Below are 144,179 nucleotides of genomic sequence, written 5' to 3'. Positions count from 1 at the left end.
CTTGATCTGTTTCACATAAAATAGATAAACAACAAGGATTTACTATATAGCACAGGGAATTATATTCAATATCTTGTAATAACCTATAGCGGAAAATAATACAAATGTGTATATATATATATAGATATATATATGTATATATGTATATGTATATATGTATGTATATATATATATATATATATATACAGATTCTGACCCAAAAGGCCCTCTCCCTAACCTCTGCTTCTATATGACTGTACTTCTGTGTTAGGACAGAGGCCAGCACAGGGGAAGGGACTCAGTTATATATATATATATGTATATATATATATATATATATATATATATATATATATATATATCTGAATCACTTTTCTGTACACCTGAAATTAACACAGTATTGTAAATCAACTATACTTCAATTTAAAAAATGCAAAAAAATCTGTTTCTGGTCATTGATAAATACATACTGGTCTTGAATAAAGTTTAGGATTAAAGGAGATAAAACGTAAAAGCCTTTTCATATAGTAGTTGTGTACATGTCAATATCCCACCATTCAGGTTCTCTTTCCAAAGGGCAACAGCTTGAGCTGCTTCCTGGTTCTAGTTCAGCATCTCAGGAGTCAGTCCATCTGTGTGGCCCCCACACCCAGGCCTCTTGGCCCATGGGGCAGGGTTTCATCCCCAACATCATCTTCATGCCCAGTGGGGAGCATGACACAGCCCACATTCCACATCAGGCAAGTTTTCCACTATCAGTCTTTAAACCCTAGAAGTGTGTCATCCAAATGGGAGCTGCTGATTGGCCTGTGTAGAGGGCAAAGGGTAGACATTTGACCCTGGAAAATTTACTTACTCTGTGAGTCTGAGATTGGCCTCTGTAAATGAGACTAAGGGTACCTACTTCTAGATTTGTTGTAAGAAGAAAAGGAAAAAACCTCAAAGAATATCTGGCATGCGGAATATCTAGGACTTTGGGATATATTACTCCCAGCCCACCTTGCCTCTTTTGGTCTATAAAATAGAAAATTTGAAACGGCATCTGGAAATGCAGCAGCAGGAAGTGAACTTTGATTCCATCTCGTCATTTCTTTTTACCACATGCTTTCCTGTCTCCTTTTTTTCATTCTAGTTTGACCAGAAGTAATTTTTTATTGAGACCCAGGGAGAAGAATTAGTACAGAAGAGCAAAGAATAGGAACAGGTCAGCTAGACAGAACATGGGAGTCATCAAACCTGTATCCAGTTCCAGACCCATCAACTGAGCAAAGGACCTGGGCTGAGTCCCTTCCCTTGTGCTGGCCTCTGTCTGTCTTAACACAGAAGTACAGTCAATATAGAAGCAGAGGTTAGGAGCAGGGCCTTTTGGGTCAGAAGACCAGGATTTGATGCTAGAACTATTACTTGCTGGTTGACCGATCTTGAGCAAGTAACTTATCCATGTGTGTGCTATAATTGTTGGTATCTTTTATTACTGTTATTGTGGGGGTTTTGGCTTTATTAGTATTATTATTATTAATCCTACCACTCAGTCAAAATGTGAATGGTAGGAGTGGTGATTAGCACAAAGTTAGGGATGAACCCACCTGAGGGTGAAGAAATACAGGAAGAGAATAGAGGTGAAGTAAGCAGACAAGCACTGGGCTCTCTCTGGGTGCCAGGCCCTGTGCTGATCCTGTCATGATCCAGGGAAGGTTCTTACCAAGAGCACTCGGCTGCAGACAGCAAGGACCTGGGACGGCTCAGGAAGTCCAGGGCTGAACGACTATGCCCTTATCAGCTTCCTTTTCGCTGAAGGCAGCCAGAGTTGCCCCTTCATTTAGGCTCACCTCCCTGATCTTTGCTCTGGGTATCGGAAAAGGTCCCTCTGTGGAACCTTCCAGACATGACCCTGAAGGGCTTTCCTCCTACAATGACACTGTATCTTCCCCAATCCCCAAAAGTTCTCCTGCACACAGGAGAAGGGGGACTCTGAGGTAAAGGAAAAAATGCCTGCCTCTCCGAGGTATGTCATCTCCACATTTTTACCTGACATATTGTACTTCTATAAGTAATGACTTTATAAATTTCCTATACAAAGTCTGTCTCACACACACACACACACACACGTTGTCAGCTCCGTTGTGATTCTATTTCATCTCCCCATGAAACTGAACACAGTGAATGCTTTTCCAAGGGAATGAATGGACGTGCCCATGTACGTGCACTATGATCTTAATCATCAAGAGGGGCTTTCTGAGTGCGTACCTGAGAGGCCTCGATATCAGAGGAGAGCAAATGACCACTTTTCCAGCCCTGGAAGCCCATCTTCTAAAAGGAAGGCTGCTCTGTGTCCTCCAGAGAGGGCGAGGGATAGAACCTCATCCCGTCCTGCCACTCATCCAGAGAGGTGACTGAGGCTCTGTCAGATTGACTTGGGCATCTGTGACATGGGACTCACAAAACCTTCATCACAGAGAGTCCTGAGGGGTGACTGAGAAAGCCTGGCCAAAGTATATGGCATGTGGTGGGATTTCATTGCCTTCTAAATGTTGGGACACAGAAATAGAAGCTGCCTGAGCCTCAGGACTAAGACAGGCAATGTGAAAAGTCACTCCTCACTGTTTCTCCTAATGAGAGGACAGATATCTTTATGAAGGAAACAAATATCTCTCTGATATGCCTTGAGTTCAAAGTTTTGGAGTCAGAAGGATCTCTAGGTTCTTGGGAGGCTCAGAAGCTCATAAGAGCTGCCCAACAATGTGCCTCTGAGCAGATCCTAATCCAGTTCCCCATGCTGGGAAGACAGGCTTGCCTTTGACTCACCTGGTGAGCTCAGTGAGAGATGGCACCAGGGCAGCAAAGCGTGGTGTTTGCCTAACTGCTGCTCCTGGACTGTTTGGTATGTTAATATATTTATAGGGAAATTCTGGATCCGACCCACAGTCACCAGTGCACGGGTCCTCAGATCATGCATCATCCAGCCATGTCACAGCAGGACTTCAGCCATCTGCTGCCTCCGTGAGAGGCAAAAATCCAAGAATTACTAGCATTTTTGGACACTTAATTGTCCATTTTCTTAATCACTAATAACCAAATATATATTTGATTTTAAATGTATATAATTCCATTAGAGGTGTCTCATTAACTCTCTAGTAGAAATAAGAAGGTAAAAAGAGAAAGGAATGTATAGGCAAATTCAGGGAGTTAAAAATGAGATGAGATGGCCCCTTCACATTAGCTTGTACACTTGCTCAACTTTAAAGGCACTGAAGAGTTAAAAGTCCCTAATTGGACCCCTCTTCCCCATTCAGCCACAAGCCTCTTTCTCTTTGCCTCTGTCTGTTTCCTTCTCTCTCTCTTTCTTTCTCTCTCTCCCTCTCTCTCTCTCTCTGTCTCTCACTGTCTCTCTCTCATTATGAGAGCTAGTTTTCTGTAGATAAATATACAAATATAAATACATGCATAAATATGTAAACACCTGCATAAGCAAAGTTCCAGAATATAATAAAGATGAAAACATTCAAGGGTTATCTTTGGGTGATTGATGATGATTCCCCCCTCCACGTTTACTGTGATATATAGAGTGGAATGAACCTCATACACAGTGTATCAGGAACACCCAGCTGTCTGTTAATAAAGGGTCAGGGTCCATGAAATTCATAAAAGTAACACCTGCCAGCTCAAAACAACTAGGTGGCTTAATATGTACAGAGATCGAAATGATCAGAGTAAAATGACTGAAATAAACGAGGAAAATGAATTGTATTCAACTTCCCATTAATCATTCCTTTGCTCTTCCCAGCTCCCTCCTATCCCCATGCAAACCCAGCACTCACTTCTGAGACCACTGGAGGTTCATCCCACAGTAGGTGGAGAACGTGCACACCATTTCCCGCTGCTCTGGGGAGAAGATGAGTGTGAAGCTGGCAGAGGTAGCAGGAATTGGGATAGAGAATGAAGATTCTGAGGCTCACTGGGGGAGGCATCCCTCACAAACAGCTCGTCGTTCACGATGCACAGACTGGAGGAAAAATGGGCCCTCAACAGCTGGACAGATGGACCACCCCACACCCCCAACAACAATCCTGCTCCCACTGCCACTCAGCAACCAGATTCCTTCCACCCTCCTCCTGTGTGTGTCCCCCAGGTTCCTTGGCTGGTACCTATGCCCCTCCCACAAGCCCACCTTTGGGGAGATTATCCACCGTCTTCATGACATTAGGACGTTTACCTGCAACTCAGGGACAGTTTCACGTTTACCCTTTACAACAGCCCAAGGAGTGGACAATCTGAAATCTACTGTCATAGGAAGACACCGAGTCGCACAGAGGCCACGTGACTTGACCAAGGCCACACAGCCAATGAGTGTTGGGACCAGGGAGAGAAGCCACATTCCAGTTCCAGAGCCCATGCCCTTCTTAACCACTAGGCTAGACTGCTCCTTGGATCTACCTGCTGGCTTTCCACAGTATTGAGAAAACCTAAGGTGGGCACCATCACATTCCCACACCCCTGAGCCCAGGCTGGGACGGGGGTTCCCACCCACCACACAGCACTCACCTGGAATGGCTGGCAGGGATAGCGATGAAGGTCCGGGTGAAGGCACGAACAGAACCCTGAGACCTTCCTTCCACTTCAACGACAAACAACAAACTTCAGTACCCCCGAGAGCCCCACCTGCTTCACACGCTCACACAGGGGTCTGCAGACAGAGTCTGACTGGAAACTCATGCTGAGGGGACAGGTGCTCACTGGGCGCCAGGGTGTCGGGAATGTGGAGGGCAGCTATAGGAGCAACCTGCTGCCGGTGGCAGGACCTCTACTGTGCGCGGGCCCGTGACAACCACTTCACCAGTTCATTGATGCATTTGTCACTGCTGCCCAAGACATGGATGCTAATACCTCATTCTGCAAATGAGGAAACTGAGAGGTTAAGTAATGGTCCCCGGATCTCATAGGAAGGCTCTGGGATGAGAGCCATCAAACTCCACAGCCTGTGTCCCTAACGCCCAGGGTGTGCGGGGCAGACAGGCATGAACGCAGGTCAGACCTGGGTCCTTTGTGGGAAGAGCGAGGGCTGGAGAACACAGAGGGGCCGGGAAGAGAAGGGGAGGGATCGGGGTGGCTGGGAGGGTGCTGAGAGGGAGCCCGGCCAGGGGGACGGAGCAGTGGGGCATCTGGGGACGGGGGGTCTACACACACTCACCTTCCTTGAACACCCCGTTGACAGAGAAGCAGAGCATTGTGTCCTGAAAAGGAAGAGCCCAGGCGCTCAGTCACCACCTAAACCTCCTACCCACCTGCAGCAACTGGTCCTGCCCAAGATGGAAGCAGATGCTCACCGTGTGGAGCCACATGTCCACCACGAAGGAGCTGAGGTCATGCTGAGTTTTGGGCAACAGGCAGAGGGAGCGCACAATGTCACGTTTTGTGTGTTTCAGCAGCTGGACCCGCAGGTCTGTGGGGGGAGGAGAAGCGAGGGAAGGTCAGGGGCTGCCACGCCCTGGGCCCTAGGACTGACCCCTTCCCGCCCACTTTCCCGCCCCGCCTCCTCATCACACACTCACAGGGGTCCTTGAGCTTCTTCATATTCCTACTGTCCTTGACGTACTCCCACAAGCTGCTCCTGGGAGAAAAAGAGAAGCAGGGGGAGATGGGCGGCCCCAGTGTGGGGGTTTGCAGGAGCTGCCCTGCGTCTGCTGGGGAGCCACACGGCCCAGGAGCAGAGTGTGAGCTGTGATACTCACGGGGCTGGGTCCTCGGGGTTGAAGGGAATGGTCAGGGAGAAGCAGGCCTCGTCGTGATAAGCACCCAGGAGATCCTGTCGGTCTCCAGAGTCGTGGATCAAGTAATACCTGTCGGGGAGCCATGAGCACAGTCTGTCTCTGTGGTCCAGACCTCAAATGAGACTTGGAAACTCCCGTGAGCAGAGCTGAGCTTGGGTGGCCTCAGCTGTCCCAGCCCTCCCCTTCCTCAGGTTGCCAGCAGTACTCACTGCTGCAGGAATTGCAGGATCAGACTCTTCAGCTGATCAGATCCTTCACTGCTTTCCTGGAATCAAAACAGTCCTCAGCACCAGGGCTGATACCCTCTCCTCACGCACCTCCCAAAGCCCTGCTTGATTCTCCGTGCTCACCTTGCAGGCTGGTAAGCTCTTACGGGTGTCCACACCTAACTTAGCTGGTGGGGGTGTCTCCTGGTCATCCTGCGGGAGGGAAGAGGAAGTCAGTGGTGCAGACCAAGAGGCACTTCTGGATGGTCAAGGAAAAGGACGGGCCCAGGAGGGTGAGGGTCAGAGGTCAACTGTGGAAGGGCCCTGGAAAATCTGAGGGCAGGACTACACTTCGGGTCATCACCACGAGGTCCCTGAAGGCTGTGGCAGACATGGTCGAAGAAGACCCAGAGCTGTTGTGAGCTTCCCACAGAGGCTGTACCCTCCCTCTGCCCCCAGAACGTTTAAGGGCCACATTCAAAAATCGAACTCAGGCAAGACCTAAAGGGTTCAGAGTAGTTTGTGGGCGGTGTCAGTGTCAGTTAGAGGAGTCAGTGATTGAGGAATACACTTACCAAGCGTAATAACTTGGGGAACAATTCCAGGATGGAGCTGCCAAGATGAAAAGTCAGTGAAACTACAAAGCGGTCTCTTCTCGTGGGAGCAAGTACACTTACACCAGACACAGTCCAGTGTGTCCACCTACACTCCCCGGCCCTGGGCACCTTCCACATGGACTGATGGATGCACCAGAAGAGTGTTCCCTACCTGCCTGCCTCTCTCCATCCCTCTCCTTCCACTCCTTCCCTCCTGGGTACCTCCCACCTAGACTGTCCTGACTCTGTTCTCCTGGTGCCACAAGAAGCAACCATGAATAAGGCTTCTTTCCCCGTCTTACTTTCTGCAGGTCCCCACTGAAGGTTTCGGAGACTAAAGGGAATGGGTTTGGAGTCAGGGGCTCTGCTACCTCACTGGGGGTCCAGCATTCTGCCAAGACTAGGACACCCCCCCCAGGGACAGCCCCGGATGCTGGAGAAAGGACATGAGTGAGGCAGGTAAGAAAGTGGAGGGGGATTAAGACAGAAAATGAGTGAAGGATGAAGAAGAGAAGACAGAGACATAGGGGCATAGAGACAAGGGAGAGAGAGAAAGCAAAGTGAAGGGAAGGGAAAGAACCTCTCCAATGGTTTGGAGGTGGATCAGGGAAGAAGAGAGAAGAAGGGGAACTGGCTCGTCCCAGGGACCTGTGGTGGAAATGGAAACTATGCATATGTTGGGCTGGGGGCCTCCTGGATGCCATATGAACCTTTGTCACCTATGTGACACAGAGAGGATAGCATAGGGCCTGTGGCCCTCTGAGAGGACCAAGACTGCTGCTTTTTGCAAACAGGCACTGTCAGGAATAGTTCAGGTGACAGAGGGTACATCTGACCTTATGTTGGTTGACTTATCAGGAAGGGTGGTGCACAGAGGGTTTTTATCTGCACACATTCCATCTTGTTCCAGCCTCTGGCCCTTGCCCAACTCCCCTGAAGACTTTGCCTGTAATTATGTAGAGAAACCACACGAACCAGAGAAAGAGAGCCAGGATGGTACTGCACCCCCAGTCGTCCCTTCCTTTTCCAACAAATTCACTTCGCTTCCTCTGTCACCTTCCCATGAGCCCTCCCATCTCCTCTTCAAAGAGGGATCTGGGTACCACACCTCACCTCACTACTGGAGACGTTCAAATTCTTGATGTCAGAAGCATTCTGTGTAGCATCAGACAGGCCACCCAGCTGGCAGAGTCTCTTGTTGCTCAAATCCAAGGACAAAATCTATGATGGAGAAAGAGAGTGAGGACCCCAACAGGGGATGTTTGAGGCCAATCTGCCTCTTCTGCCTAATCTGTCCCACCCTCACCATCAGTCCCAACATTGGGCCTAAGTCCTCACCTTGGGCATGTTCTCTCCACGGATCTGCAGAGGGGCAGGCATGCGATATCTCGGATTCCGTGGCATTTCAACATTACAGGTCATCAAGCCTCCAGGAAGCCAACAGGAGGGAAACAGAAAGCTGAGAGGGTCCTGCCTGCACCAACCCCTCCCAGAGTTACGATCCCGAAGGTCTTTCCCAGGCAGACCCCTCTGCCCTCACCTGCCCTGGGATTACTGCTATAGCCATACCAGATCCAAAGCAGAGTCTCTGGCTGTTAAGAAATGCCTGGGAGGCATCAAACAGTTTGTTCATGGTCAGCTGCAGAGTTAAAGACGGGGTTCAGTGGCTCTGAGTCTGAGGTGTTGATCGGGGAGCAATAGGTGGATCTGGCTGTGGGGCAGAACTTGTGTTGAGTCTGCATTACCTTTATCTGCTCCACCTTTTCTGACTGCAGCTCCTTCTGCATAGAATACGGTGCATCACAGGGGTCAACAAAGACAGATATCTGCAGGGAGCATAAGAGGGGCTGGGTAAGCACCAGAAATCTGAGCCTTGGGATCAAGCAAGACCATGCCCCTGCCCTGCCCTCTTGCTCCCAGGTGCCCTTGACACATACCCTTTCATTGTTCTCAGTGCAAATCTTGCCACTGACATTCTTCAGAGCAAAGGCAACGTTGGCATTCTCAACAAAGAACTGGGCCTGCATTTGCTTATAATGAAACTACGGGGAGTGACAAGAGAAAGACAATATGAGACCAGAGTCATTTCTCATCTGGACCATCCATCTACCCCGTTTCCTCTCATTGGCCTCGACGTCCTCTCTTACTTCAACTGGAGTGAAGGGGACACTGCAGTACTTCTGAATCAAATTCAGCAGCCACTTCTCCTCATATTTTATGCCAAATGGAATCTGGGGGGCAAAGAGAAAAATGGGAGAGGAAATTGATACAATAGAATATAAGTTTAAGATAAGACCCAACCAGGTCTTCCTTTCAGACTTTTTTTTTTCAAGCTTTAAATAATTTTTTACGCTAGGTCGATATTTGTTATTGTACCACATGTGGATTTTCTAAATATCGTTTCTTCCCCTCAAACACTTTTCTTGAAATAATCAACTTAATATGCTTAACACGTACTTCTTTTTGTAAAGTTCCAAGAGACCCTACCTAAGGCAGACCTGGCCTGCCCCTCTGACAAGGACCCCAGAGACGCAGCCTCCTCCCACACTCAGCCTGAGCCAAACTGAGCTTTGTGGTATGAAGTTGCTCCATCTTGACAGTAGTTTCCTCCTTTGCTTTTAGACAACCTCTCCCATGCTCCCTGCAGTCAGTCTGTTCCCTTCATATTGCTTCTCTGAATCTTCTCTTAGATGGTCTAGGATGTTAACTTCTAATAATAACAAGACACATAACCAACTCCTCTGCCCCAGAAAAGTTCATACCATCTCTACCCGATTCCAACACAACTCCCTCTGTTCACCTTCTTCTACGTATTAGGTCCATTTAGTCAGGACACTCACTGTGATCTTGAACCAGCTTCCCATGGTCTCAGCCCGCCTGCTTCTCTCCATTCTTCTCTCTGGAGGCTTCTGCTCTGTCTCCATGTTAACATGAGCTTGGTCTCCTTCCTGAAAATTGCCTCTCTGATGAGAGGGTGGAATGGCATAGGGAGCACTGTGGGGAAGTGGAGACAAGAAAGGGGTCCATATATGCTCAGAAAGTCTTGTAAACATTTTCCCCAATGATACCAGAGCTACAATAAAGTTTACTTGATCATGAACCTGATCCTGTCATTCCTCACTCTTCCAGGTTGGAGAGAAGAATGACATATTTAACTACAGGGTTTTATTTTTCCTTGGTTGGTCCACATCAGCCATTCTGACTGGTCACTTACTATCTTCCTTGAGTGCTCATGTGAGCATCACTTGTTACTGAATCTTTATCCTGCCGCTGCTGGGAAGTGACTGGTTCAAGCCACTCGTTGCATCTCCTTCGGTGTGTATCCCAGCATCTTACTCTTCTTTGTAAAGGGTTCCCTTGGTCAGTGGGCTCTGAAATTGAGAACAACATATCGATGGTCCCAATATAAGAGTCCTTCGGGAATATCATGCTTAATGAAGAAATATCACTGATTTTTATAATTAAATAGAAGTTCCACTTCTCGGGAGATGAGAGGTGGGGAGCATTCATGGTCAAGAAGAGAACAAGCACAGAAGAAAGGGTTTGGATCTAGAGTTTAATCTGTGATGTTAGTCCCTGCTCTGCCCTGTTCAGACCTGGGTGACCTGGGACAAGTGGTTGTTCATTTTTAACTCTCAAATCTCTCCTCTGCTTGGAGGGGGCAGTAGAATCTACTCTGAAGTCTGTGCTGTGACGGCTCAAGGGTCAGAGGTGATTCACCTGCCTAACGGAAGAATTAGAGAAATGAAAGGTAAGTCTGACAAAAAGATCCAGAATGAAGCCTGAAGAGACATAACTGGAGAATACCAAAGGTGAGGGAAAGAGAATCAAAGGAGATGTAGTGAACATACTTAACACGTGGTTAATGTGAGTCCCAGAAAGGACAGGGAACAGTAGAGAAGAAGTATTAGAAGAGACCTTTTGAGAAATTTCTGAAAGTAACAAGATAGCAAGTCAGCATAACGATATCAGTAGGAGAAGAAATATGCTTCAAGGAAAAACATTCCTAAAGAGAAGACATTCATTTCATCATCATGTAACAAACACTAGGAATATTTGTGACCAGAGGACTCAAACTGAAAAATTATTACAGGTTCTTCTTTGAGCAGAAGAAACAGGATCCCAGGTGTAGGCACACAGATACAGGAAAGAAAGACTAATGATATTTATGAATACATAGGCAAATTTAAATGTGTATTGACTATATAACACAGTGAAAGCAATTTCTTCTGGGAGTTTAAATATATATGTATAGAATTAAAATGCATGACAATAAATTTGGAGAGAGTATATGGAATCAAAGTGTTTCAAGGTCCCTTAAAAGTTTGAGTAGTTTTAAATAACTAATTTACAGTAGATGGAGAAAAAACAAAGGTACATTGAAATCTGAAGGGTAAACACTACCAGAATTGCAAAGAATGTTTAAATATCTATCCACATGAAGTAAGAATTTAATAGTTACAAAATACTAATCATTTCAAAAGAAAGGAAAGGAAAAGGAATTAGGAGAGGTAAAAATTAACATACAGTAATATAGTATATGTAAATCAAATTACACCTATTTTTACTTTGAAAGTTTCAGACTAAGTATTCCAAATAGAAAGATATTATCAGATGGACAAGAAACCTTCCATCAAATGCTGCTTAAAATAAGAGACACATGCAAAATTAAATCATCTAGAAAATTTGAAAATTAAAAAAATCACAAAATGTCTATCTTTTCCACACTAACCTACAGAAAGCTGCTATAACCATATTAGTGAAAGAAAAGGTACACTTAAAAGAAAAAAAAATTATGAGAAAGAGAGGTTTCCTTATGATAAAAGATCAATGCAATAGGAAGATATTAATACAAAATTGTAAATTTTTATGCATATCTTAAAACAGAGCCAAAATAGGCAAAGCAAAAACTGACAGAAATAAATCGAGAATGGACAAATCCACAGTCACAGTGGGAAATTTTAAGACAGCTCACTGAGTGACACATAAAATGGCAGACAGAAACTCAGAGGGATATTTTTAAATGTGACTTAAATAAATTAACAAGTGTATTTGACATAGAACAATGCACAATAACAACTATTCATCAAACATTCGAGAATAGATTGTATGCCGGGCAATAAACCAAGCCTTAGGAAGCCTCTGTGGACTAATACAATTTATCCTGACTAGTTACTGTAAGAGTCAATGTAACGGTGGGTTTCCTGCTCCTCCCCCACCTCTAGTACAAATCCCAAAACTGTTAGTTTACACCAACTCCACCCCTCACCTAGGTGACCCTCCCCACTCTCCACACACTAGGCCAGAGAAGATCACATAACTCAGGCCTGTTCTTAACCAGGGACAAAAATTCACCTCACCCGTGACCACTTCCATGGCAGGAATGGGCAGGGTTGGGGGGTGGGTTTGCAGAACCAGCATAAATGTGTCAGAGCCCACTTGGCCCATTTCCTCAAGGGAGTGAAAAGTAGTCAGTCTGGGCCCTCTCCACCCCTTCTCTAAAGGGAGGTGGGTAGGTGGGTGTCTTGCGGGTTTGGGTCGGGGAGGGAACCCAGAACCCCTCGTGCCCTGTGGGGATCAGGACAAGACATCATGCTGACCAACTCACCCATGGCGTGGCCTGAAGGCAGTGACCTGTCACCACTGTCCTCACAGGTTGCTTGTGAAGAGAATCCTTGGGGTCTGGAGCTGGAGGTTTCGAGAATATCAAGGAGGGCTTCCGAGGATGGTGAGAGCAGGCCCCTAACCACCTTGTCAGAACCACACAAGCAAGATACAGTCCTTAGAAGAATTCCCTTTCCCAAGGGAATAGAAAAGAGAGCCCCTGGGGACCAGGGGAGACTTACCTTCCTGTAATTAGTACCCCCTGAGTTTGCTATCAGCCCAACACTCACAGAACTCTTTCCAAATGAACTACGCTTGCAGAGAAGGCAAATTAGAGCCAGGAGGCTTAGGAGATCTTGGAACTTGTGACTACAAACAGAGGGATCTCTTTATACCAACTCTGCATCAGCTACATTACATCGTGTTCCTTCATTCCACAAACCCAGAGAACTTTGAGTGCCAGCTGTAGGATAGACTCTGAATTTGCTACATTACATCTATTCTTTCATGTATTTCTCATGAGGGGTTTGGCTATCAGAATCACCAGTTTTCGTGGGAGCTCACAGCGAAAACAAAATGTTACAATGAATATATGTATGTTCATGTATAACTGAAAAATTGTGCTCTACACTGGAATTTGACACAACATTGTAAAGTGACTATAGCTCAAAAAGTGTTTAAAAAAAAGAATCACCAGTTTTCAAGGCTGATGAGAATTAATGAGGTGTTAGAGCTTGTTTAGGGTCATTCAGATGCTACCTAGAGGAACAGAGACTGGAATTGAGCTTCATGGAATGAGGGTGAATTCTCCAAGCATAGCTTTACTAAATTCTTCATGCAATATGGGGGATTTTCTTAAGTTTGTGCAAAATAACCAAATGTTCTGAAAAGATTCAAATGGCTGGAATTAACTCCAATTCATTCCAATATAAAGGAAATAGCGAACAGAGTTTGGTGGTTCACTGTGGTGACAGTAGAAACTACAAATCATAGCCTTTCTTTTAAACAATAAAATGTGGTCAATGTTGGCAGATATCCCCTAGTGGTTAGAGGCAGAACTGTAGCTCTGAAAGTCTTAGATTAGAGGGCTTTCCAAGGAAAGGAGGAGGGAGGAAACTGAGCTCCAGTTCATGAGCCAGAACGTTCTGGAATTTTCCACTACTTTCTGGAATCTTCCACTCTTTGCTCACCTTCCCTTCCTAGATCTTTATGCTCAGAGAGAGGAAGTCCGATGTCTGAAAGAGGTGAAGAAATATCTGCAAATGAGGGCGTGAACATCAGAGGTAAGGGAAATGTAAGACAGAAATGCACATAAATACATAGATATACTGTCAAGTCAAAAGTTGACATTTTTGACTTTTTATAAAGAATATCATGTGAACATTTTGATAACACGGTAAATATACGTGAACTTTTTTGTCAGTGGGGTATTAGACATTTTCAAGTGTACTTCTCAACAAATTATCCTAATCACAAAATATTAAACATTAAAATGTACACTTACAAAGTGAAATTATTCTGCACCTTGCAGTTATATGATCACCTCACCGTGACTCACATGTATCCAAGAAATCCAATGTAAAAGGACAGGTGCACATTTTCCAGATGTGTTTCTCTTTAGGTAATGTGTATAATACCTTAAGGAATTTTTGTAGGTATGCAGTTCTAGATATATTCTTTTTAAAATTTCCAATTATATAAGTAATTTTCTGTAGACTGATTTTTTTTTTTACTTATTATGACTTCTTCAGTTTATGGTTTGGCATCTTTCAGATCTTTATTGAAGAAGCATTTTGCTTTTTAGGTGAACTATTTGTGGTTATCTTTTGCCCCTTTCTCTACTGATTAACAAAAATATCTCTTGTTCTTGTACATGAGCACAAAATCTGCAACATTGTTTGAAATATTGTCCCCCAGATTTTCAACCTTTTAATTTTTTTCTTTGCACAGTACAGAAATTGCTTTAGTTTTCATGGATTTTTAATTTAAAAATAATACAGTTATGACAAAAAATGAGTAATATATAAGATTGCATCAAATACTAGTCCACCTGGAATTCAAGATTCAAAGCCTTGATGGCTTCAGGGCACAATAGAAAAGGGCTTTAGACCAAATTCTACATTTGTGAGTAATGTGGAAAATATTTGAATATGTGTTTGCTTACAAGAAATACCATATAAAGTGCCTCTGGCCTAAATTAATTCTGTAAGTGATCATTTCTGTCCCTCCATGGAGGTTAATTTCCTCTGCTTCAACTGAGACCCACATTAACCGCCCCCAGGACAGTTCAATCCCTACGGCCTTATATCTAGGCCTCCAGGCTTAAGACAGTGGATTTCATCTCCACCATAAACGTTAAGACCAAGACATTGGGGAGAGGGTTGTTTGAGTACCCTGTTAGCATGGCATTGACACTGGGGGAACCAAAACTAGATATGTGACCCAAGAAAAGCTTTTAACTCTATTACAAACATAATAAGAGAAATTGAAGGGAAGTTAGAAAAAAACCTTTGTCTATCTCAAACATAAATGTCACATGTAAAGGAATGTGAATTATTGGGAAAACATTTGGAACATATTTTATAAGCAAATGTTTAATATTATACAAATAAATCTGATTAGTAAAGAGCATTGTTTTAAGTCTGTTGAAATCATTTAAATAAGAACTATGAATCACAAACATATAAAGATTAAACAAATACAAAAACAATTATACATGCATGTATGTATGAGTGTACATATATTTATACTTGCATATATACATAAATATACATATATAACAAATGGAATATAGTATATACATACTGTGAGCAAAATCTGGAAGAATACATATGTTCATATAAACCTACTTACATAGTACTGTGCACAGAAAAATATAACTGGGGAATATAAACTCATTATCAAGGATGCACATCTTGCTATGTAACAAAAAATTACACAGAAAAATATTTTCTATAACATATGCACATTCTTGCACTTCTTTCATTTTAGAAAGAAATATATTAATTTGAAATCAGAAAAATAAATTATGTCAATTTTTACATTATAGTATATACCTAGTTGGGAATTTCATTACAAAAATGGTATCTGTGTATGTGGCTTAACTCTATATATCTAAATCTATATTTTTTTCACATTACTCTTGTCTCTTAATCACACACATACAATTTTACTGTCATAATAGAAGCAGGGCACTAAGGAAAAGTTCTTGCCACTAGATTGAATGTACTTGGGCTCTATCTCACCCTTAATGCTTCATTTGCCACAAAAATTTTCAGAAATTTCCATCTGATGGGCATCTTGCTCACTTCCTCCTTCAAACACTTCCTGCTGAGCAACATCCAGGCTCCCATTCGAGCTTTGCTCACCAGATGTCCCAGACCTCCAATTTCTGAATTTCCTCCTATGAGAAATGTTAGTTGGGAAAAGGAAAGAAAAATCTATTAAAAGTTTCTTTGCACTATGAGCGATGAAAGAACATGTAAAATAAAATCAAGCCCAAATTGCTTTAGCTAGGGATTTTCTTCTTGTCTATGGTTTCACAGACAGAAATCATAGTAATAATATTAGACTCCTTTTAGAGGGCTGGAGGATATTATAGGCCTGAGGTGAGAGTAACAAGGGCAGAAGGGGTTCAGGTCCATTCTACAATTGTCCCAATAACTTTCACAAAGCTTTTCCCAGCAGGACAAACTGCTGGGTAAGGGATTTCCACTCTGGATTCTCTAAAAGGATGACCCAGGTACAGGGTATTTCCTTCCTGTTACATCTGGCTAGTGTCCACCCTCTCCTCTTCTGCTGACTTAGCCTCAGATCTCAGCTGAAACTTCACTTCATGTGAGAAATCTCAGGCATACGCTACTGGTTTGACTACCACTGGGCATCTAGTGACTCCACCACCTTTACCATCTCCAGATACACTTTTCATGGGAAAGGGGGCCAAAGACTGTGAGCTCAAAATTTTTCATAGGCTGTAGCATCGCACAATGGACTGAAGACACTGAAGTTTTCAAATATCTTATCTGAATATTCATCTAAAATTCTCTCTTCCACCTTTGAGCAGGGCACTGGGGACACGAGTCAGTTCAGCAATGAAACTGCAGAGTTTTTCCACAGACAGCAGATGGAGTGTGTACTTCAGAGAAGCTGTAGAGGCTGCAGATTGATGCTCCCTCCTCTAAAAGAACCTAGGAGAGTAGTACAGTAACACTCTGATTTTTAGCAGACATAGTTCTGCATGGCAAAGACCAAATGAACCTTCCAGAGGTAGAATTGCAGGTTTGGACATTTCTAAATAATTTGCTTTGTGGATACTCTTAGATATATTTCATTTGGAAAACAGTAAAAAAAAAAAAAAAAAGTAAAATACCGAAGGAAGCAAAATGTTCCACTAATCCCTGATAAGATATCATCATTTTAATATTCTCATTAATCATGTGCATAATATGACACTGGGTTGTCTTTTAATCATATAACATTTAATCCTTTTGCTATAACTCCGCTCCACATTGTGATTCATTCTTTACAGATGAGGAAACTGAGCCTCAAATTTCAGGCCTGGCTGGGACTAAAGCATTTGTGTGTACTTCCCTGCCTTGTGATTTCAATAAGTCCTGACAAGGACCCTATGGGGAAGAGAATCCTCACTTCCTGAATGGTGAACTTGAGGCTTGGGACCTTAAGGTCACACGCTGCCCCATGTCATGCTCCTACTCCTTGGCTAATTCCAGACTGGAACCCATGTCTTCTGAACCTGAAACTGTTACTTTTCCTCCTGATTCACTCAGCTTTGCCTTAATTATGGGTACAGGTATACCTTGGAAATATTGTAAGTTTCGTTGCAGACCAGTGCAATATAGCAAATATTATAATAACGTGAGTCACATGAATTTTTTGGTTTCTCAGTGCAAATAAAAGTTATGTTTACACTATGCCATAGTCTATTAAGTGTGTAATAGCATTATGTCTTAAAAATGTACAAACCCCATACTTACCTGGCAGGGGAGATAGCATGATCATGAAGGTGGTTTTCGCAGGGCAAGGCTCATCCATTGCACTCTGGATGTGCTGACCCCTGCGATTTCCCCAAGTGTGAGAAACAACTGCATAATTTGTGGTAGTGGGGGACTGTGTTTGAGCTTTCCCATAAAAAAATGTACAAACCTTGATTAAAAATACTTTATTGCTAAAAATTGCTAACAATTTTCTGAAACTTCAGTGAACCATAATCTTTTTGCTGGTTCTTGTGTCAATTTTTATGGCTGCTGACTGATTAGTGTGGTGGTTGCTGAAGGTTGGGCTGGCTGTGACAATTTCTTAAAATAAGATAACAATGACATTTGTTGCATCGACCAACTCTTCCTTTCACAAATGATTCCTTCATAGCATGTGATGTTGTTTGATAACATTTTACCCACAGTAGAAGTTCATTCAAAATTGAGGTCTATCTTGTCAAAACCTGCCACTATTTTATCAAGTAAGTTTGTGTAATATTCTAAATCCTTGATTGTCATTTCAACAATCTTCATAGCATCTTCCCCAGGAAGAGATTCTGTCTCAAGAAACAACTTTCTTTGCTCATCCATAAGAAGCAATTCCTCATCCATTAGTTTTATCATGAGATTGCAGGAATTCAGTCACATCTTCAGGCTCCACCTCTAATTCTAGTTCTCTTGCAGTTACTTCCTCCACTGAAGTCCTGAACCTCTCAAAGTCACCCATGAAAGTTGGAATCAACTTCTTTCAAACTCCTGTTAGTGTTGACATTTTAACCTCTTCCAATGAATCAAGAATGTTCTTAATGGCATCTAGAATGGTAAATCCTTCCCAGAAGGTTTTTAATTTCTTTGCCCAGATCCATCAGAGGAATCACTACCTATGACAGTTAAAGCCTTATAAAATGTATTTCTTAAATAACAACACTTGAATGTTGAAATTACTCCTTGATCTATGGGCTGCAGAATGGATGTAATGTTAGCAGGCATGAAAACATTTTTTAACATTTTTTTACTGAGTTATAGTCAGTTTACAATGTTGTGTCAATTTCCAGTGTAGAGCACAATTTTTCAGTTATACATGGACATACATATATTCATTTTCACATTCTTTTTCACTATGAGCTACCACAAGATCTTGTGTATATTTCCCTGTGCTATACAGTATAATCCTGTTTAGCTATTCTATATAATGAAAACATTAATCTTGCTATACATTTCTATCAGAGCTCTTGGGTGACCGGGTGCATTATCAATGAGCAGTAGTACTTTGAAAGGGATTTTTTTTCCTGAGCAATATGTCTCAACAGTGGGCATAAAACATTCAGTAAGCCATGTTGTAAACAGATGTGCTGTCATTTAGTCTTTGTTGCTCCATTTATGGAGTATGCATAGAGTAGATTTAGCATAATTCTTAAAGACACTAGGATTTTCAGAATGGTAAATCAGTATTGGCTTCAACTTAAAGCTACAAGCAGCATTAGCCCTGAACAAGAGTCAGTCAGCCTGTTCTTTGAAGCTTTGAAGCCAAGCGTTGACTTCTCCTCTCTGACTATGAAAGTCCTAGATAGCATCTTCTTCCAATATAAGGCTGTTATGTTTACGTTGAAAAATCTGTTATTTAGTGTAGCCACCTTTGCTAATGATCTTAGCTAGATTTTCTGCATAGCTTGTGACAGCTTCTACATAACCACTTTCTGCTTCACCTTGCACTTTGATGTTATGGAGACAGCTTCTTTCCTTCAACCCCACGTACCAACCTATTCTAGCTTAAAACTTTTCTTCTGCAGCATCCTCACCTCTCTTAGCCTTCACAGAATTGAAGAGAATTAGAGCCATGCTCTGGATTAACCTTTTGGCTGAAGGGAATGTTGTGGCTAGTTTCATCTTCTATCCAGACCACTAAAACTTTTCTCATATCAACAATAAGGTTGTTCTAAGACTGCAAAGATAATGAACTTGAAGAATGACTAACTCACTCTCTCCCGTGAATACACCAAAAACTACATCTACATACAGAACAATTCATACAGAATACCTACTGAACTTTGGCAGAGTATCTCTTACTTTGAAAATATAAGAATTCTCACAAAAATGGGTAGAATAGCCAAGACATGGAAGCAACCTAAATATTCATCAACAGATGACTGGATGAAGAAGTTGTGGTATATCTACACAATGGAATACTACTCTGCCATAAAAAAGAATAAAATAATGCCATTTGCAACAATATGGATAGACCTGGAGAATGTCATTCTAAGTGAAGTAAGCCAGAAAGAAAAAGAAAAATATCACATGGTATCAGTCATATGTGGAATCTAAAAAAAAAGGACACAATGGACTTATCTACAAAACAGAAACAGACTCGCAGACTTAGTAAACAGTCTTATGGCTGCTGGGGAAAGGGGTGGGAAGGGATAAATTCTGGAGTTTAAGACTTACAAATGTTAGCCACTGTATATAAAAATAGATTCTATAAAGTTTCTTCTGTGTAGCACAGGGAACTATGTTCAATACCTTGTAATAAACTCTAATGGAAAAAATATGTAAACAAATATATGCATGACTGGAATATTGTGCTGTACACCAGAAATTGACACATTGTAACTGACTGTACTTCAATTATAAAGAAAGAAAGAAAGAAAGAAAGAAAGAAAGAAAGAAAGAAAGAAAGAAAGAAAGAAAGAAAGAAATAATTTTTTTTTTTAAAGATCAGTGCAGGACCTGTCCCTGGGGAGGGAGTGGCAAAGAAGGAGAAGCACCCTTACCCTGGGAAGCCCCCTTTCCAGTGGAGAAAGTTAGCCGGGACAGAAAGGGAGCTTCAGATGCTCAGAGGAGAAAGCAGAATCCACTTGGCAGACAGAACTAAAAGAAACCAGCACAGAGAGTCCCTGTGATCCCTAGTCCAAGACACAAGCCAGCAGTGTCAGGCTGGGACTGGCTGCTGGAGCTCAGGTTTCAGTGGACGAACCCAAGGAGAGGATGGAGAGTACTGGGACTGATTGCCTAGAGGCAGCCTCAGGTGGCTGGAGTGTGGTACAGGCTGAAGCTGGGAGAGTGAAGATCAGGCTAGGTCTCTCCATAGAGAGCACCACTGTTGGTGCATGTGGGAGGAGAGGTGCAATGCAGTCTGGCCATAGCAGCTGTCTCCACTAGCCCAGAGGGCATTGCTTGGCACTATTGTTGGCACACATTCTCGCTAGAAGAGAGGTGGGATTCAGATGCAGCCATCTTCTTGGCTTGCTCTGGAGGGGCACAATCGCTGGTGCACAGCTCCTGGGCAGAGGTAGGGCTGAAACCTGAATCCATATTGATGGGTTCTGCAGCTTGGCAAGTGGGACTGAGACTTGATCCTAGCCCCAGGCAGAAGTGACAGGTTTGTTCCACTGGTGCCTTTGTGGACCTCTGCATCTGAGACAAATAAGTAGTGTTCTGGCATGTGAAGGGGCAGGTTTAGTGTTAACAGCAAGCCTGCATACTGTACATGGACACAGGGCTGGGAACTTGGCTGACTTTGTGGTGCATGATAAATCCAGGTGTGTGACTGCATCCTCACTGCAACAGGTCCTAGTGTTTGACATCAGCAGATCTGCTCTGATGGCTCTGCAGGCACAGAATCTGGGGGACACCAGAGCAGGTCACCAATATTCTCACAGTTGAGGCATGGATAAGGGCAGCATCAACAAAGTGCACTTTGTAAGCCTGCATAACAAGTGACAAACAACACCACAGAGGGCACTCACTGGTGGATATCTCCTGTGGAGGAACACTCAGTGGCACCTCTTCCAGTGGAAGCACTCCAATCCCACCTACTGCACACTGCAGTTCAGAAATGGGTCTGGAAGCCTCTATTCCAATAACGGGGAAACAGATCCAGAACCTGTCAGGGCTGTGACAACCACAGAGCAAAGAGGAAGCCCTACTCTACAACCAGGGCAAGCTCTGGTCACAACACCAACCACACATCCAATCAAGGGGATAATAGCCAACACACATGGAAGAAAAACGTGCCAACCATCTATACTAAAAACAGCCTTCATGACAAAATTATTAGATGAACACAGACTATGCAGGAAAGCTCCCATTTTAAAATTTTTCTTGAAAAACAGCCCTTCAAGGCCACAGTAGATAACTGTTACTCCTAAATTTATAGAATCAGAGAAATATAAATAAAATGAGGAAGCAGAGGAACCACTCTCAATTAAAAGAACAAGAGAAGTCCCCTGAAAGAATGAACAATAAAATAGACCCTGACAGTCTACTAGATCCTGACTTCAAAAAGGAGGTGATAACAACACTAAAGGAAATAAGAGAGACTATCAATAGAAATGCAGAATACTATAAAAGGAAATAGAAACTATAAAGAGGAGCCAATTAAAATCAGAAGACTCAATGGCTGATATCCAAGTACAGGAAGCATAGAAGATCCCAAACAAGATGAACCCAAATAGATCTATACCAAGACATATTGGCCAAAGTTAAAGATGAAGAAAAGATTCTAAAGGCAGCAAGAGAAAAACAAAGAGTTAGTTACAAGGGAATCTCCATAAGGCTTTCAGCTGATTTCTCTACACAAACACTGCTGGCCAGAGGGGAGTGGCAAGATATATTCAAAGCCCTGAATGAGAGAAATCTGCAACCTAGGATACTCTACCCAGCAAGATTATATTTTAGAATAGAAGGAGAAATAAAGAATCACAGTCAACAAAAGCTAGAAGAATTCAGCAGTACTAAACCTGTTGTAAAAGAAATATTCAAAGGTCTTCTCTAAATAGAAAAGAAGGAGGAATCCATAGAAAATAGAAAACCACAATTGGAACTGTGATAACTATAATGAACAGCAAGAGAATAAACATGAAGATATAAAAGAGGAAATCAGAATCATAAAATGTGGGAGTGGGGAGGAAGAAAATGTAGATTTTTTTTCTTTTTGTTTTTCTTAGGGTGTGTTTGAGTCTATATGACTACCAGTCTAAAGCAAACAGATAGAGTAATGAGTTAACATACTTGAAAAACAAGGTAACCACAAATCAAAAGCATACAATAGAGTCACATACACACAAAAAAAGAAACCAAGCTAATACAAAAAGAAAAAATCAAATCACAAAAAGAAAACTAAAGGAACAAAGAAGAAATACCAAATCAACTGGAAAACAAAGTTTGACATGGCAATAAACACACATCTATCAATAATTACCATAAATGTCAATGGACTAAATGCTCCAATCAAAAGACAGAGTGACAGATTGGGTAATAAAACAAGAGCCTACAATATGCTGCCTATTAGAGACCCACTTTAGGACACACATAGATTGTAAGTAAGAGGATGGAAAAAATATTTCATGCAAATGGAAATGACAAGAAAGCAGGAGTAGCAATATTCATATCAGACAAAATAGACTTTAAAACAAAGGCTATAAAAAATAAAGAAGGACACTACATAATGATCAAAGGAGTAATACAAGAAGACAATATTACACTCATTAGCATATATGCACCCAATATAGGAGCACATAAATATATAAAAAAAATACTAACAGACATAAAGGGAGAAATCGATGGGAACACAATAATAGTAAGAGACTTTAACACCCAACTAACATCACTGGACAGATCTTCCAGACAGAACATCAATAAGGCAACAGAGATACTAAATGATGCAATAGAACAATAGGACTTTGTTGATATTTGTAGGACATTAGATCCCCCAAAACAAAATGTATATTCTTTTCAAATGTGCATGGAACATTCTCTAAGATAGACTTTTGTGTCCAGATTCTCAGACACAAAAGAAGCCTCAACAAATGAAAGAGTATAGAAATTATTTCAAGCATCTTTTCTGACCACAATGGAATGAAACTAGAAAACAACTATATGAAAAATAAAACTCGAGAAAAAAAGTAACTGCTGGAGACTAAACAACATGCTACTAAAAAACCAATGGGTCAATGATGAAGTCAAAGAAGAAATTAAAAAATACCTTAAGACAAACAACAATGAAAACACAACCACACAAAATCTACTGGATGCAGCAAAAGCAGTCTTAAAAGGGAAGTTCACAGCAATACAGGCCTTCCTCAAAAAAACAAGAACAACCTCAAAAAAAAAAAAAAAAACAATCCAGCCTAACACCTAAAAGAATTAGAAAAAGAAGAACAAACAAAACCTAAAGTCTTCAGAAGGAAAGAAATAATAAAGATCAGGGAGGAGATAAATAAAATAGATATTTAAAAAACAGTAGGAAAAAACAATCAAACCAACAGCTGGTTTTTTGAAAGAGTAAACAAAATTGACAAACCTCTGGCCAGGCTCACCAAGAAGAAAAGAGAGAGAACACAAATAAAACAAAATAAGAAAAGAAAAAGGAGAAATTGCAACCAAACACCACAGATATTCAAAAAAACATAAGAGATTACTATGAACAACTATATGCAACACATTGGACAACTTAGAAGAAATAGACAAGTTTCTATAAACATACAGTCCACCAAAACTGAAGCAAGAAGAAATAGATCACTTGAACAGACTGATCACTAGAAGTGAAATAGAATCAGCAATAAAAGACCTCTCTGCAAATGAAAGTCCAGGACCAGATGGCTTCACTGGGGAATTCAATCAAACGCATAAGGAAGAGCTCATACCAATCCTTCTCAAACTCTTCCAAAAGACTGAAGAGGAGGTATTATTCCCAAACTCATTCTATGAAGCCACCATCACCCTGATACCAAAGCCAAAGAGACTACCAAAAAGGAAAATTACAGGCCAATATCATTGATGAACATAGATGCAAAAATCCTCAACTAAATATTAGCAAACAGACTCTAACAACACCTGAAAAAGATTGTACACTATGATCAAGTTGGATCCATCCCAGGGACACAAAGATGGCTCAACATATGCAAATCAATCAATGTGATACACCACATCAATGAAAGAAAGGCCAAACATCATAGGATCATCTCAATAGATGCAGAGAAAGCATTTGACAAAATTCAACACCCATTTATGGTTAAGAACTATTACCAAAGTGAGTATAGAGGGAACATATCTCAACAAAATAAAAGCTATTTATGACAAACCCACAGCCAGCATCATACTCAATGGTGAAAAGTTAAAAGCCTTCCCACTATAATCTGGAACAAGACAAGGGTGCCTACTGTCACCACTTTGATTCAGCATATTATTGGAAGCCTAGCCATCACAATCAGGGAAGTAAAAGAAACAAAAGGGATCCAAATTAGAAGAGAAGAGGTAAAATTGTCACTGTATGCGAATGACATGATACTGTATATAGAAAACCCTAAAAGCTTCACACAAAAAGTACTAGAGCTGATAAAAGAATTTGGCAAGGTAGCAGGATATAAGGTTAACATACAGAAATCAGTTGCATTTCTTTACATTAACAATGAACTATCAGAAGAAGACAGTAAAGAAACAATCCCTTTTAAAATCACATCCAAAAAATTAAATACTTAGGAAAAATCTGACCAAGTAGGTGAAAGATTTATACGTGAAGAACTACAAAACACTGATTAAGGAAATTAAAGATGACTTAAAGAAATGGAAAGATAACCCAGACTCTTGGATTGGAAGAATTAATATTGTTAAAATGGCCATAGTACCCAAAACAATTGAAAGATTTAATGCGATCCCTATCAAACTACCCAGGACATTTTAATAGAACTAGAACAAATACTACTCAGCCATAAAAAAGAAAGAAAGAATGCCACCCGCAGCAACGTGGATGCACCTGGAGATCTTCATTCTAAGTGAAGTAAGCCAGAAAGAGAAAGAAAATTGCCATAAGATCTGTCTTATATGTAGACTCTTTAAAAAAAATGACACAAATGAACTTATTTACAAAGCAGAGAGAGGCTCACAGACATAGAAAACAAATTTATGGTTACTAGGTTACTAAGTGGGGAAAGGGGTAGAGGGATAAATTGGGAGCTCAAGATCTCCAGATACTCACTATTGTATATAAAATAGAGAAACAACAAATTTCTCCTGTATAGCACAGGGAATTCAATATCTTGTAGTAACGTATAATGGAAAATATGAAAACGAATATATGTATGTATATGTATGACTAAAACATTACACTGTAAACCAGAAATTGACACAACATTGTAAATTGACTATATTTCAATAAAAATTTAAAGAAAGACACATGAACCGCCCCCCATTGAAAAAAAAAAACGATAACTGTTTTGTTTTCTTATCCTTTCTATGTTCACTGGAGTAGCACTTTTCATTTCCTTCAAGAACTCTTCTTTTAAATTCACAGCTTCAGTAACTGTGTGGTGCAAGAGGCTTAGATTTTGGTCTATCTTGCCTTTTAACGTGCCTTCCTCACTAAATTTAATCATTTCTAGCTTTTGATTTAAAGTGAGAGATGTGCTACTCTTTCTTTCACTTGAACACTTAGCGGCCATTGTATGGTTGTTAATTGGCCTAATTTCAATATTGTTATGTCTCAGGGAATAGAGAAGTCCGAGCAGAGGGAGAGAGATTGGGGAATGGCCTGTCAGTGAAGTAGCATGAACATAGACAATATTTCTGGATTAAGTCCACCATCTTATGTGGGCAAGATTCATGGTGCCCCAAAACAATTACAATAGTAACATAAAAGATTATCTATCACATATCACCATAATAAATAAAATAATAATTAAAAATTTGAAATATTGTGAGAATTGCCAAAATGTGACATAGAGACACAAAGTGAGCAAATGAGGTTGGAAAAATGGTACCAATAGATTTGTTGACACAGGGGATTGCTATAAACATTCAGTTTGTAAAGAACACAATATCTGTGAAGCAAAATAAAGTGAAGCTTCAAGTATGTCCATAATAGGAATTTGCATTCATTTTAAATAATGTGGAAAATAGATTCATGGTTGGAGGGAAAAATGCAAATAACAGGCAAACTACAAAACACTGGCAAACACAGTTAAACTATTTGGGTTACCCTTACTGACATTTGAAAACTATGTGAAAGCTGGTTTCAACTTACAGTGATGATCTGAGACACTCTTTGTTTTTATTTCTATTGTTTTAAGCCATATTACTCAGATACCATTTTTTATCAGAGAAGGAAAACTATATCATTTGTCAATAAAAATAAATTAACAATTTTAAGAATATCATTGACAAAATCTAGGAATAATATGTGTTTCTCAAAAAGGATTTGTTTTCTCTAAATTAAAGAGTTTAATTTTAAAGTATTGCAATTAAAATATGCATTATTAGACGTTTGCCAATGGGTAACACAAGCTATACGAACTGAGGTCAAAATTAAGATGCCATCATTCATACTCATAGATACTTTGAACAAAACCCTTGAATCTCACTAATTTGATGATGCACCAAAACCCAGATTAAGTATTGTCCATTACTTCCTCAAAACAAATACAGTTGGATGCAAAGCAATCTTTGCCCTCCCATCGAGAAAATCCATTTTCAGGAGCTAGGAAAAGAAATGATTTGGCAAAAGGCATGAGTACAGGGTGTTATTTTAAAGTGCAGAGGTGAATAGTCCCAGTGGAAGGGAAATTGACTTTGTACTGGTGAAAGAACAATGTACGCATCATACAGTATATTGAGCTCTTAACTGACTATGAGAAGAAAATGGTTGAAAACATCAAATACAACAATGGTCCCCAGTAGAAATCCCAGGTGTATGTGATAGTGCCCTGTAGGAGTATAAACAGCCACATCTCACTTAGTCTAACTTGATCCTTAGCCTTAACCGGCTGCCACATCTAGGATCTGCCTGTTGCGTCACTTCCTTACATGGAAACAGCCCCTAGCCCTCGATATCATTACAATTGCATAAAGAAGAGTAAAATACCTAAGAACACATTTAACAAAGGAGGTAAAAGTCCTGTACAGTGCAAACAATAAGACACTGATGAAAGAAATGAAGAAGACACAAATAAATGTAAAGATATTCCCTCTTCAAGGACTGGAATAATTAATATTGTTAAAATAACTGTAATACCCAAAGCAATCTACAGATTCAATGCAATCCCTATCAAAATTCCAGTAACATTTTTCATGGAAAATTTGCTCACTAAAACAAATAATTCTAAACTTTGTATGGAACAACAAAAGATTCTGAGTAAGCAAAACAATCTTGAGAAATGGTTTCACGCAGTCCAGGTCCTTGTGGAAGTTGTGGTCACCTCTGTAGATCCCCCTTAATTTACAAAGAGGAGGACATGATCAGAGACTCCCAAAAGAGGAGCTGGGCGGGACAGTGGGCAGGATTCATGGGGCTGGATGGGAGGGAGGGCACGGGGAGTCCATCCTGACTGGAGTGAAAAGTGGGGACTCCCAGGGGAGCATTCAGGGCTCAGAGGTGGGACACTCCAGGGGCATGAGGCCATCCAGGTGTAGGGCTGATTGGGGAAGGAACACACTTGCTTCTGTGGGATGCTGCATAGTATCCCCTGGATACACTGAAATGGCACAAATGATGGGAAGAAGGAAAGTGCCCTGCTCGTCTGTCTCTGGTCCACGGGGGCAGGTTCAGAACCAGGAGCACTGACAGTCGTGAAGCTGAGTTGATGCTCGGTTCCCTCAATCTCCCTCAAGGGGAAGGACTTATGACTAACGGGTCCCCCAAGCCCTCTTTAGTTTCTCTCTGACTCCAGGCCCCAGGGGCTCCCATCAGTCAGTGAGGTTCTCCCTCCCTTCTGGAGTCACATTCTTAACCAGAACACTCTGTCCGCATGTTCACTCTCTCCACGCTCTCATTTGTTTCATCTCGGCATCATCCCAGAGATCACTTAGGTTTTCCCCTCCTGTGTTGTCTCAACTTCTTTCATCAGTTCAGTGAGATGTATCACACCACACTGCTCTGACCAGTTTATCCAAAATTTAACATTCCTCTTCACCACATTTTTCATATTGATTTTGTGCACTTATAATTTCTGCAGGGCTAAAATCTGACACAACCAAAACCTGGTCAAAAAAGACAGTGATTGCAGGGAGTTAGTTCTCCTGTGTCCAGACTAACACCCAAGTCCCTTGATGGCTTTAGGGAATTTGATCTGATTTTGTATTATAAGTGTTGAGCATGTGTACATTTTCCTTTCCTTTCATTATTTTTAGTTGGGTAAGGAAGATACTTGAAAGGATATTTCATTCTCACGTGTTGATTGCTCCTAGAGATTGTCTGAATGATCCTGTGACTAAACTTTTACCCTGAATCCTGATGTTTAAGCATTCTTCCCTCTAGATGCTGTGGGGATGAGTGCTAGGAGATGTCATGCAGATCCTCACCTTTTTCTACCCTGTGAAGTACACTGCTTGGCTAACTGCATGGTTAAATCCATTAATCTGCCTTCATTTCAAGAGACTTTATTTGGAGGGTAGGGAGTAAAGTATGTTGTAAAACTACTTTCAATTCAAGACTTTAGCTAAAATGCTAGGAAGTGGAGACACTTCCTAACTGCTGAATGTAAGATTTGTTTAGACAGATGCCCTTCTCCTAGGCATCTGTAATTTTCCTGCCCAATTAGGATGGTCATATGGTAGATTCATAAATTACTTCCAGAACCACCCTATTACCTAAGTCCCTTGGCTAAGAGATGTTCCCCGTTCTGACCCTGAGCCACTTTCTTATGGAGAGGACTAGGGATACATATTTATTCATTACTGTGGTTTTCATTTCCAAATGCAAGACACTTTCATTGTAGAAAAAAATGAAAAATGCAGTTAGGAAAAAATCACTAAAAATCCATAAAAGCTTATTACTCATGGAAAAGGGTTCTTAACCATTGAGTATATACTTATATTTCAGACGTTTTGCTATATAAATATGACTGTTTATTTTTAAGAGTAATAGTGAGATAATTATCCTACTTACAGTTTTATAAAACTGCTTTTTTTGGACAAATATCATATTATGAAAGTCAATATAGGCCCATGTAGTAATCAAATGGATGTGGAAATGCTTATGGTCAATTTGGGCATTATAATGACAAGAAGGGTAAATATTTATTGCTGACTTCCTCTGTCCCTACAATGTTGTAAGTGCTAAACCTATACTTGCTTATTTAATCCTCACCACATCCAATAAGGAGGAGCTATGGTTGCCTGACTTTAAGCATCAGGGAACTGGGGCACAGTGAGGGCAGGGCAGGCAAGTCACAAGACTAAGAGATGAACAGATTCCAGGCGGCTGCTGAGCCCCATGTCTAACCAGTGTACGCTAGTGTTTCTCATCCGGTAAGACCCTCAACCTTACTGTTCATCAGGGCACAGCAAACAAACCAAACTAAGGTACATTTTTCCCTGAGGCGCTCCATTTTACTAGGAGGAAATTTAAAACATTGATGATAATCATTTTGGTTAGAATTGGAGGGAAATTATCTTGTTAATATTGAGAAGGGGCTTCCTCAACATCTCACCTCTCTTCCTGTCCATTAAAGATATTACCATTCTAAAGGCTTTCCTGGGGGTGCACTAAGAATGCACTTGCTTTCCTGCCATTTTTTAATACTTGCAAGAGTAATTATTTTATGAGTAATTATTTTAAGAGTAATTATTTAAGAGTATTTATTTTATGTAAAAACAGATAATATAATAAAAAGGGGAAAAAACATTACTCCAAAACATACAACCCAAAGACAGCCACTGAAAGTTTTCATCTGCATTTTATTCTTCAAGAATGCAATATATTCTTTATTATGCAGGCATTTATATATTTATGCATTTTTATATTTATGTATTTGTATGCTTATCTACAAAAAATAAGATCTCATTTTAGTTTTTTTTTTAATTTTTGTGTCACTATAGTGGGTTAACTTATGCCCTGAAAAAGACATGTCCAAACCTCAACCCCTGAATCTGTGATGAGACCTTGTTTGGGAATAAGATCTGTGAACATGTAACTAAGGATCTTCATATAAAATCATCCCAGATTTAAGGTGGGCTCTAAATCCAATGACTAATGTCCTCATAAGAGGAAGGAAAGAATGATTTCACACACAAGGAAGAAGGCCATGTGAAGATAGAGGAAGAGACTGGAGTTAAGCTGCCACAAACCAAGGAAAGCCAGGAGCCACCAGACACTAGAAGAGTCAAGAATGGATTCTCCCCTAGAGTTTTTGGAGGAAGCATGATCCTACTCAACACCTTGATTTCGGCCTTCAGATCTCCAGAATTATGAGAGAATACATTTTTTGACATTTAAACCACAGAGTTTGTGGAGATTTGTTATGTGGTCTTTGGTAGCTAATACACTCTTTAACAACATACCCCAAATGTCATTGTGAATAATTGTCACACTATATCTTATATTTTTCATGCCAATAGGGATAGAAATGCCAATAAAGATATATAAAGTGAAATAAATGTAGATAAAATTTCTTCTTACCAAGTGTGTTTTTAAAAATGTATTGTCACTTTCAGTGCTCACAGTGCCACTATGAGGTAGGTACTGTTACTAATTTCCATCTTATAAAACTGAGGAACAGGGAGGATAAGGATTTGGCCCAGGACTGCACATTTAGGGAGCAGGACAGCTTGGATTTGTACCCAATGCCTCATTCTGCAGAGGCTGGAAAAATTCCAAAGATTTGTTGTTAAGTGACAGGAGCGGTCTGTGCAAGCATGCTTATTGCAGGTGGTCACTAAAAGTAATAATATGTTAATACTTGTACAAAACATCTGGACCTCGTGACAGAAAGGTGGCTTGTGACCTTGGTGAGAGTATGTTCATTGAAACCGTGTGCGCAGAATCGACAATGCAGTGAGATAAGGGGTCTGTGGGAAGGAGGAATGCTAACAGGGAATGCAGAAAACTCTTTCTGGAGCCTTTATTCTGAAGGAGAAGAGGGAGAGAGACACACACACACAGAGACACAGAGAGAAGGAGACCTGTGTCTGCAGGGGCATTAGGCGCCCTAAGAGGGATTTTCTTTAAATCCTTAATGCCATGAAGTTTGAACAAGTTTAAAAGTTAATATGAAGGAGCTATCTTATCTCAGATTTAACCCTTGCATTTTCCTATATGTTCATTTTCCTCCCTTTCTTCTTACCTTCTTATTTCACAATAGAGTTAATGAAACACTTTCAATGGACAGTATGGGTTTTAAGCCAAACATATATATATATATATATATATATATATATAGTTATTAGTGAATTAAAAGCTGGACAATTAAGTGTCCAAAAATGCTATTAATTCTTGGATTTTTGTCTCTCACAGATGGCTGAAGTCCTGCTGTGACATGGCTGGATGATGCATAATCTGAGGACCCGTGCACTGGTGACTGTGGGTCGGATCCAGAACTTTCCTCTTAATATATTAACATACCAAACAGTCCAGGAGCAGCAGTTAGGCAAACACCACACCTTGCTGCCCTGGTGCCATCTCTCACTGAGCTCACCAGGTGAGGCAAAGACAAACATGTCTTCCCAGCGTGGGGAACTGGATTAGGATCTGCTCAGAGGCACGATGTTGGGCAGCTCTTATGAGCTTCTAATCACCCCAGAAACTAGACATCTTTCTGTTCTTAAGACTTTGAACTCAAGGCATATCAGAGAAGCATTTGATTCCTTCATAAATATCTCTATCTTCTCTTTAGGAAAAACAGTGAGAAATGACTTTCCACAATGCCTGCCTTAGCCCTGAGGCTCAGCCAGCCCCTACTGCTGAGTATTAACTTTTAAAGAGCCCCTAAAGTCCCACCACATGCCTTATACTTTCAGCAGGTGTTCTCATTTTCCCCTCGGGATGGCTGTTTGACGAAAGTGTCTTGAATCCCGTTTCATAAACAAGAAAGCACAGGCTCACAGAACCGACACTACCTCTCCAGATAAGTGGCAGGACCTGAATGAAGTAACATTCCTCGCCCTCCCTAGAGAGCACAGAGCAGCCTCCCTTTTCAAAAATGGGCTCCCAAGGCTTAAGAAATGAGCCTCTTACACTCCCTTGATATTGTGGTCCCATGGGCACTCACACAAAAGTCCCTCTTGATGATGAGTACATGCATTCTTCTCTTTATAAGCATTCATTATATTCAGTTTTATAGGAGAACAAAGTAGATTTTAAAAATTGAATTGACTCTGTGTGTGTGTGTGTGTCTCTTTCTGTTTCCTATAGCTTGTAAACTCCATGTCACAAGTATACCTATATCTTCAGATAAGACTGGGGCTTTATTCCTATCTCAGATTTAGATGTGCCAGAAAATGGTGGATACAGAGAAATTGCTGCCAGTAAGTGAAAAATTCCGGAAAATTCTGGCTAAAGCCCAGATTCCAAACTTCCTCCTCACTCTGCCAAGCTCCCTGGTTTGAGCCTCAGAGCTGCAATCCTGGCTCTGGCCAGCAGGTGGCTTCCGTCTCCATTTTTCTTTGTCAAAGAAAATGAGTACATTATGCCAAAAATTAGAAAAGTTTTGGAATGTTTTGTTTACTAAGACACTAATTATGTTCGCAAAATGTGAATGTGTTAGTAAATCAGTTCCATCTGCTGAACATCGAGTTCATTGATGTATCTCTTCCCTCATCAGCGTAGGTTGAAGTGTCCACACTGCAGAGGGGTCCTTCTCAGAGAGCAGGATGTTCACCCTCCATCTTCCCACCCCTGTTGAGTCTGTCCAGACCTTCTCCTATCCTCTGTCTGTCATACCCTGTCCATGACACTGGACACAGCTGCCCAGACCCCGCTCTGGCACCTCATTCTCTCTGTCACCTCCCACCAGTCCTGCATAGCCCTTCAACAGCAAACCACCGCCAAGGCGCTGCTGCCACCTGATGTTTCATCGTCATCGCATGCAGGATCAGGAGTATATGTTTTTACAGTCTTCTTTGACACCTAATACGTTTTTCATACAGAATTAGAACCATTCTGTACATAGGTTCACAGGCTGGATTTTGTGAAAAGTGATGGTATTTTTTAGTTCTTAATAACGGCCTTCTTAGAGAAATTTGACGATGGCGGCACGTTGGTGCCACCTCGTGACAGTAGTCTGAACTGCAGCTTGAACATCACAGCCTGAAGGTCGGGAGGGGCTGTGGCTAAAACCCAGAGCTTTCCGGAAGTCTGCGTGGAAAGGGAACACTGCCGGCGTTACAGGGATACTGAGGTATCCAGACAGAAAGTCCAGCCTCTTTCTATGTTGAACAGAAAGCTCTATGTGAGTTCAACAAAAGGACTATTTTTATATTTGTTTCCACAAAAAGATCATTTTTATTTTAAGACCTCTAGATAAATATACACCTTTAAAAGCAAAAATGGATCCGTGTCATTTATGACCACTGCAACCTGCTTTGCCACTTATTGTGACCATATTTCCATGTAAATGCGTTAATATAGCATTTTAAATTGATGATTTCATTTATTTGTTTATATCGACCATCATTGTATCAATGCATCACATGGATGTTCCAGAATTCACTTTTCCAGTGCTAGTGAGGTGAATATAGTTCCTTTACCATGTTTTCCATTACAAATAATAATGTACTTACCATTCTTGTTCACATATATGCAGATTCCTTAGTAGGCATTTTTTTGTAAGTTCCTGAACGTGTTCTTTCAAAACCATGAAAATTATATTTTATATGAACACAACATTGGGGAAACTATTACTATTTTATGTTTCCAACAGTGCTGTATGAAAAATTCTTGTTTCTACACACTTTAGAAATAATGTGAATTGTTGCTAATCTGATAGACAATAAATCCTCTCTCCTCATTGCTTTCATTCTCATTTTTGCTGCCAGGCTAGAATTCCATCCTATGGATATGACAGAATCAATTCTCAAAACCCCCTATTATTTGGAATTCGGCGTTTCTTATATTCCCCATTGTCAATGCTGTGTGGCTGGCATTTATGTACTGAAGGGCACAGTTCAGGATACAGTTCGCATGGCTGTTTGCACTGGTGAGCTGAATGTGTCCTCTTTGAGCCCAGCAAAGTGTCTTGTGGGAGTCCTAGAATTCATAACAGAATCTGGTAGATGTATGAATTATCTATGGTGTGTGTGTGAGTGCTGACAACCACATTTCCTTTGTGTCCTTCAACCCCTTCAAGGTGTTGCTTCTCATTTGTTCTCCCTTCCTAAATCCAGGCCCAGAAATGAAGGTAGTGATTTAGCAGGACGGCAATCCTTATAACCAACTCCTATCACCATCCTTAACTACATCCTGAATGTAGTTTGCTTGTTAACTGTGGTCAATGGAAGACCAGGTCAACATCATATTTTCAACATCTTTCTATGGGTAAAATTTACATTCATACATTTTAAATTCATACATTTTAAGAGTACAGTATGATGATTCTTAGTAAGTGCATGCTACCATCACCATAATTGATTTTTAGACATTTCCATGGTTCCCAAAATTTCCATAATGCTTGAAAGCAGTAAATCCTTGCACCCATGCTTAGCTCCAGGCAAACAATGACTTCCTTTCTGTGTCTATGGATTTGCCTATCTTGAACATTTCCTATAAATTGAATCATATATTTGGTCTTTTATGTTTGACTCTATTCACTTAGTATAATGGTTTCAAAGATCACATATGCTGTACATGTATCAGTGCTTCATTCATTTCATAGCGGAATAATATTTTGTTGTACGGATATGCCAAATTTTATTTATGCATTTATCAATTGATAGACATTTGTCTTGTTTCCACTTTTTGGCTGTTATGAATAATGGTGTTATGAACATTTTGTACAAATTTTTGCGTAGACAAATTTTTTTATTTCTCGAGTATGTAACTAGGACTGGAATCACTGGATCATAAGACACCTCAAGGGGTAAGACAACATTACAACTCCAGGTGATTCAACTCCATACTTGGAAAGACCTTGAGGGAAAAAAAAAGAGAAACAGGTAAGACAGAGTCTAGTGAAGCGACCCTAAAAATTGTTATCCTGCTGTAGACCTATTTGTAAAATCCCTTTCAATGATGCAAAAGTGTAAGATACATTGAGAAATTTTATATTTCATTTGAAAGCCCACTGTCTGTAGCACACACTTCCCCATTATCTGACTTGATTGCCATGGTAAGTATTTTACAGTTCTAGATTTCAGGTAACTGATAGCATCAGTTGGCAAGGTAATCCTTGTCTGGGGACAAGCAAATTAATTTTGTCTTGGGAAGGGAAAACTTTGTCTCCATTTGACCTGCATTTCAACCCTCATGGTGTACAATGTGCCAAAAAGGTAGCTGTTGACTTTGGCAAGCTAAATTTTAGTGGAGGAGTCGGGGGACTTCCTCATTAGAGAAGGGATGAAGACTGAGTTGGAGGGAAGGTCAGGGGATGTGAATTGAGTTCCAAGAATTCATTGCAAGTATTTGGTTGTAAAGCGCAAGAAAAAATATATATATACATATATAAAGAGGACAGTAACAAGAGATGTGGACCGAAGTCCATGGCATTAAATGATATTCTAAAATCATCAATTATAAGAGACTTGAGCAGGTTGAAATCTTAATGGGAAGGAGCCATCGCTTCTTAGATTTAACATCTGAACTTACCACACGAGCCTTCCCATACTTTTCTTCCTTGTTTCCATTCTGGAGAAGCCTGAAACTTACCAAAGGGATAGTGTAGACTTTCTTCTTAATGCCTGTTAGATGTATGAATATATGACTGGATGGATACAAGATGTGTCACACATGAGCTGGGAATTTGAGGATTTTTATCTCCAAGTGTAGAGCTCCTCATGCAGATGACTGAAACTCATGGTGTTGAGTGGGTGAGAGGATGCAGCTTCTCAGAACTCTGCAGCTGATGGCTGCAAGATGGGAGCTCCCAACATCAGTGGTTAGAAGTGGATTTAGGCAGACCAACACACCTTACATCCTGGAGGGATCCACCCCTGATCTGAGCAGGTGAGTTCACAGACAGGCTTGTCTTCCATCTCACGGTCTGCTTGGAAGTGTGTGGTCCAGCTCTTGTGCCATTTGGAAAGACTCAAGAACGAGCAGATCCTACTCCTCACCATATGTATCAGAGAGATACTGGTAATCCTTCAGGTATATACAATGTCATTAGGAGCCCCCCAAGTCCACACACACACACACACACACACACACATATACACACACAAAACACCTGGAGACCACATGTAGGTAGCAGCCCTTGGAGAACGTGCCGGCTCATGTGGTCATCACACACTGTTAGGATGCAAATGTCACTAGACCTTTTTGCATTAATAACTAATGACAATGATTAGCAGGACATTTTTGCATACTAAGAATATTTTAAAATAACCTTATTATCCAACTAAGTATGATAACAATAAAATAATTTCTAATTTCATGTTTTTCAAGCGTAACAATAAAACTATTGAGAATTCCCAGTGTGCGTGTGCATATGGGGAATCCTACAAAGCCTGATTTTGCTGGAGAGGATTTCCATTAGTAGAACATTTTTACAGGTTGATTTATCAGTATGCATCAAAGAATCCAGGCGCCTTTGATCTCCATGCATTTGGAGACTGCTCCTTCAATTTGTCATCAACAGCATAACACCTGTCCCTCTATTAGACAGAGCATATTCCTTATGTTGTCTGGGAATTGACTTTCAAAAACAAATGACCTAAACATGTTCTCTCCCTCTCTTTTTTTTTAACAGAATAGGAAATTGACGACGATGTTCACTGACTTGCAGAAATACAGGCAGGACTAACAGCTTGGTATCAGAAGCGAAGATACAGATTTCAGTAGTGACACCGTAGGTCAGCGGAAAAGCAAGACTTACTTGATTACAGTGTGATGTGCAGCTGAGCATCATGCAGTTTGCACTTGGACATATAGGGTGTCAGTCTCTGCTTTTCCACTTAAGAGGAGGATGAACCCCAGCCAGGTGACTTAACCTCTGTACCTTATTGTTTCTCTAGCTACAAAATGATGTGGAGATGTATCCTCTACCCCCCCAAGAAATGTTGTGGAAAATACATGAGATAGAAAAATGCATTCATTCACAAAAGGTTAAGTCCCCGTGGTTTTCTGGGTCAGAGGCCCTGTCCTAATATATCATGTTTAAGTTCCAACCACCTTAAGACCATCCACAAATGGCTGTTCAAGTGCAAAGTAATGCAAGGACTTATGCCTACTGAATTCATTCAACACAGAGTATGAAAATATCTGTAGTGCAGATTGGAAAGTAATTACTTAGAAATAATTTGTCCCTCCATCCCACCTAAGGTCTCAAAAGTGCTTTCCCGGATGGGATCTCATTAGCTTGTACATCTGAGAGGTTTTATCCAAAAACTGTCCAGCACAGGGGAAATGACTCTCCTAAGTACCTGTGATGTGCCTGGCCACCAGAGATTTATTGCAGTGGTCTTTTGCAAAGCCTATTCTTGCTGGGTTACATTACACACACGTTAGTCTTAAGAAATTAACACAGAAGATAAAAAGTGGGATAGGAAAGTATATGAAATAATGGGAAACAGACTAATAGTTTTCTTTTGCATACCCAATGGAAGTGGTCCAGTCATTGTTTTCCTTTTTCCATAAATTATCTGAGAAATGACTCCAGCACAAAGAAATGACACTGAAGTGAATATATAATGAAAACTTATACACTTCCCTTCCATTTAATATTTCCACATTATTGTCTTATAACCATGCTATTTGAGAATCTCTTTTAAAGAAAGGTCAGGTATAGAATAAGAAGATGACTCATATCTATTGAGTACTACATGTATCATATGCTGGATTGACTTGAAATACTTTGTTCCTGCCAGTAATTGTCTAATATGGATAAAACTGGCCCCATTTTATAACTGAAGAAAGGCAAACTCAGAAATATTATAACGCAGCCATCATAAAATTTCCCATCTACTTCTCCCATCATGTTTTGCAGCCTCTATTGATCACTGCCTAGAGCGACATTTCATTGAAGATTGCAAAAGTATGATATACTAATTCTTCAATTTCTTCTGCATGTATTAGCTGAAATTATTTTATAAAAGAATCTTCACCTCATCAACTCTTAGGTTATGCATAGGTATAACATGCACAGGAAAGGTAGGGTGAATATACAATTTTTTTGCAATATTTCCACTTTCTAAAATGAATTGTTCCCTAGGATTCTCAAAGGTGGACAATGAGTTGATTTTGTTGGCTTTTTTTGTGTCATCATCAGCTCACAGATGTTTCTATTGTTGACATGTTTTAGTGCACTGTAGTCACTAAAGTTTTTGTTGTTCAAATTGTTCTATCTTTGGCCACTGGGAGCCCCTCAGGTTATGAGTCTTTTTAACATACTTTCTGGTATGAAAGTTCAGTCCAGACTCAACTGGTACAATCCTTAACAAGACCAGAAATCAGGCATTTCTCCAAGGAAGCCTGGTTACTCTTAGTGGGAAATGTGTTTAGAGAATTCAATCTAGGGACTGTAGTTGCCAGTTACTATTGGGTTGCTCATTGTTTCTTGACCTTCTCAGTGCATGGAGCCAATAAATCTATATTTTTAAGAGAATGTACATCATTGGCTTGCATCCTGGGCTTCTCCTCTATTCCTTTATAGGTAAGCATTTTTATCATCTTGTTTTAACCACTTTTTAAAAATATAACATGTATTTTAGTTTGCTCTCCTTTTCATAGGTAAAAGTTGTCATATTCTACACCAATGCTTTCCAACAGAAATTTCTGTGGAGATGGAAATGTTCTGTATCTGTACTGTCCATCACAGGAGTCATTAGCTGCCTGAATGCTTTTTCAGGAACTGAACATCTAGCACCTAAAATGCGGCAACTGTGACTGAGTAACTGATTTTTAAATTTCATGTCATTTAATATAGATACTTGAGGCCAGTGGCTACCATATCGGACAGCAGTAGCGCTACACACTTTTCTGCACCTGCCTTTTTTCACTGAACAATATACCCTGGAGATGACACCATAGCAGTACAGAGAGGGAGTCTTCATTGCTTTTCATAGCTACATTTTCCTCTCAGATGCAGATGGACCATAGCTTATTCAACAAGCCCCCTATTGGTGGATGTGTCTTTGTCTCTTGTCTTCTGCTATATGAATTGTTCTGGCAGGAATGGCTTTCTGTTTATGACTTTTTGTCTCCACATTGTCTCTTTGGGATAGATTCTTGGAAGAGATATTGTTGGTTCCAACAGTAAGTATCCCGGTTATTTTATAAAACAATATCAAATCCCCTGGCTAGGAGTTGTACCATGTTACATTACCACCAGCAAGGTGACTGTCTGTTTCCTCACAGATTATGTAAATGGTAAGAGGCATCTCAGGTTTTTTTTCTTTGCATCTCTTATCAAATGTTAGGTTTAGCAGGGTTTTTTATATGTTTAAGGAACATTTTTCAGTGAAATGTATCTTTGTATCTAGTGTCCTTTCTCCTTCAGAATGTTCTAATTTGTTTTTCCTTTTTCATAATCTTTCTACTACAAGGTATATAACCTTTGTCTGTGACATAAGTTGTATGCTTCCCAATTTGTAATTTTTAATTTTACCTTGCTTATGGGTTTTTTTTGCCATGCAGTTTTTAATGAAATCAGATTGTTTCTGGATTTGAAGTCATATTTAGAAAAATTTCTCTACTACTAATTAATAGAGGAATTTACCGTGGGTGCACATTTGTGGACAGGAGAGAAAGGAATTATATTAGAGTGTCAGGTGTAAAAGGAAACCAGAGAAGAGGTGAGTAGCATGTAAGAAATCTGAAAACCATTTCACTAAGTGAAGAGAATCAGATGTTTGGACCAGAGTCTTGGTCTTGTGTTTGTCTTGATAGCTCAATACCTCTTTTCTGCCTCCTCTGGTTATTGACCCAGGCTCCCCTAACAAGTAGAGAAGTTCTTACAGGAAGCAAAAACCCCATGTCACCTCAAATGGACCTGTCAGGTGACTGAATGGATAGAACCACCCTCTTAGAGATAAAACAGATACAGAACCAAATCCGAAATGCACCACTCCGATAGAGCAAAGGACCAAAGAGAAAGCAAAACCTCTAGCTCAAGCCCATGAGAAGAAGCAAGACTGAAACCAACACTGTTTGCCTGGTCCTTTGCTCTCTGTGAGTGAGGTCTGTCAGGAGAAGGTAATAGGCTGTTAGTCCTGTGTAAGAGGGTGGGGGTGTGAGTTAAAGGTGCCACAGTTTCCCAAGCTACAACCTCTCCCACTCAGCTGCATCATCTCCTGTTTTGATGCTGGATGCCATGATCCAGCGTCAGGCTTGGACTGACCTTGCTTGGAATAGAGTCTGAGTTCATACCCCATGGAGTGGGCACTAACATCCATCTTGCTTCCTGTGGGCACTTCCAGTTATGCAGGTCTGGAGGTGAAGAGAGGGGAGGTTGGGATGCAGATAAGGAATTGGACTGACAGTGCCTGGCACACAGTACATACACAAGACACATGAATAAGTTAAGGAGAAGCTGGATGGAAACCACACAGATGTCCTTTTAGTCTTTTTATACACATCTGAATTTTTCAAGGAAAGTTAAGACCTTTGAGGAAACTTTTTGCTTCTGTTCATAAAAATGATGTCTTTTTGGGGCGGGGGGGGTGGGTAGCGGTGCGGGCAGAAAGAAAAATCTGTAGAAAATGGAGAGCGTTGCCACCTGGTGACCATTGTCAGAACTGCAGGTGTGAAAGTGAACTGGGGCCTTGGCAAAGCGTGGAGGATAGAAAGGGCTGTGGTGCTGGTGGGGAGCAAGGTAGCTGAATGGATTCCAGCTATGGGCCAAGATGTCTAGACTTCACACACTGGCAGTAATCCTTCTGAATTCGTGCAGAATCTTCAAGTCCTGGGACTGGAAATCCAGCCCCTAAGTGAACTCAGTAGAAAGCTGCATGAGTTCGTTTAGGAATGACTGGTGTGAGTTAGCTTATGAATAACTGATGTGAAAAAGTTTGAGACAAAGAAACATACACAAACACACACACACAGAAAACTGTCAAATAAATTGTCTTGATCTGTTTCACATAAAATAGATAAACAACAAGGATTTACTATATAGCACAGGGAATTATATTCAATATCTTGTAATAACCTATAGCGGAAAATAATACAAATGTGTATATATATATATATATATATATATGTATATATGTATATGTATATATGTATGTGTATATATATATATATATATATATATATATATATATATATATATACACATTCTGACCCAAAAGGCCCTCTCCCTAACCTCTGCTTCTATATGACTGTACTTCTGTGTTAGGACAGAGGCCAGCACAGGGGAAGGGACTCAGTTATATATATATATATATATATATCTGAATCACTTTTCTGTACACCTGAAATTAACACAGTATTGTAAATCAACTATACTTCAATTTAAAAAATGCAAAAAAATCTGTTTCTGGTCATTGATAAATACATACTGGTCTTGAATAAAGTTTAGGATTAAAGGAGATAAAACGTAAAAGCCTTTTCATATAGTAGTTGTGTACATGTCAATATCCCACCATTCAGGTTCTCTTTCCAAAGGGCAACAGCTTGAGCTGCTTCCTGGTTCTAGTTCAGCATCTCAGGAGTCAGTCCATCTGTGTGGCCCCCACACCCAGGCCTCTTGGCCCATGGGGCAGGGTTTCATCCCCAACATCATCTTCATGCCCAGTGGGGAGCATGACACAGCCCACATTCCACATCAGGCAAGTTTTCCACTATCAGTCTTTAAACCCTAGAAGTGTGTCATCCAAATGGGAGCTGCTGATTGGCCTGTGTAGAGGGCAAAGGGTAGACATTTGACCCTGGAAAATTTACTTACTCTGTGAGTCTGAGATTGGCCTCTGTAAATGAGACTAAGGGTACCTACTTCTAGATTTGTTGTAAGAAGAAAAGGAAAAAACCTCAAAGAATATCTGGCATGCGGAATATCTAGGACTTTGGGATATATTACTCCCAGCCCACCTTGCCTCTTTTGGTCTATAAAATAGAAAATTTGAAACGGCATCTGGAAATGCAGCAGCAGGAAGTGAACTTTGATTCCATCTCGTCATTTCTTTTTACCACATGCTTTCCTGTCTCCTTTTTTTCATTCTAGTTTGACCAGAAGTAATTTTTTATTGAGACCCAGGGAGAAGAATTAGTACAGAAGAGCAAAGAATAGGAACAGGTCAGCTAGACAGAACATGGGAGTCATCAAACCTGTATCCAGTTCCAGACCCATCAACTGAGCAAAGGACCTGGGCTGAGTCCCTTCCCTTGTGCTGGCCTCTGTCTGTCTTAACACAGAAGTACAGTCAATATAGAAGCAGAGGTTAGGAGCAGGGCCTTTTGGGTCAGAAGACCAGGATTTGATGCTAGAACTATTACTTGCTGGTTGACCGATCTTGAGCAAGTAACTTATCCATGTGTGTGCTATAATTGTTGGTATCTTTTATTACTGTTATTGTGGGGGTTTTGGCTTTATTAGTATTATTATTATTAATCCTACCACTCAGTCAAAATGTGAATGGTAGGAGTGGTGATTAGCACAAAGTTAGGGATGAACCCACCTGAGGGTGAAGAAATACAGGAAGAGAATAGAGGTGAAGTAAGCAGACAAGCACTGGGCTCTCTCTGGGTGCCAGGCCCTGTGCTGATCCTGTCATGATCCAGGGAAGGTTCTTACCAAGAGCACTCGGCTGCAGACAGCAAGGACCTGGGACGGCTCAGGAAGTCCAGGGCTGAACGACTATGCCCTTATCAGCTTCCTTTTCGCTGAAGGCAGCCAGAGTTGCCCCTTCATTTAGGCTCACCTCCCTGATCTTTGCTCTGGGTATCGGAAAAGGTCCCTCTGTGGAACCTTCCAGACATGACCCTGAAGGGCTTTCCTCCTACAATGACACTGTATCTTCCCCAATCCCCAAAAGTTCTCCTGCACACAGGAGAAGGGGGACTCTGAGGTAAAGGAAAAAATGCCTGCCTCTCCGAGGTATGTCATCTCCACATTTTTACCTGACATATTGTACTTCTATAAGTAATGACTTTATAAATTTCCTATACAAAGTCTGTCTCACACACACACACACACACGTTGTCAGCTCCGTTGTGATTCTATTTCATCTCCCCATGAAACTGAACACAGTGAATGCTTTTCCAAGGGAATGAATGGACGTGCCCATGTACGTGCACTATGATCTTAATCATCAAGAGGGGCTTTCTGAGTGCGTACCTGAGAGGCCTCGATATCAGAGGAGAGCAAATGACCACTTTTCCAGCCCTGGAAGCCCATCTTCTAAAAGGAAGGCTGCTCTGTGTCCTCCAGAGAGGGCGAGGGATAGAACCTCATCCCATCCTGCCACTCATCCAGAGAGGTGACTGAGGCTCTGTCAGATTGACTTGGGCATCTGTGACATGGGACTCACAAAACCTTCATCACAGAGAGTCCTGAGGGGTGACTGAGAAAGCCTGGCCAAAGTATATGGCATGTGGTGGGATTTCATTGCCTTCTAAATGTTGGGACACAGAAATAGAAGCTGCCTGAGCCTCAGGACTAAGACAGGCAATGTGAAAAGTCACTCCTCACTGTTTCTCCTAATGAGAGGACAGATATCTTTATGAAGGAAACAAATATCTCTCTGATATGCCTTGAGTTCAAAGTTTTGGAGTCAGAAGGATCTCTAGGTTCTTGGGAGGCTCAGAAGCTCATAAGAGCTGCCCAACAATGTGCCTCTGAGCAGATCCTAATCCAGTTCCCCATGCTGGGAAGACAGGCTTGCCTTTGACTCACCTGGTGAGCTCAGTGAGAGATGGCACCAGGGCAGCAAAGCGTGGTGTTTGCCTAACTGCTGCTCCTGGACTGTTTGGTATGTTAATATATTTATAGGGAAATTCTGGATCCGACCCACAGTCACCAGTGCACGGGTCCTCAGATCATGCATCATCCAGCCATGTCACAGCAGGACTTCAGCCATCTGCTGCCTCCGTGAGAGGCAAAAATCCAAGAATTACTAGCATTTTTGGACACTTAATTGTCCATTTTCTTAATCACTAATAACCAAATATATATTTGATTTTAAATGTATATAATTCCATTAGAGGTGTCTCATTAACTCTCTAGTAGAAATAAGAAGGTAAAAAGAGAAAGGAATGTATAGGCAAATTCAGGGAGTTAAAAATGAGATGAGATGGCCCCTTCACATTAGCTTGTACACTTGCTCAACTTTAAAGGCACTGAAGAGTTAAAAGTCCCTAATTGGACCCCTCTTCCCCATTCAGCCACAAGCCTCTTTCTCTTTGCCTCTGTCTGTTTCCTTCTCTCTCTCTTTCTTTCTCTCTCTCCCTCTCTCTCTCTCTCTGTCTCTCACTGTCTCTCTCTCATTATGAGAGCTAGTTTTCTGTAGATAAATATACAAATATAAATACATGCATAAATATGTAAACACCTGCATAAGCAAAGTTCCAGAATATAATAAAGATGAAAACATTCAAGGGTTATCTTTGGGTGATTGATGATGATTCCCCCCTCCACGTTTACTGTGATATATAGAGTGGAATGAACCTCATACACAGTGTATCAGGAACACCCAGCTGTCTGTTAATAAAGGGTCAGGGTCCATGAAATTCATAAAAGTAACACCTGCCAGCTCAAAACAACTAGGTGGCTTAATATGTACAGAGATCGAAATGATCAGAGTAAAATGACTGAAATAAACGAGGAAAATGAATTGTATTCAACTTCCCATTAATCATTCCTTTGCTCTTCCCAGCTCCCTCCTATCCCCATGCAAACCCAGCACTCACTTCTGAGACCACTGGAGGTTCATCCCACAGTAGGTGGAGAACGTGCACACCATTTCCCGCTGCTCTGGGGAGAAGATGAGTGTGAAGCTGGCAGAGGTAGCAGGAATTGGGATAGAGAATGAAGATTCTGAGGCTCACTGGGGGAGGCATCCCTCACAAACAGCTCGTCGTTCACGATGCACAGACTGGAGGAAAAATGGGCCCTCAACAGCTGGACAGATGGACCACCCCACACCCCCAACAACAATCCTGCTCCCACTGCCACTCAGCAACCAGATTCCTTCCACCCTCCTCCTGTGTGTGTCCCCCAGGTTCCTTGGCTGGTACCTATGCCCCTCCCACAAGCCCACCTTTGGGGAGATTATCCACCGTCTTCATGACATTAGGACGTTTACCTGCAACTCAGGGACAGTTTCACGTTTACCCTTTACAACAGCCCAAGGAGTGGACAATCTGAAATCTACTGTCATAGGAAGACACCGAGTCGCACAGAGGCCACGTGACTTGACCAAGGCCACACAGCCAATGAGTGTTGGGACCAGGGAAAGAAGCCACATTCCAGTTCCAGAGCCCATGCCCTTCTTAACCACTAGGCTAGACTGCTCCTTGGATCTACCTGCTGGCTTTCCACAGTATTGAGAAAACCTAAGGTGGGCACCATCACATTCCCACACCCCTGAGCCCAGGCTGGGACGGGGGTTCCCACCCACCACACAGCACTCACCTGGAATGGCTGGCAGGGATAGCGATGAAGGTCCGGGTGAAGGCACGAACAGAACCCTGAGACCTTCCTTCCACTTCAACGACAAACAACAAACTTCAGTACCCCCGAGAGCCCCACCTGCTTCACACGCTCACACAGGGGTCTGCAGACAGAGTCTGACTGGAAACTCATGCTGAGGGGACAGGTGCTCACTGGGCGCCAGGGTGTCGGGAATGTGGAGGGCAGCTATAGGAGCAACCTGCTGCCGGTGGCAGGACCTCTACTGTGCGCGGGCCCGTGACAACCACTTCACCAGTTCATTGATGCATTTGTCACTGCTGCCCAAGACATGGATGCTAATACCTCATTCTGCAAATGAGGAAACTGAGAGGTTAAGTAATGGTCCCCGGATCTCATAGGAAGGCTCTGGGATGAGAGCCATCAAACTCCACAGCCTGTGTCCCTAACGCCCAGGGTGTGCGGGGCAGACAGGCATGAACGCAGGTCAGACCTGGGTCCTTTGTGGGAAGAGCGAGGGCTGGAGAACACAGAGGGGCCGGGAAGAGAAGGGGAGGGATCGGGGTGGCTGGGAGGGTGCTGAGAGGGAGCCCGGCCAGGGGGACGGAGCAGTGGGGCATCTGGGGACGGGGGGTCTACACACACTCACCTTCCTTGAACACCCCGTTGACAGAGAAGCAGAGCATTGTGTCCTGAAAAGGAAGAGCCCAGGCGCTCAGTCACCACCTAAACCTCCTACCCACCTGCAGCAACTGGTCCTGCCCAAGATGGAAGCAGATGCTCACCGTGTGGAGCCACATGTCCACCACGAAGGAGCTGAGGTCATGCTGAGTTTTGGGCAACAGGCAGAGGGAGTGCACAATGTCACGTTTTGTGTGTTTCAGCAGCTGGACCCGCAGGTCTGTGGGGGGAGGAGAAGCGAGGGAAGGTCAGGGGCTGCCACGCCCTGGGCCCTAGGACTGACCCCTTCCCGCCCACTTTCCCGCCCCGCCTCCTCATCACACACTCACAGGGGTCCTTGAGCTTCTTCATATTCCTACTGTCCTTGACGTACTCCCACAAGCTGCTCCTGGGAGAAAAAGAGAAGCAGGGGGAGGTGGGCGGCCCAGTGTGGGGGTTTGCAGGAGCTGCCCTGCGTCTGCTGGGGAGCCACACGGCCCAGGATCACACTGTGAGCTGTGATACTCACGGGGCTGGGTCCTCGGGGTTGAAGGGAATGGTCAGGGAGAAGCAGGCCTCGTCATGATAAGCACCCAGGAGATCCTGTCGGTCTCCAGAGTCGTGGATCAAGTAATACCTGTCGGGGAGCCATGAGCACAGTCTGTCTCTGTGGTCCGGACCTCAAATGAGACTTGGAAACTCCCGTGAGCAGAGCTGAGCTTGGGTGGCCTCAGCTGTCCCAGCCCTCCCCTTCCTCAGGTTGCCAGCAGTACTCACTGCTGCAGGAATTGCAGGATCAGACTCTTCAGCTGATCAGATCCTTCACTGCTTTCCTGGAATCAAAACAGTCCTCAGCACCAGGGCTGATACCCTCTCCTCACGCACCTCCCAAAGCCCTGCTTGATTCTCCGTGCTCACCTTGCAGGCTGGTAAGCTCTTACGGGTGTCCACACCTAACTTAGCTGGTGGGGGTGTCTCCTGGTCATCCTGCGGGAGGGAAGAGGAAGTCAGTGGTGCAGACCAAGAGGCACTTCTGGATGGTCAAGGAAAAGGACGGGCCCAGGAGGGTGAGGGTCAGAGGTCAACTGTGGAAGGGCCCTGGAAAATCTGAGGGCAGGACTACACTTCGGGTCATCACCACGAGGTCCCTGAAGGCTGTGGCAGACGTGGTCGAAGAAGACCCAGAGCTGTTGTGAGCTTCCCACAGAGGCTGTACCCTCCCTCTGCCCCCAGAACGTTTAAGGGCCACATTCAAAAATCGAACTCAGGCAAGACCTAAAGGGTTCAGAGTAGTTTGTGGGCGGTGTCAGTGTCAGTTAGAGGAGTCAGTGATTGAGGAATACACTTACCAAGCGTAATAACTTGGGGAACAATTCCAGGATGGAGCTGCCAAGATGAAAAGTCAGTGAAACTACAAAGCGGTCTCTTCTCGTGGGAGCAAGTACACTTACACCAGACACAGTCCAGTGTGTCCACCTACACTCCCCGGCCCTGGGCACCTTCCACATGGACTGATGGATGCACCAGAAGAGTGTTCCCTACCTGCCTGCCTCCCTCCATCCCTCTCCTTCCACTCCTTCCCTCCTGGGTACCTCCCACCTAGACTGTCCTGACTCTGTTCTCCTGGTGCCACAAGAAGCAACCATGAATAAGGCTTCTTTCCCCGTCTTACTTTCTGCAGGTCCCCACTGAAGGTTTCGGAGACTAAAGGGAATGGGTTTGGAGTCAGGGGCTCTGCTACCTCACTGGGGGTCCAGCATTCTGCCAAGACTAGGACACCCCCCCCAGGGACAGCCCCGGATGCTGGAGAAAGGACATGAGTGAGGCAGGTAAGAAAGTGGAGGGGGATTAAGACAGAAAATGAGTGAAGGATGAAGAAGAGAAGACAGAGACATAGGGGCATAGAGACAAGGGAGAGAGAGAAAGCAAAGTGAAGGGAAGGGAAAGAACCTCTCCAATGGTTTGGAGGTGGATCAGGGAAGAAGAGAGAAGAAGGGGAACTGGCTCGTCCCAGGGACCTGTGGTGGAAATGGAAACTATGCATATGTTGGGCTGGGGGCCTCCTGGATGCCATATGAACCTTTGTCACCTATGTGACACAGAGAGGATAGCATAGGGCCTGTGGCCCTCTGAGAGGACCAAGACTGCTGCTTTTTGCAAACAGGCACTGTCAGGAATAGTTCAGGTGACAGAGGGTACATCTGACCTTATGTTGGTTGACTTATCAGGAAGGGTGGTGCACAGAGGGTTTTTATCTGCACACATTCCATCTTGTTCCAGCCTCTGGCCCTTGCCCAACTCCCCTGAAGACTTTGCCTGTAATTATGTAGAGAAACCACACGAACCAGAGAAAGAGAGCCAGGATGGTACTGCACCCCCAGTCGTCCCTTCCTTTTCCAACAAATTCACTTCGCTTCCTCTGTCACCTTCCCATGAGCCCTCCCATCTCCTCTTCAAAGAGGGATCTGGGTACCACACCTCACCTCACTACTGGAGACGTTCAAATTCTTGATGTCAGAAGCATTCTGTGTAGCATCAGACAGGCCACCCAGCTGGCAGAGTCTCTTGTTGCTCAAATCCAAGGACAAAATCTATGATGGAGAAAGAGAGTGAGGACCCCAACAGGGGATGTTTGAGGCCAATCTGCCTCTTCTGCCTAATCTGTCCCACCCTCACCATCAGTCCCAACATTGGGCCTAAGTCCTCACCTTGGGCATGTTCTCTCCACGGATCTGCAGAGGGGCAGGCATGCGATATCTCGGATTCCGTGGCATTTCAACATTACAGGTCATCAAGCCTCCAGGAAGCCAACAGGAGGGAAACAGAAAGCTGAGAGGGTCCTGCCTGCACCAACCCCTCCCAGAGTTACGATCCCGAAGGTCTTTCTCAGGCAGACCCCTCTGCCCTCACCTGCCCTGGGATTACTGCTATAGCCATACCAGATCCAAAGCAGAGTCTCTGGCTGTTAAGAAATGCCTGGGAGGCATCAAACAGTTTGTTCATGGTCAGCTGCAGAGTTAAAGACGGGGTTCAGTGGCTCTGAGTCTGAGGTGTTGATCGGGGAGCAATAGGTGGATCTGGCTGTGGGGCAGAACTTGTGTTGAGTCTGCATTACCTTTATCTGCTCCACCTTTTCTGACTGCAGCTCCTTCTGCATAGAATACGGTGCATCACAGGGGTCAACAAAGACAGATATCTGCAGGGAGCATAAGAGGGGCTGGGTAAGCACCAGAAATCTGAGCCTTGGGATCAAGCAAGACCATGCCCCTGCCCTGCCCTCTTGCTCCCAGGTGCCCTTGACACATACCCTTTCATTGTTCTCAGTGCAAATCTTGCCACTGACATTCTTCAGAGCAAAGGCAACGTTGGCATTCTCAACAAAGAACTGGGCCTGCATTTGCTTATAATGAAACTACGGGGAGTGACAAGAGAAAGACAATATGAGACCAGAGTCATTTCTCATCTGGACCATCCATCTACCCCGTTTCCTCTCATTGGCCTCGACGTCCTCTCTTACTTCAACTGGAGTGAAGGGGACACTGCAGTACTTCTGAATCAAATTCAGCAGCCACTTCTCCTCATATTTTATGCCAAATGGAATCTGGGGGGCAAAGAGAAAAATGGGAGAGGAAATTGATACAATAGAATATAAGTTTAAGATAAGACCCAACCAGGTCTTCCTTTCAGACTTTTTTTTTTCAAGCTTTAAATAATTTTTTACGCTAGGTCGATATTTGTTATTGTACCACATGTGGATTTTCTAAATATCGTTTCTTCCCCTCAAACACTTTTCTTGAAATAATCAACTTAATATGCTTAACACGTACTTCTTTTTGTAAAGTTCCAAGAGACCCTACCTAAGGCAGACCTGGCCTGCCCCTCTGACAAGGACCCCAGAGACGCAGCCTCCTCCCACACTCAGCCTGAGCCAAACTGAGCTTTGTGGTATGAAGTTGCTCCATCTTGACAGTAGTTTCCTCCTTTGCTTTTAGACAACCTCTCCCATGCTCCCTGCAGTCAGTCTGTTCCCTTCATATTGCTTCTCTGAATCTTCTCTTAGATGGTCTAGGATGTTAACTTCTAATAATAACAAGACACATAACCAACTCCTCTGCCCCAGAAAAGTTCATACCATCTCTACCCGATTCCAACACAACTCCCTCTGTTCACCTTCTTCTACGTATTAGGTCCATTTAGTCAGGACACTCACTGTGATCTTGAACCAGCTTCCCATGGTCTCAGCCCGCCTGCTTCTCTCCATTCTTCTCTCTGGAGGCTTCTGCTCTGTCTCCATGTTAACATGAGCTTGGTCTCCTTCCTGAAAATTGCCTCTCTGATGAGAGGGTGGAATGGCATAGGGAGCACTGTGGGGAAGTGGAGACAAGAAAGGGGTCCATATATGCTCAGAAAGTCTTGTAAACATTTTCCCCAATGATACCAGAGCTACAATAAAGTTTACTTGATCATGAACCTGATCCTGTCATTCCTCACTCTTCCAGGTTGGAGAGAAGAATGACATATTTAACTACAGGGTTTTATTTTTCCTTGGTTGGTCCACATCAGCCATTCTGACTGGTCACTTACTATCTTCCTTGAGTGCTCATGTGAGCATCACTTGTTACTGAATCTTTATCCTGCCGCTGCTGGGAAGTGACTGGTTCAAGCCACTCGTTGCATCTCCTTCGGTGTGTATCCCAGCATCTTACTCTTCTTTGTAAAGGGTTCCCTTGGTCAGTGGGCTCTGAAATTGAGAACAACATATCGATGGTCCCAATATAAGAGTCCTTCGGGAATATCATGCTTAATGAAGAAATATCACTGATTTTTATAATTAAATAGAAGTTCCACTTCTCGGGAGATGAGAGGTGGGGAGCATTCATGGTCAAGAAGAGAACAAGCACAGAAGAAAGGGTTTGGATCTAGAGTTTAATCTGTGATGTTAGTCCCTGCTCTGCCCTGTTCAGACCTGGGTGACCTGGGACAAGTGGTTGTTCATTTTTAACTCTCAAATCTCTCCTCTGCTTGGAGGGGGCAGTAGAATCTACTCTGAAGTCTGTGCTGTGACGGCTCAAGGGTCAGAGGTGATTCACCTGCCTAACGGAAGAATTAGAGAAATGAAAGGTAAGTCTGACAAAAAGATCCAGAATGAAGCCTGAAGAGACATAACTGGAGAATACCAAAGGTGAGGGAAAGAGAATCAAAGGAGATGTAGTGAACATACTTAACACGTGGTTAATGTGAGTCCCAGAAAGGACAGGGAACAGTAGAGAAGAAGTATTAGAAGAGACCTTTTGAGAAATTTCTGAAAGTAACAAGATAGCAAGTCAGCATAACGATATCAGTAGGAGAAGAAATATGCTTCAAGGAAAAACATTCCTAAAGAGAAGACATTCATTTCATCATCATGTAACAAACACTAGGAATATTTGTGACCAGAGGACTCAAACTGAAAAATTATTACAGGTTCTTCTTTGAGCAGAAGAAACAGGATCCCAGGTGTAGGCACACAGATACAGGAAAGAAAGACTAATGATATTTATGAATACATAGGCAAATTTAAATGTGTATTGACTATATAACACAGTGAAAGCAATTTCTTCTGGGAGTTTAAATATATATGTATAGAATTAAAATGCATGACAATAAATTTGGAGAGAGTATATGGAATCAAAGTGTTTCAAGGTCCCTTAAAAGTTTGAGTAGTTTTAAATAACTAATTTACAGTAGATGGAGAAAAAACAAAGGTACATTGAAATCTGAAGGGTAAACACTACCAGAATTGCAAAGAATGTTTAAATATCTATCCACATGAAGTAAGAATTTAATAGTTACAAAATACTAATCATTTCAAAAGAAAGGAAAGGAAAAGGAATTAGGAGAGGTAAAAATTAACATACAGTAATATAGTATATGTAAATCAAATTACACCTATTTTTACTTTGAAAGTTTCAGACTAAGTATTCCAAATAGAAAGATATTATCAGATGGACAAGAAACCTTCCATCAAATGCTGCTTAAAATAAGAGACACATGCAAAATTAAATCATCTAGAAAATTTGAAAATTAAAAAAATCACAAAATGTCTATCTTTTCCACACTAACCTACAGAAAGCTGCTATAACCATATTAGTGAAAGAAAAGGTACACTTAAAAGAAAAAAAATTATGAGAAAGAGAGGTTTCCTTATGATAAAAGATCAATGCAATAGGAAGATATTAATACAAAATTGTAAATTTTTATGCATATCTTAAAACAGAGCCAAAATAGGCAAAGCAAAAACTGACAGAAATAAATCGAGAATGGACAAATCCACAGTCACAGTGGGAAATTTTAAGACAGCTCACTGAGTGACACATAAAATGGCAGACAGAAACTCAGAGGGATATTTTTAAATGTGACTTAAATAAATTAACAAGTGTATTTGACATAGAACAATGCACAATAACAACTATTCATCAAACATTCGAGAATAGATTGTATGCCGGGCAATAAACCAAGCCTTAGGAAGCCTCTGTGGACTAATACAATTTATCCTGACTAGTTACTGTAAGAGTCAATGTAACGGTGGGTTTCCTGCTCCTCCCCCACCTCTAGTACAAATCCCAAAACTGTTAGTTTACACCAACTCCACCCCTCACCTAGGTGACCCTCCCCACTCTCCACACACTAGGCCAGAGAAGATCACATAACTCAGGCCTGTTCTTAACCAGGGACAAAAATTCACCTCACCCGTGACCACTTCCATGGCAGGAATGGGCAGGGTTGGGGGGTGGGTTTGCAGAACCAGCATAAATGTGTCAGAGCCCACTTGGCCCATTTCCTCAAGGGAGTGAAAAGTAGTCAGTCTGGGCCCTCTCCACCCCTTCTCTAAAGGGAGGTGGGTAGGTGGGTGTCTTGCGGGTTTGGGTCGGGGAGGGAACCCAGAACCCCTCGTGCCCTGTGGGGATCAGGACAAGACATCATGCTGACCAACTCACCCATGGCGTGGCCTGAAGGCAGTGACCTGTCACCACTGTCCTCACAGGTTGCTTGTGAAGAGAATCCTTGGGGTCTGGAGCTGGAGGTTTCGAGAATATCAAGGAGGGCTTCCGAGGATGGTGAGAGCAGGCCCCTAACCACCTTGTCAGAACCACACAAGCAAGATACAGTCCTTAGAAGAATTCCCTTTCCCAAGGGAATAGAAAAGAGAGCCCCTGGGGACCAGGGGAGACTTACCTTCCTGTAATTAGTACCCCCTGAGTTTGCTATCAGCCCAACACTCACAGAACTCTTTCCAAATGAACTACGCTTGCAGAGAAGGCAAATTAGAGCCAGGAGGCTTAGGAGATCTTGGAACTTGTGACTACAAACAGAGGGATCTCTTTATACCAACTCTGCATCAGCTACATTACATCGTGTTCCTTCATTCCACAAACCCAGAGAACTTTGAGTGCCAGCTGTAGGATAGACTCTGAATTTGCTACATTACATCTATTCTTTCATGTATTTCTCATGAGGGGTTTGGCTATCAGAATCACCAGTTTTCGTGGGAGCTCACAGCGAAAACAAAATGTTACAATGAATATATGTATGTTCATGTATAACTGAAAAATTGTGCTCTACACTGGAATTTGACACAACATTGTAAAGTGACTATAGCTCAAAAAGTGTTTAAAAAAAAGAATCACCAGTTTTCAAGGCTGATGAGAATTAATGAGGTGTTAGAGCTTGTTTAGGGTCATTCAGATGCTACCTAGAGGAACAGAGACTGGAATTGAGCTTCATGGAATGAGGGTGAATTCTCCAAGCATAGCTTTACTAAATTCTTCATGCAATATGGGGGATTTTCTTAAGTTTGTGCAAAATAACCAAATGTTCTGAAAAGATTCAAATGGCTGGAATTAACTCCAATTCATTCCAATATAAAGGAAATAGCGAACAGAGTTTGGTGGTTCACTGTGGTGACAGTAGAAACTACAAATCATAGCCTTTCTTTTAAACAATAAAATGTGGTCAATGTTGGCAGATATCCCCTAGTGGTTAGAGGCAGAACTGTAGCTCTGAAAGTCTTAGATTAGAGGGCTTTCCAAGGAAAGGAGGAGGGAGGAAACTGAGCTCCAGTTCATGAGCCAGAACGTTCTGGAATTTTCCACTACTTTCTGGAATCTTCCACTCTTTGCTCACCTTCCCTTCCTAGATCTTTATGCTCAGAGAGAGGAAGTCCGATGTCTGAAAGAGGTGAAGAAATATCTGCAAATGAGGGCGTGAACATCAGAGGTAAGGGAAATGTAAGACAGAAATGCACATAAATACATAGATATACTGTCAAGTCAAAAGTTGACATTTTTGACTTTTTATAAAGAATATCATGTGAACATTTTGATAACACGGTAAATATACGTGAACTTTTTTGTCAGTGGGGTATTAGACATTTTCAAGTGTACTTCTCAACAAATTATCCTAATCACAAAATATTAAACATTAAAATGTACACTTACAAAGTGAAATTATTCTGCACCTTGCAGTTATATGATCACCTCACCGTGACTCACATGTATCCAAGAAATCCAATGTAAAAGGACAGGTGCACATTTTCCAGATGTGTTTCTCTTTAGGTAATGTGTATAATACCTTAAGGAATTTTTGTAGGTATGCAGTTCTAGATATATTCTTTTTAAAATTTCCAATTATATAAGTAATTTTCTGTAGACTGATTTTTTTTTTTACTTATTATGACTTCTTCAGTTTATGGTTTGGCATCTTTCAGATCTTTATTGAAGAAGCATTTTGCTTTTTAGGTGAACTATTTGTGGTTATCTTTTGCCCCTTTCTCTACTGATTAACAAAAATATCTCTTGTTCTTGTACATGAGCACAAAATCTGCAACATTGTTTGAAATATTGTCCCCCAGATTTTCAACCTTTTAATTTTTTTCTTTGCACAGTACAGAAATTGCTTTAGTTTTCATGGATTTTTAATTTAAAAATAATACAGTTATGACAAAAAATGAGTAATATATAAGATTGCATCAAATACTAGTCCACCTGGAATTCAAGATTCAAAGCCTTGATGGCTTCAGGGCACAATAGAAAAGGGCTTTAGACCAAATTCTACATTTGTGAGTAATGTGGAAAATATTTGAATATGTGTTTGCTTACAAGAAATACCATATAAAGTGCCTCTGGCCTAAATTAATTCTGTAAGTGATCATTTCTGTCCCTCCATGGAGGTTAATTTCCTCTGCTTCAACTGAGACCCACATTAACCGCCCCCAGGACAGTTCAATCCCTACGGCCTTATATCTAGGCCTCCAGGCTTAAGACAGTGGATTTCATCTCCACCATAAACGTTAAGACCAAGACATTGGGGAGAGGGTTGTTTGAGTACCCTGTTAGCATGGCATTGACACTGGGGGAACCAAAACTAGATATGTGACCCAAGAAAAGCTTTTAACTCTATTACAAACATAATAAGAGAAATTGAAGGGAAGTTAGAAAAAAACCTTTGTCTATCTCAAACATAAATGTCACATGTAAAGGAATGTGAATTATTGGGAAAACATTTGGAACATATTTTATAAGCAAATGTTTAATATTATACAAATAAATCTGATTAGTAAAGAGCATTGTTTTAAGTCTGTTGAAATCATTTAAATAAGAACTATGAATCACAAACATATAAAGATTAAACAAATACAAAAACAATTATACATGCATGTATGTATGAGTGTACATATATTTATACTTGCATATATACATAAATATACATATATAACAAATGGAATATAGTATATACATACTGTGAGCAAAATCTGGAAGAATACATATGTTCATATAAACCTACTTACATAGTACTGTGCACAGAAAAATATAACTGGGGAATATAAACTCATTATCAAGGATGCACATCTTGCTATGTAACAAAAAATTACACAGAAAAATATTTTCTATAACATATGCACATTCTTGCACTTCTTTCATTTTAGAAAGAAATATATTAATTTGAAATCAGAAAAATAAATTATGTCAATTTTTACATTATAGTATATACCTAGTTGGGAATTTCATTACAAAAATGGTATCTGTGTATGTGGCTTAACTCTATATATCTAAATCTATATTTTTTTCACATTACTCTTGTCTCTTAATCACACACATACAATTTTACTGTCATAATAGAAGCAGGGCACTAAGGAAAAGTTCTTGCCACTAGATTGAATGTACTTGGGCTCTATCTCACCCTTAATGCTTCATTTGCCACAAAAATTTTCAGAAATTTCCATCTGATGGGCATCTTGCTCACTTCCTCCTTCAAACACTTCCTGCTGAGCAACATCCAGGCTCCCATTCGAGCTTTGCTCACCAGATGTCCCAGACCTCCAATTTCTGAATTTCCTCCTATGAGAAATGTTAGTTGGGAAAAGGAAAGAAAAATCTATTAAAAGTTTCTTTGCACTATGAGCGATGAAAGAACATGTAAAATAAAATCAAGCCCAAATTGCTTTAGCTAGGGATTTTCTTCTTGTCTATGGTTTCACAGACAGAAATCATAGTAATAATATTAGACTCCTTTTAGAGGGCTGGAGGATATTATAGGCCTGAGGTGAGAGTAACAAGGGCAGAAGGGGTTCAGGTCCATTCTACAATTGTCCCAATAACTTTCACAAAGCTTTTCCCAGCAGGACAAACTGCTGGGTAAGGGATTTCCACTCTGGATTCTCTAAAAGGATGACCCAGGTACAGGGTATTTCCTTCCTGTTACATCTGGCTAGTGTCCACCCTCTCCTCTTCTGCTGACTTAGCCTCAGATCTCAGCTGAAACTTCACTTCATGTGAGAAATCTCAGGCATACGCTACTGGTTTGACTACCACTGGGCATCTAGTGACTCCACCACCTTTACCATCTCCAGATACACTTTTCATGGGAAAGGGGGCCAAAGACTGTGAGCTCAAAATTTTTCATAGGCTGTAGCATCGCACAATGGACTGAAGACACTGAAGTTTTCAAATATCTTATCTGAATATTCATCTAAAATTCTCTCTTCCACCTTTGAGCAGGGCACTGGGGACACGAGTCAGTTCAGCAATGAAACTGCAGAGTTTTTCCACAGACAGCAGATGGAGTGTGTACTTCAGAGAAGCTGTAGAGGCTGCAGATTGATGCTCCCTCCTCTAAAAGAACCTAGGAGAGTAGTACAGTAACACTCTGATTTTTAGCAGACATAGTTCTGCATGGCAAAGACCAAATGAACCTTCCAGAGGTAGAATTGCAGGTTTGGACATTTCTAAATAATTTGCTTTGTGGATACTCTTAGATATATTTCATTTGGAAAACAGTAAAAAAAAAAAAAAAAGTAAAATACCGAAGGAAGCAAAATGTTCCACTAATCCCTGATAAGATATCATCATTTTAATATTCTCATTAATCATGTGCATAATATGACACTGGGTTGTCTTTTAATCATATAACATTTAATCCTTTTGCTATAACTCCGCTCCACATTGTGATTCATTCTTTACAGATGAGGAAACTGAGCCTCAAATTTCAGGCCTGGCTGGGACTAAAGCATTTGTGTGTACTTCCCTGCCTTGTGATTTCAATAAGTCCTGACAAGGACCCTATGGGGAAGAGAATCCTCACTTCCTGAATGGTGAACTTGAGGCTTGGGACCTTAAGGTCACACGCTGCCCCATGTCATGCTCCTACTCCTTGGCTAATTCCAGACTGGAACCCATGTCTTCTGAACCTGAAACTGTTACTTTTCCTCCTGATTCACTCAGCTTTGCCTTAATTATGGGTACAGGTATACCTTGGAAATATTGTAAGTTTCGTTGCAGACCAGTGCAATATAGCAAATATTATAATAACGTGAGTCACATGAATTTTTTGGTTTCTCAGTGCAAATAAAAGTTATGTTTACACTATGCCATAGTCTATTAAGTGTGTAATAGCATTATGTCTTAAAAATGTACAAACCCCATATTTACCTGGCAGGGGAGATAGCATGATCATGAAGGTGGTTTTCCCAGGGCAAGGCTCATCCATTGCACTCTGGATGTGCTGACCCCTGCGATTTCCCCAAGTGTGAGAAACAACTGCATAATTTGTGGTAGTGGGGGACTGTGTTTGAGCTTTCCCATAAAAAAATGTACAAACCTTGATTAAAAATACTTTATTGCTAAAAATTGCTAACAATTTTCTGAAACTTCAGTGAACCATAATCTTTTTGCTGGTTCTTGTGTCAATTTTTATGGCTGCTGACTGATTAGTGTGGTGGTTGCTGAAGGTTGGGCTGGCTGTGACAATTTCTTAAAATAAGATAACAATGACATTTGTTGCATCGACCAACTCTTCCTTTCACAAATGATTCCTTCATAGCATGTGATGTTGTTTGATAACATTTTACCCACAGTAGAAGTTCATTCAAAATTGAGGTCTATCTTGTCAAAACCTGCCACTATTTTATCAAGTAAGTTTGTGTAATATTCTAAATCCTTGATTGTCATTTCAACAATCTTCATAGCATCTTCCCCAGGAAGAGATTCTGTCTCAAGAAACAACTTTCTTTGCTCATCCATAAGAAGCAATTCCTCATCCATTAGTTTTATCATGAGATTGCAGGAATTCAGTCACATCTTCAGGCTCCACCTCTAATTCTAGTTCTCTTGCAGTTACTTCCTCCACTGAAGTCCTGAACCTCTCAAAGTCACCCATGAAAGTTGGAATCAACTTCTTTCAAACTCCTGTTAGTGTTGACATTTTAACCTCTTCCAATGAATCAAGAATGTTCTTAATGGCATCTAGAATGGTAAATCCTTCCCAGAAGGTTTTTAATTTCTTTGCCCAGATCCATCAGAGGAATCACTACCTATGACAGTTAAAGCCTTATAAAATGTATTTCTTAAATAACAACACTTGAATGTTGAAATTACTCCTTGATCTATGGGCTGCAGAATGGATGTAATGTTAGCAGGCATGAAAACATTTTTTAACATTTTTTTACTGAGTTATAGTCAGTTTACAATGTTGTGTCAATTTCCAGTGTAGAGCACAATTTTTCAGTTATACATGGACATACATATATTCATTTTCACATTCTTTTTCACTATGAGCTACCACAAGATCTTGTGTATATTTCCCTGTGCTATACAGTATAATCCTGTTTAGCTATTCTATATAATGAAAACATTAATCTTGCTATACATTTCTATCAGAGCTCTTGGGTGACCGGGTGCATTATCAATGAGCAGTAGTACTTTGAAAGGGATTTTTTTTCCTGAGCAATATGTCTCAACAGTGGGCATAAAACATTCAGTAAGCCATGTTGTAAACAGATGTGCTGTCATTTAGTCTTTGTTGCTCCATTTATGGAGTATGCATAGAGTAGATTTAGCATAATTCTTAAAGACACTAGGATTTTCAGAATGGTAAATCAGTATTGGCTTCAACTTAAAGCTACAAGCAGCATTAGCCCTGAACAAGAGTCAGTCAGCCTGTTCTTTGAAGCTTTGAAGCCAAGCGTTGACTTCTCCTCTCTGACTATGAAAGTCCTAGATAGCATCTTCTTCCAATATAAGGCTGTTATGTTTACGTTGAAAAATCTGTTATTTAGTGTAGCCACCTTTGCTAATGATCTTAGCTAGATTTTCTGCATAGCTTGTGACAGCTTCTACATAACCACTTTCTGCTTCACCTTGCACTTTGATGTTATGGAGACAGCTTCTTTCCTTCAACCCCACGTACCAACCTATTCTAGCTTAAAACTTTTCTTCTGCAGCATCCTCACCTCTCTTAGCCTTCACAGAATTGAAGAGAATTAGAGCCATGCTCTGGATTAACCTTTTGGCTGAAGGGAATGTTGTGGCTAGTTTCATCTTCTATCCAGACCACTAAAACTTTTCTCATATCAACAATAAGGTTGTTCTAAGACTGCAAAGATAATGAACTTGAAGAATGACTAACTCACTCTCTCCCGTGAATACACCAAAAACTACATCTACATACAGAACAATTCATACAGAATACCTACTGAACTTTGGCAGAGTATCTCTTACTTTGAAAATATAAGAATTCTCACAAAAATGGGTAGAATAGCCAAGACATGGAAGCAACCTAAATATTCATCAACAGATGACTGGATGAAGAAGTTGTGGTATATCTACACAATGGAATACTACTCTGCCATAAAAAAGAATAAAATAATGCCATTTGCAACAATATGGATAGACCTGGAGAATGTCATTCTAAGTGAAGTAAGCCAGAAAGAAAAAGAAAAATATCACATGGTATCAGTCATATGTGGAATCTAAAAAAAAAGGACACAATGGACTTATCTACAAAACAGAAACAGACTCGCAGACTTAGTAAACAGTCTTATGGCTGCTGGGGAAAGGGGTGGGAAGGGATAAATTCTGGAGTTTAAGACTTACAAATGTTAGCCACTGTATATAAAAATAGATTCTATAAAGTTTCTTCTGTGTAGCACAGGGAACTATGTTGAATACCTTGTAATAAACTCTAATGGAAAAAATATGTAAACAAATATATGCATGACTGGAATATTGTGCTGTACACCAGAAATTGACACATTGTAACTGACTGTACTTCAATTATAAAGAAAGAAAGAAAGAAAGAAAGAAAGAAAGAAAGAAAGAAAGAAAGAAAGAAAGAAAGAAATAATTTTTTTTTTTAAAGATCAGTGCAGGACCTGTCCCTGGGGAGGGAGTGGCAAAGAAGGAGAAGCACCCTTACCCTGGGAAGCCCCCTTTCCAGTGGAGAAAGTTAGCCGGGACAGAAAGGGAGCTTCAGATGCTCAGAGGAGAAAGCAGAATCCACTTGGCAGACAGAACTAAAAGAAACCAGCACAGAGAGTCCCTGTGATCCCTAGTCCAAGACACAAGCCAGCAGTGTCAGGCTGGGACTGGCTGCTGGAGCTCAGGTTTCAGTGGACGAACCCAAGGAGAGGATGGAGAGTACTGGGACTGATTGCCTAGAGGCAGCCTCAGGTGGCTGGAGTGTGGTACAGGCTGAAGCTGGGAGAGTGAAGATCAGGCTAGGTCTCTCCATAGAGAGCACCACTGTTGGTGCATGTGGGAGGAGAGGTGCAATGCAGTCTGGCCATAGCAGCTGTCTCCACTAGCCCAGAGGGCATTGCTTGGCACTATTGTTGGCACACATTCTCGCTAGAAGAGAGGTGGGATTCAGATGCAGCCATCTTCTTGGCTTGCTCTGGAGGGGCACAATCGCTGGTGCACAGCTCCTGGGCAGAGGTAGGGCTGAAACCTGAATCCATATTGATGGGTTCTGCAGCTTGGCAAGTGGGACTGAGACTTGATCCTAGCCCCAGGCAGAAGTGACAGGTTTGTTCCACTGGTGCCTTTGTGGACCTCTGCATCTGAGACAAATAAGTAGTGTTCTGGCATGTGAAGGGGCAGGTTTAGTGTTAACAGCAAGCCTGCATACTGTACATGGACACAGGGCTGGGAACTTGGCTGACTTTGTGGTGCATGATAAATCCAGGTGTGTGACTGCATCCTCACTGCAACAGGTCCTAGTGTTTGACATCAGCAGATCTGCTCTGATGGCTCTGCAGGCACAGAATCTGGGGGACACCAGAGCAGGTCACCAATATTCTCACAGTTGAGGCATGGATAAGGGCAGCATCAACAAAGTGCACTTTGTAAGCCTGCATAACAAGTGACAAACAACACCACAGAGGGCACTCACTGGTGGATATCTCCTGTGGAGGAACACTCAGTGGCACCTCTTCCAGTGGAAGCACTCCAATCCCACCTACTGCACACTGCAGTTCAGAAATGGGTCTGGAAGCCTCTATTCCAATAACGGGGAAACAGATCCAGAACCTGTCAGGGCTGTGACAACCACAGAGCAAAGAGGAAGCCCTACTCTACAACCAGGGCAAGCTCTGGTCACAACACCAACCACACATCCAATCAAGGGGATAATAGCCAACACACATGGAAGAAAAACGTGCCAACCATCTATACTAAAAACAGCCTTCATGACAAAATTATTAGATGAACACAGACTATGCAGGAAAGCTCCCATTTTAAAATTTTTCTTGAAAAACAGCCCTTCAAGGCCACAGTAGATAACTGTTACTCCTAAATTTATAGAATCAGAGAAATATAAATAAAATGAGGAAGCAGAGGAACCACTCTCAATTAAAAGAACAAGAGAAGTCCCCTGAAAGAATGAACAATAAAATAGACCCTGACAGTCTACTAGATCCTGACTTCAAAAAGGAGGTGATAACAACACTAAAGGAAATAAGAGAGACTATCAATAGAAATGCAGAATACTATAAAAGGAAATAGAAACTATAAAGAGGAGCCAATTAAAATCAGAAGACTCAATGGCTGATATCCAAGTACAGGAAGCATAGAAGATCCCAAACAAGATGAACCCAAATAGATCTATACCAAGACATATTGGCCAAAGTTAAAGATGAAGAAAAGATTCTAAAGGCAGCAAGAGAAAAACAAAGAGTTAGTTACAAGGGAATCTCCATAAGGCTTTCAGCTGATTTCTCTACACAAACACTGCTGGCCAGAGGGGAGTGGCAAGATATATTCAAAGCCCTGAATGAGAGAAATCTGCAACCTAGGATACTCTACCCAGCAAGATTATATTTTAGAATAGAAGGAGAAATAAAGAATCACAGTCAACAAAAGCTAGAAGAATTCAGCAGTACTAAACCTGTTGTAAAAGAAATATTCAAAGGTCTTCTCTAAATAGAAAAGAAGGAGGAATCCATAGAAAATAGAAAACCACAATTGGAACTGTGATAACTATAATGAACAGCAAGAGAATAAACATGAAGATATAAAAGAGGAAATCAGAATCATAAAATGTGGGAGTGGGGAGGAAGAAAATGTAGATTTTTTTTCTTTTTGTTTTTCTTAGGGTGTGTTTGAGTCTATATGACTACCAGTCTAAAGCAAACAGATAGAGTAATGAGTTAACATACTTGAAAAACAAGGTAACCACAAATCAAAAGCATACAATAGAGTCACATACACACAAAAAAAGAAACCAAGCTAATACAAAAAGAAAAAATCAAATCACAAAAAGAAAACTAAAGGAACAAAGAAGAAATACCAAATCAACTGGAAAACAAAGTTTGACATGGCAATAAACACACATCTATCAATAATTACCATAAATGTCAATGGACTAAATGCTCCAATCAAAAGACAGAGTGACAGATTGGGTAATAAAACAAGAGCCTACAATATGCTGCCTATTAGAGACCCACTTTAGGACACACATAGATTGTAAGTAAGAGGATGGAAAAAATATTTCATGCAAATGGAAATGACAAGAAAGCAGGAGTAGCAATATTCATATCAGACAAAATAGACTTTAAAACAAAGGCTATAAAAAATAAAGAAGGACACTACATAATGATCAAAGGAGTAATACAAGAAGACAATATTACACTCATTAGCATATATGCACCCAATATAGGAGCACATAAATATATAAAAAAAATACTAACAGACATAAAGGGAGAAATCGATGGGAACACAATAATAGTAAGAGACTTTAACACCCAACTAACATCACTGGACAGATCTTCCAGACAGAACATCAATAAGGCAACAGAGATACTAAATGATGCAATAGAACAATAGGACTTTGTTGATATTTGTAGGACATTAGATCCCCCAAAACAAAATGTATATTCTTTTCAAATGTGCATGGAACATTCTCTAAGATAGACTTTTGTGTCCAGATTCTCAGACACAAAAGAAGCCTCAACAAATGAAAGAGTATAGAAATTATTTCAAGCATCTTTTCTGACCACAATGGAATGAAACTAGAAAACAACTATATGAAAAATAAAACTCGAGAAAAAAAGTAACTGCTGGAGACTAAACAACATGCTACTAAAAAACCAATGGGTCAATGATGAAGTCAAAGAAGAAATTAAAAAATACCTTAAGACAAACAACAATGAAAACACAACCACACAAAATCTACTGGATGCAGCAAAAGCAGTCTTAAAAGGGAAGTTCACAGCAATACAGGCCTTCCTCAAAAAAACAAGAACAACCTCAAAAAAAAAAAAAAAAACAATCCAGCCTAACACCTAAAAGAATTAGAAAAAGAAGAACAAACAAAACCTAAAGTCTTCAGAAGGAAAGAAATAATAAAGATCAGGGAGGAGATAAATAAAATAGATATTTAAAAAACAGTAGGAAAAAACAATCAAACCAACAGCTGGTTTTTTGAAAGAGTAAACAAAATTGACAAACCTCTGGCCAGGCTCACCAAGAAGAAAAGAGAGAGAACACAAATAAAACAAAATAAGAAAAGAAAAAGGAGAAATTGCAACCAAACACCACAGATATTCAAAAAAACATAAGAGATTACTATGAACAACTATATGCAACACATTGGACAACTTAGAAGAAATAGACAAGTTTCTATAAACATACAGTCCACCAAAACTGAAGCAAGAAGAAATAGATCACTTGAACAGACTGATCACTAGAAGTGAAATAGAATCAGCAATAAAAGACCTCTCTGCAAATGAAAGTCCAGGACCAGATGGCTTCACTGGGGAATTCAATCAAACGCATAAGGAAGAGCTCATACCAATCCTTCTCAAACTCTTCCAAAAGACTGAAGAGGAGGTATTATTCCCAAACTCATTCTATGAAGCCACCATCACCCTGATACCAAAGCCAAAGAGACTACCAAAAAGGAAAATTACAGGCCAATATCATTGATGAACATAGATGCAAAAATCCTCAACTAAATATTAGCAAACAGACTCTAACAACACCTGAAAAAGATTGTACACTATGATCAAGTTGGATCCATCCCAGGGACACAAAGATGGCTCAACATATGCAAATCAATCAATGTGATACACCACATCAATGAAAGAAAGGCCAAACATCATAGGATCATCTCAATAGATGCAGAGAAAGCATTTGACAAAATTCAACACCCATTTATGGTTAAGAACTATTACCAAAGTGAGTATAGAGGGAACATATCTCAACAAAATAAAAGCTATTTATGACAAACCCACAGCCAGCATCATACTCAATGGTGAAAAGTTAAAAGCCTTCCCACTATAATCTGGAACAAGACAAGGGTGCCTACTGTCACCACTTTGATTCAGCATATTATTGGAAGCCTAGCCATCACAATCAGGGAAGTAAAAGAAACAAAAGGGATCCAAATTAGAAGAGAAGAGGTAAAATTGTCACTGTATGCGAATGACATGATACTGTATATAGAAAACCCTAAAAGCTTCACACAAAAAGTACTAGAGCTGATAAAAGAATTTGGCAAGGTAGCAGGATATAAGGTTAACATACAGAAATCAGTTGCATTTCTTTACATTAACAATGAACTATCAGAAGAAGACAGTAAAGAAACAATCCCTTTTAAAATCACATCCAAAAAATTAAATACTTAGGAAAAATCTGACCAAGTAGGTGAAAGATTTATACGTGAAGAACTACAAAACACTGATTAAGGAAATTAAAGATGACTTAAAGAAATGGAAAGATAACCCAGACTCTTGGATTGGAAGAATTAATATTGTTAAAATGGCCATAGTACCCAAAACAATTGAAAGATTTAATGCGATCCCTATCAAACTACCCAGGACATTTTAATAGAACTAGAACAAATACTACTCAGCCATAAAAAAGAAAGAAAGAATGCCACCCGCAGCAACGTGGATGCACCTGGAGATCTTCATTCTAAGTGAAGTAAGCCAGAAAGAGAAAGAAAATTGCCATAAGATCTGTCTTATATGTAGACTCTTTAAAAAAAATGACACAAATGAACTTATTTACAAAGCAGAGAGAGGCTCACAGACATAGAAAACAAATTTATGGTTACTAGGTTACTAAGTGGGGAAAGGGGTAGAGGGATAAATTGGGAGCTCAAGATCTCCAGATACTCACTATTGTATATAAAATAGAGAAACAACAAATTTCTCCTGTATAGCACAGGGAATTCAATATCTTGTAGTAACGTATAATGGAAAATATGAAAACGAATATATGTATGTATATGTATGACTAAAACATTACACTGTAAACCAGAAATTGACACAACATTGTAAATTGACTATATTTCAATAAAAATTTAAAGAAAGACACATGAACCGCCCCCCATTGAAAAAAAAAAACGATAACTGTTTTGTTTTCTTATCCTTTCTATGTTCACTGGAGTAGCACTTTTCATTTCCTTCAAGAACTCTTCTTTTAAATTCACAGCTTCAGTAACTGTGTGGTGCAAGAGGCTTAGATTTTGGTCTATCTTGCCTTTTAACGTGCCTTCCTCACTAAATTTAATCATTTCTAGCTTTTGATTTAAAGTGAGAGATGTGCTACTCTTTCTTTCACTTGAACACTTAGCGGCCATTGTATGGTTGTTAATTGGCCTAATTTCAATATTGTTATGTCTCAGGGAATAGAGAAGTCCGAGCAGAGGGAGAGAGATTGGGGAATGGCCTGTCAGTGAAGTAGCATGAACATAGACAATATTTCTGGATTAAGTCCACCATCTTATGTGGGCAAGATTCATGGTGCCCCAAAACAATTACAATAGTAACATAAAAGATTATCTATCACATATCACCATAATAAATAAAATAATAATTAAAAATTTGAAATATTGTGAGAATTGCCAAAATGTGACATAGAGACACAAAGTGAGCAAATGAGGTTGGAAAAATGGTACCAATAGATTTGTTGACACAGGGGATTGCTATAAACATTCAGTTTGTAAAGAACACAATATCTGTGAAGCAAAATAAAGTGAAGCTTCAAGTATGTCCATAATAGGAATTTGCATTCATTTTAAATAATGTGGAAAATAGATTCATGGTTGGAGGGAAAAATGCAAATAACAGGCAAACTACAAAACACTGGCAAACACAGTTAAACTATTTGGGTTACCCTTACTGACATTTGAAAACTATGTGAAAGCTGGTTTCAACTTACAGTGATGATCTGAGACACTCTTTGTTTTTATTTCTATTGTTTTAAGCCATATTACTCAGATACCATTTTTTATCAGAGAAGGAAAACTATATCATTTGTCAATAAAAATAAATTAACAATTTTAAGAATATCATTGACAAAATCTAGGAATAATATGTGTTTCTCAAAAAGGATTTGTTTTCTCTAAATTAAAGAGTTTAATTTTAAAGTATTGCAATTAAAATATGCATTATTAGACGTTTGCCAATGGGTAACACAAGCTATACGAACTGAGGTCAAAATTAAGATGCCATCATTCATACTCATAGATACTTTGAACAAAACCCTTGAATCTCACTAATTTGATGATGCACCAAAACCCAGATTAAGTATTGTCCATTACTTCCTCAAAACAAATACAGTTGGATGCAAAGCAATCTTTGCCCTCCCATCGAGAAAATCCATTTTCAGGAGCTAGGAAAAGAAATGATTTGGCAAAAGGCATGAGTACAGGGTGTTATTTTAAAGTGCAGAGGTGAATAGTCCCAGTGGAAGGGAAATTGACTTTGTACTGGTGAAAGAACAATGTACGCATCATACAGTATATTGAGCTCTTAACTGACTATGAGAAGAAAATGGTTGAAAACATCAAATACAACAATGGTCCCCAGTAGAAATCCCAGGTGTATGTGATAGTGCCCTGTAGGAGTATAAACAGCCACATCTCACTTAGTCTAACTTGATCCTTAGCCTTAACCGGCTGCCACATCTAGGATCTGCCTGTTGCGTCACTTCCTTACATGGAAACAGCCCCTAGCCCTCGATATCATTACAATTGCATAAAGAAGAGTAAAATACCTAAGAACACATTTAACAAAGGAGGTAAAAGTCCTGTACAGTGCAAACAATAAGACACTGATGAAAGAAATGAAGAAGACACAAATAAATGTAAAGATATTCCCTCTTCAAGGACTGGAATAATTAATATTGTTAAAATAACTGTAATACCCAAAGCAATCTACAGATTCAATGCAATCCCTATCAAAATTCCAGTAACATTTTTCATGGAAAATTTGCTCACTAAAACAAATAATTCTAAACTTTGTATGGAACAACAAAAGATTCTGAGTAAGCAAAACAATCTTGAGAAATGGTTTCACGCAGTCCAGGTCCTTGTGGAAGTTGTGGTCACCTCTGTAGATCCCCCTTAATTTACAAAGAGGAGGACATGATCAGAGACTCCCAAAAGAGGAGCTGGGCGGGACAGTGGGCAGGATTCATGGGGCTGGATGGGAGGGAGGGCACGGGGAGTCCATCCTGACTGGAGTGAAAAGTGGGGACTCCCAGGGGAGCATTCAGGGCTCAGAGGTGGGACACTCCAGGGGCATGAGGCCATCCAGGTGTAGGGCTGATTGGGGAAGGAACACACTTGCTTCTGTGGGATGCTGCATAGTATCCCCTGGATACACTGAAATGGCACAAATGATGGGAAGAAGGAAAGTGCCCTGCTCGTCTGTCTCTGGTCCACGGGGGCAGGTTCAGAACCAGGAGCACTGACAGTCGTGAAGCTGAGTTGATGCTCGGTTCCCTCAATCTCCCTCAAGGGGAAGGACTTATGACTAACGGGTCCCCCAAGCCCTCTTTAGTTTCTCTCTGACTCCAGGCCCCAGGGGCTCCCATCAGTCAGTGAGGTTCTCCCTCCCTTCTGGAGTCACATTCTTAACCAGAACACTCTGTCCGCATGTTCACTCTCTCCACGCTCTCATTTGTTTCATCTCGGCATCATCCCAGAGATCACTTAGGTTTTCCCCTCCTGTGTTGTCTCAACTTCTTTCATCAGTTCAGTGAGATGTATCACACCACACTGCTCTGACCAGTTTATCCAAAATTTAACATTCCTCTTCACCACATTTTTCATATTGATTTTGTGCACTTATAATTTCTGCAGGGCTAAAATCTGACACAACCAAAACCTGGTCAAAAAAGACAGTGATTGCAGGGAGTTAGTTCTCCTGTGTCCAGACTAACACCCAAGTCCCTTGATGGCTTTAGGGAATTTGATCTGATTTTGTATTATAAGTGTTGAGCATGTGTACATTTTCCTTTCCTTTCATTATTTTTAGTTGGGTAAGGAAGATACTTGAAAGGATATTTCATTCTCACGTGTTGATTGCTCCTAGAGATTGTCTGAATGATCCTGTGACTAAACTTTTACCCTGAATCCTGATGTTTAAGCATTCTTCCCTCTAGATGCTGTGGGGATGAGTGCTAGGAGATGTCATGCAGATCCTCACCTTTTTCTACCCTGTGAAGTACACTGCTTGGCTAACTGCATGGTTAAATCCATTAATCTGCCTTCATTTCAAGAGACTTTATTTGGAGGGTAGGGAGTAAAGTATGTTGTAAAACTACTTTCAATTCAAGACTTTAGCTAAAATGCTAGGAAGTGGAGACACTTCCTAACTGCTGAATGTAAGATTTGTTTAGACAGATGCCCTTCTCCTAGGCATCTGTAATTTTCCTGCCCAATTAGGATGGTCATATGGTAGATTCATAAATTACTTCCAGAACCACCCTATTACCTAAGTCCCTTGGCTAAGAGATGTTCCCCGTTCTGACCCTGAGCCACTTTCTTATGGAGAGGACTAGGGATACATATTTATTCATTACTGTGGTTTTCATTTCCAAATGCAAGACACTTTCATTGTAGAAAAAAATGAAAAATGCAGTTAGGAAAAAATCACTAAAAATCCATAAAAGCTTATTACTCATGGAAAAGGGTTCTTAACCATTGAGTATATACTTATATTTCAGACGTTTTGCTATATAAATATGACTGTTTATTTTTAAGAGTAATAGTGAGATAATTATCCTACTTACAGTTTTATAAAACTGCTTTTTTTGGACAAATATCATATTATGAAAGTCAATATAGGCCCATGTAGTAATCAAATGGATGTGGAAATGCTTATGGTCAATTTGGGCATTATAATGACAAGAAGGGTAAATATTTATTGCTGACTTCCTCTGTCCCTACAATGTTGTAAGTGCTAAACCTATACTTGCTTATTTAATCCTCACCACATCCAATAAGGAGGAGCTATGGTTGCCTGACTTTAAGCATCAGGGAACTGGGGCACAGTGAGGGCAGGGCAGGCAAGTCACAAGACTAAGAGATGAACAGATTCCAGGCGGCTGCTGAGCCCCATGTCTAACCAGTGTACGCTAGTGTTTCTCATCCGGTAAGACCCTCAACCTTACTGTTCATCAGGGCACAGCAAACAAACCAAACTAAGGTACATTTTTCCCTGAGGCGCTCCATTTTACTAGGAGGAAATTTAAAACATTGATGATAATCATTTTGGTTAGAATTGGAGGGAAATTATCTTGTTAATATTGAGAAGGGGCTTCCTCAACATCTCACCTCTCTTCCTGTCCATTAAAGATATTACCATTCTAAAGGCTTTCCTGGGGGTGCACTAAGAATGCACTTGCTTTCCTGCCATTTTTTAATACTTGCAAGAGTAATTATTTTATGAGTAATTATTTTAAGAGTAATTATTTAAGAGTATTTATTTTATGTAAAAACAGATAATATAATAAAAAGGGGAAAAAACATTACTCCAAAACATACAACCCAAAGACAGCCACTGAAAGTTTTCATCTGCATTTTATTCTTCAAGAATGCAATATATTCTTTATTATGCAGGCATTTATATATTTATGCATTTTTATATTTATGTATTTGTATGCTTATCTACAAAAAATAAGATCTCATTTTAGTTTTTTTTTTAATTTTTGTGTCACTATAGTGGGTTAACTTATGCCCTGAAAAAGACATGTCCAAACCTCAACCCCTGAATCTGTGATGAGACCTTGTTTGGGAATAAGATCTGTGAACATGTAACTAAGGATCTTCATATAAAATCATCCCAGATTTAAGGTGGGCTCTAAATCCAATGACTAATGTCCTCATAAGAGGAAGGAAAGAATGATTTCACACACAAGGAAGAAGGCCATGTGAAGATAGAGGAAGAGACTGGAGTTAAGCTGCCACAAACCAAGGAAAGCCAGGAGCCACCAGACACTAGAAGAGTCAAGAATGGATTCTCCCCTAGAGTTTTTGGAGGAAGCATGATCCTACTCAACACCTTGATTTCGGCCTTCAGATCTCCAGAATTATGAGAGAATACATTTTTTGACATTTAAACCACAGAGTTTGTGGAGATTTGTTATGTGGTCTTTGGTAGCTAATACACTCTTTAACAACATACCCCAAATGTCATTGTGAATAATTGTCACACTATATCTTATATTTTTCATGCCAATAGGGATAGAAATGCCAATAAAGATATATAAAGTGAAATAAATGTAGATAAAATTTCTTCTTACCAAGTGTGTTTTTAAAAATGTATTGTCACTTTCAGTGCTCACAGTGCCACTATGAGGTAGGTACTGTTACTAATTTCCATCTTATAAAACTGAGGAACAGGGAGGATAAGGATTTGGCCCAGGACTGCACATTTAGGGAGCAGGACAGCTTGGATTTGTACCCAATGCCTCATTCTGCAGAGGCTGGAAAAATTCCAAAGATTTGTTGTTAAGTGACAGGAGCGGTCTGTGCAAGCATGCTTATTGCAGGTGGTCACTAAAAGTAATAATATGTTAATACTTGTACAAAACATCTGGACCTCGTGACAGAAAGGTGGCTTGTGACCTTGGTGAGAGTATGTTCATTGAAACCGTGTGCGCAGAATCGACAATGCAGTGAGATAAGGGGTCTGTGGGAAGGAGGAATGCTAACAGGGAATGCAGAAAACTCTTTCTGGAGCCTTTATTCTGAAGGAGAAGAGGGAGAGAGACACACACACACAGAGACACAGAGAGAAGGAGACCTGTGTCTGCAGGGGCATTAGGCGCCCTAAGAGGGATTTTCTTTAAATCCTTAATGCCATGAAGTTTGAACAAGTTTAAAAGTTAATATGAAGGAGCTATCTTATCTCAGATTTAACCCTTGCATTTTCCTATATGTTCATTTTCCTCCCTTTCTTCTTACCTTCTTATTTCACAATAGAGTTAATGAAACACTTTCAATGGACAGTATGGGTTTTAAGCCAAACAATATATATATATATATATATATATATATATATAGTTATTAGTGAATTAAAAGCTGGACAATTAAGTGTCCAAAAATGCTATTAATTCTTGGATTTTTGTCTCTCACAGATGGCTGAAGTCCTGCTGTGACATGGCTGGATGATGCATAATCTGAGGACCCGTGCACTGGTGACTGTGGGTCGGATCCAGAACTTTCCTCTTAATATATTAACATACCAAACAGTCCAGGAGCAGCAGTTAGGCAAACACCACACCTTGCTGCCCTGGTGCCATCTCTCACTGAGCTCACCAGGTGAGGCAAAGACAAACATGTCTTCCCAGCGTGGGGAACTGGATTAGGATCTGCTCAGAGGCACGATGTTGGGCAGCTCTTATGAGCTTCTAATCACCCCAGAAACTAGACATCTTTCTGTTCTTAAGACTTTGAACTCAAGGCATATCAGAGAAGCATTTGATTCCTTCATAAATATCTCTATCTTCTCTTTAGGAAAAACAGTGAGAAATGACTTTCCACAATGCCTGCCTTAGCCCTGAGGCTCAGCCAGCCCCTACTGCTGAGTATTAACTTTTAAAGAGCCCCTAAAGTCCCACCACATGCCTTATACTTTCAGCAGGTGTTCTCATTTTCCCCTCGGGATGGCTGTTTGACGAAAGTGTCTTGAATCCCGTTTCATAAACAAGAAAGCACAGGCTCACAGAACCGACACTACCTCTCCAGATAAGTGGCAGGACCTGAATGAAGTAACATTCCTCGCCCTCCCTAGAGAGCACAGAGCAGCCTCCCTTTTCAAAAATGGGCTCCCAAGGCTTAAGAAATGAGCCTCTTACACTCCCTTGATATTGTGGTCCCATGGGCACTCACACAAAAGTCCCTCTTGATGATGAGTACATGCATTCTTCTCTTTATAAGCATTCATTATATTCAGTTTTATAGGAGAACAAAGTAGATTTTAAAAATTGAATTGACTCTGTGTGTGTGTGTGTGTCTCTTTCTGTTTCCTATAGCTTGTAAACTCCATGTCACAAGTATACCTATATCTTCAGATAAGACTGGGGCTTTATTCCTATCTCAGATTTAGATGTGCCAGAAAATGGTGGATACAGAGAAATTGCTGCCAGTAAGTGAAAAATTCCGGAAAATTCTGGCTAAAGCCCAGATTCCAAACTTCCTCCTCACTCTGCCAAGCTCCCTGGTTTGAGCCTCAGAGCTGCAATCCTGGCTCTGGCCAGCAGGTGGCTTCCGTCTCCATTTTTCTTTGTCAAAGAAAATGAGTACATTATGCCAAAAATTAGAAAAGTTTTGGAATGTTTTGTTTACTAAGACACTAATTATGTTCGCAAAATGTGAATGTGTTAGTAAATCAGTTCCATCTGCTGAACATCGAGTTCATTGATGTATCTCTTCCCTCATCAGCGTAGGTTGAAGTGTCCACACTGCAGAGGGGTCCTTCTCAGAGAGCAGGATGTTCACCCTCCATCTTCCCACCCCTGTTGAGTCTGTCCAGACCTTCTCCTATCCTCTGTCTGTCATACCCTGTCCATGACACTGGACACAGCTGCCCAGACCCCGCTCTGGCACCTCATTCTCTCTGTCACCTCCCACCAGTCCTGCATAGCCCTTCAACAGCAAACCACCGCCAAGGCGCTGCTGCCACCTGATGTTTCATCGTCATCGCATGCAGGATCAGGAGTATATGTTTTTACAGTCTTCTTTGACACCTAATACGTTTTTCATACAGAATTAGAACCATTCTGTACATAGGTTCACAGGCTGGATTTTGTGAAAAGTGATGGTATTTTTTAGTTCTTAATAACGGCCTTCTTAGAGAAATTTGACGATGGCGGCACGTTGGTGCCACCTCGTGACAGTAGTCTGAACTGCAGCTTGAACATCACAGCCTGAAGGTCGGGAGGGGCTGTGGCTAAAACCCAGAGCTTTCCGGAAGTCTGCGTGGAAAGGGAACACTGCCGGCGTTACAGGGATACTGAGGTATCCAGACAGAAAGTCCAGCCTCTTTCTATGTTGAACAGAAAGCTCTATGTGAGTTCAACAAAAGGACTATTTTTATATTTGTTTCCACAAAAAGATCATTTTTATTTTAAGACCTCTAGATAAATATACACCTTTAAAAGCAAAAATGGATCCGTGTCATTTATGACCACTGCAACCTGCTTTGCCACTTATTGTGACCATATTTCCATGTAAATGCGTTAATATAGCATTTTAAATTGATGATTTCATTTATTTGTTTATATCGACCATCATTGTATCAATGCATCACATGGATGTTCCAGAATTCACTTTTCCAGTGCTAGTGAGGTGAATATAGTTCCTTTACCATGTTTTCCATTACAAATAATAATGTACTTACCATTCTTGTTCACATATATGCAGATTCCTTAGTAGGCATTTTTTTGTAAGTTCCTGAACGTGTTCTTTCAAAACCATGAAAATTATATTTTATATGAACACAACATTGGGGAAACTATTACTATTTTATGTTTCCAACAGTGCTGTATGAAAAATTCTTGTTTCTACACACTTTAGAAATAATGTGAATTGTTGCTAATCTGATAGACAATAAATCCTCTCTCCTCATTGCTTTCATTCTCATTTTTGCTGCCAGGCTAGAATTCCATCCTATGGATATGACAGAATCAATTCTCAAAACCCCCTATTATTTGGAATTCGGCGTTTCTTATATTCCCCATTGTCAATGCTGTGTGGCTGGCATTTATGTACTGAAGGGCACAGTTCAGGATACAGTTCGCATGGCTGTTTGCACTGGTGAGCTGAATGTGTCCTCTTTGAGCCCAGCAAAGTGTCTTGTGGGAGTCCTAGAATTCATAACAGAATCTGGTAGATGTATGAATTATCTATGGTGTGTGTGTGAGTGCTGACAACCACATTTCCTTTGTGTCCTTCAACCCCTTCAAGGTGTTGCTTCTCATTTGTTCTCCCTTCCTAAATCCAGGCCCAGAAATGAAGGTAGTGATTTAGCAGGACGGCAATCCTTATAACCAACTCCTATCACCATCCTTAACTACATCCTGAATGTAGTTTGCTTGTTAACTGTGGTCAATGGAAGACCAGGTCAACATCATATTTTCAACATCTTTCTATGGGTAAAATTTACATTCATACATTTTAAATTCATACATTTTAAGAGTACAGTATGATGATTCTTAGTAAGTGCATGCTACCATCACCATAATTGATTTTTAGACATTTCCATGGTTCCCAAAATTTCCATAATGCTTGAAAGCAGTAAATCCTTGCACCCATGCTTAGCTCCAGGCAAACAATGACTTCCTTTCTGTGTCTATGGATTTGCCTATCTTGAACATTTCCTATAAATTGAATCATATATTTGGTCTTTTATGTTTGACTCTATTCACTTAGTATAATGGTTTCAAAGATCACATATGCTGTACATGTATCAGTGCTTCATTCATTTCATAGCGGAATAATATTTTGTTGTACGGATATGCCAAATTTTATTTATGCATTTATCAATTGATAGACATTTGTCTTGTTTCCACTTTTTGGCTGTTATGAATAATGGTGTTATGAACATTTTGTACAAATTTTTGCGTAGACAAATTTTTTTATTTCTCGAGTATGTAACTAGGACTGGAATCACTGGATCATAAGACACCTCAAGGGGTAAGACAACATTACAACTCCAGGTGATTCAACTCCATACTTGGAAAGACCTTGAGGGAAAAAAAAAGAGAAACAGGTAAGACAGAGTCTAGTGAAGCGACCCTAAAAATTGTTATCCTGCTGTAGACCTATTTGTAAAATCCCTTTCAATGATGCAAAAGTGTAAGATACATTGAGAAATTTTATATTTCATTTGAAAGCCCACTGTCTGTAGCACACACTTCCCCATTATCTGACTTGATTGCCATGGTAAGTATTTTACAGTTCTAGATTTCAGGTAACTGATAGCATCAGTTGGCAAGGTAATCCTTGTCTGGGGACAAGCAAATTAATTTTGTCTTGGGAAGGGAAAACTTTGTCTCCATTTGACCTGCATTTCAACCCTCATGGTGTACAATGTGCCAAAAAGGTAGCTGTTGACTTTGGCAAGCTAAATTTTAGTGGAGGAGTCGGGGGACTTCCTCATTAGAGAAGGGATGAAGACTGAGTTGGAGGGAAGGTCAGGGGATGTGAATTGAGTTCCAAGAATTCATTGCAAGTATTTGGTTGTAAAGCGCAAGAAAAAATATATATATACATATATAAAGAGGACAGTAACAAGAGATGTGGACCGAAGTCCATGGCATTAAATGATATTCTAAAATCATCAATTATAAGAGACTTGAGCAGGTTGAAATCTTAATGGGAAGGAGCCATCGCTTCTTAGATTTAACATCTGAACTTACCACACGAGCCTTCCCATACTTTTCTTCCTTGTTTCCATTCTGGAGAAGCCTGAAACTTACCAAAGGGATAGTGTAGACTTTCTTCTTAATGCCTGTTAGATGTATGAATATATGACTGGATGGATACAAGATGTGTCACACATGAGCTGGGAATTTGAGGATTTTTATCTCCAAGTGTAGAGCTCCTCATGCAGATGACTGAAACTCATGGTGTTGAGTGGGTGAGAGGATGCAGCTTCTCAGAACTCTGCAGCTGATGGCTGCAAGATGGGAGCTCCCAACATCAGTGGTTAGAAGTGGATTTAGGCAGACCAACACACCTTACATCCTGGAGGGATCCACCCCTGATCTGAGCAGGTGAGTTCACAGACAGGCTTGTCTTCCATCTCACGGTCTGCTTGGAAGTGTGTGGTCCAGCTCTTGTGCCATTTGGAAAGACTCAAGAACGAGCAGATCCTACTCCTCACCATATGTATCAGAGAGATACTGGTAATCCTTCAGGTATATACAATGTCATTAGGAGCCCCCCAAGTCCACACACACACACACACACACACACACATATACACACACAAAACACCTGGAGACCACATGTAGGTAGCAGCCCTTGGAGAACGTGCCGGCTCATGTGGTCATCACACACTGTTAGGATGCAAATGTCACTAGACCTTTTTGCATTAATAACTAATGACAATGATTAGCAGGACATTTTTGCATACTAAGAATATTTTAAAATAACCTTATTATCCAACTAAGTATGATAACAATAAAATAATTTCTAATTTCATGTTTTTCAAGCGTAACAATAAAACTATTGAGAATTCCCAGTGTGCGTGTGCATATGGGGAATCCTACAAAGCCTGATTTTGCTGGAGAGGATTTCCATTAGTAGAACATTTTTACAGGTTGATTTATCAGTATGCATCAAAGAATCCAGGCGCCTTTGATCTCCATGCATTTGGAGACTGCTCCTTCAATTTGTCATCAACAGCATAACACCTGTCCCTCTATTAGACAGAGCATATTCCTTATGTTGTCTGGGAATTGACTTTCAAAAACAAATGACCTAAACATGTTCTCTCCCTCTCTTTTTTTTTAACAGAATAGGAAATTGACGACGATGTTCACTGACTTGCAGAAATACAGGCAGGACTAACAGCTTGGTATCAGAAGCGAAGATACAGATTTCAGTAGTGACACCGTAGGTCAGCGGAAAAGCAAGACTTACTTGATTACAGTGTGATGTGCAGCTGAGCATCATGCAGTTTGCACTTGGACATATAGGGTGTCAGTCTCTGCTTTTCCACTTAAGAGGAGGATGAACCCCAGCCAGGTGACTTAACCTCTGTACCTTATTGTTTCTCTAGCTACAAAATGATGTGGAGATGTATCCTCTACCCCCCCAAGAAATGTTGTGGAAAATACATGAGATAGAAAAATGCATTCATTCACAAAAGGTTAAGTCCCCGTGGTTTTCTGGGTCAGAGGCCCTGTCCTAATATATCATGTTTAAGTTCCAACCACCTTAAGACCATCCACAAATGGCTGTTCAAGTGCAAAGTAATGCAAGGACTTATGCCTACTGAATTCATTCAACACAGAGTATGAAAATATCTGTAGTGCAGATTGGAAAGTAATTACTTAGAAATAATTTGTCCCTCCATCCCACCTAAGGTCTCAAAAGTGCTTTCCCGGATGGGATCTCATTAGCTTGTACATCTGAGAGGTTTTATCCAAAAACTGTCCAGCACAGGGGAAATGACTCTCCTAAGTACCTGTGATGTGCCTGGCCACCAGAGATTTATTGCAGTGGTCTTTTGCAAAGCCTATTCTTGCTGGGTTACATTACACACACGTTAGTCTTAAGAAATTAACACAGAAGATAAAAAGTGGGATAGGAAAGTATATGAAATAATGGGAAACAGACTAATAGTTTTCTTTTGCATACCCAATGGAAGTGGTCCAGTCATTGTTTTCCTTTTTCCATAAATTATCTGAGAAATGACTCCAGCACAAAGAAATGACACTGAAGTGAATATATAATGAAAACTTATACACTTCCCTTCCATTTAATATTTCCACATTATTGTCTTATAACCATGCTATTTGAGAATCTCTTTTAAAGAAAGGTCAGGTATAGAATAAGAAGATGACTCATATCTATTGAGTACTACATGTATCATATGCTGGATTGACTTGAAATACTTTGTTCCTGCCAGTAATTGTCTAATATGGATAAAACTGGCCCCATTTTATAACTGAAGAAAGGCAAACTCAGAAATATTATAACGCAGCCATCATAAAATTTCCCATCTACTTCTCCCATCATGTTTTGCAGCCTCTATTGATCACTGCCTAGAGCGACATTTCATTGAAGATTGCAAAAGTATGATATACTAATTCTTCAATTTCTTCTGCATGTATTAGCTGAAATTATTTTATAAAAGAATCTTCACCTCATCAACTCTTAGGTTATGCATAGGTATAACATGCACAGGAAAGGTAGGGTGAATATACAATTTTTTTGCAATATTTCCACTTTCTAAAATGAATTGTTCCCTAGGATTCTCAAAGGTGGACAATGAGTTGATTTTGTTGGCTTTTTTTGTGTCATCATCAGCTCACAGATGTTTCTATTGTTGACATGTTTTAGTGCACTGTAGTCACTAAAGTTTTTGTTGTTCAAATTGTTCTATCTTTGGCCACTGGGAGCCCCTCAGGTTATGAGTCTTTTTAACATACTTTCTGGTATGAAAGTTCAGTCCAGACTCAACTGGTACAATCCTTAACAAGACCAGAAATCAGGCATTTCTCCAAGGAAGCCTGGTTACTCTTAGTGGGAAATGTGTTTAGAGAATTCAATCTAGGGACTGTAGTTGCCAGTTACTATTGGGTTGCTCATTGTTTCTTGACCTTCTCAGTGCATGGAGCCAATAAATCTATATTTTTAAGAGAATGTACATCATTGGCTTGCATCCTGGGCTTCTCCTCTATTCCTTTATAGGTAAGCATTTTTATCATCTTGTTTTAACCACTTTTTAAAAATATAACATGTATTTTAGTTTGCTCTCCTTTTCATAGGTAAAAGTTGTCATATTCTACACCAATGCTTTCCAACAGAAATTTCTGTGGAGATGGAAATGTTCTGTATCTGTACTGTCCATCACAGGAGTCATTAGCTGCCTGAATGCTTTTTCAGGAACTGAACATCTAGCACCTAAAATGCGGCAACTGTGACTGAGTAACTGATTTTTAAATTTCATGTCATTTAATATAGATACTTGAGGCCAGTGGCTACCATATCGGACAGCAGTAGCGCTACACACTTTTCTGCACCTGCCTTTTTTCACTGAACAATATACCCTGGAGATGACACCATAGCAGTACAGAGAGGGAGTCTTCATTGCTTTTCATAGCTACATTTTCCTCTCAGATGCAGATGGACCATAGCTTATTCAACAAGCCCCCTATTGGTGGATGTGTCTTTGTCTCTTGTCTTCTGCTATATGAATTGTTCTGGCAGGAATGGCTTTCTGTTTATGACTTTTTGTCTCCACATTGTCTCTTTGGGATAGATTCTTGGAAGAGATATTGTTGGTTCCAACAGTAAGTATCCCGGTTATTTTATAAAACAATATCAAATCCCCTGGCTAGGAGTTGTACCATGTTACATTACCACCAGCAAGGTGACTGTCTGTTTCCTCACAGATTATGTAAATGGTAAGAGGCATCTCAGGTTTTTTTTCTTTGCATCTCTTATCAAATGTTAGGTTTAGCAGGGTTTTTTATATGTTTAAGGAACATTTTTCAGTAAAATGTATCTTTGTATCTAGTGTCCTTTCTCCTTCAGAATGTTCTAATTTGTTTTTCCTTTTTCATAACCTTTCTACTACAAGGTATATAACCTTTGTCTGTGACATAAGTTGTATGCTTCCCAATTTGTAATTTTTAATTTTACCTTGCTTATGGGTTTTTTTTGCCATGCAGTTTTTAATGAAATCAGATTGTTTCTGGATTTGAAGTCATATTTAGAAAAATTTCTCTACTACTAATTAATAGAGGAATTTACCGTGGGTGCACATTTGTGGACAGGAGAGAAAGGAATTATATTAGAGTGTCAGGTGTAAAAGGAAACCAGAGAAGAGGTGAGTAGCATGTAAGAAATCTGAAAACCATTTCACTAAGTGAAGAGAATCAGATGTTTGGACCAGAGTCTTGGTCTTGTGTTTGTCTTGATAGCTCAATACCTCTTTTCTGCCTCCTCTGGTTATTGACCCAGGCTCCCCTAACAAGTAGAGAAGTTCTTACAGGAAGCAAAAACCCCATGTCACCTCAAATGGACCTGTCAGGTGACTGAATGGATAGAACCACCCTCTTAGAGATAAAACAGATACAGAACCAAATCCGAAATGCACCACTCCGATAGAGCAAAGGACCAAAGAGAAAGCAAAACCTCTAGCTCAAGCCCATGAGAAGAAGCAAGACTGAAACCAACACTGTTTGCCTGGTCCTTTGCTCTCTGTGAGTGAGGTCTGTCAGGAGAAGGTAATAGGCTGTTAGTCCTGTGTAAGAGGGTGGGGGTGTGAGTTAAAGGTGCCACAGTTTCCCAAGCTACAACCTCTCCCACTCAGCTGCATCATCTCCTGTTTTGATGCTGGATGCCATGATCCAGCGTCAGGCTTGGACTGACCTTGCTTGGAATAGAGTCTGAGTTCATACCCCATGGAGTGGGCACTAACATCCATCTTGCTTCCTGTGGGCACTTCCAGTTATGCAGGTCTGGAGGTGAAGAGAGGGGAGGTTGGGATGCAGATAAGGAATTGGACTGACAGTGCCTGGCACACAGTACATACACAAGACACATGAATAAGTTAAGGAGAAGCTGGATGGAAACCACACAGATGTCCTTTTAGTCTTTTTATACACATCTGAATTTTTCAAGGAAAGTTAAGACCTTTGAGGAAACTTTTTGCTTCTGTTCATAAAAATGATGTCTTTTTGGGGCGGGGGGGGTGGGTAGCGGTGCGGGCAGAAAGAAAAATCTGTAGAAAATGGAGAGCGTTGCCACCTGGTGACCATTGTCAGAACTGCAGGTGTGAAAGTGAACTGGGGCCTTGGCAAAGCGTGGAGGATAGAAAGGGCTGTGGTGTTGGTGGGGAGCAAGGTAGCTGAATGGATTCCAGCTATGGGCCAAGATGTCTAGACTTCACACACTGGCAGTAATCCTTCTGAATTCGTGCAGAATCTTCAAGTCCTGGGACTGGAAATCCAGCCCCTAAGTGAACTCAGTAGAAAGCTGCATGAGTTCGTTTAGGAATGACTGGTGTGAGTTAGCTTATGAATAACTGATGTGAAAAAGTTTGAGACAAAGAAACATACACAAACACACACACACAGAAAACTGTCAAATAAATTGTCTTGATCTGTTTCACATAAAATAGATAAACAACAAGGATTTACTATATAGCACAGGGAATTATATTCAATATCTTGTAATAACCTATAGCGGAAAATAATACAAATGTGTATATATATATATATATATATATATATGTATATATGTATATGTATATATGTATGTGTATATATATATATATATATATATATATATATATATATATATATATACACATTCTGACCCAAAAGGCCCTCTCCCTAACCTCTGCTTCTATATGACTGTACTTCTGTGTTAGGACAGAGGCCAGCACAGGGGAAGGGACTCAGTTATATATATATATATATATATATCTGAATCACTTTTCTGTACACCTGAAATTAACACAGTATTGTAAATCAACTATACTTCAATTTAAAAAATGCAAAAAAATCTGTTTCTGGTCATTGATAAATACATACTGGTCTTGAATAAAGTTTAGGATTAAAGGAGATAAAACGTAAAAGCCTTTTCATATAGTAGTTGTGTACATGTCAATATCCCACCATTCAGGTTCTCTTTCCAAAGGGCAACAGCTTGAGCTGCTTCCTGGTTCTAGTTCAGCATCTCAGGAGTCAGTCCATCTGTGTGGCCCCCACACCCAGGCCTCTTGGCCCATGGGGCAGGGTTTCATCCCCAACATCATCTTCATGCCCAGTGGGGAGCATGACACAGCCCACATTCCACATCAGGCAAGTTTTCCACTATCAGTCTTTAAACCCTAGAAGTGTGTCATCCAAATGGGAGCTGCTGATTGGCCTGTGTAGAGGGCAAAGGGTAGACATTTGACCCTGGAAAATTTACTTACTCTGTGAGTCTGAGATTGGCCTCTGTAAATGAGACTAAGGGTACCTACTTCTAGATTTGTTGTAAGAAGAAAAGGAAAAAACCTCAAAGAATATCTGGCATGCGGAATATCTAGGACTTTGGGATATATTACTCCCAGCCCACCTTGCCTCTTTTGGTCTATAAAATAGAAAATTTGAAACGGCATCTGGAAATGCAGCAGCAGGAAGTGAACTTTGATTCCATCTCGTCATTTCTTTTTACCACATGCTTTCCTGTCTCCTTTTTTTCATTCTAGTTTGACCAGAAGTAATTTTTTATTGAGACCCAGGGAGAAGAATTAGTACAGAAGAGCAAAGAATAGGAACAGGTCAGCTAGACAGAACATGGGAGTCATCAAACCTGTATCCAGTTCCAGACCCATCAACTGAGCAAAGGACCTGGGCTGAGTCCCTTCCCTTGTGCTGGCCTCTGTCTGTCTTAACACAGAAGTACAGTCAATATAGAAGCAGAGGTTAGGAGCAGGGCCTTTTGGGTCAGAAGACCAGGATTTGATGCTAGAACTATTACTTGCTGGTTGACCGATCTTGAGCAAGTAACTTATCCATGTGTGTGCTATAATTGTTGGTATCTTTTATTACTGTTATTGTGGGGGTTTTGGCTTTATTAGTATTATTATTATTAATCCTACCACTCAGTCAAAATGTGAATGGTAGGAGTGGTGATTAGCACAAAGTTAGGGATGAACCCACCTGAGGGTGAAGAAATACAGGAAGAGAATAGAGGTGAAGTAAGCAGACAAGCACTGGGCTCTCTCTGGGTGCCAGGCCCTGTGCTGATCCTGTCATGATCCAGGGAAGGTTCTTACCAAGAGCACTCGGCTGCAGACAGCAAGGACCTGGGACGGCTCAGGAAGTCCAGGGCTGAACGACTATGCCCTTATCAGCTTCCTTTTCGCTGAAGGCAGCCAGAGTTGCCCCTTCATTTAGGCTCACCTCCCTGATCTTTGCTCTGGGTATCGGAAAAGGTCCCTCTGTGGAACCTTCCAGACATGACCCTGAAGGGCTTTCCTCCTACAATGACACTGTATCTTCCCCAATCCCCAAAAGTTCTCCTGCACACAGGAGAAGGGGGACTCTGAGGTAAAGGAAAAAATGCCTGCCTCTCCGAGGTATGTCATCTCCACATTTTTACCTGACATATTGTACTTCTATAAGTAATGACTTTATAAATTTCCTATACAAAGTCTGTCTCACACACACACACACACACGTTGTCAGCTCCGTTGTGATTCTATTTCATCTCCCCATGAAACTGAACACAGTGAATGCTTTTCCAAGGGAATGAATGGACGTGCCCATGTACGTGCACTATGATCTTAATCATCAAGAGGGGCTTTCTGAGTGCGTACCTGAGAGGCCTCGATATCAGAGGAGAGCAAATGACCACTTTTCCAGCCCTGGAAGCCCATCTTCTAAAAGGAAGGCTGCTCTGTGTCCTCCAGAGAGGGCGAGGGATAGAACCTCATCCCATCCTGCCACTCATCCAGAGAGGTGACTGAGGCTCTGTCAGATTGACTTGGGCATCTGTGACATGGGACTCACAAAACCTTCATCACAGAGAGTCCTGAGGGGTGACTGAGAAAGCCTGGCCAAAGTATATGGCATGTGGTGGGATTTCATTGCCTTCTAAATGTTGGGACACAGAAATAGAAGCTGCCTGAGCCTCAGGACTAAGACAGGCAATGTGAAAAGTCACTCCTCACTGTTTCTCCTAATGAGAGGACAGATATCTTTATGAAGGAAACAAATATCTCTCTGATATGCCTTGAGTTCAAAGTTTTGGAGTCAGAAGGATCTCTAGGTTCTTGGGAGGCTCAGAAGCTCATAAGAGCTGCCCAACAATGTGCCTCTGAGCAGATCCTAATCCAGTTCCCCATGCTGGGAAGACAGGCTTGCCTTTGACTCACCTGGTGAGCTCAGTGAGAGATGGCACCAGGGCAGCAAAGCGTGGTGTTTGCCTAACTGCTGCTCCTGGACTGTTTGGTATGTTAATATATTTATAGGGAAATTCTGGATCCGACCCACAGTCACCAGTGCACGGGTCCTCAGATCATGCATCATCCAGCCATGTCACAGCAGGACTTCAGCCATCTGCTGCCTCCGTGAGAGGCAAAAATCCAAGAATTACTAGCATTTTTGGACACTTAATTGTCCATTTTCTTAATCACTAATAACCAAATATATATTTGATTTTAAATGTATGTAATTCCATTAGAGGTGTCTCATTAACTCTCTAGTAGAAATAAGAAGGTAAAAAGAGAAAGGAATGTATAGGCAAATTCAGGGAGTTAAAAATGAGATGAGATGGCCCCTTCACATTAGCTTGTACACTTGCTCAACTTTAAAGGCACTGAAGAGTTAAAAGTCCCTAATTGGACCCCTCTTCCCCATTCAGCCACAAGCCTCTTTCTCTTTGCCTCTGTCTGTTTCCTTCTCTCTCTCTTTCTTTCTCTCTCTCCCTCTCTCTCTCTCTCTGTCTCTCACTGTCTCTCTCTCATTATGAGAGCTAGTTTTCTGTAGATAAATATACAAATATAAATACATGCATAAATATGTAAACACCTGCATAAGCAAAGTTCCAGAATATAATAAAGATGAAAACATTCAAGGGTTATCTTTGGGTGATTGATGATGATTCCCCCCTCCACGTTTACTGTGATATATAGAGTGGAATGAACCTCATACACAGTGTATCAGGAACACCCAGCTGTCTGTTAATAAAGGGTCAGGGTCCATGAAATTCATAAAAGTAACACCTGCCAGCTCAAAACAACTAGGTGGCTTAATATGTACAGAGATCGAAATGATCAGAGTAAAATGACTGAAATAAACGAGGAAAATGAATTGTATTCAACTTCCCATTAATCATTCCTTTGCTCTTCCCAGCTCCCTCCTATCCCCATGCAAACCCAGCACTCACTTCTGAGACCACTGGAGGTTCATCCCACAGTAGGTGGAGAACGTGCACACCATTTCCCGCTGCTCTGGGGAGAAGATGAGTGTGAAGCTGGCAGAGGTAGCAGGAATTGGGATAGAGAATGAAGATTCTGAGGCTCACTGGGGGAGGCATCCCTCACAAACAGCTCGTCGTTCACGATGCACAGACTGGAGGAAAAATGGGCCCTCAACAGCTGGACAGATGGACCACCCCACACCCCCAACAACAATCCTGCTCCCACTGCCACTCAGCAACCAGATTCCTTCCACCCTCCTCCTGTGTGTGTCCCCCAGGTTCCTTGGCTGGTACCTATGCCCCTCCCACAAGCCCACCTTTGGGGAGATTATCCACCGTCTTCATGACATTAGGACGTTTACCTGCAACTCAGGGACAGTTTCACGTTTACCCTTTACAACAGCCCAAGGAGTGGACAATCTGAAATCTACTGTCATAGGAAGACACCGAGTCGCACAGAGGCCACGTGACTTGACCAAGGCCACACAGCCAATGAGTGTTGGGACCAGGGAGAGAAGCCACATTCCAGTTCCAGAGCCCATGCCCTTCTTAACCACTAGGCTAGACTGCTCCTTGGATCTACCTGCTGGCTTTCCACAGTATTGAGAAAACCTAAGGTGGGCACCATCACATTCCCACACCCCTGAGCCCAGGCTGGGACGGGGGTTCCCACCCACCACACAGCACTCACCTGGAATGGCTGGCAGGGATAGCGATGAAGGTCCGGGTGAAGGCACGAACAGAACCCTGAGACCTTCCTTCCACTTCAACGACAAACAACAAACTTCAGTACCCCCGAGAGCCCCACCTGCTTCACACGCTCACACAGGGGTCTGCAGACAGAGTCTGACTGGAAACTCATGCTGAGGGGACAGGTGCTCACTGGGCGCCAGGGTGTCGGGAATGTGGAGGGCAGCTATAGGAGCAACCTGCTGCCGGTGGCAGGACCTCTACTGTGCGCGGGCCCGTGACAACCACTTCACCAGTTCATTGATGCATTTGTCACTGCTGCCCAAGACATGGATGCTAATACCTCATTCTGCAAATGAGGAAACTGAGAGGTTAAGTAATGGTCCCCGGATCTCATAGGAAGGCTCTGGGATGAGAGCCATCAAACTCCACAGCCTGTGTCCCTAACGCCCAGGGTGTGCGGGGCAGACAGGCATGAACGCAGGTCAGACCTGGGTCCTTTGTGGGAAGAGCGAGGGCTGGAGAACACAGAGGGGCCGGGAAGAGAAGGGGAGGGATCGGGGTGGCTGGGAGGGTGCTGAGAGGGAGCCCGGCCAGGGGGACGGAGCAGTGGGGCATCTGGGGACGGGGGGTCTACACACACTCACCTTCCTTGAACACCCCGTTGACAGAGAAGCAGAGCATTGTGTCCTGAAAAGGAAGAGCCCAGGCGCTCAGTCACCACCTAAACCTCCTACCCACCTGCAGCAACTGGTCCTGCCCAAGATGGAAGCAGATGCTCACCGTGTGGAGCCACATGTCCACCACGAAGGAGCTGAGGTCATGCTGAGTTTTGGGCAACAGGCAGAGGGAGTGCACAATGTCACGTTTTGTGTGTTTCAGCAGCTGGACCCGCAGGTCTGTGGGGGGAGGAGAAGCGAGGGAAGGTCAGGGGCTGCCACGCCCTGGGCCCTAGGACTGACCCCTTCCCGCCCACTTTCCCGCCCCGCCTCCTCATCACACACTCACAGGGGTCCTTGAGCTTCTTCATATTCCTACTGTCCTTGACGTACTCCCACAAGCTGCTCCTGGGAGAAAAAGAGAAGCAGGGGGAGGTGGGCGGCCCAGTGTGGGGGTTTGCAGGAGCTGCCCTGCGTCTGCTGGGGAGCCACACGGCCCAGGATCACACTGTGAGCTGTGATACTCACGGGGCTGGGTCCTCGGGGTTGAAGGGAATGGTCAGGGAGAAGCAGGCCTCGTCATGATAAGCACCCAGGAGATCCTGTCGGTCTCCAGAGTCGTGGATCAAGTAATACCTGTCGGGGAGCCATGAGCACAGTCTGTCTCTGTGGTCCGGACCTCAAATGAGACTTGGAAACTCCCGTGAGCAGAGCTGAGCTTGGGTGGCCTCAGCTGTCCCAGCCCTCCCCTTCCTCAGGTTGCCAGCAGTACTCACTGCTGCAGGAATTGCAGGATCAGACTCTTCAGCTGATCAGATCCTTCACTGCTTTCCTGGAATCAAAACAGTCCTCAGCACCAGGGCTGATACCCTCTCCTCACGCACCTCCCAAAGCCCTGCTTGATTCTCCGTGCTCACCTTGCAGGCTGGTAAGCTCTTACGGGTGTCCACACCTAACTTAGCTGGTGGGGGTGTCTCCTGGTCATCCTGCGGGAGGGAAGAGGAAGTCAGTGGTGCAGACCAAGAGGCACTTCTGGATGGTCAAGGAAAAGGACGGGCCCAGGAGGGTGAGGGTCAGAGGTCAACTGTGGAAGGGCCCTGGAAAATCTGAGGGCAGGACTACACTTCGGGTCATCACCACGAGGTCCCTGAAGGCTGTGGCAGACGTGGTCGAAGAAGACCCAGAGCTGTTGTGAGCTTCCCACAGAGGCTGTACCCTCCCTCTGCCCCCAGAACGTTTAAGGGCCACATTCAAAAATCGAACTCAGGCAAGACCTAAAGGGTTCAGAGTAGTTTGTGGGCGGTGTCAGTGTCAGTTAGAGGAGTCAGTGATTGAGGAATACACTTACCAAGCGTAATAACTTGGGGAACAATTCCAGGATGGAGCTGCCAAGATGAAAAGTCAGTGAAACTACAAAGCGGTCTCTTCTCGTGGGAGCAAGTACACTTACACCAGACACAGTCCAGTGTGTCCACCTACACTCCCCGGCCCTGGGCACCTTCCACATGGACTGATGGATGCACCAGAAGAGTGTTCCCTACCTGCCTGCCTCCCTCCATCCCTCTCCTTCCACTCCTTCCCTCCTGGGTACCTCCCACCTAGACTGTCCTGACTCTGTTCTCCTGGTGCCACAAGAAGCAACCATGAATAAGGCTTCTTTCCCCGTCTTACTTTCTGCAGGTCCCCACTGAAGGTTTCGGAGACTAAAGGGAATGGGTTTGGAGTCAGGGGCTCTGCTACCTCACTGGGGGTCCAGCATTCTGCCAAGACTAGGACACCCCCCCCAGGGACAGCCCCGGATGCTGGAGAAAGGACATGAGTGAGGCAGGTAAGAAAGTGGAGGGGGATTAAGACAGAAAATGAGTGAAGGATGAAGAAGAGAAGACAGAGACATAGGGGCATAGAGACAAGGGAGAGAGAGAAAGCAAAGTGAAGGGAAGGGAAAGAACCTCTCCAATGGTTTGGAGGTGGATCAGGGAAGAAGAGAGAAGAAGGGGAACTGGCTCGTCCCAGGGACCTGTGGTGGAAATGGAAACTATGCATATGTTGGGCTGGGGGCCTCCTGGATGCCATATGAACCTTTGTCACCTATGTGACACAGAGAGGATAGCATAGGGCCTGTGGCCCTCTGAGAGGACCAAGACTGCTGCTTTTTGCAAACAGGCACTGTCAGGAATAGTTCAGGTGACAGAGGGTACATCTGACCTTATGTTGGTTGACTTATCAGGAAGGGTGGTGCACAGAGGGTTTTTATCTGCACACATTCCATCTTGTTCCAGCCTCTGGCCCTTGCCCAACTCCCCTGAAGACTTTGCCTGTAATTATGTAGAGAAACCACACGAACCAGAGAAAGAGAGCCAGGATGGTACTGCACCCCCAGTCGTCCCTTCCTTTTCCAACAAATTCACTTCGCTTCCTCTGTCACCTTCCCATGAGCCCTCCCATCTCCTCTTCAAAGAGGGATCTGGGTACCACACCTCACCTCACTACTGGAGACGTTCAAATTCTTGATGTCAGAAGCATTCTGTGTAGCATCAGACAGGCCACCCAGCTGGCAGAGTCTCTTGTTGCTCAAATCCAAGGACAAAATCTATGATGGAGAAAGAGAGTGAGGACCCCAACAGGGGATGTTTGAGGCCAATCTGCCTCTTCTGCCTAATCTGTCCCACCCTCACCATCAGTCCCAACATTGGGCCTAAGTCCTCACCTTGGGCATGTTCTCTCCACGGATCTGCAGAGGGGCAGGCATGCGATATCTCGGATTCCGTGGCATTTCAACATTACAGGTCATCAAGCCTCCAGGAAGCCAACAGGAGGGAAACAGAAAGCTGAGAGGGTCCTGCCTGCACCAACCCCTCCCAGAGTTACGATCCCGAAGGTCTTTCTCAGGCAGACCCCTCTGCCCTCACCTGCCCTGGGATTACTGCTATAGCCATACCAGATCCAAAGCAGAGTCTCTGGCTGTTAAGAAATGCCTGGGAGGCATCAAACAGTTTGTTCATGGTCAGCTGCAGAGTTAAAGACGGGGTTCAGTGGCTCTGAGTCTGAGGTGTTGATCGGGGAGCAATAGGTGGATCTGGCTGTGGGGCAGAACTTGTGTTGAGTCTGCATTACCTTTATCTGCTCCACCTTTTCTGACTGCAGCTCCTTCTGCATAGAATACGGTGCATCACAGGGGTCAACAAAGACAGATATCTGCAGGGAGCATAAGAGGGGCTGGGTAAGCACCAGAAATCTGAGCCTTGGGATCAAGCAAGACCATGCCCCTGCCCTGCCCTCTTGCTCCCAGGTGCCCTTGACACATACCCTTTCATTGTTCTCAGTGCAAATCTTGCCACTGACATTCTTCAGAGCAAAGGCAACGTTGGCATTCTCAACAAAGAACTGGGCCTGCATTTGCTTATAATGAAACTACGGGGAGTGACAAGAGAAAGACAATATGAGACCAGAGTCATTTCTCATCTGGACCATCCATCTACCCCGTTTCCTCTCATTGGCCTCGACGTCCTCTCTTACTTCAACTGGAGTGAAGGGGACACTGCAGTACTTCTGAATCAAATTCAGCAGCCACTTCTCCTCATATTTTATGCCAAATGGAATCTGGGGGGCAAAGAGAAAAATGGGAGAGGAAATTGATACAATAGAATATAAGTTTAAGATAAGACCCAACCAGGTCTTCCTTTCAGACTTTTTTTTTTCAAGCTTTAAATAATTTTTTACGCTAGGTCGATATTTGTTATTGTACCACATGTGGATTTTCTAAATATCGTTTCTTCCCCTCAAACACTTTTCTTGAAATAATCAACTTAATATGCTTAACACGTACTTCTTTTTGTAAAGTTCCAAGAGACCCTACCTAAGGCAGACCTGGCCTGCCCCTCTGACAAGGACCCCAGAGACGCAGCCTCCTCCCACACTCAGCCTGAGCCAAACTGAGCTTTGTGGTATGAAGTTGCTCCATCTTGACAGTAGTTTCCTCCTTTGCTTTTAGACAACCTCTCCCATGCTCCCTGCAGTCAGTCTGTTCCCTTCATATTGCTTCTCTGAATCTTCTCTTAGATGGTCTAGGATGTTAACTTCTAATAATAACAAGACACATAACCAACTCCTCTGCCCCAGAAAAGTTCATACCATCTCTACCCGATTCCAACACAACTCCCTCTGTTCACCTTCTTCTACGTATTAGGTCCATTTAGTCAGGACACTCACTGTGATCTTGAACCAGCTTCCCATGGTCTCAGCCCGCCTGCTTCTCTCCATTCTTCTCTCTGGAGGCTTCTGCTCTGTCTCCATGTTAACATGAGCTTGGTCTCCTTCCTGAAAATTGCCTCTCTGATGAGAGGGTGGAATGGCATAGGGAGCACTGTGGGGAAGTGGAGACAAGAAAGGGGTCCATATATGCTCAGAAAGTCTTGTAAACATTTTCCCCAATGATACCAGAGCTACAATAAAGTTTACTTGATCATGAACCTGATCCTGTCATTCCTCACTCTTCCAGGTTGGAGAGAAGAATGACATATTTAACTACAGGGTTTTATTTTTCCTTGGTTGGTCCACATCAGCCATTCTGACTGGTCACTTACTATCTTCCTTGAGTGCTCATGTGAGCATCACTTGTTACTGAATCTTTATCCTGCCGCTGCTGGGAAGTGACTGGTTCAAGCCACTCGTTGCATCTCCTTCGGTGTGTATCCCAGCATCTTACTCTTCTTTGTAAAGGGTTCCCTTGGTCAGTGGGCTCTGAAATTGAGAACAACATATCGATGGTCCCAATATAAGAGTCCTTCGGGAATATCATGCTTAATGAAGAAATATCACTGATTTTTATAATTAAATAGAAGTTCCACTTCTCGGGAGATGAGAGGTGGGGAGCATTCATGGTCAAGAAGAGAACAAGCACAGAAGAAAGGGTTTGGATCTAGAGTTTAATCTGTGATGTTAGTCCCTGCTCTGCCCTGTTCAGACCTGGGTGACCTGGGACAAGTGGTTGTTCATTTTTAACTCTCAAATCTCTCCTCTGCTTGGAGGGGGCAGTAGAATCTACTCTGAAGTCTGTGCTGTGACGGCTCAAGGGTCAGAGGTGATTCACCTGCCTAACGGAAGAATTAGAGAAATGAAAGGTAAGTCTGACAAAAAGATCCAGAATGAAGCCTGAAGAGACATAACTGGAGAATACCAAAGGTGAGGGAAAGAGAATCAAAGGAGATGTAGTGAACATACTTAACACGTGGTTAATGTGAGTCCCAGAAAGGACAGGGAACAGTAGAGAAGAAGTATTAGAAGAGACCTTTTGAGAAATTTCTGAAAGTAACAAGATAGCAAGTCAGCATAACGATATCAGTAGGAGAAGAAATATGCTTCAAGGAAAAACATTCCTAAAGAGAAGACATTCATTTCATCATCATGTAACAAACACTAGGAATATTTGTGACCAGAGGACTCAAACTGAAAAATTATTACAGGTTCTTCTTTGAGCAGAAGAAACAGGATCCCAGGTGTAGGCACACAGATACAGGAAAGAAAGACTAATGATATTTATGAATACATAGGCAAATTTAAATGTGTATTGACTATATAACACAGTGAAAGCAATTTCTTCTGGGAGTTTAAATATATATGTATAGAATTAAAATGCATGACAATAAATTTGGAGAGAGTATATGGAATCAAAGTGTTTCAAGGTCCCTTAAAAGTTTGAGTAGTTTTAAATAACTAATTTACAGTAGATGGAGAAAAAACAAAGGTACATTGAAATCTGAAGGGTAAACACTACCAGAATTGCAAAGAATGTTTAAATATCTATCCACATGAAGTAAGAATTTAATAGTTACAAAATACTAATCATTTCAAAAGAAAGGAAAGGAAAAGGAATTAGGAGAGGTAAAAATTAACATACAGTAATATAGTATATGTAAATCAAATTACACCTATTTTTACTTTGAAAGTTTCAGACTAAGTATTCCAAATAGAAAGATATTATCAGATGGACAAGAAACCTTCCATCAAATGCTGCTTAAAATAAGAGACACATGCAAAATTAAATCATCTAGAAAATTTGAAAATTAAAAAAATCACAAAATGTCTATCTTTTCCACACTAACCTACAGAAAGCTGCTATAACCATATTAGTGAAAGAAAAGGTACACTTAAAAGAAAAAAAATTATGAGAAAGAGAGGTTTCCTTATGATAAAAGATCAATGCAATAGGAAGATATTAATACAAAATTGTAAATTTTTATGCATATCTTAAAACAGAGCCAAAATAGGCAAAGCAAAAACTGACAGAAATAAATCGAGAATGGACAAATCCACAGTCACAGTGGGAAATTTTAAGACAGCTCACTGAGTGACACATAAAATGGCAGACAGAAACTCAGAGGGATATTTTTAAATGTGACTTAAATAAATTAACAAGTGTATTTGACATAGAACAATGCACAATAACAACTATTCATCAAACATTCGAGAATAGATTGTATGCCGGGCAATAAACCAAGCCTTAGGAAGCCTCTGTGGACTAATACAATTTATCCTGACTAGTTACTGTAAGAGTCAATGTAACGGTGGGTTTCCTGCTCCTCCCCCACCTCTAGTACAAATCCCAAAACTGTTAGTTTACACCAACTCCACCCCTCACCTAGGTGACCCTCCCCACTCTCCACACACTAGGCCAGAGAAGATCACATAACTCAGGCCTGTTCTTAACCAGGGACAAAAATTCACCTCACCCGTGACCACTTCCATGGCAGGAATGGGCAGGGTTGGGGGGTGGGTTTGCAGAACCAGCATAAATGTGTCAGAGCCCACTTGGCCCATTTCCTCAAGGGAGTGAAAAGTAGTCAGTCTGGGCCCTCTCCACCCCTTCTCTAAAGGGAGGTGGGTAGGTGGGTGTCTTGCGGGTTTGGGTCGGGGAGGGAACCCAGAACCCCTCGTGCCCTGTGGGGATCAGGACAAGACATCATGCTGACCAACTCACCCATGGCGTGGCCTGAAGGCAGTGACCTGTCACCACTGTCCTCACAGGTTGCTTGTGAAGAGAATCCTTGGGGTCTGGAGCTGGAGGTTTCGAGAATATCAAGGAGGGCTTCCGAGGATGGTGAGAGCAGGCCCCTAACCACCTTGTCAGAACCACACAAGCAAGATACAGTCCTTAGAAGAATTCCCTTTCCCAAGGGAATAGAAAAGAGAGCCCCTGGGGACCAGGGGAGACTTACCTTCCTGTAATTAGTACCCCCTGAGTTTGCTATCAGCCCAACACTCACAGAACTCTTTCCAAATGAACTACGCTTGCAGAGAAGGCAAATTAGAGCCAGGAGGCTTAGGAGATCTTGGAACTTGTGACTACAAACAGAGGGATCTCTTTATACCAACTCTGCATCAGCTACATTACATCGTGTTCCTTCATTCCACAAACCCAGAGAACTTTGAGTGCCAGCTGTAGGATAGACTCTGAATTTGCTACATTACATCTATTCTTTCATGTATTTCTCATGAGGGGTTTGGCTATCAGAATCACCAGTTTTCGTGGGAGCTCACAGCGAAAACAAAATGTTACAATGAATATATGTATGTTCATGTATAACTGAAAAATTGTGCTCTACACTGGAATTTGACACAACATTGTAAAGTGACTATAGCTCAAAAAGTGTTTAAAAAAAAGAATCACCAGTTTTCAAGGCTGATGAGAATTAATGAGGTGTTAGAGCTTGTTTAGGGTCATTCAGATGCTACCTAGAGGAACAGAGACTGGAATTGAGCTTCATGGAATGAGGGTGAATTCTCCAAGCATAGCTTTACTAAATTCTTCATGCAATATGGGGGATTTTCTTAAGTTTGTGCAAAATAACCAAATGTTCTGAAAAGATTCAAATGGCTGGAATTAACTCCAATTCATTCCAATATAAAGGAAATAGCGAACAGAGTTTGGTGGTTCACTGTGGTGACAGTAGAAACTACAAATCATAGCCTTTCTTTTAAACAATAAAATGTGGTCAATGTTGGCAGATATCCCCTAGTGGTTAGAGGCAGAACTGTAGCTCTGAAAGTCTTAGATTAGAGGGCTTTCCAAGGAAAGGAGGAGGGAGGAAACTGAGCTCCAGTTCATGAGCCAGAACGTTCTGGAATTTTCCACTACTTTCTGGAATCTTCCACTCTTTGCTCACCTTCCCTTCCTAGATCTTTATGCTCAGAGAGAGGAAGTCCGATGTCTGAAAGAGGTGAAGAAATATCTGCAAATGAGGGCGTGAACATCAGAGGTAAGGGAAATGTAAGACAGAAATGCACATAAATACATAGATATACTGTCAAGTCAAAAGTTGACATTTTTGACTTTTTATAAAGAATATCATGTGAACATTTTGATAACACGGTAAATATACGTGAACTTTTTTGTCAGTGGGGTATTAGACATTTTCAAGTGTACTTCTCAACAAATTATCCTAATCACAAAATATTAAACATTAAAATGTACACTTACAAAGTGAAATTATTCTGCACCTTGCAGTTATATGATCACCTCACCGTGACTCACATGTATCCAAGAAATCCAATGTAAAAGGACAGGTGCACATTTTCCAGATGTGTTTCTCTTTAGGTAATGTGTATAATACCTTAAGGAATTTTTGTAGGTATGCAGTTCTAGATATATTCTTTTTAAAATTTCCAATTATATAAGTAATTTTCTGTAGACTGATTTTTTTTTTACTTATTATGACTTCTTCAGTTTATGGTTTGGCATCTTTCAGATCTTTATTGAAGAAGCATTTTGCTTTTTAGGTGAACTATTTGTGGTTATCTTTTGCCCCTTTCTCTACTGATTAACAAAAATATCTCTTGTTCTTGTACATGAGCACAAAATCTGCAACATTGTTTGAAATATTGTCCCCCAGATTTTCAACCTTTTAATTTTTTTCTTTGCACAGTACAGAAATTGCTTTAGTTTTCATGGATTTTTAATTTAAAAATAATACAGTTATGACAAAAAATGAGTAATATATAAGATTGCATCAAATACTAGTCCACCTGGAATTCAAGATTCAAAGCCTTGATGGCTTCAGGGCACAATAGAAAAGGGCTTTAGACCAAATTCTACATTTGTGAGTAATGTGGAAAATATTTGAATATGTGTTTGCTTACAAGAAATACCATATAAAGTGCCTCTGGCCTAAATTAATTCTGTAAGTGATCATTTCTGTCCCTCCATGGAGGTTAATTTCCTCTGCTTCAACTGAGACCCACATTAACCGCCCCCAGGACAGTTCAATCCCTACGGCCTTATATCTAGGCCTCCAGGCTTAAGACAGTGGATTTCATCTCCACCATAAACGTTAAGACCAAGACATTGGGGAGAGGGTTGTTTGAGTACCCTGTTAGCATGGCATTGACACTGGGGGAACCAAAACTAGATATGTGACCCAAGAAAAGCTTTTAACTCTATTACAAACATAATAAGAGAAATTGAAGGGAAGTTAGAAAAAAACCTTTGTCTATCTCAAACATAAATGTCACATGTAAAGGAATGTGAATTATTGGGAAAACATTTGGAACATATTTTATAAGCAAATGTTTAATATTATACAAATAAATCTGATTAGTAAAGAGCATTGTTTTAAGTCTGTTGAAATCATTTAAATAAGAACTATGAATCACAAACATATAAAGATTAAACAAATACAAAAACAATTATACATGCATGTATGTATGAGTGTACATATATTTATACTTGCATATATACATAAATATACATATATAACAAATGGAATATAGTATATACATACTGTGAGCAAAATCTGGAAGAATACATATGTTCATATAAACCTACTTACATAGTACTGTGCACAGAAAAATATAACTGGGGAATATAAACTCATTATCAAGGATGCACATCTTGCTATGTAACAAAAAATTACACAGAAAAATATTTTCTATAACATATGCACATTCTTGCACTTCTTTCATTTTAGAAAGAAATATATTAATTTGAAATCAGAAAAATAAATTATGTCAATTTTTACATTATAGTATATACCTAGTTGGGAATTTCATTACAAAAATGGTATCTGTGTATGTGGCTTAACTCTATATATCTAAATCTATATTTTTTTCACATTACTCTTGTCTCTTAATCACACACATACAATTTTACTGTCATAATAGAAGCAGGGCACTAAGGAAAAGTTCTTGCCACTAGATTGAATGTACTTGGGCTCTATCTCACCCTTAATGCTTCATTTGCCACAAAAATTTTCAGAAATTTCCATCTGATGGGCATCTTGCTCACTTCCTCCTTCAAACACTTCCTGCTGAGCAACATCCAGGCTCCCATTCGAGCTTTGCTCACCAGATGTCCCAGACCTCCAATTTCTGAATTTCCTCCTATGAGAAATGTTAGTTGGGAAAAGGAAAGAAAAATCTATTAAAAGTTTCTTTGCACTATGAGCGATGAAAGAACATGTAAAATAAAATCAAGCCCAAATTGCTTTAGCTAGGGATTTTCTTCTTGTCTATGGTTTCACAGACAGAAATCATAGTAATAATATTAGACTCCTTTTAGAGGGCTGGAGGATATTATAGGCCTGAGGTGAGAGTAACAAGGGCAGAAGGGGTTCAGGTCCATTCTACAATTGTCCCAATAACTTTCACAAAGCTTTTCCCAGCAGGACAAACTGCTGGGTAAGGGATTTCCACTCTGGATTCTCTAAAAGGATGACCCAGGTACAGGGTATTTCCTTCCTGTTACATCTGGCTAGTGTCCACCCTCTCCTCTTCTGCTGACTTAGCCTCAGATCTCAGCTGAAACTTCACTTCATGTGAGAAATCTCAGGCATACGCTACTGGTTTGACTACCACTGGGCATCTAGTGACTCCACCACCTTTACCATCTCCAGATACACTTTTCATGGGAAAGGGGGCCAAAGACTGTGAGCTCAAAATTTTTCATAGGCTGTAGCATCGCACAATGGACTGAAGACACTGAAGTTTTCAAATATCTTATCTGAATATTCATCTAAAATTCTCTCTTCCACCTTTGAGCAGGGCACTGGGGACACGAGTCAGTTCAGCAATGAAACTGCAGAGTTTTTCCACAGACAGCAGATGGAGTGTGTACTTCAGAGAAGCTGTAGAGGCTGCAGATTGATGCTCCCTCCTCTAAAAGAACCTAGGAGAGTAGTACAGTAACACTCTGATTTTTAGCAGACATAGTTCTGCATGGCAAAGACCAAATGAACCTTCCAGAGGTAGAATTGCAGGTTTGGACATTTCTAAATAATTTGCTTTGTGGATACTCTTAGATATATTTCATTTGGAAAACAGTAAAAAAAAAAAAAAAGTAAAATACCGAAGGAAGCAAAATGTTCCACTAATCCCTGATAAGATATCATCATTTTAATATTCTCATTAATCATGTGCATAATATGACACTGGGTTGTCTTTTAATCATATAACATTTAATCCTTTTGCTATAACTCCGCTCCACATTGTGATTCATTCTTTACAGATGAGGAAACTGAGCCTCAAATTTCAGGCCTGGCTGGGACTAAAGCATTTGTGTGTACTTCCCTGCCTTGTGATTTCAATAAGTCCTGACAAGGACCCTATGGGGAAGAGAATCCTCACTTCCTGAATGGTGAACTTGAGGCTTGGGACCTTAAGGTCACACGCTGCCCCATGTCATGCTCCTACTCCTTGGCTAATTCCAGACTGGAACCCATGTCTTCTGAACCTGAAACTGTTACTTTTCCTCCTGATTCACTCAGCTTTGCCTTAATTATGGGTACAGGTATACCTTGGAAATATTGTAAGTTTCGTTGCAGACCAGTGCAATATAGCAAATATTATAATAACGTGAGTCACATGAATTTTTTGGTTTCTCAGTGCAAATAAAAGTTATGTTTACACTATGCCATAGTCTATTAAGTGTGTAATAGCATTATGTCTTAAAAATGTACAAACCCCATACTTACCTGGCAGGGGAGATAGCATGATCATGAAGGTGGTTTTCCCAGGGCAAGGCTCATCCATTGCACTCTGGATGTGCTGACCCCTGCGATTTCCCCAAGTGTGAGAAACAACTGCATAATTTGTGGTAGTGGGGGACTGTGTTTGAGCTTTCCCATAAAAAAATGTACAAACCTTGATTAAAAATACTTTATTGCTAAAAATTGCTAACAATTTTCTGAAACTTCAGTGAACCATAATCTTTTTGCTGGTTCTTGTGTCAATTTTTATGGCTGCTGACTGATTAGTGTGGTGGTTGCTGAAGGTTGGGCTGGCTGTGACAATTTCTTAAAATAAGATAACAATGACATTTGTTGCATCGACCAACTCTTCCTTTCACAAATGATTCCTTCATAGCATGTGATGTTGTTTGATAACATTTTACCCACAGTAGAAGTTCATTCAAAATTGAGGTCTATCTTGTCAAAACCTGCCACTATTTTATCAAGTAAGTTTGTGTAATATTCTAAATCCTTGATTGTCATTTCAACAATCTTCATAGCATCTTCCCCAGGAAGAGATTCTGTCTCAAGAAACAACTTTCTTTGCTCATCCATAAGAAGCAATTCCTCATCCATTAGTTTTATCATGAGATTGCAGGAATTCAGTCACATCTTCAGGCTCCACCTCTAATTCTAGTTCTCTTGCAGTTACTTCCTCCACTGAAGTCCTGAACCTCTCAAAGTCACCCATGAAAGTTGGAATCAACTTCTTTCAAACTCCTGTTAGTGTTGACATTTTAACCTCTTCCAATGAATCAAGAATGTTCTTAATGGCATCTAGAATGGTAAATCCTTCCCAGAAGGTTTTTAATTTCTTTGCCCAGATCCATCAGAGGAATCACTACCTATGACAGTTAAAGCCTTATAAAATGTATTTCTTAAATAACAACACTTGAATGTTGAAATTACTCCTTGATCTATGGGCTGCAGAATGGATGTAATGTTAGCAGGCATGAAAACATTTTTTAACATTTTTTTACTGAGTTATAGTCAGTTTACAATGTTGTGTCAATTTCCAGTGTAGAGCACAATTTTTCAGTTATACATGGACATACATATATTCATTTTCACATTCTTTTTCACTATGAGCTACCACAAGATCTTGTGTATATTTCCCTGTGCTATACAGTATAATCCTGTTTAGCTATTCTATATAATGAAAACATTAATCTTGCTATACATTTCTATCAGAGCTCTTGGGTGACCGGGTGCATTATCAATGAGCAGTAGTACTTTGAAAGGGATTTTTTTTCCTGAGCAATATGTCTCAACAGTGGGCATAAAACATTCAGTAAGCCATGTTGTAAACAGATGTGCTGTCATTTAGTCTTTGTTGCTCCATTTATGGAGTATGCATAGAGTAGATTTAGCATAATTCTTAAAGACACTAGGATTTTCAGAATGGTAAATCAGTATTGGCTTCAACTTAAAGCTACAAGCAGCATTAGCCCTGAACAAGAGTCAGTCAGCCTGTTCTTTGAAGCTTTGAAGCCAAGCGTTGACTTCTCCTCTCTGACTATGAAAGTCCTAGATAGCATCTTCTTCCAATATAAGGCTGTTATGTTTACGTTGAAAAATCTGTTATTTAGTGTAGCCACCTTTGCTAATGATCTTAGCTAGATTTTCTGCATAGCTTGTGACAGCTTCTACATAACCACTTTCTGCTTCACCTTGCACTTTGATGTTATGGAGACAGCTTCTTTCCTTCAACCCCACGTACCAACCTATTCTAGCTTAAAACTTTTCTTCTGCAGCATCCTCACCTCTCTTAGCCTTCACAGAATTGAAGAGAATTAGAGCCATGCTCTGGATTAACCTTTTGGCTGAAGGGAATGTTGTGGCTAGTTTCATCTTCTATCCAGACCACTAAAACTTTTCTCATATCAACAATAAGGTTGTTCTAAGACTGCAAAGATAATGAACTTGAAGAATGACTAACTCACTCTCTCCCGTGAATACACCAAAAACTACATCTACATACAGAACAATTCATACAGAATACCTACTGAACTTTGGCAGAGTATCTCTTACTTTGAAAATATAAGAATTCTCACAAAAATGGGTAGAATAGCCAAGACATGGAAGCAACCTAAATATTCATCAACAGATGACTGGATGAAGAAGTTGTGGTATATCTACACAATGGAATACTACTCTGCCATAAAAAAGAATAAAATAATGCCATTTGCAACAATATGGATAGACCTGGAGAATGTCATTCTAAGTGAAGTAAGCCAGAAAGAAAAAGAAAAATATCACATGGTATCAGTCATATGTGGAATCTAAAAAAAAAGGACACAATGGACTTATCTACAAAACAGAAACAGACTCGCAGACTTAGTAAACAGTCTTATGGCTGCTGGGGAAAGGGGTGGGAAGGGATAAATTCTGGAGTTTAAGACTTACAAATGTTAGCCACTGTATATAAAAATAGATTCTATAAAGTTTCTTCTGTGTAGCACAGGGAACTATGTTCAATACCTTGTAATAAACTCTAATGGAAAAAATATGTAAACAAATATATGCATGACTGGAATATTGTGCTGTACACCAGAAATTGACACATTGTAACTGACTGTACTTCAATTATAAAGAAAGAAAGAAAGAAAGAAAGAAAGAAAGAAAGAAAGAAAGAAAGAAAGAAAGAAAGAAAGAAAGAAATAATTTTTTTTTTTAAAGATCAGTGCAGGACCTGTCCCTGGGGAGGGAGTGGCAAAGAAGGAGAAGCACCCTTACCCTGGGAAGCCCCCTTTCCAGTGGAGAAAGTTAGCCGGGACAGAAAGGGAGCTTCAGATGCTCAGAGGAGAAAGCAGAATCCACTTGGCAGACAGAACTAAAAGAAACCAGCACAGAGAGTCCCTGTGATCCCTAGTCCAAGACACAAGCCAGCAGTGTCAGGCTGGGACTGGCTGCTGGAGCTCAGGTTTCAGTGGACGAACCCAAGGAGAGGATGGAGAGTACTGGGACTGATTGCCTAGAGGCAGCCTCAGGTGGCTGGAGTGTGGTACAGGCTGAAGCTGGGAGAGTGAAGATCAGGCTAGGTCTCTCCATAGAGAGCACCACTGTTGGTGCATGTGGGAGGAGAGGTGCAATGCAGTCTGGCCATAGCAGCTGTCTCCACTAGCCCAGAGGGCATTGCTTGGCACTATTGTTGGCACACATTCTCGCTAGAAGAGAGGTGGGATTCAGATGCAGCCATCTTCTTGGCTTGCTCTGGAGGGGCACAATCGCTGGTGCACAGCTCCTGGGCAGAGGTAGGGCTGAAACCTGAATCCATATTGATGGGTTCTGCAGCTTGGCAAGTGGGACTGAGACTTGATCCTAGCCCCAGGCAGAAGTGACAGGTTTGTTCCACTGGTGCCTTTGTGGACCTCTGCATCTGAGACAAATAAGTAGTGTTCTGGCATGTGAAGGGGCAGGTTTAGTGTTAACAGCAAGCCTGCATACTGTACATGGACACAGGGCTGGGAACTTGGCTGACTTTGTGGTGCATGATAAATCCAGGTGTGTGACTGCATCCTCACTGCAACAGGTCCTAGTGTTTGACATCAGCAGATCTGCTCTGATGGCTCTGCAGGCACAGAATCTGGGGGACACCAGAGCAGGTCACCAATATTCTCACAGTTGAGGCATGGATAAGGGCAGCATCAACAAAGTGCACTTTGTAAGCCTGCATAACAAGTGACAAACAACACCACAGAGGGCACTCACTGGTGGATATCTCCTGTGGAGGAACACTCAGTGGCACCTCTTCCAGTGGAAGCACTCCAATCCCACCTACTGCACACTGCAGTTCAGAAATGGGTCTGGAAGCCTCTATTCCAATAACGGGGAAACAGATCCAGAACCTGTCAGGGCTGTGACAACCACAGAGCAAAGAGGAAGCCCTACTCTACAACCAGGGCAAGCTCTGGTCACAACACCAACCACACATCCAATCAAGGGGATAATAGCCAACACACATGGAAGAAAAACGTGCCAACCATCTATACTAAAAACAGCCTTCATGACAAAATTATTAGATGAACACAGACTATGCAGGAAAGCTCCCATTTTAAAATTTTTCTTGAAAAACAGCCCTTCAAGGCCACAGTAGATAACTGTTACTCCTAAATTTATAGAATCAGAGAAATATAAATAAAATGAGGAAGCAGAGGAACCACTCTCAATTAAAAGAACAAGAGAAGTCCCCTGAAAGAATGAACAATAAAATAGACCCTGACAGTCTACTAGATCCTGACTTCAAAAAGGAGGTGATAACAACACTAAAGGAAATAAGAGAGACTATCAATAGAAATGCAGAATACTATAAAAGGAAATAGAAACTATAAAGAGGAGCCAATTAAAATCAGAAGACTCAATGGCTGATATCCAAGTACAGGAAGCATAGAAGATCCCAAACAAGATGAACCCAAATAGATCTATACCAAGACATATTGGCCAAAGTTAAAGATGAAGAAAAGATTCTAAAGGCAGCAAGAGAAAAACAAAGAGTTAGTTACAAGGGAATCTCCATAAGGCTTTCAGCTGATTTCTCTACACAAACACTGCTGGCCAGAGGGGAGTGGCAAGATATATTCAAAGCCCTGAATGAGAGAAATCTGCAACCTAGGATACTCTACCCAGCAAGATTATATTTTAGAATAGAAGGAGAAATAAAGAATCACAGTCAACAAAAGCTAGAAGAATTCAGCAGTACTAAACCTGTTGTAAAAGAAATATTCAAAGGTCTTCTCTAAATAGAAAAGAAGGAGGAATCCATAGAAAATAGAAAACCACAATTGGAACTGTGATAACTATAATGAACAGCAAGAGAATAAACATGAAGATATAAAAGAGGAAATCAGAATCATAAAATGTGGGAGTGGGGAGGAAGAAAATGTAGATTTTTTTTCTTTTTGTTTTTCTTAGGGTGTGTTTGAGTCTATATGACTACCAGTCTAAAGCAAACAGATAGAGTAATGAGTTAACATACTTGAAAAACAAGGTAACCACAAATCAAAAGCATACAATAGAGTCACATACACACAAAAAAAGAAACCAAGCTAATACAAAAAGAAAAAATCAAATCACAAAAAGAAAACTAAAGGAACAAAGAAGAAATACCAAATCAACTGGAAAACAAAGTTTGACATGGCAATAAACACACATCTATCAATAATTACCATAAATGTCAATGGACTAAATGCTCCAATCAAAAGACAGAGTGACAGATTGGGTAATAAAACAAGAGCCTACAATATGCTGCCTATTAGAGACCCACTTTAGGACACACATAGATTGTAAGTAAGAGGATGGAAAAAATATTTCATGCAAATGGAAATGACAAGAAAGCAGGAGTAGCAATATTCATATCAGACAAAATAGACTTTAAAACAAAGGCTATAAAAAATAAAGAAGGACACTACATAATGATCAAAGGAGTAATACAAGAAGACAATATTACACTCATTAGCATATATGCACCCAATATAGGAGCACATAAATATATAAAAAAAATACTAACAGACATAAAGGGAGAAATCGATGGGAACACAATAATAGTAAGAGACTTTAACACCCAACTAACATCACTGGACAGATCTTCCAGACAGAACATCAATAAGGCAACAGAGATACTAAATGATGCAATAGAACAATAGGACTTTGTTGATATTTGTAGGACATTAGATCCCCCAAAACAAAATGTATATTCTTTTCAAATGTGCATGGAACATTCTCTAAGATAGACTTTTGTGTCCAGATTCTCAGACACAAAAGAAGCCTCAACAAATGAAAGAGTATAGAAATTATTTCAAGCATCTTTTCTGACCACAATGGAATGAAACTAGAAAACAACTATATGAAAAATAAAACTCGAGAAAAAAAGTAACTGCTGGAGACTAAACAACATGCTACTAAAAAACCAATGGGTCAATGATGAAGTCAAAGAAGAAATTAAAAAATACCTTAAGACAAACAACAATGAAAACACAACCACACAAAATCTACTGGATGCAGCAAAAGCAGTCTTAAAAGGGAAGTTCACAGCAATACAGGCCTTCCTCAAAAAAACAAGAACAACCTCAAAAAAAAAAAAAAAAACAATCCAGCCTAACACCTAAAAGAATTAGAAAAAGAAGAACAAACAAAACCTAAAGTCTTCAGAAGGAAAGAAATAATAAAGATCAGGGAGGAGATAAATAAAATAGATATTTAAAAAACAGTAGGAAAAAACAATCAAACCAACAGCTGGTTTTTTGAAAGAGTAAACAAAATTGACAAACCTCTGGCCAGGCTCACCAAGAAGAAAAGAGAGAGAACACAAATAAAACAAAATAAGAAAAGAAAAAGGAGAAATTGCAACCAAACACCACAGATATTCAAAAAAACATAAGAGATTACTATGAACAACTATATGCAACACATTGGACAACTTAGAAGAAATAGACAAGTTTCTATAAACATACAGTCCACCAAAACTGAAGCAAGAAGAAATAGATCACTTGAACAGACTGATCACTAGAAGTGAAATAGAATCAGCAATAAAAGACCTCTCTGCAAATGAAAGTCCAGGACCAGATGGCTTCACTGGGGAATTCAATCAAACGCATAAGGAAGAGCTCATACCAATCCTTCTCAAACTCTTCCAAAAGACTGAAGAGGAGGTATTATTCCCAAACTCATTCTATGAAGCCACCATCACCCTGATACCAAAGCCAAAGAGACTACCAAAAAGGAAAATTACAGGCCAATATCATTGATGAACATAGATGCAAAAATCCTCAACTAAATATTAGCAAACAGACTCTAACAACACCTGAAAAAGATTGTACACTATGATCAAGTTGGATCCATCCCAGGGACACAAAGATGGCTCAACATATGCAAATCAATCAATGTGATACACCACATCAATGAAAGAAAGGCCAAACATCATAGGATCATCTCAATAGATGCAGAGAAAGCATTTGACAAAATTCAACACCCATTTATGGTTAAGAACTATTACCAAAGTGAGTATAGAGGGAACATATCTCAACAAAATAAAAGCTATTTATGACAAACCCACAGCCAGCATCATACTCAATGGTGAAAAGTTAAAAGCCTTCCCACTATAATCTGGAACAAGACAAGGGTGCCTACTGTCACCACTTTGATTCAGCATATTATTGGAAGCCTAGCCATCACAATCAGGGAAGTAAAAGAAACAAAAGGGATCCAAATTAGAAGAGAAGAGGTAAAATTGTCACTGTATGCGAATGACATGATACTGTATATAGAAAACCCTAAAAGCTTCACACAAAAAGTACTAGAGCTGATAAAAGAATTTGGCAAGGTAGCAGGATATAAGGTTAACATACAGAAATCAGTTGCATTTCTTTACATTAACAATGAACTATCAGAAGAAGACAGTAAAGAAACAATCCCTTTTAAAATCACATCCAAAAAATTAAATACTTAGGAAAAATCTGACCAAGTAGGTGAAAGATTTATACGTGAAGAACTACAAAACACTGATTAAGGAAATTAAAGATGACTTAAAGAAATGGAAAGATAACCCAGACTCTTGGATTGGAAGAATTAATATTGTTAAAATGGCCATAGTACCCAAAACAATTGAAAGATTTAATGCGATCCCTATCAAACTACCCAGGACATTTTAATAGAACTAGAACAAATACTACTCAGCCATAAAAAAGAAAGAAAGAATGCCACCCGCAGCAACGTGGATGCACCTGGAGATCTTCATTCTAAGTGAAGTAAGCCAGAAAGAGAAAGAAAATTGCCATAAGATCTGTCTTATATGTAGACTCTTTAAAAAAAATGACACAAATGAACTTATTTACAAAGCAGAGAGAGGCTCACAGACATAGAAAACAAATTTATGGTTACTAGGTTACTAAGTGGGGAAAGGGGTAGAGGGATAAATTGGGAGCTCAAGATCTCCAGATACTCACTATTGTATATAAAATAGAGAAACAACAAATTTCTCCTGTATAGCACAGGGAATTCAATATCTTGTAGTAACGTATAATGGAAAATATGAAAACGAATATATGTATGTATATGTATGACTAAAACATTACACTGTAAACCAGAAATTGACACAACATTGTAAATTGACTATATTTCAATAAAAATTTAAAGAAAGACACATGAACCGCCCCCCATTGAAAAAAAAAAACGATAACTGTTTTGTTTTCTTATCCTTTCTATGTTCACTGGAGTAGCACTTTTCATTTCCTTCAAGAACTCTTCTTTTAAATTCACAGCTTCAGTAACTGTGTGGTGCAAGAGGCTTAGATTTTGGTCTATCTTGCCTTTTAACGTGCCTTCCTCACTAAATTTAATCATTTCTAGCTTTTGATTTAAAGTGAGAGATGTGCTACTCTTTCTTTCACTTGAACACTTAGCGGCCATTGTATGGTTGTTAATTGGCCTAATTTCAATATTGTTATGTCTCAGGGAATAGAGAAGTCCGAGCAGAGGGAGAGAGATTGGGGAATGGCCTGTCAGTGAAGTAGCATGAACATAGACAATATTTCTGGATTAAGTCCACCATCTTATGTGGGCAAGATTCATGGTGCCCCAAAACAATTACAATAGTAACATAAAAGATTATCTATCACATATCACCATAATAAATAAAATAATAATTAAAAATTTGAAATATTGTGAGAATTGCCAAAATGTGACATAGAGACACAAAGTGAGCAAATGAGGTTGGAAAAATGGTACCAATAGATTTGTTGACACAGGGGATTGCTATAAACATTCAGTTTGTAAAGAACACAATATCTGTGAAGCAAAATAAAGTGAAGCTTCAAGTATGTCCATAATAGGAATTTGCATTCATTTTAAATAATGTGGAAAATAGATTCATGGTTGGAGGGAAAAATGCAAATAACAGGCAAACTACAAAACACTGGCAAACACAGTTAAACTATTTGGGTTACCCTTACTGACATTTGAAAACTATGTGAAAGCTGGTTTCAACTTACAGTGATGATCTGAGACACTCTTTGTTTTTATTTCTATTGTTTTAAGCCATATTACTCAGATACCATTTTTTATCAGAGAAGGAAAACTATATCATTTGTCAATAAAAATAAATTAACAATTTTAAGAATATCATTGACAAAATCTAGGAATAATATGTGTTTCTCAAAAAGGATTTGTTTTCTCTAAATTAAAGAGTTTAATTTTAAAGTATTGCAATTAAAATATGCATTATTAGACGTTTGCCAATGGGTAACACAAGCTATACGAACTGAGGTCAAAATTAAGATGCCATCATTCATACTCATAGATACTTTGAACAAAACCCTTGAATCTCACTAATTTGATGATGCACCAAAACCCAGATTAAGTATTGTCCATTACTTCCTCAAAACAAATACAGTTGGATGCAAAGCAATCTTTGCCCTCCCATCGAGAAAATCCATTTTCAGGAGCTAGGAAAAGAAATGATTTGGCAAAAGGCATGAGTACAGGGTGTTATTTTAAAGTGCAGAGGTGAATAGTCCCAGTGGAAGGGAAATTGACTTTGTACTGGTGAAAGAACAATGTACGCATCATACAGTATATTGAGCTCTTAACTGACTATGAGAAGAAAATGGTTGAAAACATCAAATACAACAATGGTCCCCAGTAGAAATCCCAGGTGTATGTGATAGTGCCCTGTAGGAGTATAAACAGCCACATCTCACTTAGTCTAACTTGATCCTTAGCCTTAACCGGCTGCCACATCTAGGATCTGCCTGTTGCGTCACTTCCTTACATGGAAACAGCCCCTAGCCCTCGATATCATTACAATTGCATAAAGAAGAGTAAAATACCTAAGAACACATTTAACAAAGGAGGTAAAAGTCCTGTACAGTGCAAACAATAAGACACTGATGAAAGAAATGAAGAAGACACAAATAAATGTAAAGATATTCCCTCTTCAAGGACTGGAATAATTAATATTGTTAAAATAACTGTAATACCCAAAGCAATCTACAGATTCAATGCAATCCCTATCAAAATTCCAGTAACATTTTTCATGGAAAATTTGCTCACTAAAACAAATAATTCTAAACTTTGTATGGAACAACAAAAGATTCTGAGTAAGCAAAACAATCTTGAGAAATGGTTTCACGCAGTCCAGGTCCTTGTGGAAGTTGTGGTCACCTCTGTAGATCCCCCTTAATTTACAAAGAGGAGGACATGATCAGAGACTCCCAAAAGAGGAGCTGGGCGGGACAGTGGGCAGGATTCATGGGGCTGGATGGGAGGGAGGGCACGGGGAGTCCATCCTGACTGGAGTGAAAAGTGGGGACTCCCAGGGGAGCATTCAGGGCTCAGAGGTGGGACACTCCAGGGGCATGAGGCCATCCAGGTGTAGGGCTGATTGGGGAAGGAACACACTTGCTTCTGTGGGATGCTGCATAGTATCCCCTGGATACACTGAAATGGCACAAATGATGGGAAGAAGGAAAGTGCCCTGCTCGTCTGTCTCTGGTCCACGGGGGCAGGTTCAGAACCAGGAGCACTGACAGTCGTGAAGCTGAGTTGATGCTCGGTTCCCTCAATCTCCCTCAAGGGGAAGGACTTATGACTAACGGGTCCCCCAAGCCCTCTTTAGTTTCTCTCTGACTCCAGGCCCCAGGGGCTCCCATCAGTCAGTGAGGTTCTCCCTCCCTTCTGGAGTCACATTCTTAACCAGAACACTCTGTCCGCATGTTCACTCTCTCCACGCTCTCATTTGTTTCATCTCGGCATCATCCCAGAGATCACTTAGGTTTTCCCCTCCTGTGTTGTCTCAACTTCTTTCATCAGTTCAGTGAGATGTATCACACCACACTGCTCTGACCAGTTTATCCAAAATTTAACATTCCTCTTCACCACATTTTTCATATTGATTTTGTGCACTTATAATTTCTGCAGGGCTAAAATCTGACACAACCAAAACCTGGTCAAAAAAGACAGTGATTGCAGGGAGTTAGTTCTCCTGTGTCCAGACTAACACCCAAGTCCCTTGATGGCTTTAGGGAATTTGATCTGATTTTGTATTATAAGTGTTGAGCATGTGTACATTTTCCTTTCCTTTCATTATTTTTAGTTGGGTAAGGAAGATACTTGAAAGGATATTTCATTCTCACGTGTTGATTGCTCCTAGAGATTGTCTGAATGATCCTGTGACTAAACTTTTACCCTGAATCCTGATGTTTAAGCATTCTTCCCTCTAGATGCTGTGGGGATGAGTGCTAGGAGATGTCATGCAGATCCTCACCTTTTTCTACCCTGTGAAGTACACTGCTTGGCTAACTGCATGGTTAAATCCATTAATCTGCCTTCATTTCAAGAGACTTTATTTGGAGGGTAGGGAGTAAAGTATGTTGTAAAACTACTTTCAATTCAAGACTTTAGCTAAAATGCTAGGAAGTGGAGACACTTCCTAACTGCTGAATGTAAGATTTGTTTAGACAGATGCCCTTCTCCTAGGCATCTGTAATTTTCCTGCCCAATTAGGATGGTCATATGGTAGATTCATAAATTACTTCCAGAACCACCCTATTACCTAAGTCCCTTGGCTAAGAGATGTTCCCCGTTCTGACCCTGAGCCACTTTCTTATGGAGAGGACTAGGGATACATATTTATTCATTACTGTGGTTTTCATTTCCAAATGCAAGACACTTTCATTGTAGAAAAAAATGAAAAATGCAGTTAGGAAAAAATCACTAAAAATCCATAAAAGCTTATTACTCATGGAAAAGGGTTCTTAACCATTGAGTATATACTTATATTTCAGACGTTTTGCTATATAAATATGACTGTTTATTTTTAAGAGTAATAGTGAGATAATTATCCTACTTACAGTTTTATAAAACTGCTTTTTTTGGACAAATATCATATTATGAAAGTCAATATAGGCCCATGTAGTAATCAAATGGATGTGGAAATGCTTATGGTCAATTTGGGCATTATAATGACAAGAAGGGTAAATATTTATTGCTGACTTCCTCTGTCCCTACAATGTTGTAAGTGCTAAACCTATACTTGCTTATTTAATCCTCACCACATCCAATAAGGAGGAGCTATGGTTGCCTGACTTTAAGCATCAGGGAACTGGGGCACAGTGAGGGCAGGGCAGGCAAGTCACAAGACTAAGAGATGAACAGATTCCAGGCGGCTGCTGAGCCCCATGTCTAACCAGTGTACGCTAGTGTTTCTCATCCGGTAAGACCCTCAACCTTACTGTTCATCAGGGCACAGCAAACAAACCAAACTAAGGTACATTTTTCCCTGAGGCGCTCCATTTTACTAGGAGGAAATTTAAAACATTGATGATAATCATTTTGGTTAGAATTGGAGGGAAATTATCTTGTTAATATTGAGAAGGGGCTTCCTCAACATCTCACCTCTCTTCCTGTCCATTAAAGATATTACCATTCTAAAGGCTTTCCTGGGGGTGCACTAAGAATGCACTTGCTTTCCTGCCATTTTTTAATACTTGCAAGAGTAATTATTTTATGAGTAATTATTTTAAGAGTAATTATTTAAGAGTATTTATTTTATGTAAAAACAGATAATATAATAAAAAGGGGAAAAAACATTACTCCAAAACATACAACCCAAAGACAGCCACTGAAAGTTTTCATCTGCATTTTATTCTTCAAGAATGCAATATATTCTTTATTATGCAGGCATTTATATATTTATGCATTTTTATATTTATGTATTTGTATGCTTATCTACAAAAAATAAGATCTCATTTTAGTTTTTTTTTTAATTTTTGTGTCACTATAGTGGGTTAACTTATGCCCTGAAAAAGACATGTCCAAACCTCAACCCCTGAATCTGTGATGAGACCTTGTTTGGGAATAAGATCTGTGAACATGTAACTAAGGATCTTCATATAAAATCATCCCAGATTTAAGGTGGGCTCTAAATCCAATGACTAATGTCCTCATAAGAGGAAGGAAAGAATGATTTCACACACAAGGAAGAAGGCCATGTGAAGATAGAGGAAGAGACTGGAGTTAAGCTGCCACAAACCAAGGAAAGCCAGGAGCCACCAGACACTAGAAGAGTCAAGAATGGATTCTCCCCTAGAGTTTTTGGAGGAAGCATGATCCTACTCAACACCTTGATTTCGGCCTTCAGATCTCCAGAATTATGAGAGAATACATTTTTTGACATTTAAACCACAGAGTTTGTGGAGATTTGTTATGTGGTCTTTGGTAGCTAATACACTCTTTAACAACATACCCCAAATGTCATTGTGAATAATTGTCACACTATATCTTATATTTTTCATGCCAATAGGGATAGAAATGCCAATAAAGATATATAAAGTGAAATAAATGTAGATAAAATTTCTTCTTACCAAGTGTGTTTTTAAAAATGTATTGTCACTTTCAGTGCTCACAGTGCCACTATGAGGTAGGTACTGTTACTAATTTCCATCTTATAAAACTGAGGAACAGGGAGGATAAGGATTTGGCCCAGGACTGCACATTTAGGGAGCAGGACAGCTTGGATTTGTACCCAATGCCTCATTCTGCAGAGGCTGGAAAAATTCCAAAGATTTGTTGTTAAGTGACAGGAGCGGTCTGTGCAAGCATGCTTATTGCAGGTGGTCACTAAAAGTAATAATATGTTAATACTTGTACAAAACATCTGGACCTCGTGACAGAAAGGTGGCTTGTGACCTTGGTGAGAGTATGTTCATTGAAACCGTGTGCGCAGAATCGACAATGCAGTGAGATAAGGGGTCTGTGGGAAGGAGGAATGCTAACAGGGAATGCAGAAAACTCTTTCTGGAGCCTTTATTCTGAAGGAGAAGAGGGAGAGAGACACACACACACAGAGACACAGAGAGAAGGAGACCTGTGTCTGCAGGGGCATTAGGCGCCCTAAGAGGGATTTTCTTTAAATCCTTAATGCCATGAAGTTTGAACAAGTTTAAAAGTTAATATGAAGGAGCTATCTTATCTCAGATTTAACCCTTGCATTTTCCTATATGTTCATTTTCCTCCCTTTCTTCTTACCTTCTTATTTCACAATAGAGTTAATGAAACACTTTCAATGGACAGTATGGGTTTTAAGCCAAACATATATATATATATATATATATATATATATATAGTTATTAGTGAATTAAAAGCTGGACAATTAAGTGTCCAAAAATGCTATTAATTCTTGGATTTTTGTCTCTCACAGATGGCTGAAGTCCTGCTGTGACATGGCTGGATGATGCATAATCTGAGGACCCGTGCACTGGTGACTGTGGGTCGGATCCAGAACTTTCCTCTTAATATATTAACATACCAAACAGTCCAGGAGCAGCAGTTAGGCAAACACCACACCTTGCTGCCCTGGTGCCATCTCTCACTGAGCTCACCAGGTGAGGCAAAGACAAACATGTCTTCCCAGCGTGGGGAACTGGATTAGGATCTGCTCAGAGGCACGATGTTGGGCAGCTCTTATGAGCTTCTAATCACCCCAGAAACTAGACATCTTTCTGTTCTTAAGACTTTGAACTCAAGGCATATCAGAGAAGCATTTGATTCCTTCATAAATATCTCTATCTTCTCTTTAGGAAAAACAGTGAGAAATGACTTTCCACAATGCCTGCCTTAGCCCTGAGGCTCAGCCAGCCCCTACTGCTGAGTATTAACTTTTAAAGAGCCCCTAAAGTCCCACCACATGCCTTATACTTTCAGCAGGTGTTCTCATTTTCCCCTCGGGATGGCTGTTTGACGAAAGTGTCTTGAATCCCGTTTCATAAACAAGAAAGCACAGGCTCACAGAACCGACACTACCTCTCCAGATAAGTGGCAGGACCTGAATGAAGTAACATTCCTCGCCCTCCCTAGAGAGCACAGAGCAGCCTCCCTTTTCAAAAATGGGCTCCCAAGGCTTAAGAAATGAGCCTCTTACACTCCCTTGATATTGTGGTCCCATGGGCACTCACACAAAAGTCCCTCTTGATGATGAGTACATGCATTCTTCTCTTTATAAGCATTCATTATATTCAGTTTTATAGGAGAACAAAGTAGATTTTAAAAATTGAATTGACTCTGTGTGTGTGTGTGTGTCTCTTTCTGTTTCCTATAGCTTGTAAACTCCATGTCACAAGTATACCTATATCTTCAGATAAGACTGGGGCTTTATTCCTATCTCAGATTTAGATGTGCCAGAAAATGGTGGATACAGAGAAATTGCTGCCAGTAAGTGAAAAATTCCGGAAAATTCTGGCTAAAGCCCAGATTCCAAACTTCCTCCTCACTCTGCCAAGCTCCCTGGTTTGAGCCTCAGAGCTGCAATCCTGGCTCTGGCCAGCAGGTGGCTTCCGTCTCCATTTTTCTTTGTCAAAGAAAATGAGTACATTATGCCAAAAATTAGAAAAGTTTTGGAATGTTTTGTTTACTAAGACACTAATTATGTTCGCAAAATGTGAATGTGTTAGTAAATCAGTTCCATCTGCTGAACATCGAGTTCATTGATGTATCTCTTCCCTCATCAGCGTAGGTTGAAGTGTCCACACTGCAGAGGGGTCCTTCTCAGAGAGCAGGATGTTCACCCTCCATCTTCCCACCCCTGTTGAGTCTGTCCAGACCTTCTCCTATCCTCTGTCTGTCATACCCTGTCCATGACACTGGACACAGCTGCCCAGACCCCGCTCTGGCACCTCATTCTCTCTGTCACCTCCCACCAGTCCTGCATAGCCCTTCAACAGCAAACCACCGCCAAGGCGCTGCTGCCACCTGATGTTTCATCGTCATCGCATGCAGGATCAGGAGTATATGTTTTTACAGTCTTCTTTGACACCTAATACGTTTTTCATACAGAATTAGAACCATTCTGTACATAGGTTCACAGGCTGGATTTTGTGAAAAGTGATGGTATTTTTTAGTTCTTAATAACGGCCTTCTTAGAGAAATTTGACGATGGCGGCACGTTGGTGCCACCTCGTGACAGTAGTCTGAACTGCAGCTTGAACATCACAGCCTGAAGGTCGGGAGGGGCTGTGGCTAAAACCCAGAGCTTTCCGGAAGTCTGCGTGGAAAGGGAACACTGCCGGCGTTACAGGGATACTGAGGTATCCAGACAGAAAGTCCAGCCTCTTTCTATGTTGAACAGAAAGCTCTATGTGAGTTCAACAAAAGGACTATTTTTATATTTGTTTCCACAAAAAGATCATTTTTATTTTAAGACCTCTAGATAAATATACACCTTTAAAAGCAAAAATGGATCCGTGTCATTTATGACCACTGCAACCTGCTTTGCCACTTATTGTGACCATATTTCCATGTAAATGCGTTAATATAGCATTTTAAATTGATGATTTCATTTATTTGTTTATATCGACCATCATTGTATCAATGCATCACATGGATGTTCCAGAATTCACTTTTCCAGTGCTAGTGAGGTGAATATAGTTCCTTTACCATGTTTTCCATTACAAATAATAATGTACTTACCATTCTTGTTCACATATATGCAGATTCCTTAGTAGGCATTTTTTTGTAAGTTCCTGAACGTGTTCTTTCAAAACCATGAAAATTATATTTTATATGAACACAACATTGGGGAAACTATTACTATTTTATGTTTCCAACAGTGCTGTATGAAAAATTCTTGTTTCTACACACTTTAGAAATAATGTGAATTGTTGCTAATCTGATAGACAATAAATCCTCTCTCCTCATTGCTTTCATTCTCATTTTTGCTGCCAGGCTAGAATTCCATCCTATGGATATGACAGAATCAATTCTCAAAACCCCCTATTATTTGGAATTCGGCGTTTCTTATATTCCCCATTGTCAATGCTGTGTGGCTGGCATTTATGTACTGAAGGGCACAGTTCAGGATACAGTTCGCATGGCTGTTTGCACTGGTGAGCTGAATGTGTCCTCTTTGAGCCCAGCAAAGTGTCTTGTGGGAGTCCTAGAATTCATAACAGAATCTGGTAGATGTATGAATTATCTATGGTGTGTGTGTGAGTGCTGACAACCACATTTCCTTTGTGTCCTTCAACCCCTTCAAGGTGTTGCTTCTCATTTGTTCTCCCTTCCTAAATCCAGGCCCAGAAATGAAGGTAGTGATTTAGCAGGACGGCAATCCTTATAACCAACTCCTATCACCATCCTTAACTACATCCTGAATGTAGTTTGCTTGTTAACTGTGGTCAATGGAAGACCAGGTCAACATCATATTTTCAACATCTTTCTATGGGTAAAATTTACATTCATACATTTTAAATTCATACATTTTAAGAGTACAGTATGATGATTCTTAGTAAGTGCATGCTACCATCACCATAATTGATTTTTAGACATTTCCATGGTTCCCAAAATTTCCATAATGCTTGAAAGCAGTAAATCCTTGCACCCATGCTTAGCTCCAGGCAAACAATGACTTCCTTTCTGTGTCTATGGATTTGCCTATCTTGAACATTTCCTATAAATTGAATCATATATTTGGTCTTTTATGTTTGACTCTATTCACTTAGTATAATGGTTTCAAAGATCACATATGCTGTACATGTATCAGTGCTTCATTCATTTCATAGCGGAATAATATTTTGTTGTACGGATATGCCAAATTTTATTTATGCATTTATCAATTGATAGACATTTGTCTTGTTTCCACTTTTTGGCTGTTATGAATAATGGTGTTATGAACATTTTGTACAAATTTTTGCGTAGACAAATTTTTTTATTTCTCGAGTATGTAACTAGGACTGGAATCACTGGATCATAAGACACCTCAAGGGGTAAGACAACATTACAACTCCAGGTGATTCAACTCCATACTTGGAAAGACCTTGAGGGAAAAAAAAAGAGAAACAGGTAAGACAGAGTCTAGTGAAGCGACCCTAAAAATTGTTATCCTGCTGTAGACCTATTTGTAAAATCCCTTTCAATGATGCAAAAGTGTAAGATACATTGAGAAATTTTATATTTCATTTGAAAGCCCACTGTCTGTAGCACACACTTCCCCATTATCTGACTTGATTGCCATGGTAAGTATTTTACAGTTCTAGATTTCAGGTAACTGATAGCATCAGTTGGCAAGGTAATCCTTGTCTGGGGACAAGCAAATTAATTTTGTCTTGGGAAGGGAAAACTTTGTCTCCATTTGACCTGCATTTCAACCCTCATGGTGTACAATGTGCCAAAAAGGTAGCTGTTGACTTTGGCAAGCTAAATTTTAGTGGAGGAGTCGGGGGACTTCCTCATTAGAGAAGGGATGAAGACTGAGTTGGAGGGAAGGTCAGGGGATGTGAATTGAGTTCCAAGAATTCATTGCAAGTATTTGGTTGTAAAGCGCAAGAAAAAATATATATATACATATATAAAGAGGACAGTAACAAGAGATGTGGACCGAAGTCCATGGCATTAAATGATATTCTAAAATCATCAATTATAAGAGACTTGAGCAGGTTGAAATCTTAATGGGAAGGAGCCATCGCTTCTTAGATTTAACATCTGAACTTACCACACGAGCCTTCCCATACTTTTCTTCCTTGTTTCCATTCTGGAGAAGCCTGAAACTTACCAAAGGGATAGTGTAGACTTTCTTCTTAATGCCTGTTAGATGTATGAATATATGACTGGATGGATACAAGATGTGTCACACATGAGCTGGGAATTTGAGGATTTTTATCTCCAAGTGTAGAGCTCCTCATGCAGATGACTGAAACTCATGGTGTTGAGTGGGTGAGAGGATGCAGCTTCTCAGAACTCTGCAGCTGATGGCTGCAAGATGGGAGCTCCCAACATCAGTGGTTAGAAGTGGATTTAGGCAGACCAACACACCTTACATCCTGGAGGGATCCACCCCTGATCTGAGCAGGTGAGTTCACAGACAGGCTTGTCTTCCATCTCACGGTCTGCTTGGAAGTGTGTGGTCCAGCTCTTGTGCCATTTGGAAAGACTCAAGAACGAGCAGATCCTACTCCTCACCATATGTATCAGAGAGATACTGGTAATCCTTCAGGTATATACAATGTCATTAGGAGCCCCCCAAGTCCACACACACACACACACACACACACACATATACACACACAAAACACCTGGAGACCACATGTAGGTAGCAGCCCTTGGAGAACGTGCCGGCTCATGTGGTCATCACACACTGTTAGGATGCAAATGTCACTAGACCTTTTTGCATTAATAACTAATGACAATGATTAGCAGGACATTTTTGCATACTAAGAATATTTTAAAATAACCTTATTATCCAACTAAGTATGATAACAATAAAATAATTTCTAATTTCATGTTTTTCAAGCGTAACAATAAAACTATTGAGAATTCCCAGTGTGCGTGTGCATATGGGGAATCCTACAAAGCCTGATTTTGCTGGAGAGGATTTCCATTAGTAGAACATTTTTACAGGTTGATTTATCAGTATGCATCAAAGAATCCAGGCGCCTTTGATCTCCATGCATTTGGAGACTGCTCCTTCAATTTGTCATCAACAGCATAACACCTGTCCCTCTATTAGACAGAGCATATTCCTTATGTTGTCTGGGAATTGACTTTCAAAAACAAATGACCTAAACATGTTCTCTCCCTCTCTTTTTTTTTAACAGAATAGGAAATTGACGACGATGTTCACTGACTTGCAGAAATACAGGCAGGACTAACAGCTTGGTATCAGAAGCGAAGATACAGATTTCAGTAGTGACACCGTAGGTCAGCGGAAAAGCAAGACTTACTTGATTACAGTGTGATGTGCAGCTGAGCATCATGCAGTTTGCACTTGGACATATAGGGTGTCAGTCTCTGCTTTTCCACTTAAGAGGAGGATGAACCCCAGCCAGGTGACTTAACCTCTGTACCTTATTGTTTCTCTAGCTACAAAATGATGTGGAGATGTATCCTCTACCCCCCCAAGAAATGTTGTGGAAAATACATGAGATAGAAAAATGCATTCATTCACAAAAGGTTAAGTCCCCGTGGTTTTCTGGGTCAGAGGCCCTGTCCTAATATATCATGTTTAAGTTCCAACCACCTTAAGACCATCCACAAATGGCTGTTCAAGTGCAAAGTAATGCAAGGACTTATGCCTACTGAATTCATTCAACACAGAGTATGAAAATATCTGTAGTGCAGATTGGAAAGTAATTACTTAGAAATAATTTGTCCCTCCATCCCACCTAAGGTCTCAAAAGTGCTTTCCCGGATGGGATCTCATTAGCTTGTACATCTGAGAGGTTTTATCCAAAAACTGTCCAGCACAGGGGAAATGACTCTCCTAAGTACCTGTGATGTGCCTGGCCACCAGAGATTTATTGCAGTGGTCTTTTGCAAAGCCTATTCTTGCTGGGTTACATTACACACACGTTAGTCTTAAGAAATTAACACAGAAGATAAAAAGTGGGATAGGAAAGTATATGAAATAATGGGAAACAGACTAATAGTTTTCTTTTGCATACCCAATGGAAGTGGTCCAGTCATTGTTTTCCTTTTTCCATAAATTATCTGAGAAATGACTCCAGCACAAAGAAATGACACTGAAGTGAATATATAATGAAAACTTATACACTTCCCTTCCATTTAATATTTCCACATTATTGTCTTATAACCATGCTATTTGAGAATCTCTTTTAAAGAAAGGTCAGGTATAGAATAAGAAGATGACTCATATCTATTGAGTACTACATGTATCATATGCTGGATTGACTTGAAATACTTTGTTCCTGCCAGTAATTGTCTAATATGGATAAAACTGGCCCCATTTTATAACTGAAGAAAGGCAAACTCAGAAATATTATAACGCAGCCATCATAAAATTTCCCATCTACTTCTCCCATCATGTTTTGCAGCCTCTATTGATCACTGCCTAGAGCGACATTTCATTGAAGATTGCAAAAGTATGATATACTAATTCTTCAATTTCTTCTGCATGTATTAGCTGAAATTATTTTATAAAAGAATCTTCACCTCATCAACTCTTAGGTTATGCATAGGTATAACATGCACAGGAAAGGTAGGGTGAATATACAATTTTTTTGCAATATTTCCACTTTCTAAAATGAATTGTTCCCTAGGATTCTCAAAGGTGGACAATGAGTTGATTTTGTTGGCTTTTTTTGTGTCATCATCAGCTCACAGATGTTTCTATTGTTGACATGTTTTAGTGCACTGTAGTCACTAAAGTTTTTGTTGTTCAAATTGTTCTATCTTTGGCCACTGGGAGCCCCTCAGGTTATGAGTCTTTTTAACATACTTTCTGGTATGAAAGTTCAGTCCAGACTCAACTGGTACAATCCTTAACAAGACCAGAAATCAGGCATTTCTCCAAGGAAGCCTGGTTACTCTTAGTGGGAAATGTGTTTAGAGAATTCAATCTAGGGACTGTAGTTGCCAGTTACTATTGGGTTGCTCATTGTTTCTTGACCTTCTCAGTGCATGGAGCCAATAAATCTATATTTTTAAGAGAATGTACATCATTGGCTTGCATCCTGGGCTTCTCCTCTATTCCTTTATAGGTAAGCATTTTTATCATCTTGTTTTAACCACTTTTTAAAAATATAACATGTATTTTAGTTTGCTCTCCTTTTCATAGGTAAAAGTTGTCATATTCTACACCAATGCTTTCCAACAGAAATTTCTGTGGAGATGGAAATGTTCTGTATCTGTACTGTCCATCACAGGAGTCATTAGCTGCCTGAATGCTTTTTCAGGAACTGAACATCTAGCACCTAAAATGCGGCAACTGTGACTGAGTAACTGATTTTTAAATTTCATGTCATTTAATATAGATACTTGAGGCCAGTGGCTACCATATCGGACAGCAGTAGCGCTACACACTTTTCTGCACCTGCCTTTTTTCACTGAACAATATACCCTGGAGATGACACCATAGCAGTACAGAGAGGGAGTCTTCATTGCTTTTCATAGCTACATTTTCCTCTCAGATGCAGATGGACCATAGCTTATTCAACAAGCCCCCTATTGGTGGATGTGTCTTTGTCTCTTGTCTTCTGCTATATGAATTGTTCTGGCAGGAATGGCTTTCTGTTTATGACTTTTTGTCTCCACATTGTCTCTTTGGGATAGATTCTTGGAAGAGATATTGTTGGTTCCAACAGTAAGTATCCCGGTTATTTTATAAAACAATATCAAATCCCCTGGCTAGGAGTTGTACCATGTTACATTACCACCAGCAAGGTGACTGTCTGTTTCCTCACAGATTATGTAAATGGTAAGAGGCATCTCAGGTTTTTTTTCTTTGCATCTCTTATCAAATGTTAGGTTTAGCAGGGTTTTTTATATGTTTAAGGAACATTTTTCAGTAAAATGTATCTTTGTATCTAGTGTCCTTTCTCCTTCAGAATGTTCTAATTTGTTTTTCCTTTTTCATAACCTTTCTACTACAAGGTATATAACCTTTGTCTGTGACATAAGTTGTATGCTTCCCAATTTGTAATTTTTAATTTTACCTTGCTTATGGGTTTTTTTTGCCATGCAGTTTTTAATGAAATCAGATTGTTTCTGGATTTGAAGTCATATTTAGAAAAATTTCTCTACTACTAATTAATAGAGGAATTTACCGTGGGTGCACATTTGTGGACAGGAGAGAAAGGAATTATATTAGAGTGTCAGGTGTAAAAGGAAACCAGAGAAGAGGTGAGTAGCATGTAAGAAATCTGAAAACCATTTCACTAAGTGAAGAGAATCAGATGTTTGGACCAGAGTCTTGGTCTTGTGTTTGTCTTGATAGCTCAATACCTCTTTTCTGCCTCCTCTGGTTATTGACCCAGGCTCCCCTAACAAGTAGAGAAGTTCTTACAGGAAGCAAAAACCCCATGTCACCTCAAATGGACCTGTCAGGTGACTGAATGGATAGAACCACCCTCTTAGAGATAAAACAGATACAGAACCAAATCCGAAATGCACCACTCCGATAGAGCAAAGGACCAAAGAGAAAGCAAAACCTCTAGCTCAAGCCCATGAGAAGAAGCAAGACTGAAACCAACACTGTTTGCCTGGTCCTTTGCTCTCTGTGAGTGAGGTCTGTCAGGAGAAGGTAATAGGCTGTTAGTCCTGTGTAAGAGGGTGGGGGTGTGAGTTAAAGGTGCCACAGTTTCCCAAGCTACAACCTCTCCCACTCAGCTGCATCATCTCCTGTTTTGATGCTGGATGCCATGATCCAGCGTCAGGCTTGGACTGACCTTGCTTGGAATAGAGTCTGAGTTCATACCCCATGGAGTGGGCACTAACATCCATCTTGCTTCCTGTGGGCACTTCCAGTTATGCAGGTCTGGAGGTGAAGAGAGGGGAGGTTGGGATGCAGATAAGGAATTGGACTGACAGTGCCTGGCACACAGTACATACACAAGACACATGAATAAGTTAAGGAGAAGCTGGATGGAAACCACACAGATGTCCTTTTAGTCTTTTTATACACATCTGAATTTTTCAAGGAAAGTTAAGACCTTTGAGGAAACTTTTTGCTTCTGTTCATAAAAATGATGTCTTTTTGGGGCGGGGGGGGTGGGTAGCGGTGCGGGCAGAAAGAAAAATCTGTAGAAAATGGAGAGCGTTGCCACCTGGTGACCATTGTCAGAACTGCAGGTGTGAAAGTGAACTGGGGCCTTGGCAAAGCGTGGAGGATAGAAAGGGCTGTGGTGTTGGTGGGGAGCAAGGTAGCTGAATGGATTCCAGCTATGGGCCAAGATGTCTAGACTTCACACACTGGCAGTAATCCTTCTGAATTCGTGCAGAATCTTCAAGTCCTGGGACTGGAAATCCAGCCCCTAAGTGAACTCAGTAGAAAGCTGCATGAGTTCGTTTAGGAATGACTGGTGTGAGTTAGCTTATGAATAACTGATGTGAAAAAGTTTGAGACAAAGAAACATACACAAACACACACACACAGAAAACTGTCAAATAAATTGTCTTGATCTGTTTCACATAAAATAGATAAACAACAAGGATTTACTATATAGCACAGGGAATTATATTCAATATCTTGTAATAACCTATAGCGGAAAATAATACAAATGTGTATATATATATATATATATATATATATGTATATATGTATATGTATATATGTATGTGTATATATATATATATATATATATATATATATATATATATATATATACACATTCTGACCCAAAAGGCCCTCTCCCTAACCTCTGCTTCTATATGACTGTACTTCTGTGTTAGGACAGAGGCCAGCACAGGGGAAGGGACTCAGTTATATATATATATATATATATCTGAATCACTTTTCTGTACACCTGAAATTAACACAGTATTGTAAATCAACTATACTTCAATTTAAAAAATGCAAAAAAATCTGTTTCTGGTCATTGATAAATACATACTGGTCTTGAATAAAGTTTAGGATTAAAGGAGATAAAACGTAAAAGCCTTTTCATATAGTAGTTGTGTACATGTCAATATCCCACCATTCAGGTTCTCTTTCCAAAGGGCAACAGCTTGAGCTGCTTCCTGGTTCTAGTTCAGCATCTCAGGAGTCAGTCCATCTGTGTGGCCCCCACACCCAGGCCTCTTGGCCCATGGGGCAGGGTTTCATCCCCAACATCATCTTCATGCCCAGTGGGGAGCATGACACAGCCCACATTCCACATCAGGCAAGTTTTCCACTATCAGTCTTTAAACCCTAGAAGTGTGTCATCCAAATGGGAGCTGCTGATTGGCCTGTGTAGAGGGCAAAGGGTAGACATTTGACCCTGGAAAATTTACTTACTCTGTGAGTCTGAGATTGGCCTCTGTAAATGAGACTAAGGGTACCTACTTCTAGATTTGTTGTAAGAAGAAAAGGAAAAAACCTCAAAGAATATCTGGCATGCGGAATATCTAGGACTTTGGGATATATTACTCCCAGCCCACCTTGCCTCTTTTGGTCTATAAAATAGAAAATTTGAAACGGCATCTGGAAATGCAGCAGCAGGAAGTGAACTTTGATTCCATCTCGTCATTTCTTTTTACCACATGCTTTCCTGTCTCCTTTTTTTCATTCTAGTTTGACCAGAAGTAATTTTTTATTGAGACCCAGGGAGAAGAATTAGTACAGAAGAGCAAAGAATAGGAACAGGTCAGCTAGACAGAACATGGGAGTCATCAAACCTGTATCCAGTTCCAGACCCATCAACTGAGCAAAGGACCTGGGCTGAGTCCCTTCCCTTGTGCTGGCCTCTGTCTGTCTTAACACAGAAGTACAGTCAATATAGAAGCAGAGGTTAGGAGCAGGGCCTTTTGGGTCAGAAGACCAGGATTTGATGCTAGAACTATTACTTGCTGGTTGACCGATCTTGAGCAAGTAACTTATCCATGTGTGTGCTATAATTGTTGGTATCTTTTATTACTGTTATTGTGGGGGTTTTGGCTTTATTAGTATTATTATTATTAATCCTACCACTCAGTCAAAATGTGAATGGTAGGAGTGGTGATTAGCACAAAGTTAGGGATGAACCCACCTGAGGGTGAAGAAATACAGGAAGAGAATAGAGGTGAAGTAAGCAGACAAGCACTGGGCTCTCTCTGGGTGCCAGGCCCTGTGCTGATCCTGTCATGATCCAGGGAAGGTTCTTACCAAGAGCACTCGGCTGCAGACAGCAAGGACCTGGGACGGCTCAGGAAGTCCAGGGCTGAACGACTATGCCCTTATCAGCTTCCTTTTCGCTGAAGGCAGCCAGAGTTGCCCCTTCATTTAGGCTCACCTCCCTGATCTTTGCTCTGGGTATCGGAAAAGGTCCCTCTGTGGAACCTTCCAGACATGACCCTGAAGGGCTTTCCTCCTACAATGACACTGTATCTTCCCCAATCCCCAAAAGTTCTCCTGCACACAGGAGAAGGGGGACTCTGAGGTAAAGGAAAAAATGCCTGCCTCTCCGAGGTATGTCATCTCCACATTTTTACCTGACATATTGTACTTCTATAAGTAATGACTTTATAAATTTCCTATACAAAGTCTGTCTCACACACACACACACACACGTTGTCAGCTCCGTTGTGATTCTATTTCATCTCCCCATGAAACTGAACACAGTGAATGCTTTTCCAAGGGAATGAATGGACGTGCCCATGTACGTGCACTATGATCTTAATCATCAAGAGGGGCTTTCTGAGTGCGTACCTGAGAGGCCTCGATATCAGAGGAGAGCAAATGACCACTTTTCCAGCCCTGGAAGCCCATCTTCTAAAAGGAAGGCTGCTCTGTGTCCTCCAGAGAGGGCGAGGGATAGAACCTCATCCCATCCTGCCACTCATCCAGAGAGGTGACTGAGGCTCTGTCAGATTGACTTGGGCATCTGTGACATGGGACTCACAAAACCTTCATCACAGAGAGTCCTGAGGGGTGACTGAGAAAGCCTGGCCAAAGTATATGGCATGTGGTGGGATTTCATTGCCTTCTAAATGTTGGGACACAGAAATAGAAGCTGCCTGAGCCTCAGGACTAAGACAGGCAATGTGAAAAGTCACTCCTCACTGTTTCTCCTAATGAGAGGACAGATATCTTTATGAAGGAAACAAATATCTCTCTGATATGCCTTGAGTTCAAAGTTTTGGAGTCAGAAGGATCTCTAGGTTCTTGGGAGGCTCAGAAGCTCATAAGAGCTGCCCAACAATGTGCCTCTGAGCAGATCCTAATCCAGTTCCCCATGCTGGGAAGACAGGCTTGCCTTTGACTCACCTGGTGAGCTCAGTGAGAGATGGCACCAGGGCAGCAAAGCGTGGTGTTTGCCTAACTGCTGCTCCTGGACTGTTTGGTATGTTAATATATTTATAGGGAAATTCTGGATCCGACCCACAGTCACCAGTGCACGGGTCCTCAGATCATGCATCATCCAGCCATGTCACAGCAGGACTTCAGCCATCTGCTGCCTCCGTGAGAGGCAAAAATCCAAGAATTACTAGCATTTTTGGACACTTAATTGTCCATTTTCTTAATCACTAATAACCAAATATATATTTGATTTTAAATGTATATAATTCCATTAGAGGTGTCTCATTAACTCTCTAGTAGAAATAAGAAGGTAAAAAGAGAAAGGAATGTATAGGCAAATTCAGGGAGTTAAAAATGAGATGAGATGGCCCCTTCACATTAGCTTGTACACTTGCTCAACTTTAAAGGCACTGAAGAGTTAAAAGTCCCTAATTGGACCCCTCTTCCCCATTCAGCCACAAGCCTCTTTCTCTTTGCCTCTGTCTGTTTCCTTCTCTCTCTCTTTCTTTCTCTCTCTCCCTCTCTCTCTCTCTCTGTCTCTCACTGTCTCTCTCTCATTATGAGAGCTAGTTTTCTGTAGATAAATATACAAATATAAATACATGCATAAATATGTAAACACCTGCATAAGCAAAGTTCCAGAATATAATAAAGATGAAAACATTCAAGGGTTATCTTTGGGTGATTGATGATGATTCCCCCCTCCACGTTTACTGTGATATATAGAGTGGAATGAACCTCATACACAGTGTATCAGGAACACCCAGCTGTCTGTTAATAAAGGGTCAGGGTCCATGAAATTCATAAAAGTAACACCTGCCAGCTCAAAACAACTAGGTGGCTTAATATGTACAGAGATCGAAATGATCAGAGTAAAATGACTGAAATAAACGAGGAAAATGAATTGTATTCAACTTCCCATTAATCATTCCTTTGCTCTTCCCAGCTCCCTCCTATCCCCATGCAAACCCAGCACTCACTTCTGAGACCACTGGAGGTTCATCCCACAGTAGGTGGAGAACGTGCACACCATTTCCCGCTGCTCTGGGGAGAAGATGAGTGTGAAGCTGGCAGAGGTAGCAGGAATTGGGATAGAGAATGAAGATTCTGAGGCTCACTGGGGGAGGCATCCCTCACAAACAGCTCGTCGTTCACGATGCACAGACTGGAGGAAAAATGGGCCCTCAACAGCTGGACAGATGGACCACCCCACACCCCCAACAACAATCCTGCTCCCACTGCCACTCAGCAACCAGATTCCTTCCACCCTCCTCCTGTGTGTGTCCCCCAGGTTCCTTGGCTGGTACCTATGCCCCTCCCACAAGCCCACCTTTGGGGAGATTATCCACCATCTTCGTGACATTAGGACGTTTACCTGCAACTCAGGGACAGTTTCACGTTTACCCTTTACAACAGCCCAAGGAGTGGACAATCTGAAATCTACTGTCATAGGAAGACACCGAGTCGCACAGAGGCCACGTGACTTGACCAAGGCCACACAGCCAATGAGTGTTGGGACCAGGGAGAGAAGCCACATTCCAGTTCCAGAGCCCATGCCCTTCTTAACCACTAGGCTAGACTGCTCCTTGGATCTACCTGCTGGCTTTCCACAGTATTGAGAAAACCTAAGGTGGGCACCATCACATTCCCACACCCCTGAGCCCAGGCTGGGACGGGGGTTCCCACCCACCACACAGCACTCACCTGGAATGGCTGGCAGGGATAGCGATGAAGGTCTGGGTGAAGGCACGAACAAAACCCTGAGACCTTCCTTCCACTTCAACGACAAAAAGCAAACATCAGTACCCCCGAGAGCCCCACCTGCTTTACACGCTCACACAGGGGTCTGCAGACAGAGTCTGACTGGAAACTCATGCTGAGGGGACAGGTGCTCACTGGGCGCCAGGGTGTCGGGAATGTGGAGGGCAGCTATAGGAGCAACCTGCTGCTGGTGGCAGGACCTCTACTGTGCGCGGGCCCGTGACAACCACTTCACCAGTTCATTGATGCATTTGTCACTGCTGCCCAAGACATGGATGCTAATACCTCATTCTGCAAATGAGGAAACTGAGAGGTTAAGTAATGGTCCCCGGATCTCATAGGAAGGCTCTGGGATGAGAGCCATCAAACTCCACAGCCTGTGTCCCTAACGCCCAGGGTGTGCGGGGCAGACAGGCATGAACGCAGGTCAGACCTGGGTCCTTTGTGGGAAGAGCGAGGGCTGGAGAACACAGAGGGGCCGGGAAGAGAAGGGGAGGGATCGGGGTGGCTGGGAGGGTGCTGAGAGGGAGCCCGGCCAGGGGGACGGAGCAGTGGGGCATCTGGGGACGGGGGGTCTACACACACTCACCTTCCTTGAACACCCCGTGGACAGAGAAGCAGAGCATCGTGTTCTGAAACGGAAGAGCCCAGGCGCTCAGTCACCACCTAAACCTCCTACCCACCTGCGGCCCAAGATGGAAGTAGGCGCTCACCGTGTGGAGCCACATGTCCACCACGAAGGAGCTGAGGTCATGCTGAGTTTTGGGCAACAGGCAGAGGGAGCGCACAATGTCATATTTTGTGTGTTTCAGCAGCTGGACCCGCAGGTCTGTGGGGGGAGGAGAAGCGAGGGAAGGTCAGGGGCTGCCACGCCCTGGGCCCTAGGACTGACCCCTTCCCGCCCCCTTTCCCGCTCCGCCTCCTCATCACACACTCACAGGGGTCCTTGAGCTTCTTCATATTCCTACTGTCCTTGACGTACTCCCACAAGCTGCTCCTGGGAGAAAAAGAGAAGCAGGGGGAGATGGGCGGCCCCAGTGTGGGGGTTTGCAGGAGCTGCCCTGCGTCTGCTGGGGAGCCACACGGCCCAGGAGCAGAGTGTGAGCTGTGATACTCACGGGGCTGGGTCCTCGGGGTTGAAGGGAATGGTCAGGGAGAAGCAGGCCTCGTCGTGATAAGCACCCAGGAGATCCTGTCGGTCTCCAGAGTCGTGGATCAAGTAATACCTGTCGGGGAGCCATGAGCACAGTCTGTCTCTGTGGTCCAGACCTCAAATGAGACTTGGAAACTCCCGTGAGCAGAGCTGAGCTTGGGTGGCCTCAGCTGTCCCAGCCCTCCCCTTCCTCAGGTTGCCAGCAGTACTCACTGCTGCAGGAATTGCAAGATAAGACTCTTCAGCTGATCAGATCCAAAGAAGCTTCCCTGGAATCAAAACAGTCCTCAGCACCAGGGCTGATACCCTCTCCTCACGCACCACCCAAAGCCCTGCTTGATTCTCCGTGCTCACCTCGCAGGCTGGTAAGCTCTTACGGGTGTCCACACCTAACTTAGCTGGTGGGGGTGTCTCCTGGCCATCCTGTGAGAGGGAAGAGGAAGTCAGTGGTGCAGACCAAGAGGCACTTCTGGATGGTCAAGGAAAAGGACGGGCCCAGGAGGGTGAGGGTCAGAGGTCAACTGTGGAAGGGCCCTGGAAAATCTGAGGGCAGGACTACACTTCGGGTCATCACCACGAGGTCCCTGAAGGCTGTGGCAGACGTGGTCGAAGAAGACCCAGAGCTGTTGTGAGCTTCCCACAGAGGCTGTACCCTCCCTCTGCCCCCAGAACGTTTAAGGGTCACATTCAAAAATCGAACTCAGGCAAGACCTAAAGGGTTCAGAGTAGTTTGTGGGCGGTGTCAGTGTCAGCTAGAGGAGTCAGTGATTGAGGAATACACTTACCAAGCGTAATAACTTGGGGAACAATTCCAGGATGGAGCTGCCAAGATGAAAAGTCAGTGAAACTACAAAGCGGTCTCTTCTCGTGGGAGCAAGTACACTTACACCAGACACAGTCCAGTGTGTCCACCTACACTCCCCGGCCCTGGGCACCTTCCACATGGACTGATGGATGCACCAGAAGAGTGTTCCCTACCTGCCTGCCTCCCTCCATCCCTCTCCTTCCACTCCTTCCCTCCTGGGTACCTCCCACCTAGACTGCCCTGACTCCCTTCTCCAGGTGCCACAAGAAGCAACAAGGAAGCAGGCTTCCTTCCCTTCCCTCCCTTCCTGCAGGTCCCCACTGTAGGCTTTGGAGGGAAGAGGGAATGAGGTTGGAGCTAGGGGCTCTTCATCCTTCCTGGGGGTCCTGCATCCTGCCAACACAAGGACACCCACCAGGGATGGCCCAGGATGCTGGGCCAAGGAGGTTAGTGAGGCAGGGAGGGAAATGGAGGGGGATTAAGACAAAAAAGAAGTGAAGGATGAAGAAGAGAAGACAGAGACATAGGGGCACAGAGACAAGGGAGAGAAAGCAAAGTGAAGGGAAGGGAAAGAACCTCTCCCATGGTTTGGGGTGGGGGATCAGGGAAGAAGAGAGAAGAAAGGGGAACCGGCTCCCCTGCTGCAGCCCTTTCCTTCACCTGCCCCCGAATGTCCCAGGGACCCGAGGTAAGGATGGTAACCATGCACACGTTGGGCCTGGGGCCTGCTGGATGCTGGTTGAGTCTCTGTCACCTGTGTGAGCTCAGTCTGAGCTGGGCGTTGGAAACAGCAGCCACAGGGGCAGACCTTCCCCAGAAGAGTAAAGGGTCAGCTCCCAGCTCAGTATGGGGCTGAGTGAGGGTCTATGCCCCCCTCTCACGAGCACCGTCTTCTCTCATGGCGGTCCCTGCACCTATCTTATTAGTTCTTTATCTGAGGATTCATATCCATGTCAGGCTACTCAGGGCTCCTCTGAAGGACCATGCAGGATGATGTGACGTGTGTTGGGATGGAAGGGCAAGTGTCCCTGAGAGGCCTGTCCTTCTGTCTCCTCCACCACCTCTGCCCTCTGCCTTTCACTTCCCCTCGGGAAGCCCTCTGCTCACTGTCTGCGGCCAACTTCTGGCCCCTTAACTCAGGAATCCTGCCTTTTCCCCCAAAAAGGGCCCAGCTCCTGGCATTAGTCCAAAGTAATGGATGTCATGACAGGAGCCACCATGTCCTTACACTCAATATGGGGCAGGAAAACGATCAAGTCAGCCTTGGACAAGTAGGGAGACCCATTTGGTTCAAGGGAAGAAGAGCCTCTCTCAGAACAGGGGAGGAAAGCCCTCTCTAAGCATGAAAGAGGAAGGCCTGTCTCAGCATGTGGATCTAGGCTGGAGAACTCTTCTCAGTCCAGGGCACCAGCATCTGGCTCAAGGCTGCTGACTCATGGTCCTGGTGAGGAGAGGGGGTCCTGCTTCCCCTACGACATTCTTGGGTGGCATATTAGAGAACGCTGGGTACAGAGAAGTGGGAAACATACCTCAGATCAGAACAAGTGAGCAGATCAGAAGAAGGGAAAGAGATCTCTAAGCACAGATGAAGGACACAGAGAGGAGAGCATAGAACCTGTGGCCCTCCCACAGGATCAGGACTGCTGCCTCTTGCAAACAGGCACTGTCAGGGATAGCTCAGGCTCCCAAGAAATGACAGACGGTACAACTGACCTTATGTTGGTTGACTTATCAGGAAAGGTGGTGCACAGGGTGTTTCTGTCTGTGCAAATAAGTTCTGGTTCCAATCTCTGGCCCTTGTCCAACTCCCCTGAAGACTTTACCTATTATTATGTGGAGGAACCACATGAACCAGAGAAAGAGAGCCAGGATGGTACTGCACCCCCAGTCGTCCCTTCCTTTTCCAACAAATTCACTTCGCTTCCTCTGTCACCTTCCCATGAGCCCTCCCATCTCCTCTTCAAAGAGGGATCTGGGTACCACACCTCACCTCACTACTGGAGACGTTCAAATTCTTGATGTCAGAAGCATTCTGTGTAGCATCAGACAGGCCACCCAGCTGGCAGAGTCTCTTGTTGCTCAAATCCAAGGACAAAATCTATGATGGAGAAAGAGAGTGAGGACCCCAACAGGGGATGTTTGAGGCCAATCTGCCTCTTCTGCCTAATCTGTCCCACCCTCACCATCAGTCCCAACATTGGGCCTAAGTCCTCACCTTGGGCATGTTCTCTCCACGGATCTGCAGAGGGGCAGGCATGCGATATCTCGGATTCCGTGGCATTTCAACATTACAGGTCATCAAGCCTCCAGGAAGCCAACAGGAGGGAAACAGAAAGCTGAGAGGGTCCTGCCTGCACCAACCCCTCCCAGAGTTACGATCCCGAAGGTCTTTCTCAGGCAGACCCCTCTGCCCTCACCTGCCCTGGGATTACTGCTATAGCCATACCAGATCCAAAGCAGAGTCTCTGGCTGTTAAGAAATGCCTGGGAGGCATCAAACAGTTTGTTCATGGTCAGCTGCAGAGTTAAAGACGGGGTTCAGTGGCTCTGAGTCTGAGGTGTTGATCGGGGAGCAATAGGTGGATCTGGCTGTGGGGCAGAACTTGTGTTGAGTCTGCATTACCTTTATCTGCTCCACCTTTTCTGACTGCAGCTCCTTCTGCATAGAATACGGTGCATCACAGGGGTCAACAAAGACAGATATCTGCAGGGAGCATAAGAGGGGCTGGGTAAGCACCAGAAATCTGAGCCTTGGGATCAAGCAAGACCATGCCCCTGCCCTGCCCTCTTGCTCCCAGGTGCCCTTGACACATACCCTTTCATTGTTCTCAGTGCAAATCTTGCCACTGACATTCTTCAGAGCAAAGGCAACGTTGGCATTCTCAACAAAGAACTGGGCCTGCATTTGCTTATAATGAAACTACGGGGAGTGACAAGAGAAAGACAATATGAGACCAGAGTCATTTCTCATCTGGACCATCCATCTACCCCGTTTCCTCTCATTGGCCTCGACGTCCTCTCTTACTTCAACTGGAGTGAAGGGGACACTGCAGTACTTCTGAATCAAATTCAGCAGCCACTTCTCCTCATATTTTATGCCAAATGGAATCTGGGGGGCAAAGAGAAAAATGGGAGAGGAAATTGATACAATAGAATATAAGTTTAAGATAAGACCCAACCAGGTCTTCCTTTCAGACTTTTTTTTTTCAAGCTTTAAATAATTTTTTACGCTAGGTCGATATTTGTTATTGTACCACATGTGGATTTTCTAAATATCGTTTCTTCCCCTCAAACACTTTTCTTGAAATAATCAACTTAATATGCTTAACACGTACTTCTTTTTGTAAAGTTCCAAGAGACCCTACCTAAGGCAGACCTGGCCTGCCCCTCTGACAAGGACCCCAGAGACGCAGCCTCCTCCCACACTCAGCCTGAGCCAAACTGAGCTTTGTGGTATGAAGTTGCTCCATCTTGACAGTAGTTTCCTCCTTTGCTTTTAGACAACCTCTCCCATGCTCCCTGCAGTCAGTCTGTTCCCTTCATATTGCTTCTCTGAATCTTCTCTTAGATGGTCTAGGATGTTAACTTCTAATAATAACAAGACACATAACCAACTCCTCTGCCCCAGAAAAGTTCATACCATCTCTACCCGATTCCAACACAACTCCCTCTGTTCACCTTCTTCTACGTATTAGGTCCATTTAGTCAGGACACTCACTGTGATCTTGAACCAGCTTCCCATGGTCTCAGCCCGCCTGCTTCTCTCCATTCTTCTCTCTGGAGGCTTCTGCTCTGTCTCCATGTTAACATGAGCTTGGTCTCCTTCCTGAAAATTGCCTCTCTGATGAGAGGGTGGAATGGCATAGGGAGCACTGTGGGGAAGTGGAGACAAGAAAGGGGTCCATATATGCTCAGAAAGTCTTGTAAACATTTTCCCCAATGATACCAGAGCTACAATAAAGTTTACTTGATCATGAACCTGATCCTGTCATTCCTCACTCTTCCAGGTTGGAGAGAAGAATGACATATTTAACTACAGGGTTTTATTTTTCCTTGGTTGGTCCACATCAGCCATTCTGACTGGTCACTTACTATCTTCCTTGAGTGCTCATGTGAGCATCACTTGTTACTGAATCTTTATCCTGCCGCTGCTGGGAAGTGACTGGTTCAAGCCACTCGTTGCATCTCCTTCGGTGTGTATCCCAGCATCTTACTCTTCTTTGTAAAGGGTTCCCTTGGTCAGTGGGCTCTGAAATTGAGAACAACATATCGATGGTCCCAATATAAGAGTCCTTCGGGAATATCATGCTTAATGAAGAAATATCACTGATTTTTATAATTAAATAGAAGTTCCACTTCTCGGGAGATGAGAGGTGGGGAGCATTCATGGTCAAGAAGAGAACAAGCACAGAAGAAAGGGTTTGGATCTAGAGTTTAATCTGTGATGTTAGTCCCTGCTCTGCCCTGTTCAGACCTGGGTGACCTGGGACAAGTGGTTGTTCATTTTTAACTCTCAAATCTCTCCTCTGCTTGGAGGGGGCAGTAGAATCTACTCTGAAGTCTGTGCTGTGACGGCTCAAGGGTCAGAGGTGATTCACCTGCCTAACGGAAGAATTAGAGAAATGAAAGGTAAGTCTGACAAAAAGATCCAGAATGAAGCCTGAAGAGACATAACTGGAGAATACCAAAGGTGAGGGAAAGAGAATCAAAGGAGATGTAGTGAACATACTTAACACGTGGTTAATGTGAGTCCCAGAAAGGACAGGGAACAGTAGAGAAGAAGTATTAGAAGAGACCTTTTGAGAAATTTCTGAAAGTAACAAGATAGCAAGTCAGCATAACGATATCAGTAGGAGAAGAAATATGCTTCAAGGAAAAACATTCCTAAAGAGAAGACATTCATTTCATCATCATGTAACAAACACTAGGAATATTTGTGACCAGAGGACTCAAACTGAAAAATTATTACAGGTTCTTCTTTGAGCAGAAGAAACAGGATCCCAGGTGTAGGCACACAGATACAGGAAAGAAAGACTAATGATATTTATGAATACATAGGCAAATTTAAATGTGTATTGACTATATAACACAGTGAAAGCAATTTCTTCTGGGAGTTTAAATATATATGTATAGAATTAAAATGCATGACAATAAATTTGGAGAGAGTATATGGAATCAAAGTGTTTCAAGGTCCCTTAAAAGTTTGAGTAGTTTTAAATAACTAATTTACAGTAGATGGAGAAAAAACAAAGGTACATTGAAATCTGAAGGGTAAACACTACCAGAATTGCAAAGAATGTTTAAATATCTATCCACATGAAGTAAGAATTTAATAGTTACAAAATACTAATCATTTCAAAAGAAAGGAAAGGAAAAGGAATTAGGAGAGGTAAAAATTAACATACAGTAATATAGTATATGTAAATCAAATTACACCTATTTTTACTTTGAAAGTTTCAGACTAAGTATTCCAAATAGAAAGATATTATCAGATGGACAAGAAACCTTCCATCAAATGCTGCTTAAAATAAGAGACACATGCAAAATTAAATCATCTAGAAAATTTGAAAATTAAAAAAATCACAAAATGTCTATCTTTTCCACACTAACCTACAGAAAGCTGCTATAACCATATTAGTGAAAGAAAAGGTACACTTAAAAGAAAAAAAATTATGAGAAAGAGAGGTTTCCTTATGATAAAAGATCAATGCAATAGGAAGATATTAATACAAAATTGTAAATTTTTATGCATATCTTAAAACAGAGCCAAAATAGGCAAAGCAAAAACTGACAGAAATAAATCGAGAATGGACAAATCCACAGTCACAGTGGGAAATTTTAAGACAGCTCACTGAGTGACACATAAAATGGCAGACAGAAACTCAGAGGGACATTTTTAAATGTGACTTAAATAAATTAACAAGTGTATTTGACATAGAACAATGCACAATAACAACTATTCATCAAACATTCGAGAATAGATTGTATGCCGGGCAATAAACCAAGCCTTAGGAAGCCTCTGTGGACTAATACAATTTATCCTGACTAGTTACTGTAAGAGTCAATGTAACGGTGGGTTTCCTGCTCCTCCCCCACCTCTAGTACAAATCCCAAAACTGTTAGTTTACACCAACTCCACCCCTCACCTAGGTGACCCTCCCCACTCTCCACACACTAGGCCAGAGAAGATCACATAACTCAGGCCTGTTCTTAACCAGGGACAAAAATTCACCTCACCCGTGACCACTTCCATGGCAGGAATGGGCAGGGTTGGGGGGTGGGTTTGCAGAACCAGCATAAATGTGTCAGAGCCCACTTGGCCCATTTCCTCAAGGGAGTGAAAAGTAGTCAGTCTGGGCCCTCTCCACCCCTTCTCTAAAGGGAGGTGGGTAGGTGGGTGTCTTGCGGGTTTGGGTCGGGGAGGGAACCCAGAACCCCTCGTGCCCTGTGGGGATCAGGACAAGACATCATGCTGACCAACTCACCCATGGCGTGGCCTGAAGGCAGTGACCTGTCACCACTGTCCTCACAGGTTGCTTGTGAAGAGAATCCTTGGGGTCTGGAGCTGGAGGTTTCGAGAATATCAAGGAGGGCTTCCGAGGATGGTGAGAGCAGGCCCCTAACCACCTTGTCAGAACCACACAAGCAAGATACAGTCCTTAGAAGAATTCCCTTTCCCAAGGGAATAGAAAAGAGAGCCCCTGGGGACCAGGGGAGACTTACCTTCCTGTAATTAGTACCCCCTGAGTTTGCTATCAGCCCAACACTCACAGAACTCTTTCCAAATGAACTACGCTTGCAGAGAAGGCAAATTAGAGCCAGGAGGCTTAGGAGATCTTGGAACTTGTGACTACAAACAGAGGGATCTCTTTATACCAACTCTGCATCAGCTACATTACATCGTGTTCCTTCATTCCACAAACCCAGAGAACTTTGAGTGCCAGCTGTAGGATAGACTCTGAATTTGCTACATTACATCTATTCTTTCATGTATTTCTCATGAGGGGTTTGGCTATCAGAATCACCAGTTTTCGTGGGAGCTCACAGCGAAAACAAAATGTTACAATGAATATATGTATGTTCATGTATAACTGAAAAATTGTGCTCTACACTGGAATTTGACACAACATTGTAAAGTGACTATAGCTCAAAAAGTGTTTAAAAAAAAGAATCACCAGTTTTCAAGGCTGATGAGAATTAATGAGGTGTTAGAGCTTGTTTAGGGTCATTCAGATGCTACCTAGAGGAACAGAGACTGGAATTGAGCTTCATGGAATGAGGGTGAATTCTCCAAGCATAGCTTTACTAAATTCTTCATGCAATATGGGGGATTTTCTTAAGTTTGTGCAAAATAACCAAATGTTCTGAAAAGATTCAAATGGCTGGAATTAACTCCAATTCATTCCAATATAAAGGAAATAGCGAACAGAGTTTGGTGGTTCACTGTGGTGACAGTAGAAACTACAAATCATAGCCTTTCTTTTAAACAATAAAATGTGGTCAATGTTGGCAGATATCCCCTAGTGGTTAGAGGCAGAACTGTAGCTCTGAAAGTCTTAGATTAGAGGGCTTTCCAAGGAAAGGAGGAGGGAGGAAACTGAGCTCCAGTTCATGAGCCAGAACGTTCTGGAATTTTCCACTACTTTCTGGAATCTTCCACTCTTTGCTCACCTTCCCTTCCTAGATCTTTATGCTCAGAGAGAGGAAGTCCGATGTCTGAAAGAGGTGAAGAAATATCTGCAAATGAGGGCGTGAACATCAGAGGTAAGGGAAATGTAAGACAGAAATGCACATAAATACATAGATATACTGTCAAGTCAAAAGTTGACATTTTTGACTTTTTATAAAGAATATCATGTGAACATTTTGATAACACGGTAAATATACGTGAACTTTTTTGTCAGTGGGGTATTAGACATTTTCAAGTGTACTTCTCAACAAATTATCCTAATCACAAAATATTAAACATTAAAATGTACACTTACAAAGTGAAATTATTCTGCACCTTGCAGTTATATGATCACCTCACCGTGACTCACATGTATCCAAGAAATCCAATGTAAAAGGACAGGTGCACATTTTCCAGATGTGTTTCTCTTTAGGTAATGTGTATAATACCTTAAGGAATTTTTGTAGGTATGCAGTTCTAGATATATTCTTTTTAAAATTTCCAATTATATAAGTAATTTTCTGTAGACTGATTTTTTTTTTTACTTATTATGACTTCTTCAGTTTATGGTTTGGCATCTTTCAGATCTTTATTGAAGAAGCATTTTGCTTTTTAGGTGAACTATTTGTGGTTATCTTTTGCCCCTTTCTCTACTGATTAACAAAAATATCTCTTGTTCTTGTACATGAGCACAAAATCTGCAACATTGTTTGAAATATTGTCCCCCAGATTTTCAACCTTTTAATTTTTTTCTTTGCACAGTACAGAAATTGCTTTAGTTTTCATGGATTTTTAATTTAAAAATAATACAGTTATGACAAAAAATGAGTAATATATAAGATTGCATCAAATACTAGTCCACCTGGAATTCAAGATTCAAAGCCTTGATGGCTTCAGGGCACAATAGAAAAGGGCTTTAGACCAAATTCTACATTTGTGAGTAATGTGGAAAATATTTGAATATGTGTTTGCTTACAAGAAATACCATATAAAGTGCCTCTGGCCTAAATTAATTCTGTAAGTGATCATTTCTGTCCCTCCATGGAGGTTAATTTCCTCTGCTTCAACTGAGACCCACATTAACCGCCCCCAGGACAGTTCAATCCCTACGGCCTTATATCTAGGCCTCCAGGCTTAAGACAGTGGATTTCATCTCCACCATAAACGTTAAGACCAAGACATTGGGGAGAGGGTTGTTTGAGTACCCTGTTAGCATGGCATTGACACTGGGGGAACCAAAACTAGATATGTGACCCAAGAAAAGCTTTTAACTCTATTACAAACATAATAAGAGAAATTGAAGGGAAGTTAGAAAAAAACCTTTGTCTATCTCAAACATAAATGTCACATGTAAAGGAATGTGAATTATTGGGAAAACATTTGGAACATATTTTATAAGCAAATGTTTAATATTATACAAATAAATCTGATTAGTAAAGAGCATTGTTTTAAGTCTGTTGAAATCATTTAAATAAGAACTATGAATCACAAACATATAAAGATTAAACAAATACAAAAACAATTATACATGCATGTATGTATGAGTGTACATATATTTATACTTGCATATATACATAAATATACATATATAACAAATGGAATATAGTATATACATACTGTGAGCAAAATCTGGAAGAATACATATGTTCATATAAACCTACTTACATAGTACTGTGCACAGAAAAATATAACTGGGGAATATAAACTCATTATCAAGGATGCACATCTTGCTATGTAACAAAAAATTACACAGAAAAATATTTTCTATAACATATGCACATTCTTGCACTTCTTTCATTTTAGAAAGAAATATATTAATTTGAAATCAGAAAAATAAATTATGTCAATTTTTACATTATAGTATATACCTAGTTGGGAATTTCATTACAAAAATGGTATCTGTGTATGTGGCTTAACTCTATATATCTAAATCTATATTTTTTTCACATTACTCTTGTCTCTTAATCACACACAAACAATTTTACTGTCATAATAGAAGCAGGGCACTAAGGAAAAGTTCTTGCCACTAGATTGAATGTACTTGGGCTCTATCTCACCCTTAATGCTTCATTTGCCACAAAAATTTTCAGAAATTTCCATCTGATGGGCATCTTGCTCACTTCCTCCTTCAAACACTTCCTGCTGAGCAACATCCAGGCTCCCATTCGAGCTTTGCTCACCAGATGTCCCAGACCTCCAATTTCTGAATTTCCTCCTATGAGAAATGTTAGTTGGGAAAAGGAAAGAAAAATCTATTAAAAGTTTCTTTGCACTATGAGCGATGAAAGAACATGTAAAATAAAATCAAGCCCAAATTGCTTTAGCTAGGGATTTTCTTCTTGTCTATGGTTTCACAGACAGAAATCATAGTAATAATATTAGACTCCTTTTAGAGGGCTGGAGGATATTATAGGCCTGAGGTGAGAGTAACAAGGGCAGAAGGGGTTCAGGTCCATTCTACAATTGTCCCAATAACTTTCACAAAGCTTTTCCCAGCAGGACAAACTGCTGGGTAAGGGATTTCCACTCTGGATTCTCTAAAAGGATGACCCAGGTACAGGGTATTTCCTTCCTGTTACATCTGGCTAGTGTCCACCCTCTCCTCTTCTGCTGACTTAGCCTCAGATCTCAGCTGAAACTTCACTTCATGTGAGAAATCTCAGGCATACGCTACTGGTTTGACTACCACTGGGCATCTAGTGACTCCACCACCTTTACCATCTCCAGATACACTTTTCATGGGAAAGGGGGCCAAAGACTGTGAGCTCAAAATTTTTCATAGGCTGTAGCATCGCACAATGGACTGAAGACACTGAAGTTTTCAAATATCTTATCTGAATATTCATCTAAAATTCTCTCTTCCACCTTTGAGCAGGGCACTGGGGACACGAGTCAGTTCAGCAATGAAACTGCAGAGTTTTTCCACAGACAGCAGATGGAGTGTGTACTTCAGAGAAGCTGTAGAGGCTGCAGATTGATGCTCCCTCCTCTAAAAGAACCTAGGAGAGTAGTACAGTAACACTCTGATTTTTAGCAGACATAGTTCTGCATGGCAAAGACCAAATGAACCTTCCAGAGGTAGAATTGCAGGTTTGGACATTTCTAAATAATTTGCTTTGTGGATACTCTTAGATATATTTCATTTGGAAAACAGTAAAAAAAAAAAAAAAAAGTAAAATACCGAAGGAAGCAAAATGTTCCACTAATCCCTGATAAGATATCATCATTTTAATATTCTCATTAATCATGTGCATAATATGACACTGGGTTGTCTTTTAATCATATAACATTTAATCCTTTTGCTATAACTCCGCTCCACATTGTGATTCATTCTTTACAGATGAGGAAACTGAGCCTCAAATTTCAGGCCTGGCTGGGACTAAAGCATTTGTGTGTACTTCCCTGCCTTGTGATTTCAATAAGTCCTGACAAGGACCCTATGGGGAAGAGAATCCTCACTTCCTGAATGGTGAACTTGAGGCTTGGGACCTTAAGGTCACACGCTGCCCCATGTCATGCTCCTACTCCTTGGCTAATTCCAGACTGGAACCCATGTCTTCTGAACCTGAAACTGTTACTTTTCCTCCTGATTCACTCAGCTTTGCCTTAATTATGGGTACAGGTATACCTTGGAAATATTGTAAGTTTCGTTGCAGACCAGTGCAATATAGCAAATATTATAATAACGTGAGTCACATGAATTTTTTGGTTTCTCAGTGCAAATAAAAGTTATGTTTACACTATGCCATAGTCTATTAAGTGTGTAATAGCATTATGTCTTAAAAATGTACAAACCCCATATTTACCTGGCAGGGGAGATAGCATGATCATGAAGGTGGTTTTCCCAGGGCAAGGCTCATCCATTGCACTCTGGATGTGCTGACCCCTGCGATTTCCCCAAGTGTGAGAAACAACTGCATAATTTGTGGTAGTGGGGGACTGTGTTTGAGCTTTCCCATAAAAAAATGTACAAACCTTGATTAAAAATACTTTATTGCTAAAAATTGCTAACAATTTTCTGAAACTTCAGTGAACCATAATCTTTTTGCTGGTTCTTGTGTCAATTTTTATGGCTGCTGACTGATTAGTGTGGTGGTTGCTGAAGGTTGGGCTGGCTGTGACAATTTCTTAAAATAAGATAACAATGACATTTGTTGCATCGACCAACTCTTCCTTTCACAAATGATTCCTTCATAGCATGTGATGTTGTTTGATAACATTTTACCCACAGTAGAAGTTCATTCAAAATTGAGGTCTATCTTGTCAAAACCTGCCACTATTTTATCAAGTAAGTTTGTGTAATATTCTAAATCCTTGATTGTCATTTCAACAATCTTCATAGCATCTTCCCCAGGAAGAGATTCTGTCTCAAGAAACAACTTTCTTTGCTCATCCATAAGAAGCAATTCCTCATCCATTAGTTTTATCATGAGATTGCAGGAATTCAGTCACATCTTCAGGCTCCACCTCTAATTCTAGTTCTCTTGCAGTTACTTCCTCCACTGAAGTCCTGAACCTCTCAAAGTCACCCATGAAAGTTGGAATCAACTTCTTTCAAACTCCTGTTAGTGTTGACATTTTAACCTCTTCCAATGAATCAAGAATGTTCTTAATGGCATCTAGAATGGTAAATCCTTCCCAGAAGGTTTTTAATTTCTTTGCCCAGATCCATCAGAGGAATCACTACCTATGACAGTTAAAGCCTTATAAAATGTATTTCTTAAATAACAACACTTGAATGTTGAAATTACTCCTTGATCTATGGGCTGCAGAATGGATGTAATGTTAGCAGGCATGAAAACATTTTTTAACATTTTTTTACTGAGTTATAGTCAGTTTACAATGTTGTGTCAATTTCCAGTGTAGAGCACAATTTTTCAGTTATACATGGACATACATATATTCATTTTCACATTCTTTTTCACTATGAGCTACCACAAGATCTTGTGTATATTTCCCTGTGCTATACAGTATAATCCTGTTTAGCTATTCTATATAATGAAAACATTAATCTTGCTATACATTTCTATCAGAGCTCTTGGGTGACCGGGTGCATTATCAATGAGCAGTAGTACTTTGAAAGGGATTTTTTTTCCTGAGCAATATGTCTCAACAGTGGGCATAAAACATTCAGTAAGCCATGTTGTAAACAGATGTGCTGTCATTTAGTCTTTGTTGCTCCATTTATGGAGTATGCATAGAGTAGATTTAGCATAATTCTTAAAGACACTAGGATTTTCAGAATGGTAAATCAGTATTGGCTTCAACTTAAAGCTACAAGCAGCATTAGCCCTGAACAAGAGTCAGTCAGCCTGTTCTTTGAAGCTTTGAAGCCAAGCGTTGACTTCTCCTCTCTGACTATGAAAGTCCTAGATAGCATCTTCTTCCAATATAAGGCTGTTATGTTTACGTTGAAAAATCTGTTATTTAGTGTAGCCACCTTTGCTAATGATCTTAGCTAGATTTTCTGCATAGCTTGTGACAGCTTCTACATAACCACTTTCTGCTTCACCTTGCACTTTGATGTTATGGAGACAGCTTCTTTCCTTCAACCCCACGTACCAACCTATTCTAGCTTAAAACTTTTCTTCTGCAGCATCCTCACCTCTCTTAGCCTTCACAGAATTGAAGAGAATTAGAGCCATGCTCTGGATTAACCTTTTGGCTGAAGGGAATGTTGTGGCTAGTTTCATCTTCTATCCAGACCACTAAAACTTTTCTCATATCAACAATAAGGTTGTTCTAAGACTGCAAAGATAATGAACTTGAAGAATGACTAACTCACTCTCTCCCGTGAATACACCAAAAACTACATCTACATACAGAACAATTCATACAGAATACCTACTGAACTTTGGCAGAGTATCTCTTACTTTGAAAATATAAGAATTCTCACAAAAATGGGTAGAATAGCCAAGACATGGAAGCAACCTAAATATTCATCAACAGATGACTGGATGAAGAAGTTGTGGTATATCTACACAATGGAATACTACTCTGCCATAAAAAAGAATAAAATAATGCCATTTGCAACAATATGGATAGACCTGGAGAATGTCATTCTAAGTGAAGTAAGCCAGAAAGAAAAAGAAAAATATCACATGGTATCAGTCATATGTGGAATCTAAAAAAAAAGGACACAATGGACTTATCTACAAAACAGAAACAGACTCGCAGACTTAGTAAACAGTCTTATGGCTGCTGGGGAAAGGGGTGGGAAGGGATAAATTCTGGAGTTTAAGACTTACAAATGTTAGCCACTGTATATAAAAATAGATTCTATAAAGTTTCTTCTGTGTAGCACAGGGAACTATGTTCAATACCTTGTAATAAACTCTAATGGAAAAAATATGTAAACAAATATATGCATGACTGGAATATTGTGCTGTACACCAGAAATTGACACATTGTAACTGACTGTACTTCAATTATAAAGAAAGAAAGAAAGAAAGAAAGAAAGAAAGAAAGAAAGAAAGAAAGAAAGAAAGAAAGAAAGAAAGAAAGAAATAATTTTTTTTTTTAAAGATCAGTGCAGGACCTGTCCCTGGGGAGGGAGTGGCAAAGAAGGAGAAGCACCCTTACCCTGGGAAGCCCCCTTTCCAGTGGAGAAAGTTAGCCGGGACAGAAAGGGAGCTTCAGATGCTCAGAGGAGAAAGCAGAATCCACTTGGCAGACAGAACTAAAAGAAACCAGCACAGAGAGTCCCTGTGATCCCTAGTCCAAGACACAAGCCAGCAGTGTCAGGCTGGGACTGGCTGCTGGAGCTCAGGTTTCAGTGGACGAACCCAAGGAGAGGATGGAGAGTACTGGGAC

The 144,179-nt window shown here is 41.2% G+C and overlaps 4 non-coding genes and 4 pseudogenes across 4 annotated transcripts; 4 read left to right on the top strand and 4 right to left on the bottom strand.

Moving 5' to 3' along the window:
- The window catches only part of LOC140691929 (nuclear RNA export factor 3-like), an 18,849-nt pseudogene extending 6,328 nt beyond the window's left edge, over positions 1 to 12,521 (bottom strand).
- A 4,618-nt stretch (positions 12,522 to 17,139) lies between these two features.
- LOC140692075 (U1 spliceosomal RNA) lies at positions 17,140 to 17,301 on the top strand. The gene has a single exon (XR_012067656.1). It is a non-coding gene; the product is annotated as a U1 spliceosomal RNA (small nuclear RNA).
- Positions 17,302 to 34,745: 17,444 nt separating this feature from the next.
- Positions 34,746 to 53,572, bottom strand: LOC140691922 (nuclear RNA export factor 3-like; annotated as a pseudogene).
- Positions 53,573 to 58,189: 4,617 nt separating this feature from the next.
- Positions 58,190 to 58,351, top strand: LOC140692073 (U1 spliceosomal RNA). The gene has a single exon (XR_012067654.1). It is a non-coding gene; the product is annotated as a U1 spliceosomal RNA (small nuclear RNA).
- A 17,443-nt stretch (positions 58,352 to 75,794) lies between these two features.
- Positions 75,795 to 94,625, bottom strand: LOC140691923 (nuclear RNA export factor 3-like; annotated as a pseudogene).
- A 4,615-nt stretch (positions 94,626 to 99,240) lies between these two features.
- Positions 99,241 to 99,402, top strand: LOC140692070 (U1 spliceosomal RNA). Its single transcript, XR_012067651.1, has one exon. It is a non-coding gene; the product is annotated as a U1 spliceosomal RNA (small nuclear RNA).
- Positions 99,403 to 116,852: 17,450 nt separating this feature from the next.
- LOC140691912 (nuclear RNA export factor 3-like) lies at positions 116,853 to 136,546 on the bottom strand (annotated as a pseudogene).
- A 4,618-nt stretch (positions 136,547 to 141,164) lies between these two features.
- Positions 141,165 to 141,326, top strand: LOC140692072 (U1 spliceosomal RNA). Its single transcript, XR_012067653.1, has one exon. It is a non-coding gene; the product is annotated as a U1 spliceosomal RNA (small nuclear RNA).
- The last annotated feature ends 2,853 nt before the right edge of the window (positions 141,327 to 144,179 follow it).

This window comes from Vicugna pacos, chromosome X (genome assembly GCF_048564905.1).
Source record: "Vicugna pacos chromosome X, VicPac4, whole genome shotgun sequence".
NCBI classification, from domain to species: domain Eukaryota; kingdom Metazoa; phylum Chordata; class Mammalia; order Artiodactyla; family Camelidae; genus Vicugna; species Vicugna pacos.
Note: the sequence above shows the minus strand (reverse complement) of the source record. Positions and strands in the feature narration are given on the sequence as shown.